The 114,720-nt window shown below is 44.6% G+C and overlaps 3 protein-coding genes across 11 annotated transcripts; 1 reads left to right on the forward strand and 2 right to left on the reverse strand.

Annotated features, from left to right (window-relative positions):
* Positions 1 to 8,042: 8,042 nt before the first annotated feature.
* On the forward strand, positions 8,043 to 21,989 carry GRM6 (glutamate metabotropic receptor 6). 6 transcript variants are annotated; one of them, XM_047777918.1, is made up of 10 exons: positions 8,043 to 8,815; positions 10,031 to 10,247; positions 10,483 to 10,618; positions 11,251 to 11,405; positions 12,934 to 13,074; positions 13,177 to 13,377; positions 15,800 to 15,945; positions 16,036 to 16,659; positions 19,576 to 19,887; positions 20,645 to 21,989. In XM_047777918.1, the coding sequence occupies exons 1-10, from the start codon at positions 8,333 to 8,335 to the stop codon at positions 20,840 to 20,842; spliced, it is 2,613 nt and encodes an 870-aa protein (XP_047633874.1). In that variant the 5' UTR covers positions 8,043 to 8,332; the 3' UTR covers positions 20,843 to 21,989. The 6 variants fall into 6 exon arrangements, with proteins under 6 accessions (XP_047633874.1, XP_047633872.1, XP_047633870.1 ...); XM_047777916.1 differs by having other exon boundaries at positions 12,934 to 13,377; XM_047777914.1 differs by having other exon boundaries at positions 12,934 to 13,377; positions 20,082 to 20,701.
* Positions 21,990 to 32,742: 10,753 nt separating this feature from the next.
* LOC125126024 (zinc finger protein 454) lies at positions 32,743 to 53,091 on the reverse strand. Its single transcript, XM_047777920.1, has 5 exons — positions 52,833 to 53,091; positions 51,840 to 51,941; positions 49,483 to 49,609; positions 48,771 to 48,860; positions 32,743 to 36,338 (listed from the first exon to the last, which is right to left on the reverse strand). The coding sequence occupies exons 2-5, from the start codon at positions 51,870 to 51,872 to the stop codon at positions 35,005 to 35,007; spliced, it is 1,584 nt and encodes a 527-aa protein (XP_047633876.1). The 5' UTR covers positions 51,873 to 51,941; positions 52,833 to 53,091; the 3' UTR covers positions 32,743 to 35,004.
* Positions 53,092 to 58,310: 5,219 nt separating this feature from the next.
* ZFP2 (ZFP2 zinc finger protein) lies at positions 58,311 to 87,791 on the reverse strand. 4 transcript variants are annotated; one of them, XM_047777924.1, is made up of 5 exons: positions 87,692 to 87,791; positions 83,669 to 83,758; positions 72,326 to 72,416; positions 69,431 to 69,567; positions 58,311 to 60,278 (listed from the first exon to the last, which is right to left on the reverse strand). In XM_047777924.1, exon 5 carries the CDS (start codon positions 60,199 to 60,201, stop codon positions 58,813 to 58,815), a length of 1,389 nt encoding a protein of 462 aa, XP_047633880.1. In that variant the 5' UTR covers positions 60,202 to 60,278; positions 69,431 to 69,567; positions 72,326 to 72,416; positions 83,669 to 83,758; positions 87,692 to 87,791; the 3' UTR covers positions 58,311 to 58,812. The 4 variants fall into 4 exon arrangements, with proteins under 4 accessions (XP_047633880.1, XP_047633879.1, XP_047633878.1 ...); XM_047777923.1 differs by having other exon boundaries at positions 72,326 to 72,419; positions 87,692 to 87,782; XM_047777922.1 differs by having other exon boundaries at positions 83,669 to 83,792; positions 87,692 to 87,782.
* Positions 87,792 to 114,720: the final 26,929 nt, after the last annotated feature.

The raw sequence follows: 114,720 nt of genomic DNA on the forward strand, positions 1-114,720 counted from the left end.
AAAACAAAACAAAACAAAAATTTGACTTGGTAGGCTGGATAAAACAGATAACTCTACAAGACATAAGTGGGCCTCATCCAATCAACTAAAGGCCTGAATGGAAGGAAAAGGCTGATTCTCTCAGGAGTAAAAAGAACTTCTGCCCAATCGCCTGGAACATTGGTCTTTCGGTCTTCAGATTCAAATGGAACCATTGGCTCTTTTTGGATCTTAAGCCTCCAGGCTTTTGTTCTGGAAAAACAAAACATGGACTCTCCTAGTTCTCAAGCCTTTAGAATCAGACTGGAACTGCACCATCAGCTCTCCGGACCTCCAGCTTGTCGATGGTAGATCTGGAGATATCTCAGCCTCCATAACTACATGAGAGTCCTTCTCAATATTCAGGTTCTAATTCTCTGGAGAACCCTGAATAATACAGTGGACAATCACATCTGTAAGTGATGAGAGTTGTATATTTTAATTTTTATTGTTTTGTACTTCCATAAAATATATTCTTTTTTCAGCTTTATTGAGATATAATTGATGTATAATATTGTTTAAGATGTACGATGTGATGATGTAATACAGTTATATATTCCAAAATAAGGTTAGTTAACACATCCATCAACCAGTGCAATAACAATTGTGTGTGTGTTTGTGTGTGTGTGTGTGTGTATGTGTGGTGGGAGCATATAATACAGTGCTGTTAACTAGAGTCACTGAAGTTAAGGTTAGATCCGCAGAACTTAGGCATCTTACGACTGCAAGTTTGTACCCTCTGACTAACCTCTTCCCATTTTCCCCACCCCGCCCCCAACCCCTGGCAACCACCATTCAACACTGTTTCTGTGAGTTTGGCTTTTATTTATTTATTTATTTTATTTATTTATTTTTTTGTCTTTTTGTTGTTGTTGTTGTTGCTATTTCTTGGGCCGCTCCCGCGGCATATGGAGGTTCCCAGGCTAGGGGTCGAATCGGAGCTGTAGCCACCGGCCCACACCAGAGCCACAGCAACGCGGGACCCGAGCCGCGTCTGCAATCTACACCACAGCTCACGGCAACGCCGGATCGTTAACCCACTGAGCAAGGGCAGGGACCGAACCCGCAACCTCATGGTTTCTAGTCGGATTCGTTAACCACTGCGCCACGACGGGAACTCCCGAGTTTGGCTTTTAAAAACATTCCACGTTGGAGTTCCCGTCGTGGCGCAGTGGTTAACGAATCCGACTAGAAACCATGAGGTTGCGGGTTCGGTCCCTGCCCTTGCTCAGTGGGTTAACGATCCGGCGTTGCCGTGAGCTGTGGTGTAGATTGCAGACGCGGCTCGGGTCCCGCGTTGCTGTGGCTCTGGTGTGGGCCGGTGGCTACAGCTCCGATTCGACCCCTAGCCTGGGAACCTCCATATGCCGCGGGAGCGGCCCAAAGAAATAGCGAAAAGACAAAAAAAAAAAAAAAATCCCACGTATAAGTGAGTTCATAGAGTATTTGTGTTTCTCGGTTTGACTTATTTCTCTTATCATAATATTCTCAAGGTCCATCCACGTTGTCACAAAAGCAGAATTTCCCTCTTTTCTAGGGCTAATAAGATCCAAAGGAAATGGATGAATGGATAAAATGTGATATTTATATATATGCTTATTTTTCTTCCACTGACTAGTGCCCTCTAGAGGGAGTGATTATTGGAATTACAGCTCACCTTTGAGTAAGACAGTTTTAAACTGCACAGGGTCCACTTAAACACAGATTTTTTTTTCAGTGAATTTGTACTACAGAGCTACACATCTGTGGCTGGTTGAATTTGCCGATGCAGATGGATGAATAATCGTAAAGTTATAAGTGGATTTTTTACTGTGAAGGGTCTGTGCCCCTAAACCCCATATTGTTGCAGATTAGCTATGTAGCCTTGTTCTGGTTTTAAAGGAAATAAACACTTGGAATGACTTATCACTGAATACAATATTTTCTGGAGGCTCTCGGTAGAAAACTTCATCAGATTAGAAGAAATACCTGGATTGCTTAGTTTTTAAAATTATGAATGAATATTGGATGTCCTCAAGTGCTTTTTCTGCATCCATTTAGATAATCATGTTTTTTCCTTTAATCTGTTAATGCAGTGAATTACATTAATAAATTTCCTAAATCGTTAATCTGCTAAAGTGCATTTCTGGGACAAACCAGATTTGATTATGATGTTCTTATGTTCTTCAGCTTGCAAATGTTTTGACAAGGATTTTGGTATCTGTGCTCCTTGGTCTGGCTGTAAATTGTATTTCTTGTCCTAGTTGTGTACTAGGCTCATTAAATACATTAGAAGATGTCTTCTTTTACCCAGCCTGAATTTTCTGTGAAGAAGACGTTCTGCCATGACACGTGCTTCTCTGTCAGGGATTAGTTTGGTGTCAGGTGGAAGGTTTCTTGGTTCGTATGACATTTTCTTTACCCAGCACATTAATAGTTTACACTTCAAGTAAGAGGATCTGAGTACAGGTAAATCCACACAGCTGAGAGCAGCACAACTGGAGGAAATAGGACTGTTCCTGATACCCCTTCAGTTCTCACCATCTCACTCCTAACTCGATATGGCCACCTGCTTTCTAGCTCAGAAACACTTCTGTGTGGTCTTTATACCTCAACAGCATCAACTCATTATCACACTCTCATTATCCAAAGTACTCTCACCTTTCTTAACAGGAGAAGACCCCTCTTCTGTTTCTCTCCCTCCCCTTTTCCCCCCTCTCCCTTCCACACCCCTCCCCCCACCTTAAGCTCACCCTCCAGACCCCAAATCATACCCACTAGTTGGGGTTCCTGATCTAAGTTGATACTGAGAGTGGGAATCCCATTCACACAACCAGCTAGTGCCTTGTTTGCATTCCTGGCCGTGACCCTGAAGTTGGCTCTGAGAACTATCTGTGACTGTTTTCATGCCACATCAGCAGAGTTGAATAGTTACAACAGAGACTGTGTGGCCTGCAAAGCCTGAAATATTTATTACCTTGTCTGTATTCCTTTTCTAGTCCTGCTGTAACAAATGCCCACAAACTTGGTTATTTATTTATTTTATTTTATTTTATTTTTGTCCTTTCTAGGGCCACACCCGTGGCACATGGAGGTTCCCAGGCTAGGAGTCTAATCAGAGCTGTAGCCACTGGCCTACGCCAGGGCCACAGAAACGCCAGATCCTTAACCCACTGAGCAAGGCCAGGGATGGAACCCACAACCTCATGTTTCCTAGTCGGATTCATAAACCACTGAGCCATGATGGGAACTCCAAACTTGGTTATTTAAAACAACTCAAATTTGGAGTTTCTGCTGTGGCACAACAGAATCTGCAGTGCCTCAGGAGCCCTGGGATGTGGGTTCGATTCCCAGCCCAGCACATTGAGTTGGGGATCCAGTGTTGCTTTGGCTGCAGCCTAGGTGGCAACACAGCTCAGATTTGATCCCTGGCCCAGGAACTCCATATGCTGTGGGCCAGCCAAATAAAAGAAAATAAAAAACACACAAATTTATCTTGTTTAGGATATAGAATTGTACCCTAATCAGAACTGAGACATGAACTATGAACAGGGCTATCAGATATACCTTAGAGGAACTGCAAGGTATGTGACTTGAAATAAAATAATATTTAATAAAACTTAGTATCATTTATATTTAGAAGCCAAGGGAGTGACCTAAAGTTCTTACGATACCCTAATTAACTATACTAAGTACTTTTATTTGTAGTTTGTTTTATTTTATATAAGTAAACAATGCTGGAATAAAAATAAAATAAAACATTCTTTTTTTAGTGATTTTTAGTTTTTCCATCATAGCTGGTTTACAGTGTCCTGTCAATTTTCTACTGTACAGCAAGGTGACCCAGTCACACAGACATATATATGTTCTTTTTTCTCCCATTATCATGCTCCATCATAAGTGACTAGATATAGTTCCCAGTGCTATACAGCAGGATCTCATTGCTTACAAACTTATTCTTTACAAAGTTCTCAAATCTGTTTCCCTGGGTCGAGGTGCCAGCAAAACTGTCCTCCCTCAGGAGGCTCCAGGGGACAATCCATTTCCTCATTGGTTCCAGGTTGTAGAGCTGCGTTCCTTGGCCTGCGGCTCCCTTCTGCCTTGAGGAGCTCCAAGCCTCTCCCTGCCTCCATCTTCACATCACGTTCGCTCTTACAGGGACCCACCAGGTCCTGACATGGAGCCCACTAGGATAATCTAGGATTATTTCTCCATCTCGAAATCCATAATTTAATCACATCTGCAAAGTCCCCTTTGCCAAATTAGGTAATAGTCACAGGACCTGGGGATTACAACTTGAATGAATTGGGGGGGTACATTGTTCAGCATACTATATAGCCCTTTTTTTAAAAAAAAAAAGTATTTTGCTATGATCGTACTATGTGTTATGAAGAAAATTCCACTAAATCTAAGTTCCATTCATTTAAACATTTTTTTTCTGACCCCTGTTCTACACTATACCTGAGATAACTTCCCTGAGATTCATTCTACACTTTTCTGACTTTGATTTGTCTAATTTTGAAGAAAATATGTATCCTGGCCAAAGGCTTTGCCATTGAAAACAACAGTTAGGCAGTATCTCCCACTGAATAGTCTGCTATTCAGCAAGTAGTTCCATTAAAATGAACAGTTTCTGAGTTATATTTCACACCTGAGTAATATTACTGAGTCTGCAGTGTCAAATCCTTGGCTTGAAGCTGCCTCCACTCACCCGGTCATTCATGGTAGTTATTATGGTCCTGAAGGGAAGACGGCAGGGTCCAACCTTTAAAAGAATAGCACAGCCATTGAGGAAAAAAACTGGTTAAAACCCGCTAGGTCCAAGATGGCGGAAGAGTGGACTTCCAGGGGACCTTGAGCATAATTATATGCTCCCTTTCATACATTCGCTTGCTAAATGACACACCCACAGATGCCACAACAGTTCCAAGGCTGACCATAAAAGGGCAAAAAAATGGGTGGTGACCCAATTCCTGGAAATCCCGGTCCCTTTCCCCCTGAAATAGTTGGAATGATCCTCCCACTCAGTAGCCTATGAAATTACTCAGCCCACAAAAACTTGCCGCCTTATATTATGGGGTTGCTCTCACCTTCTGAGATGGCCCACACTGTCTCTCTCTCTCAAGAAATCTAGTTCTTACCTCTTTGCCTCTTGCCGAGTTCCTTGGCACTGAGATAAAAAGAACCTGAACTTCATCAAGTCCTGAGACCAAGTGCTTGATTTCAATTAAAAGACAGTGGGTTCAAGTCCCAATCTGAGATTTGGCTGCGTTCTCGTCCCAGCCTGTGTGTTCAGGTCCCAATCAGAGTTGTGTACTTTCAGTCCCAAAGCAAAGGGCTGGCAGCCTTGGGAGAAAACTCATTTGCAAAGTTTTTGGAGGTGTGATGGACTGACTTATGTCCCCCATCTCCAAATTCCTATGCTGAAGTCCTAAATTCCAGTATCTCAGAATGTGACCTTATTTGACCTGGTGCTGCAGAGATGATGCCAACCCCATTGTGCCACAGCGGGAACCCCTGTTTTTTGTGGGGTTTTTTGTTTGTTTGTTTGTTTGTTTGTTTTTTGTCTTTGTGTCTTTTCTAGCACCGCACCTGTGGCATATGGAGATTCCCAGGCTAGGGGCTGAATCAGAGCTCTAGCTTCTAGCTCTACACTAGAGCCACAGCAACTCGGGATCCAAGCGGCGTCTGCGACCTACACCACAGCTCACAGCAACGCTGGATCCTTAACCCACTGAGCGAGGCCAGGGATCAAACCCACAACCTCATGATTCCTAGTCAGATTCGTTAACCACTGAGCCACAACGGGAATTCCTTTTGTGGTTGTTTTTTTTTTTAACCACAGGTTGTCTGAGCAGACCCATGTCCCCTGTGCTACGTGGCCTTGGGGGAGTCACCATACCTCTCTGCCTTAGCTGCCTCATCTGTGCCAGAGCCTGTGTGGGACTGAATTAATTGCTTGTTTATTTTTTTGTCTTTTGTCCTTTGAGGGCCGCACCCGCAGCACATGGAGGTTCCCATGGAGGTTCCCAGGCTGGAGGTCTAATGGGAGCTACAGCTGCCAGCCTACACCATGGCCACAGCAACGCCAGATCCAAGCCGTGTGTATGACCTATACCACAGCTCACGGCAACACCAGATCCTTAACCCACTGAGCGAGGCCAGGGGTCGAACCTGAAACCTCATGGTTCCTAGTCGGTTTTGTTTCCACTGCGCCACGACGGGAACTCTGGGACTGAATTAATTGTGATGGATTTTCCTTCCATTGCATGAGCCCGGCAGTGGGGCTCCATCAACTCAAATGCCCAGTTTGCACAGATTTTTGTGATGTTAAACTTGGGGCCTAGCAACAGCCAAGTGCCCCCTATCTGTCCCAAACCATAAAATGAGTAAAGGCCCAGCTGAACTTTCTGACTCCCAGCCTCTGCCAGGGAAAGGTACCCGGCCAGCTCTAAAAACAGAGACTTGGAGTTCCCATCGTGGCTGAGTGGTAACAAGCCTAACTAGTATCCATGAGGATGCTGGTTCAATCTCTGGCCTTGCTCAGTGGTTTAAGGATCTGACATTGCCCTGAGCTGTGGTGTTAGGTCACAGACATGGCTTGGATCTGGCGTTGCTGTGGCTGTGGCGTAGGCCAGCAGCTATAGCTCCACTTTGACCCCTAGCCTGGGAATTTCCATAAGCCGAGGGTGTAGCCCTACAAAAACAAACAAACAAAACAGACTCTCAGGGCCCTTGGATGTGGTGGGGGAAGAAAGAAGGGCAACATGGCTTTTGCTTGCTCCCTCTGCCAGCTTTGCCCAAATCCCAGCGGCTGCCCTAATCCACCCTCTCTAATGGAGCCCAAGCCGGCTCAGGCCCCCTTAGCACTGGCCTGCTAATCCCTGGGGCCGGGAGCTCACCACCTGCCTCCAGGATGCGCTTTGCTCTCAGAGCCAGAAAGGCAAATCCAGGGCCACAGACTAGGGTGGTGGTAAAAGCATCTTTGGGCCAGTCCCCCTCACCTTGTCCTAAAACATGAGACGGGGCCACTCAGGAGCAGAGAGCCTCCCCTGGTGGGTCACTGCTTCCAACTCCAGATCCCAGGAAGGCTTTATGAACCACCAGAAGAGCAACTCCTTCAGCTTCCATTATCAGATGCAAGAGGTGGGGGTGGGAGCTGCAGGGTGAACCAGTCCTGTCCCCTCCCTCCATGAAAGGCAATGGGGGCTGGTCATTTCACACTCAGCTGGATACAAAGCCCGATGCTTGACACATGACTACTGTTTGACCTTGGGTGTGTCACTTGACTCCTTGACGTCCCTACTTTCCCATCTGCAAAATGGGGCTGATGGTAAAGTCTCTTTTCTGCAGGTGTGTGTGTGTGTGTGTGTGTGTGTGTGTGTGTGTGTGTGTGTCAAACAGCCCTTGCCAATATCAAAGGTCTGCTTGCCCCTGCCTCCTTCCTGCTCAGCCCTGTTCTCCCTCCTCCTGTTCAGGTGCACTCAGGTCACTCAGCCTGTGCACCTTCTCCCTCCACTCATAGCTTTACTGCAGGGTTTTGCAAGGAGACAGCTGGGAAACATCTTAAGCAACTAGAGCAAAGACACTGGTGCCCAGGAAAGACAGGAAGAGAGACAGAAAAAGGGTAAGCAAGAGAGACAATGAGAGAAAGAAATACTGAGAGAGAGAGAGACAGAGAGGAGGGAGGGGGTAAGCAGAGAAAGCCAGAGACAGACACAGATAGAGAAATAGGGACCAGGAGCCAGAGAGGGACCGTGTGGATGTCAGACATCATAAGACAGGAAAGAAACGGACCCGGGGAACAGGAGAGGGAGGGAAAGGAGATTTGGAGAGAGCCAGTCCTGTGCACACCCCTTGCTCAGGAGGGGTCTCCGCCCTCAGAGCAGCCTCTCATCCCTTCCCCAGAATCCTTAAATCCTCTCTCCCTCAGGGCCGTCAGCATCTGTCACTGCGCTGTCCTGAACCGACAGCGCCTGGAGCAGGTTATGCGCGCTGGGGCTGGCCCTTGAGGAAGAGCAGCCCGGGGCTGTCGGGGTGGCGGGGCGGGGGGGAGGGCTGGAGCGGTGGAGACAGTGGTCCGGCTGGGAGACCCGGGTGATGAGTTTCGGAGGGTGTGAGAGGCAGGTGGCCAGGGAAGGCTGACCGCGCTGAAGCCCCATCTCCTCTCCAGCTGCCTTGGCCAACAATTATTTACTGCGTGCTTCCCTTCTCCCCAAGGCTCGGGGCTCCCTCGCCTGTCCCCCCACCCTGTTCTCCCTTTGCCCGGCGTTCAGAGCGTTCTCCTGTTCTGTTCTCTTCCCCGCCCCGTCTTCCTCCCGCTGCGCCCGAGCGGATGGCCGGGCTCCTGACTCTGATGCCGCCGCTGCTGGCGCTGGCGCAGGCGGGCGTGGCGGGCGCCGCGGGCTCCGTGCGCCTGGCGGGCGGCCTCACGCTGGGCGGCCTGTTCCCCGTGCACGCGCGGGGAGCGGCGGGCAGGGCGTGCGGGCCGCTGAAGAAGGAGCAAGGAGTGCACCGGCTCGAGGCCATGCTGTATGCGCTGGACCGCGTGAACGCCGACCCGGACCTGCTGCCCGGGGTGCGCCTGGGCGCCCGGCTGCTCGACACCTGCTCGCGGGACACGTACGCGCTGGAGCAGGCGCTGAGCTTCGTGCAGGCGCTGATCCGCGGCCGCGGCGACGGCGACGAGGCGGCAGTGCGCTGCCCCGGAGGCGTCCCCCCGCTGCGCGCCGCGCCCCCCGAGCGCGTGGTGGCTGTCGTGGGCGCCTCGGCCAGCTCTGTCTCCATCATGGTCGCCAACGTGCTGCGTCTGTTTGCGGTGAGGGTCCGGGGCCGCGCACTGAGGTGCTCCCCGTCCTCGCCCTGGGGGTAGCCGGGGTCGAGTCTCTTTGTCAGAATCACCCTAATTGGCAAAGAAACCCTGTCCGCTGGGCCAGACGTCAGCCAGTCTGGGAAAGTTGTGAAGATTTAAGTGTCTAGAATGCCTGGGATCACTACGGCGTCCATCAATTGCACTGTAGCCCGTGGGCTTTTCTCTGCGTCCTTTTTCTCTAATTTTCCTCTTTGTCTTTCTTCTCGATTTTTTTTTCTCTCTCTCTCTCTCTCTTCCTCTTTCCTTCTTCCTTCTTCTCATTTTTCCCCTCGGCTTTCCATATGTCTCAGCACTCCACTCTGTCTATGGTCAGCTTCAAACATCCCTCTCTCGCCTAGACCGGCTCCAGCCTCCTTTTTCCAGAACCTCTCCTCTCTGACTTTCCCACCGGCTCCCACTTGCTTCCTTTGGATTTTCAGTTTTTGGTTTTTTTGGGTTTTTGGGGGGGTTTGGGTTTTTTCCCCCCCTCGGGAGTGTGTCTTTCTTGAACATGAGGGATTTACCTCTCTTTTCTGCTAGCCTCCCTCTTCTTGGCATCCTCAGCTTTCTGCTACCATTCCCCACTCTCCTTTCACACTTACTGCCCCCTTTCCCCTGGATCAGCTCAGCGGTAATCCCTGCTGTTAATCACTCTAATGCACACAGATAAACTCAGTTCCAAACAGGCACCTCCATTAGGCCAGACACAGCCTTCAAGCTAGCAACCCCTCCCCAGCTCTCCTGCCCACTCTGCCCCTCCTGAGGCTGCGGCCGCCTACACAGACCACCTCTTTGTGTGAATTAGGGAAACATGTCTTCCTCTGGGACTGACAGGCGTCTCCTTCCTTAGCAGGATGCAGCCTGTGCCTGGTGGCTGGGTTGGCTGCAGGCTAGACTTGAACCCCCACTTCCTCTATGCTCAGAGCACACCTTGTGCTACCACATGGAGTGGCCCTGGCTTCTCCCCTAGACACTTGTTCCCCCCATATTCCATCAGACCCATCCACAAAATGCAAGTCTTTCACCACACCTTCTAGCCTCTCCATGTGGCTGTTCTAGCTTGTCCCTGGCACCCAACCCCCCAACTTCTGTGTGCCCATCCATGGCCTGGGTCCTCATTGCCCTCCCTCCCTAGGGTCACTCACCATCCGTCTACAGCCCAGGTGTCTTTCTCTACTCCAGATACCCCAGATTAGCTACGCCTCCACAGCCCCTGAGCTCAGCGACTCCACACGCTATGACTTCTTCTCCCGCGTGGTGCCACCTGACTCTTACCAGGCCCAGGCCATGGTAGACATCGTGCGGGCACTGGGATGGAACTACGTGTCCACGCTGGCCTCTGAGGGCAACTATGGCGAGAGTGGGGTTGAGGCCTTTGTGCAAATTTCCCGAGAGGCTGGTGAGCTGGGACCTGGGGGTTGGGGCATGAAGGAGGCGGAGCCTACAGAGGGGCCATGGGACAGGGAACAAGCCATGAGCTTGGACACCGGTTCATGATGGGGAGCCTGGCTGGTGTCCCATGAGGGCAGGCACCCTTTTCCTTTAGGACACAGCCCCTGCCCTTCGTGTGCGGTTGCCGCCCCGGTGGGTGAATGGGTGGGACCAGAGCTGACTTTGGCATCTCCGACACCCAGGGGGGGTCTGTATTGCCCAGTCCATCAAGATTCCCAGAGAACCAAAGCCTGGAGAGTTCAACAAGGTGATCAGGAGACTCATGGAGACACCCAACGCCAGGGGCATCATCATCTTTGCCAACGAGGATGACATCAGGTGGGGCCGATGGCGGGTCCAATCAACTTATAGACTTCTCGCCCCTTCGCACACATCCCAGCCACGCACATCCTCCCATTTTCCTCTTCCTTAGCGCCCCTCCTCACCTTCCTGCCTCCATACACCTTTCCCGCTGCCGTCTTCTATCTCGTGCTCCCAGAAATGAAACAGGCCTGGTCTGGGTGGAGATCCTCCAAGCCTAGCCAGGAAAACACACAGGAATCCATGTCTGTTTCTGTCATTCACAGCAGGGAAGAGACTGATGGGCACATGTAAGTGCAGGAAATGAGCCGTTACGGAAGGGCTCCCGGGGGCAGGAGGCTATTGGCAGGAGGCCATGGACCCTGGCCTGAGCTCCAGCAAGAGAAGGGAGCCCCTTCTTTCAGGCAGCATGAAGTGGGTCACCGTGCACGGAACAAGAGGGCAGGCCTGGGGTCAGAGCCTGGCTGGACCCTTTACTACCTGAGAAGCCCAGGATGTCCTAAACGCCATACATCCTACTTTTTTTGTGATAAACAAGGGTCTGATGAGTGATGCAGAATGAGACAGATGACGAGAGAAGAGTGGGATGTGACCAAGGTTAGTTGGAGGAGGATCCCAGGGCCTTACTCACCCCACCCTGTTCTTACCAGGAGGGTCTTGGAGGCTGCACGCCAGGCCAACCTGACAGGCCACTTCCTGTGGGTTGGCTCAGACAGCTGGGGAGCCAAGATCTCACCCATTCTGAACCTGGAAGAAGTGGCTCTGGGGGCCATCACCATCCTGCCCAAAAGGGCCTCCATCGATGGTGAGTGAGGGAGTGCCCCCTCACACGGCATCTCCCACCCTCCTTCCCCATGATCCTCTCTTGGGGGTACTCATTTCCCCCTTCTGTAAAATTGTACCATGACCCAGGTAACTTCTAATCTAGAATTCTGAGAGTCTGTGACTACACCCCTCCAAGCAGTGTTTCAATGAATTGGCAAATGAGGAAATGTACATCCTACAGTACAGGGTGAAGAACTGTTAGGTTTTATTTATTTGTTTAGTTTTGTTTTAATATTTTTTTTCTTTTTTTTTTTAGGGCCACATCCTTGGCATATGGAGGTTCCCAGGCCAGGGGTCCAGTTGGAACTACAGCTGCCAGCCTATACCACAGCCACAGCAACACAGGATCCGAGCCACGTCTGTGACCTACACCACAGCTCACAGCAACACCGGGTCCTTAACCCACTGGACCAGGCCAGGGATCGAACCTGCAACCTTATGGTTCCTAGTCGGATTCATTTCCACTGCGCCACATCAGGAACAACAGTTTTGTTTAATTTAATGCTTGTATTCCTAGTCCTGCCAAAGGCACTCTAATTTGAGGGTGTGTGTGGGATGGAGAGAAATCAAGGATGTAGGACATACTGTCTGTTGGTCAAATGATGAGGCCCAGGAGTTCCCATCATGATGCAGTGGGTTAAGTATCCAGCATCATCTCTATAGCAGCCCAGGTTGCTGCTGTAACATGGGTTCAATCCCTGGCCCAGGAACTTCCATATGCTGCAGGCACAACCAAAAAAATAATAATAACTAAAGTTAACTTAAGAAAAAATCATGAGACCTGCCTCTCCTCCTCTCCTCCACCGTCTCACCTGTGACTATCTGGAAGAAGGCAGAAAAGATGTTCTCTTTACACTAGGATTGCTCATTTTCCCAAAGGCTAAACTGAAGACACCTTGATGAGGTGCTTCAGAGCTATTTTATGAAGCACAGACCCTGGAAAGGCTGAGCCCTGACTCCCAGGGGCTCCCAAGTTTTTAGGGATGTACACCCACCCTCACATTCTTTCTTTGCCTTAGAATGCATTCAGATGACAAACTAGACTGAGAACAGTTTTAGCAATAAAGGTGTTTCATTGCAAGACAAGAGGTATGAAAGGAGGGGTGACTTCATGTTTGGGGCAGTGAGTCAGTGATGTTCTCAGAGCCCTGAGTCTTGTCCCCAGTTGTGTTTCACCATCCTATATGGTTGCTCTGTGTCTTTGTGATTGTGGTATCTTATTCACAAGGTGGCTGCTGATGCTCCACCCATTACATCTCCACAGCAGCATCCTAACCAGGAAAGAAGGGGCAGCATAAAAGTTTTTCATGTGGTGAGGCTCTGAGTTTGCATCAGGATGCAAATTGACCCTGGAACCCCTAAATGGATTTGAATTCACTGGCCAGGTCAGAAATTGGCCACACAGGCACTCCCAGCTGCAAAGGGAGCAAGCAGCGAAGGGACACAAGTGGTGAGCCCTGGCTGGCTCAGATGGTTGTCACCCCCTGCCCTTCTTCCCTCTGTCTCAGGATTTGACCAGTATTTCATGACTCGCTCCCTGGAGAACAACCGTCGGAACATCTGGTTTGCCGAGTTCTGGGAAGAGAATTTTAACTGCAAGCTGATCAGCTCAGGTACCCAGTCAGACGATTCCACCCGCAAATGCACAGGTGAGAGCTGCCCAGAGTGGCAAGGGTGGCACGGGAGAAGGTGGGAAGACAGGCTGGTCACCTGGGGGCCAGGCACGCTTCCTCTGGGCATCCCTAGGACAGGCGAGGAACGCATCGGCCGGGACTCTGCCTACGAGCAGGAGGGGAAGGTGCAATTTGTGATCGACGCTGTGTACGCCATCGCCCACGCCCTCCACAGCATGCACCAGGCCCTCTGCCCTGGGCACACAGGCCTGTGCCCGGCCATGGAGCCCACCGATGGGCGGACACTGCTACAGTATATTCGAGCCGTACGTTTCAATGGTGAGTGGGAGCCAGAGCCTCCATGTGAATAAGGGCAAGCCTGTGGGGGGGTGGGGGAGCAGATTTCTTGGGACCTGGGACAACTCAGAATGGAAGGGAGAGCAGAGGAGGGCAGAGTGGCACCTGAGCTTGGGAGCTGGAGTCTTGAACCACGTTCTGGGGACTGGTTTTTAAAACTTTTCCTTCCCCAGGCTTTAGCACCCTTTGCCCCAGGCTGCAAATTCCAGGTGTTGGGGAGATTCTCTGTGACGCCTTCTGCCTGGAACCCTCAGAGCCACACACAACTCTCTCCTTCATCGCACAGAGTTTGGAGGTGTCTGGTCTCTCAGGGCATGCATGGGGCACAGTGCAGACTCTGCAGAGGCACTGCCTACACTGCACACAGGCTGCCTGCTCTGAGTCTCGGGCTTCCAAATGTCTTCCCAGCCAGGCCCTGAGCTGCCTGAGCACAAGGCGCCGGTCTGTGTCCCACTGATGCCACTGGATGGCCTGGCACCTGGTCAGGGCTCAGAATGGGATCCCTGCTGTGGTGGAGTGGGTTAATGATCCAACTTGTCTCTGTGACGTTGCTGGTTCCATCCCCCTGGCCAGCAGCAGTGGGTTAAGGATCCAGCATTTCCATAGGAGTGGCATAGGTTGCAGATGCGGCTTGGATTGGATCCCTAGCCGGGAAACTTCCATATGCTGCACGTGCAGCTTAAAAAGAAAAACCAAAAACGAAGAAAGAAAAAGGCCCTGATGGACTCAGCTTTGCTTCTGATTGCAGGGAGAGATTCACACTGTGTTCAATTAAAAACTCCACTCTTCCGCCAAACACGCACCTTCTCTCTGCCAAGCTCTCTGCTAAAGAGTGTGACAGCGTCACTCCAGAACAGCTTTATAGGCTGGTAGAACAAGCTTCTAAAAGGATTAACTGGTTGTTCAAAGTGGGACTTCTGTACAAGTCTGAACTCATCCTCTCACCCAGACAGTTAAGCTCTTTCTTAAATCTTTTTTTTTTCTTTCTTTCTTTTTAGGGCCATACCCGCAGTACATGGAAGTTCCCAGGCTAGGGGGTCAAATCAGAGCTACAGCTGCCAGCCTACACCACAGCCATAGCAACGCGGGATCCGAGCTGCACCTGCAACCTACACCATGGCGCCCGGCAACTCTGGATCCTTAACCCACTGAGCGAAGCCAGGGATCGAACCTGCATCCTCATGGATCCTCGGTTCATTAACCGCTTAGCCACTAAGGGAACTCCTTAAATCTTTTTAAATTGTGGTAACATACATACAGCATAATATTGACTATCTTAATCATTTTTAAGTGTGTGGTTTAGTGGTATACATTGGGGTGCAACCAATCTCTGGAACTCTTCATTGTGCAAAACTGAAACTCTGTCCCCATTAAACACTAACTCCCCATTTCCCCCTCCCCAACCCCTGGCAATCACCATTCTGCCTTATGACTCTATTAACTTGACTACTCTAAGTGCCTCATCTGGGTGAAATCACACAGTATTTGTCCTTTTGTGACTGGCTTATTTCACATAACATAATGTCCTCAAGGTTCATCCATGTTGTAGCATGTGTCACACTTCCTTCCTTTATAAGGCTGAGTAACATTCCATTGTCTGTACAGACCACGATTTGCTTTCCCATTCATCCGTCAATGGACACTTGCATTTCTTCCATGTTTTCGCTCTCGTGAATAATGCTGCTGTGAACATAAGTGTGCAAATATCTCTTCGAGCCCCTACTTTCAGTTCTTTGGGGGTATATCCATAGAAGTGGAATTGCTGGATCACGCTGTAATCTTATGTTTCATTTCTTGAAGAGCCATCATACTGTTTTCCACAGTGACTCCATCATTTTACGATCCCACCAGCGAAGTATAGGGTTCCAGTGCGTCCATACCCTTGCCAACACTTATTTTCTGTTGTTTTGATGGCCACCCTCCTATATGGCTGTGAGGAAGTATCTCACTATGGTTTTTTGTTTGTTTGTTTGTTTTGTCTTTTGTCTTTGTTGTTGTTGTTGTTGTTGCTATTTCTTGGGCCGCTCCCTCGGCATATGGAGGTTCCCAGGCCAGGGGTTGAATCGGAGCTGAACCGGCCTACGCCAGAGCCACAGCAACTCGGGATCCGAGCTGCGTCTGCAACCTACACCACAGCTCACGGCAACGCCGGATCCTTAACCCACTGAGCAAGGGCAGGGACCGAAACCGCAACCTCATGGTTCCTAGTCGGATTCGTTAACCACTGCGCCACGACGGGAACTCCTCACTATGGTTTTGATTGGCATTTCCCCATGATAGGTGATGCTGAGCACCTTTTGTGCTTGCCTAGCTCTTCCTTTGTCCTGGCTGGGCTTTGGCCTCTACAGGAGGCTGGCTTTGATGGGCTGGAGAACCAGCTAAGGACGACAGGCTCTCCTTCCAGGCAGTGCAGGAACCCCTGTGATGTTCAATGAGAATGGGGACGCACCAGGGCGATACGACATCTTCCAGTATCAGGCGACCAACGGCAGTGCGGGCAGCGGTGGCTACCAGGCCGTGGGCCAGTGGGCGGAGACCCTCAGGCTGGACGTGAGTGGCGCAGGCCGAGCTCCGGGCGCAGAGAGGCGGGTCCGCCTTCCTGGAAGCGGGGGTCACGGGATCTCGCGTTCTGTGTTCCAGGTGGAAGCCCTGCAGTGGTCGGGAGACCCCCACGAGGTCCCCGCGTCTCAGTGCAGCCTGCCCTGTGGGCCAGGGGAGCGGAAAAAGATGGTGAAGGGTGTCCCCTGCTGTTGGCACTGCGAGGCCTGCGACGGCTACCGCTTCCAGGTGGACGAGTTCACGTGCGAGGCCTGCCCCGGGCACATGAGGCCCACGCGCAACCACACGGGCTGCCGCCCCACACCCGTGGTCCGCCTGTCCTGGTCCTCGCCCTGGGCAGCCCCGCCCCTCCTCCTGGCCATGCTGGGCATCATGGCCACCACCACGGTGGTGGCCACCTTTGTGCGGCACAACAACACGCCCATCGTCCGGGCTTCCGGCCGCGAGCTCAGCTACGTCCTCCTCACGGGCATCTTCCTCATTTACGCCATCACCTTCCTCATGGTGGCCGAGCCCGGGGCGGCTGTCTGCGCGGCTCGCAGGCTCTTCCTTGGCCTGGGCACCACCCTCAGCTACTCTGCCTTGCTCACCAAGACCAACCGCATCTACCGCATCTTCGAGCAAGGGAAGCGCTCGGTGACACCCCCGCCCTTCATCAGCCCCACCTCCCAACTTGTCATCACCTTCAGCCTCACCTCAGTGCAGGTAGGTCCTTGGGCTCCCGAGGATGGGGGGATGGGGGGAGGGGATTAGCACTGACCTCCACCTTAAAAATCAGAGTCACTCCTCTATTTTGGCCTCTGTGTTTAAAAACAAACAGGAGCTCCTGCTGTGGCACAGCAGAAACGGGAATCCGACTAGTATCCATGAGAATGCAGGTTCCATTCCTGGCCTCACTCAGTGGGTTAAGGATCTGGCGTTGCCCGGAGCTGTGGTGTAGGTCACAGACACAGCCGGGATCCCACCTTGCTGTGGTAGGCCAGCAGCTGCAGCTCTGAATAGACCCCTAGCTTGGGAACTTCCAAATGCCGAGTTGCAGCCCTAAAAAGACAAACAAGCAAACAAAAACCCCATAGGAGATAGGGCACTACTGTTCTTCTGCAACTAGAACTGATTTAAGAGCAACCTGTTACCTTCTCCTTCATCCTTAAACGAAAATGGGTCAGTAAGGTGTGGAGGGAGGGCATCCAACAACTACTCTGGAAAATAGTGAAATTATTTTCATAAACATGTTTGAACACGCTCTTCCACAATTTGGCTCCCATTTTTAAAAATTAGGATAAAGAGACAGCTGATGCATTTTCTCCAAGCAGAGAATCTGTTTCCATAAAGGGAGTTCCTTCTGCCCAGTCCCTGGGTAACCTGGATGAGAGGCACAGGGTCTAATGATGTTACTGCAGAATGAAGCATCCTATTCCATAGATGGTTGGAACTGCATTCTGCTTGTGCAGCAAAAACAGAGTTCTTCAGGGTTTTCTCTGAGATGCTAATACTATAGCATCGGAAATGGCTCCTGCAGTCTGGAAAGCATGGGATGTTTTCTCTGCAAAGGATGCTGAGAGACAGGTGTGTGTGACAGTCCCTGACACTGCAGAGCCCACCCAGTCCTCAGGGTTGAGCCCATTTGGACACAGCTCATTCTCCACTCCAGGCAAGCCCTTCTTTCTACCCAGGTTTGCATATGACATGGTCATTCCCACCCCCGGGTCCTGGTCCATGCAATTCTCCACGACCGGAAGGTGCTGCTGCTATCTTCCTGCACATGGCAGGGCCTGAGCTTTCCCTGGGAGGGCCAGGATCACGGTGTCTATCCAATCCTCGGAAGGCCCCGCACTGCTTCCTGCCTGAAAGCCCTGCAGTGCCCGTCACCCCAGGATAGAGATGCTGTGACTACATTCACTGCCCCCCGGTCACCTATGAACTTCACACATTACTCCTCCCTTTCCAGAAATCCTGAGTCTTTTCAAAGAGGTCTTATACCTTCAACTTTACAAGGTTCTTTACCAATATGATGGATGTGAAATGGTATCTCATTGCTCTAGTTTACTAGTCCAGATAGCCTTTGTAGTTTCTTCTGTGATGTGCCTGTCCTTGAGCTTTGCTCATTTTCTGTTATTTTGTAGGTGCTTGTTATATACCCGGTGCTTTTTTTTTTTTTTTTCTTTTTAGGGCTGCACCCATGGCATATGGAGGTTCCCAAGCTAGGGGTCCAGTCGGAGCTACAGCTGGCAGCCTATGCCACAGCCACAGCAACTCGGGATCTGAGCTGCATCTGTGACCTACACCACAGCTCACGGCAATGTTGGATCCTTAACCCACTGGGCAAGGCCAGGGATCGAACCCGCATCCTCATGGATCCTAATCGGGTTCGTTTCTGCTGCACCATGACGGGAACTCCCAGATGTTCATTCTTTTATCCATTACATGGGTTGCAAATTCAGTGGGGTGCATTCTGGTTGCTCCTCCTGTGTATCATAGGCCATAGGCCTTGGGTTTTAGTTTTTCATGGGAAATTTGTTTCTCCATCCGGAGGTGGGGGTGGTTCTAAGAGGAGTATCCATGCTGCCTTCCTGGACAGTGGGTAGGGTTTTATTTTATTAGTCCCTTGTTCATGGAGCTACTGCCTTTGGGAGAACCACAAAAAGATGCTCCTTCTCAGTGTACAAATTACTAAAAGGAACTCCCTTCCTCCAGAACCACATGGCCCTACTCCAGGTGCACAGCACGGCACTGGAGCGCTGGCTAGATTTCAGTCCCCCTCCCCTCAGACCAAGCCCTCTTGTGCCATGAACAACCTGCATGAATGTATGGGGCAGCACTTCCAGGGTCCCACCTTTATGCAGGAGTCTTAGTTCCTGCTCCCCAGCTTCCCTTGGTTCAAGGTCATGTCTCCTCTCACTGTGAAGGATTCCATACTCCATCTTCTCCCTGTATGGGGCCTCTGCTGACTCTGACATCCCTGGCCTTCTGGCATCAGCTCACATTCTTAGTGCTCTGAATTTGGAGCTTCACTGTGCTTCACTTCTTCTTCCTCCTCCCCCTCCCCGCTTCCTCCTCCGTCTCCTTCTTCTTTGTGGCTGCACCCACAGCATACAAAAGTTCCCAGGCCAGGGATTAAACCTGTGCCACGGCAGTGACAACGCCGGATCCTTAAGCTGCTAGGCTACCAAGGAACTCCTGGTTCTTTATCAGTGAGACATGAAATGACTCCTCCCTCAAGCTGGCGTTGTGTCCTCAGCAGATTATGAGGGTTCCCATTCATTGAGTGGGTGGAGAAAATGTGTTTAGAGCCACAGTTCCAGAGCCTCTGCCTGCAGTCACTGCAGCTTGCAGGACTCGGTAAATGGTACTGGTAGAGGTTGAAATACAGGAAGAGGACATCCGGTCACACTTAAGAGTGTTCCCAGCATTTATCTCCACCGCAGCCCCTGCTCTCCAGCTGCCCATCACAAGCCTTTGCCTGGGCAGTCCCCTCCTGGATGGCCCTCTCCTCTCCAAGGTGGCCCTCAGGCCTGAGCATCCCACTCAGTAGACAGGCACTTCAAAGAGACCCTAACCTGCCGGAGACCTCAGGCTGGGGTAAGGCTGGGGGTGTCCCTGATACCATGTTGACTCCTGCAGGTGGTGGGAGTGATGGCGTGGCTGGGGGCCCAGCCCCCACACAGCGTGATCGACTATGAAGAACAGCGGACAGTGGACCCAGAGCAGGCCAGAGGGGTGCTCAAGTGCGACATGTCGGATCTGTCCCTTATCGGCTGCCTGGGCTACAGCCTCCTGCTCATGGTCACATGCACGGTGTATGCCATCAAGGCCCGTGGCGTGCCCGAGACCTTCAACGAGGCCAAGCCCATTGGCTTCACCATGTACACCACCTGCATCATCTGGCTGGCTTTTGTGCCCATCTTCTTTGGCACTGCCCAGTCAGCTGAAAAGGTAACCCTGGGTCCCCTGTCAGTTTCACCGCCTTGTTTGTTTCCTGCCTGTCCACAGAAGGGCTCCATCACCCCAAGACCTGGGCCCCCCATGGGAACGATTGCTTGGTTGGCTGATTCATTCATGTACCTGTTCTTCTGTCCAGTCTCCTCTGCTTGTTCATTCAGTTGTCTCTTCTTCCTTTGTCCATTCAGCCATTTGTTCATCCAGGCTTCCAGCCATCGAATGACTTGCTTTTATTCAATTACTTCATATACTTCATACCTACCAATCCAAGAATCTGTTGGCCCATTTGTTTGACCATTATGCAGTCATTTATTCACGCATACATTGGAACGTTTGTTTATTCGCCCCTGTTATCCTTTTGTTTGCTCACTTGCTCCCTTACTCAGTTTTGATTCATCCATTCATTGGTACATTTGAAAACACATCCGTTCATTCATCCACACGCACTAGCCCATTTTTAGGCGTGTGGACTTGTTCCGCAGGTGTTGTTCTCCATGAATGAGCCTCTCCCTTCCCTTGGTCACTTGTCCACTCAGACCAGTGTGACTCCCCCTCCTTCCTGCCTGGACCAGAGCCACATGGTGACCTCCACTTCTTCCTGCCCCAGGGCCTTCGCTTACACTGTTCCCCTTTTTCCAGTGCTCATTCCCATTCACGGGACTGAAAAAGACTCCCCTCCAGGCTGTGTGGGGGGTGGAGGGTGGGAAAGAACAGGGCTGAGTCCCATCTGGTCCCTTCCTCCATGGCTTAGATCTACATCCAAACCACCACACTGACTGTGTCCTTAAGCCTGAGTGCGTCGGTGTCCCTCGGCATGCTCTATGTACCCAAAACCTACGTCATCCTGTTCCACCCGGAGCAGAATGTGCAGAAGCGGAAACGGAGCCTCAAGGCAACGTCCACAGTGGCTACGCCACCCAAAGGCGAGGACACAGAGGCCCCCAAGTAGCGAGCGGGGGATGAATGGGACAGTGGCTCCCTTTCCTCTCTTCTTTTCTTTCCCTCACTTCGTGGTGGAAGCTGTGAAGCATCCAGGCCTGCTGTGAGCAGTCAGGGAGAGGCATCCTCCAAGGCCACAGCCAGCAGGATGGGGCTGGCCTGGACCCACATGCCACATCTCAGACCTCCTTTTCTGTGCATGGTGGCTCGTACTCCCTCGTGGCAGTCCAGACTTTCTACTCATGGTGGGAAACAGCTGCCAAGAGGGTTCTCCTCTGGAGAGAGACTAAGCTTACACTCACTAGTGAGAAGTTCAGGGATCTCGACGAAGCCCTGGGCTTGGCCCACTGGGAGTGGATTTCCCCCCTTAAGACAACCCCTAGAATCTGGGGATTGGGCAGCCTGTGAGAATGTGTAGATCCCAGAGTGAAATTCAAGGTTAGATCAGCAGTTTCTATAAGAGCCCGGTGCATCTGTATTTTGGACTGAGGTGTGGGCTTGGGGAAATGTTTTGTTGGTACAGAGGCATCGGGGCCCTGAGTGAGAACCCTGTGAGAGGAGGATGGACTGGCACAGGACGGGGCTGTGAGCAGAAGAACTGGGACGCCCCCATGAGGTTGTTTGTGTCAAGGTCTTCTCCTCCAGATCTTCTCTCCTGGGACCTGGGAAATGTCCCACTTAGACTCCAGCTTTTTTCCTCTCCTAGGTACACTCCCTTAAATGAACCCCAAGCATTAAGAAAGTCAGATACACCTGTGAGGTGGTAGGGGTGTGAGACCAGTGGTGTTTGCCCTCCTGTGACACCTCTGAGGGATGGTGTTCTCGAGGTGCAGGTTGGGACCAGTGACAGAAAGAGTTGTGCCCATGGTGAAGATTAACTGCAAGTGGACAACTCAGGATGGATATCAAAACTCTTCTCTCCCAGTATTTACTCGCAGGTCCCTTTTGAAAGGCAGGCAAGAGGCATGAGGAAGACGATGCTTGGACTTTAGATGCATTTTTCATTCAACTTTTTTGAACAAAAAGTTTGGTGTAAGTTATGGAGTTTTATTTCCCTAGGGTAGAATTTAAATTTGTTATATCGACTCTTTTTAATCAGTATGAGTTCTCTAGTTTTGTTTTGTTTGTTTGGTTTTTTTGGCCACATCTGTGGCATATGGAAGTTCCCAGGCTAGGGGTCAAATTAGAGCTGCAGCTGCATCTCACGGCAACGTCAGATCCTTAACCCACTGAGCGAGGCTAAATACTAAGCAAATGAATACTAAGTTGGGTTCATTTCCATTGAGCAACAATGGGAAGTCCTGAGTTCTCTAGTTTCTAATGTCTGACTCTGAAGATCAAACACACTTCATACAGGAGTTCCCGCTGTGGCACAGCAGAAATGAATCCGACTAGGAATGATGAGGTTGCGAGTTCAATCTCTGGCCTCGCTCAGTTGGTTAAGGATCCAGCATTGCCGTGAGCTGTGGTGTAGGTCACAGATGCAGCTCGGATCTGGCGTTGCTGTGGCTCTGGTGTAGGTGGGCAGCTGTAGCTCCTATTAGACCCCTAGCCTGAGAACCTTCGTATGCCACAGGTACAGCCCTAAAAAGACAAAAAGACCAAAAATAAAAAACAAAAAAACACACTTCATACAACATAGAGACTCTTCCCTAGATGAGGTCTCTGCATAATATACTTTGTCCTTGGAGCTTGATGTTTCTGCATTCTTTAATGGGGCTTCTCCTCAGAATAAACTTTTTGGTGTACAGATGCTCCCTACATTTGTTGCAATCCTAAGGAGTTCTCTGCAGTGTGAATTATGATGTTTCATATATTGCTGAATACTTCCCAAAATTCACTATTTCATACGGCTTCTCTCCTGTGTGGGTTTTCTGACATATGATGAGGTGTGTTTTCCTGCTGATGGTTTTTCCACATTGATGCTTTTAATTTTCTCCTATATTAGAGAGTAGTGGGCTCTGATTTCCAAATGAAGCTTTCCTGTATTTATTGTTTTCTTGGTGTTTCTCCCAGTATGCCTTCTCTGAGGTGCCGTGTGTCTTGACTTCTAATGGAAAATTTCCCCATAGTTTTTACATTTTTGTGATTTTCCCCACTCTGAACTCTTATGACTTTGATTTCAGATGATTTCTTGTAAATGCTTTTCCACATTTGGAGGACTTCTTTCCATGTGAAATTTCTGACTTAGAGTCCTGGCTCCCTGCTGAAGACTCACACACACACACACACACACACACACACACACACACATTCAGATCCATCTCTCTGATGTGGATTCTATGGTGCACAGTGAGTTCTGGCTTCCGGGCCTTCTCACATTCAGTCTTCTTGTAGAAGATCTCCCAGCATGCACCATTTGGTGTGTGGCAGGGTATCCTCTATTGCTAACTGTGTTATCGTATTTAGCACACTCATGACATTCCCCTCCTTTCTGACTTCTCCAGAGTGTACAGGGTTCTGGCTCCTGGAAGAGGGCTTTTCCACATTCAGTGTGTATGCAAGATTTCTCCCTTGGATCATTGCTTTGGTACATTTCAGTGAGGGCTGAAAATTCCCTGAAGATTTTCCCACCCTTTTCATGCATAGTTTTCCTTCTCTGATATCCAATCAACTTGAATCCCTGAATAAAGTTTTTTTCCCCAAATGTGTGGAATTCCCCAAATGTGTGCATTCTGCCTGGGTGGTTTCTCTTCTGTTGAATAAGAGCTGGGCTAGCTCTGCTGGCTTTCTGACATTCATCGACCTTGAATGATTTCTAAACACTCATAATCAAACCTCAGGAGATAAATACTTAGAAATACATTAAATTTAAACCCTAAATTCTTAGCAATTCTCATCTCTGAAAAAAAAACATGGGTAAAACTTAGTATTAAGGACCAGTAATGGAACTGTGTAAATAACTGCCTAAGAAGGAGGGTTTAGAGTTCCTGCCATGGTGCAGTGGGTTAAGAATCTGACTGTAGTGACTCTGGTTGCTGCAGAGGCCCAGGTTCAATCCCTGGCTGGGTGCAGTGGGTTAAAGGATCCAATTGCTGCAGCTGCAACATAGGTCACGTATGTGGCTCAGATTCAATCCCTGGCCCAGGAACTTCCATATGCTGCAGGTGCAGCCATAAAATGGAAAAAAAAGAAAGAAAAAAAAGGGAGGGCTTACTTCTCCTGACACTAAGACCTATTGACTTTCACTCAATATATATTCATCTCAGAATTTTCATATGAAGGCTTCAAAATAATACAGCAACATCAGAGGCAATATGATGAACAAATCAAACTTAGCCACTTTAGAATTGATCAGAATTTAACTTCACATTATGTTCAAGAGGTATTATACTGTTTCTCCCAAATGATGCACCTTAGTTTTCTGTATATACATATTTTCCAGAATATGTAGTTTTCTGTATATACATATTTTCCAGAAATAGGTTACCGAATCTCCTTATTTACATGAAACCTGACTCTACTTATAACTCTTCTACTCTAGATATTCTTTGCCTAAAAGATCATTTCCACATAACAGACTATGGAAAGGTTCTGATTTGGCTATATTGTTAGGTTTCAATGCTGGTCCCTGGATGTCAATGCCCATTTCAACTTTTAACAAAATGTCATGAAAAGAATGAGGGTAAGCATGCATACTGAACAAATTTCAGTTCTAAACAGCATTTCGCAAAGCTATGTCAAAGTCCTACTCTTCTTTTATCTTCACCTAAATAAACTGATATATAGTTTTTGGTTTAAGTGGTCAATTAAACACATACATATCTTCTCACCTACATAAGTCCCCACTAAAATGATACTTCAAGTGCAAAAATTATATAAATTCAGAGGAACAAAGAGCATAAAAAAGGGACAAAGTAGACAACAGTACTATGGAAAACAGAAAGCAGAGAGGGCTAATTTGCACAAGAGTCTCCCATTATGACTGAATGCTTGGTAAAACCATTATGGAAAACAGTACAGAGGTTCCTCAGAAAACTAAATATGGAACTACTGGAAGTTCTCCTTGTGACTCAGTGGTAACAAACCTATTATCCATGAGGAAGCAGGTTCAATCCCTGGCCCCACTCAGTGAGTTAAGGATCTGGCATTGCCGTGAGTTGTGGTATAGGTCTCAGATGTGGCTCAGATCTAGTGTGGCTGTAGCTCTGGTCTACACCAGAGCTACAGCTCCAACCCCTAGCCTGGGAACTTCCATATGCCCTGGGTGTGGCCCTAAAAAGACAAAAATAAATAAATAACTACCATATGATCCACCAATCCCACTCCTGGGCATATATCCAGACAACACTTTCATTCAAAAAGATACATGTAAAAGAAAGAAAGAAAAAGAACGGAAAAGAAATGCAAATGGCCTTTTAAGCATGTCAAAAAAAAAAAAAAAGACACATGCACCTCTATGTTCATTTCAGCACTATTCACAATAGCCAAGATATGGAAACAGCCTAAATGTCCATCAACAGATGAATGGATTAAGATGTGGTACATATACACAATGGAATACTAGTCAGCCATAAAAAAGAACAAAATAATGCCATTTGTAGCAACATGGATGCAACTAGAGATTCTCATACAAGTGAGGTAAGTCAGAAAAAGATAAATACCATATGATATCACTTATATGTGAAATCTAAAGTATGTCACAAATGAACCTATCTGTGATAGACGGACAGACATGGAGAACAGACTTGTGGTTGCCAAAAAGGTGGGAAAAGAGTGTGATGGACAAGAAGTTTGGGGTTAGTAGATGCAAAGTATTACATTTAGAATGGATAAGGAATGAGGTCCTGCTGTACAGCACAGGAAACTATATCCAATCACTTGTGATAGGACATGATGGTATATGAGAAAAGATAATATATATATGTATAACTGGGTCACTTTGCTGTATAGCAGACATTGACAAAACATTGTAAATCAACTATAATAGAAAAAAAGATCTTAAAAATAATTTTTAGGAGTTCCCATCATGGCTCAGTGGTTAACGAATCTGACTAGGAACCATGTGGTTGCGCGTTCGGTCCCTGGCCTTGCTCAATGGGTTAAGGATCCAGCGTTGTTGTGAGCTGTGGTGTAGGTTGCAGACATGGCTTGGATCCCGAGTTGCTGTGGCTCTGGCGTAGGCCAGTGGCTACAGCCCCGATTCGACCCCTAGCCTGGGAATCTCCATATGCCACAGGAGCAGCCCTAGAAATAGACCCCCCAAAAAAAATTAATTAATTTTTTTAAAAAGACTGAATGCTTGAAACCGGTGGGTAAAAGGAAGAGGGGGAGTGTGCCAAAGGGGGAGCAGAGAAAACAGGAAGTTATTTTGAAAGTCCGTCTATGAAATAAGACACCTCCACACTCACACAAACACAGAAAGCTATCAACAGACACCTACCCCCTAGGAATGAGCAAGAAGGGTAGTTTTTTCCTTAGATATATTGACTGGGAAGACCGAGGTCTTAGGTATACAGGACATGGCAGGGGGCAGGGGTGAAACAAGGGTATTATTTCCAAACGTACTTCCGGGAAGATTCATCTGCCCCTCACGCATGCCTCGAATTCAGGCAACTCCCTATCGGACGTAATGGCAGAATGAAGACATGTTCAGACAAGCAAGGCTATGTCGTTCACCTCTCATACTTCTCTTGAATGCTTATGGAGGATATGCTTCAACAGAAACCATGGATCCAATCCGAGAAATTAAGTGAAGAGAAAATCCAGTGGTAAAGATATAGGCAATTTAGAAAGCTAGTGGAGTTCCCATTGTGGCTCAGCCAGTCAGAAACCCAACAGAGTGTCTGTGAGGATGGGGGTTCCTCCTGGCCTCCATCATGGGTTAAGGACCTGGTGCTGCTGCACGTTGCAGCAGAGGTCACAGATGTGATCCAGCGTTGCAGTGACTGTGGTGTAGGCTGGCAGCTGCAGCTCTGATTCAAACCCCTAGCCTGGGAACTTCCATATGCCACAGGTGTGGCTGTAAAAAGAAAAAAAATTAATAAATTAGAAATCGAGTAGTCTAAATTGGAGGAGGACCAAGAATTCCAAGTGGAGGAACACAGTGTAAAAGGAAAATAAGTAGGAAAAACGGCTGCTTCATATGCCACAACATCTGAAAAGAATTTGAGGATCTATGGGAATTAATGTAAGCAAAACTTTTAGGCAATTAACTGAGAAAAAATACAGTGTTGTATAAAAATAAAATCTTATTCTAGGTTCCAGTTCTGGTGATAGGGAGCAAGTAGACTACATTTTCCTTTTCCTCTGAATGTTGCTGTAAAGTCTGGACAGAAAGCACAGAGTAGTTATTTAAGGACACCAGAAAATAAATGAAAGCAGCCAGGCTGGGGGGAAAGAACGAAATGTGAAGTGTTACTGAGTGTCTCATTCCCCCTCCTTTATTCCTTAGTTTGAAACCTGGACTTGGGCACCAGGGTATGGACAAAGAGAGCTCTACAAGAAACCTGCCAACTCTGGGGAGTTCCTGTTTGGGCTCAGCAGTAACCAACCAGACTAGCATCCATGAGGATGCGGGTTCGGCTCCTGGCTTCACTCAGTGGGTTAAGGATCCAGCTTTGCCATGAGCTGTGGTGTAGATCACAGACGCAGATCGGATCCCAGGTTGCTGTGGCTCTGGTGTAGGCCAGCAGCTGTACCTCCAATCCAACCCCTAGCCTGGGAACTTCCATATGCTGCGGGTGCAGCCCTAAAAACTAAACTAAACTAAACTAAACAACTAAACTAAACTAAAATATCCCAGCCATAATTTAAATATTTCCTGAGTCTACCATGAGGTACTTCGAACAAGCAAATGCAAATCATCTCTGGAAGAAAGCACCTTCAACTGGGCTTTAGGATGCCTCTAATATAGTCGTTCAAACTATTACTCTGTGCTCTGTGCTGTCTCTCTAACAATAAACTGTTTTCACAGCCTTTGTCTCCTTGAAACATTCTTGCTTCCAAAGGGCTTGGGGTGGGGGAGAAGGGGCAAGAATCAGGACAACTCTGCTTTTAGCTTCTAGCTGGTCTAGTGGCTAGGATTCCTGGTTTTCACCGAAGCTGCCCAGGTTAAACTCCTGAGCGGGGAAGAATCAAGATCTAGCTCCAAGCCATCACCCACTGCTGTCTCTCTGAGATGACAGTGGGGCTTCAGCCCATGACATGATGCCCAGTCTAATTCACAGCAAGAGAACTGCATTCTCAGTGCAATATGAGTAAGCGCCAGGGCCTAAGGCCCAGCATGGTGACCAGAGTGAAAAGTCCTACTAATTATAATAATACTGTATGGTGCACTTGACAATTGCTGAGAGTAGAGCTTTAATGTTCTCACCCAAACAGCAACAAAATGGCAATTATGTGAGGTGAAGCTGTGTTAACTAACCTTACTGGGAGAAACACTTTGCAATATATATGTGTGGTCGAATTATCACATTGTACACCTTAAACTTACACCATGCTATATGTCAATTATATATATATATATTTTTTTTTTTTCATCTTTTTAGGGCCACACCCTTGGCATATGGAGATTCCTAGGCCAGGGGTCGAATCCGAGCCACAGCTGCTGGCCTACACCACAGCCACAGCAACTCAGGATTCAAGCCGTGACTGTGAACTACACCACAGCTCATAGCAACGCCAGATCCTTAACCCACTGAGCCAGGCCAGGGATTGAGCCTGCATCCTTATGGATACTAGTCAGGTTCATTAACACTGAGCCATGAAAGGAACCACCTGCGTGACCAATCTTAAAGTGGGCCCCTGACACTCTTTTCCAGAGTATCCCAAGCTCTTTACTCACTCCACATATAATTGTTGGCTAAATATTTGTATTTCCTTTCATAATACCTGTCTTCCCCATTTAAAGTTCATGAAAATGGAAACTGTATGCATGTATAGCCACTGTATACTACGTAGAAATGATTAAATGAGTGGCTATTGCCCCCTGTTTTTCTGGCCACCTCTGCTTTCCCCTTTTGGAGCCCCTCCAGACGGGCACTGCTGCCTGGGTCCAGGACCTGCTATGATTATCAGGTTGCCTTTATGAGATGTCCCAGGGCCAGGCTGTCATGCCACATGGCCTCCCCCACCCCCACAGCCACATTAGTCCCAACTTGAGCCAAAATGGCTCACTAGGGTGAACTAGAATGTACCATAAAGAGGTGCAGTAAGCATGTGCACCCCAGAGCCACGCTGCCTGGGTCAAGTCCTTGATTCACCACTTATCCACTATGTGAATTCTGACAAGTTTCTAAACCTCTTTTGTTTTGGGGGTTTTGTTTGTTTGTTTTTGCTTTTTAGGGCTGCACCTGTGACACATGGAAGTTCCCAGGCTAGGAGCTACATCTGCTGGCCTACATCTGCTGGCAATGTTGGATCCTCAACCCACTGAGCGAGGCCAGGGATCGAACCCGCATCTTCATGGATCCTAGTCATTTGTTAACCGCTGAGACACAAGGGAACTTCCTAAACCTCTTTCTTCAACTTTCAAGAGGGGATGGTAGGAATGCTCTCACACAATTGTGAGGATTAAGTGAGTTAATACATGCAGTGTGCTTACAACAGTCCCTGGCACAAGGTATGCCCTCAAATGTTAACTGTTAACCCAGTGACTGGGGACTTTGCTCTTTATATGACACAGCCTGAACACTATGACTACTGGGGTTAGGTAGGTTTCATTAGTCATTGTGGGGAGCTAGAACCAGTTGGCCATTAAATTAAAAGATTAAAAATACTCAGGAGCATGACTTCCGGCCATGTCTTAGTGACATGTGGTTAGCTAACCAGGGAGCTTGCACATCTTAGAACACTGAGTACTGCTCTCATTTATTTTCAGATAGACACACTGACAAATAAATCTCATGCCAGCGGTTTTTTTTTTCTTTTTTTTTTTTTTGAGGTTAGTGATATGTGGTGTCCAGGGAAGCACATAGAACAAGGAGGGACATGTCCATACGACCGGATCCCGTTATGGGCAGAGAACGATCATTAGTGCAATGGAGATGTCCTTGAGTGATGGGAAACAATAGAGCCTTGTATTTTTTTTTCTTCACAAACTGGTATGAAAACTTTCAAAGGAAACATATGACCTCAATTCTGTTTAGCAAGAGTTGAGGTGGGCCAAGAAGCTGGGAACCTTCCCACTGCAGGACAGAGCAGGCTAAAGAGTATTTTAGTGCCAGAATTGTCCTGTTGGCTGATCCAGCAGCTTATGGGCAGGTAGAGAGCAGAGTACAAAGGGAACCAGGAAGGAAAGGAGAGGAACTAGGCAGCTGGAGGCTATGCATTCTCAAGTTAAATTCACGCCTAAAGGAATTAAATAAGGTTGTTTTCTCAACCAAAGGCACATGTGCAGTTTAGGGCTATTTTGTTCCAAGATTCTCAGGCTGGAAGCCCTAGCCTGCTACAGGGCCAAGTTGCCTTTCTTTTTCTTCTTTTTAAGGCCGCTCCCATGTCACAGGGAAGTTCCCAGTCCAGGGGTAAAATCAGAGCTGCAGCCACCAGCCTACACCACAGCCACAGCAGCACAGGATCCAAGCCACGTCTGCAACCTATACCACAGCTCGTGCAATGCCAAATCCTTAAACCACTAAGCAAGCCCAGGAATCGAACCTGTGTCTTCTGGTTGGGTTCATTACAGCTGAGTCACAATGGGAATTCTAAAGTACCATTTTTAAAGCAGTGGCTAAATATGAAGGAAGGTACCACCTTGGGAAGAAGCTGCTGTCTGAGCGAGGCAAATTTACATGGGTGGGGAGAAGCTGGGTGAAAAATCAATCACCTGGAGATGACTTGACAAAAGAATTAGAGGAATTTGAAAGGGGAAACTTGAGCAATTATTTTTCCCTCAGGAGCTGGCATTTTCAGTTCCTGCTGATGGGAGCCTGAAGACACTGAAGAATATAATAAAGGCTACATGCTAATAATTCTCTACTCAACTCTTGCCCTGGGCAGAGTGGAACTGGCACTTCCAATGGGTTCACCCACTGGGCAATTCCAAAGTAACCCTGGGAGAGCACTGGTGTGGGAGGGGGCTCCTGGGTCTGCCTCTCAGTTTCCCATCTTTTTCTAGAGTCCAGACAAAAGGGATGGGGAGACTGGCTCAGCACTGCCTCTGCCACATGGACAGATTTGGTATCTTTTTTTTTTAGGGCTGCATCCACAGCATATGGAGGTTCCAAGCCTAGGGGTCCAATTGGAGCTGCAGCTGCTGGCCTACACCACAGCCACAGCAACGCCAGATGGAAGCTGTGTCTGCGACCTACACCACAGCTCATGGCAATGCAGGATCCTTAACCCACTGATTGAGGCCAGGGATCAAACCTGTGTCCTCATGGATGCTAGTCAGATTTGTTTCTGCTGGGCCATGACAGGAACTCCACAGATTTGTTATCTTGAGATGGCATAGTTGTGGGTGTGCCCGAATGTATTTGTTCACTAAGTGGGGGCAGGGGGTAGTGGGGGATGGGCTGGATGTGCTGAGGATGGCACATCACAAGCTCGTAAACTCTAACCCTGAAAAGTCCTAACAGAGGTTCTCAGCTTCTGTCACGGTGACTATGTGGCCAATTGCTACAACTAGAAGAGCAAGGTGCAGATTGAACTGTTCCTCTGAGGAGTCCCTGGTGTGTCCTGGTATTAGGGGACCTCTGACTAAAACTAACCACCTTAGCCAGGCAGGATAATAGCCGCTTGCATGAGTTGTCTCACAACAGGAGGCCCTGATAAGGACCCTAGTGCTGCCCCGAAGACTAATTAGGAGGATTGGGAGGGGCCAACAGGAAGAAGATGACCAACCTCCCAGGATCCTTAGAGTGGGAATCCAGGCACCACCAAGAAGGACCCTGAGCCACAGCAAGTATGGGCTGAAGAACACAATTGGCGAGAGACAACCCGAAAACTAACCCCATTCGCATAAAACCTGAGACTGTGAGTCCCGTGGCAGCGCTGTTCTCCTGGGTTCCCTTACCCTGCTGCTCTCTGCCTGGATGCCCCTTCCTGATAAATTCTCCTGTTTTGTCAGCACGTGTGTCTACTCAGACAATTTTCCAAGTGTTAGATAAGAGCCCATTCTCGGGCCCTAGAAGGGGTCCCCCCTTCTTGCAATGCTGGGATTGACCTGGATGAGGGTGGTGTAGAGAAAAGTCCTTGTCCATAACTGTTCACCTCTTGTCTAACCCCACACAGATCAGCTGGCAGGAGAGAAGGCGGCTGAGGGACTCCCAGAGTTCTTAAAAATGTACCTTTGGGAGTTCCCATTGTGGCACGGCAGAAACAAATCTGACTAGGAACCATGAGGTTGTGGGTTCAAGCCCTGGCCTCGCTCAGTGAGTTAAGGATCTGGTGTTGCTGTGCTGTGGTGCTGGCCGGCAGCTGTAGCTCTGATTAGACCCCTAGCCTGGGAATATCCATATGCCACAGGTGCGGCCCAAAAAGCACACACACACACAAAATGCACTTATGAAGGGTTAAGCCAAAGGTGATGCTGGGGCTAGACTGTCAGCCATACTACTTCAGATCAGAAAAGTACAAAATAGCACCCAGGCAAATGCTGACTCCCTTAGCTGAAAAGATCAAACAATAAGGTATTAATCCCATGGCAGAAGAGAATAAATCCACTGCTAACAGTCTGGTCAGATGAACAGAACTATCACAAAACTACCCAGGTTGACTCAGGTATCTCGTAAAGGCCTCCCCGAACAGGGCTGAGTGACTAGGCAACTCAGAGGTCTAGTTACATGAAGAGCCAACCTGCTGGGAGATGGGCTCAGGGAAAGTGAACTTTAATCTGATGGAGGTAGGGCCTGCAGACTGCACTAATGTTGGTGGAGGGACAGTGGCTGGAACTGTCACTGGGATGAGTGGCATCAGGTTGTGACTGAAGGGCAACAGCAAGCAGTACCAAGAAGCAGCAGCTCTCATCAAAAACAAACAAAAGGAACAACAAACTCAGCTGAGAAATGTATTCCTTGTGAGGAATTCAAGGTAAGGAGGTACTAGGACCAGGTGGGCCATAGGGATATACCAAAGGCAGATCTCTGGAGCAGTGAGCAGTTTTTCAAGTTTATTGTGGAATCCGGGGTTGCCAGCCACATGAGGGTGCAGGCGAACATGTGTGGGCCCAGGGCACAGAGAGTCCCAGGTAACCTCTTGAAATGCTGTTCTTCAGGTCAATAGGGGAAAAAGGATGAGTTGCTGATCACCTAACAGGAGATGCCCACCCACACAGGTGGCCTTTATTAGATGGAATCTGAATATAGCGACCTGGGCCTTTAAAGCTGCTAGAAGCTTTCATGTCTATGTTCCACCTGAAGTCCACTGACTCCACCATGTCATTGAATATCCTCTCCAGCAACTTGGTGCCGAGGAGCAGCATTTGTGGGGGCCACCAGGCTGCCCGACCTGATGGATGTTCATTGCTTCCCAGATGATAGCTGGCTTGCTCTTCCACCTTAATGCTGTGGTATGTTCCAGCATGCAGTAATGTGACTCCCTGCTTTTTGTGGTGGGGAAGGGGAGGTGTCACCAGAGGCTGGGTGTGATAGCACACAGAAGTGATTTTTTTTTTTTTTTGGCCACATCTGCAGCATGTGGAAGTTCCTGAGCCAGGGTCTGACCCTGAACTACAGCAGTGACCCAAGCCACAGCAGTGACAATGCCAGATCTTTAACCCACTGAACCACATAGAAACTCCCTATATAGATGTGATTTGATCTGTGATTTCTACCTACAGCACTGAAGGATTAAAGATGGTGAAGGAACACATCTGCAGGACTAGAGTATCACCCAGACTTCCAGGCATGGATACCATCCCCAGTCAGAGAATGTCACAGTGCTGTTGTAACTCCACAGAATTATTCAACACATTGATCACCACTGTCAGAATGTAAGTGGTGGTACACCCAGATGAAGGAAAGGAAATGGCCACTTCTAAATGCAAAAGCAGAAATTCAAAGATCTCTGTGTTTCCTGTGAACACACACCTGTGCCTTCAGAAAAATGGACAAAAGCAGAGCAAGGACCAGTATGCAGCAGTTCAATATTCTGGGAGTAACAGAAGTGCTCTAATGCAATGGAACCAGAGACTGCCCAGCCAAGGCAAAAAGAGGGGTCCCAGTCTTTTGACAACTCCCTTAGGGCTCTAACCTCCCTTGTCAGTTTCACATCAGGAACTGATGGCGGAGGTGGAGGTGGCCCAGAACACCCCTGGGTGGTTGGGGTCTCATACCCAAAGGTGAGCCCTGACTGCTGTGGGCAGAGTGACTACAGTGCAGAACAACTGGGGTGGGGTGGTTCTGCCTCTCAGGCTCCCATCTTTTTCTAGAGTCCAGGCAAAAGGAGCAGACTAGGCCCCTATGTTAGGTATCACCCTGGGTCAGGGTCAAGCTGAAGCCCAGAGGAACTGGGTAACTCAGGAATTTTGATCAACCTCTGCCACCCAGACAGATTTCTCTTAAGTTCTGAAAGCTGGGTTTGGTATAATATCCAGAATCATGGATTGTGTGTGAGGTTGGCTCACCACAGTCTTCAAGGGCAAATGCAGTGGCAACAGTGACACAATGTACCAGTTAAGAGTTGCTAAATCAAATGAGGGACATGACATCCAAATGAATTGTCCCAGGAGAATACAGGTAAAAAGCTAGGGGACACAGACCAGGGAGATCTGACGGAAACATGTTTAAAGCAGAAGGTAGGAAGCATAATTTAAGTAACTCCTGGGCCAATGCATGGGTGACTGCATTTTCTTTACACTGGGTGTCAGCAGTGGCAGCGAGGAAAACAAAGGGTGCCATTAAAGGTAAGAGACCCTCTTATATGAGGCAATCAAGTACAGTAAAATGCTAAGGGACCATTTTCTTACTTTTCTATTCCTTTGCTTCTCAACCTTAATTTTTTATAGCTTTATAATTTCTCTTAATAGTCAATGAATTTCTATGTTGTTGTTGAAGGTCCATTTTGGTCCTGATACGTGGTAATTCAGACTACTTTAACATGACTGCTATTCCAGTGAGGCAGTTCTGAACTATGAGGAGTGTCCATTCTTAAGTTCTCAAAATCCACACTGTTGTGAAACTTGACTCTCAGTACATAAAATGACTATCTTCATGTTAGCCTTCATGGTTATACTCAAGAATGGATTCTCTGACATTCAATACTTAATACACTCAGGCTCAAAGCTCTTCCATATCACTTTTCTCCAATATGATGTCTCTGATGCTGAATGAGATTTGCAGTCTGGTTGAAAGCTTTCCCACACTTATTACATTTATAGGGTTTCTCTCCTGTGTGAATCCTCTGATGTTGTGTTAGGTGTGTGCTTCGGATGAAGGCTTTCTCACAGATCTTACATTTGTATGGCTTTTCTCTAGTATGAATTCTCTTGTGTTGAGTGAGGGCTGAATGGTCACTGAAGGCTTTCTCACATATGTTACATGTATAAGGTTTCTCCCCAGTATGAATTCTCTGATGCTGAGCTAGGGCTGATTGATCCCGGAAGGCTTTCTCACACAAACCACATCTGTAAGGTTTCTCTCCGGTATGAATTTTTCGATGTCGAGCAAAGGATGAATTATCCCTGAAGGCTTTCCCACATTCACTACACTTATAAGGTTTCTCTCCAGTGTGAATCCTTTGATGTTCAGTAAGGGAAGAGTTCACCCTGAAGGCTTTTCCACATTCATTACATTCAAAAGGCTTCTCTCCAGTGTGAATTCTTTGATGCTGAAGAAAACTTGTACTCTGATTGAAGGCTTTCCCACATTCATTACATTTGTAGGGTTTCTCTCCACTGTGAATATTCTGGTGTTTGGTAAGATGTGCCCTGCACACAAAGGCTTTGTCACATATGTTACATTGAAATGGTTTCTCTCCAGTATGTATTCTGTGATGGTGGGCAAGGTGGATGTTTCGGATAAAAGCTTTTCCACATAACTTGCATTCAAAAGGTTTCTCTCCAGTATGAATTTTCTGGTGATAAGTAAGTGAGGAGCTCACTGAGAAGGCTTTGCCACATTCCTTACACTCATATGGCTTCTCACCCGTGTGAATTCTTTGGTGATGGATAAGGTGTGTGCTCTGGTGAAAGGCTTTCCCACATTCTCTACATTCATATCGTTTCTCTTTAATAAGAGTTTTCTGATTTGCATTAAGTTTTTCAGTATGAGTCTTCTGATGTTTATTGAGGGCTGAACTCTTAGTGAAGACCTTTCCACAGTCACTACACACAAAGGCTTTCTTGCTAGATTGAGATCCCTGACTTTGAATAAAAGATGAGCCCATGGTGCAATGCTTCCCAGATTCATCGTATTCCTGGCCACTAGTCCCAGATGAGGTTTTCTGGTGAGGGAGTACCACCTGCTGCAACTTTAGCTCCTGGCCTTCATGTTGCCACTTCCACAGGCTATCAAATTTCCAGTGACTATCTTTAGTGAATCTTTCCATTATTGCCTGCTGACCCAATTCTCCTTCAGGAATACTTGCCTTTAGAGTAGATTTCTTACTCACAGGCATAGTCATCCAGTCTGAAAGACATCAAACATTAAAATGTCTGTTTTATCCTAGTAAAACATCTATTTGGGATAAGAACATGCCCTTGTTATAATCCTAACAAAGAGACTGCAGTTTTGATGATTTCTTTAAGTGAAGAAAAATGACAGAGGAGGAGAGGTGAACAGAGGATACAGCAAGAAGGGGTTGATGGAATGTACAATGAAGCAGGAGAGCTTGGAGCTTGACTTCATGAATCACAGACCTGAGTTGGGATCCTAAGTACAGTACTTATTTTCTTTGTGATTACAGAGAAGACACCTGATTTTCTAGGCTTCAAAAAAAAAAAAATCTATAAAGAACACACTATGCTGACAGACCAAAAAAAAAAAAAAAACCTTATCTATTTTGGTGATATGCTCTTTAAAATAACCTAGATGTGGCATTAAGGAACAATTGAGGGAGTTCCCATTGTGGCTCAGTGGTAACAAACCTGACTAGGATCATGAGAATACAGGTTCAATCCCTCCTTGCTCAGTGAGTTAAAGGATCTGGTGTTGCCATGAGCTGTGGTGTAGGTTGCAGACAAGGCTTGAATCCTGCTGTGGCTGTGGAGGAGGCCAGCAGCTGTAGCTCTGATTAGGTCCCTAACCTGGTAACTTTCATATGCTTCAGGTGTGGAGAAAGAAAGGAAGGAAAGGAAGGAAGAAGGGAGGGAGGAAGGAAGAAGGAAGAAAGGAAGGAAAGAAATAAAGGAAGAAATAATTGAAACCAGAGGTCAACATTTGCTAGAAAAAAAAGATCAGCTACAGAGTAACTACTAAAACCAACATTTGTATTTTATAGACTCATTTTAGCATTCAGATGGAAAATTAAGTTAAGCTACTCTAGAGACTGTATGAAACACTGACATCTACTAATAACATTAGAGTCTCCAGCCACTGATGAGGAAGCAACATTTTCAAACCTATATAAATAATGAGGAAATGTACCACGAGGCTGTATATGAGAGCACAGAAAATTAGGAATGAAGCAGTAAATCTGCCAGGATTTATCCATTACATCTTGGAGGCATGGGCCCTGAATTTGGAGAAAGGAATATACTAGTCATAGAAAGGGACTCTACCACTGGGATATGGGCCATGGACCCATGAAATGTCTGACAGAATGATTCCTCTCTCTACATTATATGAAAAATATAATAACTGAAATTAAGAACTCACAAATTCCACACTTACTCAACAACTGTCTCACTTGGTTTCATGCGTATACTGATATTAACAAGCAGAGTTCTAACTGCATATTAGCTTTCTGTACGTATTTCTGAATATCTGCCTTCTGAGTTAAGTCTATTTAAGATTTTGTACTAAGAAATGCAATGACAAGGACTTAATACTAACACAGATGATGCAGAGATTCCTGGGAAAGCCTATCAAAAGAGCAAGCCCCCTTCAATGCTTTTTTCTCTTACTCACTCCTGAAAATCTATAAAGAGAAAAAAAAAAACACAAACAAAAAAAGCCCCACCAAAACTTCTTTTACTTATCTGGAAACGAAAGTTAAACAGGTATACTAAAATACTTGTGATCTCAGAATAATATATCCTTGCTCAAAACAAAGAAGTTAAACACCCGTTTTGCCAAATCTCAAAATCTTAAGAACTGACTTGTGCTTCTGGACTTGACAGAGTGACCTGTGGCAAACCAATATTCTTGTTAAGTGTGGCTGAAGAATCTGGATTGGAAAAAAAAATCTGTCTAAAAGCATCAGATATCATTTGAAGCCAACATGACAGTCTAATATTTGGAAGAGAAGGGAAATACAGACAAGTGATCCTAACACTTAGTGGTTTATAGAATTTGCTGAATTCTTAAGTTGCTCAGGGCAAGAGATTAAGATAAGCAGAAACTCAGAATTCTCTATAGTCTTATAGTACTATTGAGCCAAAAACTGGAGTTCATGACCTTCGGCAGCGGTGGGGGTGGGGGGAGTGAGTGGTGGTCACAGTAAATGTGATGCTCTCAGCTGGAACTCCTGGAGGGGCTACAACCTAACAGCAAGGGCAAACAAGAGATAGACCAAGCTTCACAAAGACTGCAACTTGATCTCCTGTTTAACAAGTCCCTGGATTAGGGTGGTTTGCTTGCACTCTTGCTGTCTACCAGAGGAAAGGCAAATCCTCTCTGGAGGAATATGATGTCAGCCTGTTCACTCCTTCACACACAATGTCAAGGATTCAATCAAAAGCACCAGGAGTGGGGTTCCCGTCGTGGCGCAGTGGTTAATGAATCCTACTAGGAACCATGAGGTTGCAGGTTCGGTCCCTGCCCTTGCTCAGTGGGTTAACAATCCAGCGTTGCCGTGAGCTGTGGTGTAGGTTGCAGATGCGGCTCGGATCCTGTGTTGCTGTGGCTCTGACCAAGAAATAGCAAAAAAAAAGACAAAAAAAAAGTACCAGGAGTACTAGATTTTTTTTTTTTTTTTTTTTGCTTTTTAGGGCAGCACCTGTGGCATATGGAGGTTCCTAGGCTAGGGGTCCAATCGGAGCTACAGCTGCCAGCCTAGACCACACCCACAACGCTAGATTGAGAAGCATCTGCAACCTACACCACAGCTCACGGCAATGCTGGATCATTAACCCACTGAGCGAGGCCAGGGATCAAACCCACAACTTCATGGTTTCTAGTCAGATTTATTTCTGCTGTGCCACAACATGAACTTCAGAAATTTTTGAATCAAGAGAAACACAGAATTCAGATACCAAAGTTATCAGACATGGAGTTTAAAATAAAGTATGAATAATATGTTCAATAAAACAGACAAGAACGAGCACTTTAGCAGAAGACTAGAAGCAAAGAATCAAATTTCAGTTACTATATTTTTCTAGGACTGAAAAATATAATAACTGAAATTAAGAGCTCAACAGAGGAGTTTCCATTGTGGCTCAACAGAAACGAATCTGACTAGCATCAGAAAAAAAAAAAAAAGAACTCAACAGATGGATTTATATCGAATATAATGGAATAGTGAACTATAAAATATATAAACAGAATTGCAATTTATTGGATCTATATATGGGAAACAATGACAATAAATCTTCCATGTGGATCATAGATCTAAATATAAAAAACAAAAGAACAGAGCTGCTAGAGGAAAATACAGAAAGATCTTTAAGGCCTTAAATGTCTTAAGTAGGACACAAAAAAACCTTAACCATGAAGGGGTAAACCCCAATTAACTGGACTATACTAAAAATTTAGAACTTCTGTTTATCAAATAACACCATTACTCAAAGTGTGAAACAAAAATTTACAATGCATATATATCATTGCATCCAATATGACAGAGGATCAAATCCCACATACACAACCCTATAAATTGGTAAGAAAAGATCAACTATATAGAAAATTGGGGAAAAGACTTATATTCTTTACAAAAGAGGACATGTGATGTATAAAAAGAAAAAAGAGGATCAATTTCATCACTTATAGGTTGAAATACAATGAGACACTCCATATATCTTGAAGAATGGCAAAAAAAATTTTTAATGACAATATGAAGTATATAAGAGTGTATGGGACACTCATATCCTGCTGGTTGGAGTAGAACCAGAAATAAGCACTTTAAAGAACCACTTGGCAGTGTCTACAAAAGCTTGCATACACATGAACAGTACTCCTAGCTGTACACTCAAGAGAAATCCATATGTACATTCTCTAAAAGACGTATAAGAATGTTCATAACAGTTCCAGTCCTATGATAAAAGCTCCAAGTAGAACTAAACCAAATGTCTAGCAATAGCAGAATGTACAGAGTGGCAGGTTTACATAGTGAAATATTAAACCTCAATGAGAATGAACCAACTATTGCTCCATATGACAACATGGATGAATCCCCAACACACTGTGGAAGGAAAGAAGCCAGACACAGGAAAGTAGACACGTATGATTCCACTTACACAAAGTTCTAAAATAGGCAGGAGTTCCCCTCATGCCTCAGCGAATGGTTAACGAATCTGACTAGGATCTATGAGGTTGCAGGTTCGAACTCTGGCCTCGCTCAGTGGGTTAAGTATCCAGTGTTGTGGTATAGGTCGCAGACACAGCTCAGATTCTGCATTGCTGTGGCTGTGGCATAGGCTGGTGGTTACAGTTCTGATTCAACCTCTAGCCTGGGAACCTCCATATGCCATGGGTGCAGCCCTAAAAAGACAAAAAGACAAAAAAAAACCCAAAAAAAGAGTTATTGGAAATTAAAAATGGCAGAATGTGAAAACTCACCAGAATTCCCACTATAAACAATTAGAGGAGTTCCTGCTGTGGCACAGTGGATTAAGGATCCTACTGCAGTGGCCTGGGTCACTGCAGAGATGCAGGTTCAATCTCTGGCCCAGTGTAATGGGTTAAAGGATCCAGCATTGCCACAGCTGTAGCAAAGATCACAGCTATGGCTCAGATTCAATCTCTGGCCCAGTAACTTCCATATGCTGTGGGTGCAGCCCCCCCCCCCCCAAAAAAGAAAACCAGAAAACAAAGGAAAGAAACAACTATTTTAGGCAATGGACAAAGGACAAGGAAAAACAGTGATCCTTGGGAGAATCAAAACAGACTTAGGAGACCACAGGATGTCCCCGTTTGGTCCCTGGAGGCAGTTTTCAGTTCATAGCACAGGAGCAAGAGTCTCAGAAGATTAAAGTGACAGAGATCAGGGTTTAGGGAGGCCAAGGCAGCTAAAATCTGTGGCCTGCTAAAAAGAAAGCTGTAGAAACTGAATTTTCAGTTTGTTGTTTATTTGGTTGTTTTTTTTTTTGACCATCCCCTTGGCATGTCCAAGTTCCTGGGCCAGGAATCAAACATGCAGTAAGGCAGAGATAGAAGCCACTACAGTGACAATGCTGGATCCTTGACCTGTTGCACCACAAGGGAACTCCCTGAATTTTCAGTTTAAAACATTCCCACAAGTAAAATTCCTGGCCCTGAAGACTTCACAGGGTCTGCCAAATACTTAATGAAGAAATAACACCAATTCTACACAAATTTTCTGAGGAAATAGTAGAGAAGGGAAAATGTCTAAATTCATTTTATGAGGCTAATGTTACTCTGACATCAAAATCAAAATTATGGAGTTCCCGTCGTGGCGCAGTGGTTAACGAATCCGATTAGGAACCATGAGGTTGCGGGTTCGATCCCTGGCCTTGCTCAGTGGGTTAAGGATCCGGCGTTGCCATGAGCTGTGGTGTAGGTCGCAGATGCGGCTCGGATCCCACGTTGCTGTGGCTCTGGCGTAGGCTGGTGGCTACAGCTCTGATTGGACCCCTAGCCTGTGAACCTCCATATGCCATGGGAGGGGCCCTAGAAATGGCAAAAAGACAAAAAATAAATTTAAAAAAAATCAAAATTATTACAAGGAAAGGAGTTCCCATTGTGGCTTAGTGGGTTAAGAATCCGACTAGTATACATGAGGATGCAGGTCTGATCCCTGGCCTTGCTCAGTGGGCTAAGGATCCAGGGTTGCCCCAGCTTCAGTGAGGTCGCAGATGTGGCTCAGATCTGGCATTGCTGTGGCTGTGGCGTAGGCCAGCAGCTGCAGCTCTGATTTGACCTCTAGACTGGGAACTTCCATATGCCCTAAAACAAAAGAAATATATACTATAAGGAAAGAAGATTATAGACTAATATATCCCTCATGAATATCAATGTGAAAATTTTAAACAAAATGTTAACAAATTATATCCAGCCTTTTTTTTTTTTTTTTGTACACCCAAGGCATATGGAAGTTACCAGGCTGGAGACTCAACACAAGCCATAGCTCTAACCTATGCTGCTGTGGCAATGCCAGATCCTTAACCCACTGCAGTGGGCTGGGGATCAAATATACACCTTTGAAGTGACCTGTGCTACTGTAGTCGGGTTCTCAATCCACTGTGCCACAGTGGGAACTCCTAACCAACAATATTTTAAAAAGAATAAATCAAAACTAGATTGTGTTTATCCCAGGAATGTAAATTTTATTTATCTATTTACTTATTTATTTCATATTTTTAGGGCCCAAACCGTAGCATATGGAGGTTCCCAGACTAGAAGTCGAATTAGAGCTATAGCCTGATCCGAGCCACATCTGCAACCTACACCACAGCTCACAGCAACACCAGATCCTTAACCCACTGAGCGAGGCCAGGGATCGAACCCATGTCCTCATGGATACTAGTCAGATTTGTTAATCGCTGAGCCACAATGGGAACTCCTGATTTAATATTTTTAAACCAATACATATTTTATCACATTAACCACTGCATCAACATAAGGGTTCAGAAAAGCATTTGACAAAACTTCAGTATCCACTTGTGATAAAACGCTCATCAAACTAGGAACTTCCTCAACCTGATAAAAGGCATCTACAAAAAAATCTACCCCTGACATCATTCTCAGTGGTAAATGCCCCAAGACAGGAAACAAGGTGGGACGGCCCCTCCCAGGCCGCCTCCTCTGTACTGTGCCAGACACCAGAGCAGCTCGGGAAGAAACACTTGGACCTCGCCTACACTGCTGTGGGAATACAAAGTGGAATGGGCACTTTGAAACGGTTTCACAGTTTAAACACACATTTAGCATAAAACCCTACTTCTAGGTCTCTAGGGAAAACATTTGACCACAAACAGCATATGAACTAAAAATGCATCCACACAAAAACCTGCACCCAGCTTTATCAGAACCTGGAAACAACCCAAATGTTTACTAATGATGAATGGATATACAAACAGTGCCATGTCTACAGGGTAAGACAGTACTCAGCCACAGCACAGAAGCAGTGACTCATGAAACAGCAAGGATGAATCTGAGAGATGTGTGCTGAGTGAAAGAGGTCACACCTCAAACACTGCATACTTCCATTCATATGAAATCCTGAAGAGGCAAACTCACAGTGACAGAAGCAGATCAGTGATTGCCAGGGGCTGCAGGTGGGAGAGGAGAGGAACTGAAAATATTAAGAGGGAAGTTTGGGTTAGAGAGGACAAAAATGTTATATTTCTTGATTTGGTGACAAATCTTTCAAAACTCATTAAATATTACATGTAAAATTGCTCCATTTTATTGCATGTAAGTTATTCTTTAATGAAGCTGATTGGAAATGTTTTGTTTTGCTTTTTCTGTCTTTTTTTTCAGGGCTGCACCCGAGGCATATGGAGGTTCCCAGGCTAAGGGTCAAATCAGAGCTATGCCAGAGCCACAGCAACGCCAGATCCAAGCCAAGTCTGCAACCTACATCACAGCTCACAGCAACGCCGGGTCCTCAACCCACTGAGCAAAGCCAGGGATCAAACCTGCGTCCTCATGGATACTAGTCAGATTCATTTCCACTGAGCCACAATGAGAACTCCAAAAATATTTTTGAAAAACTCGATTGATAAATTGGAAGACAAAATGGAAGAAACCTGACAAAAAGTAGAACAAAAAACCCATAAAGATGGAAATTTTAATAAAAAGCTAAAATTAGAAGACCAGTCCAGGTGGTATCAAGAGAAAATAGAGAAAAAAAGTGGAAATCAAACAATACTCGAAGAAAATGTCCTAGACCCACAAGGCAGGAATTTATTTATTTTTTATTTTATTTATTTATTTATTTATTTATTTATTTATTTATCTTTTGTCTTTTTTGTTGTTGTTGTTGTTGTTGTTGCTATTTCTTGGGCCGCTCCCGCAGCATATGGAGGTTCCCAGGCCAGGGGTTGAATCGGAGCTGTAGCCACCGGCCTACGCCAGAGCCACAGCAACGTGGGATCCAAGCCACGTCTGCAACCTACACCACAGCTCACGGCAACACCGGATCATTAACCCACTGAGCAAGGGCAGGGACCGAACCCGCAACCTCATGGTTCCTAGTCGGATTCGTTAACCACTGCGCCACGACGGGAACTCCAACAAGGCAGGAATTTAGAAGGAAAGGCTCACGGTGCTCAATGGATACAAGTATAGGACCACACCACATCACATCACTGAGAACTATGGAACACTGGAGTAAGTGAGATCCCACAAGCTTTCAGAGAGGAAAAACAGGTCACAAATGATGAAGAATGAGTCTGGGTTTCTCAACAGTAGACTGAGGTCCAGAAAACAATGGAGCAATGTCTCCAGAACTGAGAAGGAAAAAGACTCTCAGTGTCGAATAGTATCTAATCAAACTATCCAGAAAGTGTCAGGGCAGAAAAAAGACATTTACAGGAATCCCTGCTATGGTGCAGTGGGTTAAGAATCTGACTGCAGCAGCTCAGGTTGCTGTGGAGGTTCGGGTTCGATCTCCAGCCTGGCACAGTATGCTAAAGGATCCAGTGTTGCCGCAGCTGCAGATCAGATTCAGTTGGTGGCCTGGGGACTTCCATGTGCCACAGGTGCAGCCATAAAATAAGAAAGAAAAAAGAAAAAGACGTTTATAGATATGCTAGGTTACCAAAAACGTTTTCCCGTGCATCCTTTCTTCAGAAGGTACTGGAATTTATGTACCACCTAAAGAAGAGAGTAAACCAAGAAAGAGGACAACATGGGACATGTGGCCCAGGAGAGATGGGATTCATTGGAGAATGACCACTGAGCTCCACCATTCCAGACCTGAGCAGGTCAGGTGGTTTCAGAAGAGTCTTTTCTAGGAAAATGAAATTGTCAGAATGACTGCCAAATCTAAGTCTTGAGAAGGAGTTCCCGTCGTGGCACAGCGGAAATGAATCCGACTAGGAACTGTGAGGTTTCGGGTTCAATCCCTGGCCTCACTCAGTGGGTTAAGGATCCAGCGTTGCCATGAGCTGTGGTGTAGGTCGCAGATGAGGCTCGGATCTGGCATTGCTGTGGCTGTGGCATAGGCAGGCAACTGCAGCTCCAATTCAGCGCCTAGCCTGGGAATTTCCATATGCCACAGATGCAGCCCTAAAAAGAAAAAAAAAAAAAAAAAAAAAAGAAGAAGAAGAAGAAGACCAGAATAAACTCCAAAAAAGCCAAAGCAAAGATATAATGAAGGGCGAAAATTAATGAAATAAAGATAAAATAGAAAGGATCAGTGAAGACAAGCATCTATTTATTAAAAAGTCTATTAGGGAAGTTCCCTTGTGGTACAGTGGGTTAAAGATCCTGAGTTACCATAGCTGTGGCACAGGTTGCAGCCGTGGCACTGGTTTGATCCCTGGCCTGGGAACTTCCATGTGCTGCTGGCACAGCCAAAAAAAAACAAGTCTATTAAAAAGGCAAACCTCGGATAAGACTTTTACTGGAAAAAAAAGACAAAAGTAAATATTCTTAGAGAAAAATGTATGCTTTCATTCAACGAGTACACGCTGGGCCTGGTGAGCTCGGGATACAAGAGCAAACATGACCTTGCCTCATAGATCAAAGGGTAGAAAGGATGACTTATTTAAACAGGACACAGAAAGCACTAAGATAAAGATCATTAAGACAAAGACTAATTGAGAACTGCTAGTAAAGAAGAAGATTAGACTAGAGACTGACACACATATTAACTGATAAAGTATTAGATTCCTGACATACACGTGAATAAGACAAAGTTAAACTCTAACAGAAAAGTGGGCAAGGAATATGAATATGTCACGGAACACAGACAATCAACATACGAAAAGATATTCAACTTCAGTAAACAGGGAAGTGCCAGTTCAAACACAATGAGATACCATTTCTCAGGAACTTTCAGCAAGAATATAGTTACAGGAATTTCCATCAACTATGAGTATAATTTGGATCAACTAATGTAATCAGCAATCTGGGAATACCCAGCCTAGTTGAAGAAGCATATACTCTTTTTTGTTGTGGTTGGGTACACCTGTGGCAGGTAGAAATTGCCGGGCCAGACACTGAAGCCATCTCACAGCAGTGACGACACCACATACTTAACCTGCTGAGCCTATCAGGGGACTCTCAAGAAGCGTATGCTCTTTTTTGGCTGCTCCCAAGGCATATGGAAATTCCTGGGCCAGGGATCACATCCCTGGCCTACGCCACAGCTATGACCTATGCCACAGCTTTGGCAATGCTGGATCCTTAACCCACTGCACCACAGCAGGAACTCCAAGCATACACATGTTTAAGTATTTCACACATACGAATGCACCCAAATAACCTCCCAAACAAGGCTCCTGTATATAAGGAAGTATGTACAAGAACATTCAGGTCAGTGTTATTCAAAAGGCAGCAAAAAGTCTAGAAACAACCTACAGGTCTAGCAGAAGAAAACAGACAAAATAAGGTATAGCCATGGCAGGAATAACACAGTGCAGTTGAAAAAGATCTAGAGTCACACGTCTCAACAGGGATTTTTAAAATGTGCTGTGGGAATTTCCTGGCGACTCAGCGGGTTAAGGATCTGGGGGTGTCACTGCTGTGGCACAGGTTCAACCCCCCACCTAGGAACTTCCACATGCCACAAGTGTGGCCAGAAACAAAAAAATGAAATCAAAAATGCAAGCTGTGGAAAGGTATCGATCATACAACACATATACATCAGGCTTTAAAGGATGCAAAGCTAAATAACACTGTTCAGAGCTGTGGATACATGTGGTCAAGCCGTGAAGAGCAGCACAGAGATCTCTGGTCTGAAGGGAGGAGGATTTGATGAGGAGGAACATATTCAACTTCACATGAGCAGCGTGTTGCGTTTCTTAAGCTAAACAGTGGGGTGAGGGGGGTGTTTGCTTATTTTTCGGACTGTTCAAAAATATTATATATTCTGTTCTGTATACAGAAGGTACAGGATCAAAATACATTTGTTTTAAAGTAAAAAAAAAAGGAAATAATAATGCAAGTGTAGAAATAAAATTAGGGCATGAGAAAAATAAGCCGGTGTCACGAAACATGTTTCTACAATATTTTCTTGGCCTCTTTGCTGAAAACTCCATCTTGTCCTGCTTTACTTTATCCCATCTTCCAGCTTGAAAAACGGTCACAGTGCTGGTAAATGACTTAAGCTTAAGAACAAAGACCTAAAGGCATAAGCTATTCATAGGGTCAGCTGAATGAGGACATAATGCATTGGTCTAGGCACACGGACCTGTGCAGATTGGCAGTAAGAGAAAGAGGAACCTCATGGCCAAGTGGTTTATGAGCGGTCGTTATCAGAATATGCATTAGCAAAGAGAGCCGAGGTGCAAACCTAGGCACGCTGGGTTGCGGCAAATAGGCATGCCATTTGCGGACGCAGAGTGGGGATTCTCTGGAAAGCTATGCATAGACAGCTACCTCAAATGCTAATGATTGTTATGTGCCTAAAGGTCAGTGGCTTTTAAAATAATAAAAGAACTTATAGTAATCAAACCCTATACCCTTCTACCAGCTAAGTGGCTTTTAAAATAATAAAAGAACTTATAAAATAGTAAACAAACCCTATATCCTCCACCCATAGCCCCTCCTCACTTGATGTCATCCTAAAGAGCACAATAAAAGCTGTGTGGTTTCTTGAGACAGTGCTCTTGGTCCCTGAGACCTTGAGTCCCCTGGTTCCCAACCTTAACTTAAGATAAATGTCTCTGTGTCTTGTTTCATGTTAACTTTTTCCCTTAAGTTTCACAGCACCCGTTCTTCAGCCCCATCCTGCTGAGCTAGTCTCGGCTAGCCAGCTCTCAACAAAAATTCTCAAAGACTTTTTTTTTTTTGGTCTTTTTAGGGCTTCACCTGAGACATATGGAAGTTTCCAGGCTAGGAGTCAGAATCAGAGCTGCAGCTGCCAGCCTACACCACAACCACAGCAATGCCAGATCCGAGCCGCATCTGCAACCTATACCACAGCTCATGGCAACGTTGGATCCTTAACCCACTGAGTGAGGCCAGGGATAAAACCCGCATCCTCACGGATACTAGTTGGGTTCATAACCCACTGAGCCACAAATGGGAAGTCCTGGGGTGTAAGGTTTAAATGGTGCAGCTAGCAAACCCACCACTACCACAAGAAATCACCCAGCATGGTTGGGATCTCAGGCCCTCCTCCAGTGAGGCACAGCCAGGTATGAAGAGAACACAGGACATGGAGCACGTCAGGGAGCTGCTCAGATTCCATTTGAAGTCTTTTCCAAACCAGAGGCCAAACAGGGAGAGAAAAATATGGAGAGGAGGGCCCAGGGAGGCACAAACTGCCACGAGAAAGGAGCTCCAGGAGTTCCCACTGTGGCACAGTAGGTTAAGACTCCAGCATTGTCTCTGTGGTGGCGTGAGTTTAATCCCTGGCCTGGCGCAGTGGGTTAAGGATCTAGTGTTGACACAGCTGCAGCTCAGATTTGATCCCTCGACAGGGAACTTTCACATGCGGCCGGTGCAGCCAAAAACAAAAAAAAAATGGAGAGCCAGTGCATGCAGGGACAAACACGGCAACAAGATATTGAGGTGAACAAGAAGGGAAAAGATGCTCATTTCTCTGTCCACACACAGGCTTGGCCCACATGCTGAGTTCCTCCTGCTACCTCCCACATGTAGGATTCTTACCAAGACAGAAGCCTCCCAAGGAGTCCTCCAGCATCCATTCTTCCCCTTTTCCCAGCTGGGAAAACATATCCGGTTTGGGTCCTAAGAGTCCTATTTTCAAAGGGGGAGAAAAACGACAACATATGTTCATACCAGAGATAAAATCATTGCAAGGATGAGATCTGGGAGTTCCCGCTGCGGCTCAGGGGGAAAGAGCCCAACTAGTATCCCTGGCCTTGCTCAGTGGGTTAAGGATCCACTTGACATGGGCTGTGGTGTAGGTCGCAGATGCGGCTTGGATCCTGAGTTGCTGTGGCTGTGGCTGGCAGCTGCAGCTCCAATTTGACCCCTAGCCTAGAAACTTCCATGTGCCTCAAATGTGGTCCTAAAAACCAAAAAAAAAAAAAAAAGATGAGATCTGGTCCTTGGAATTTCCTGGAAAAGGTGACTTAATGGGGCCCAGGGTGGAGATGACCTCCCAGGAGAAAGAGATGGCTCGGGCCTGACACGGACAATCTAGTTCCAGGTCCTTCTCCCTGAAGAGAGGGAGGATTCGAGCCCTCATCACCTTTGAGACATATCTGTGCTTAGACTCCAAAGAGCCCCGTGTCCAGGACACAAGACAGGCAATGAGATCCTCAGATCGGCTCACTCCCAACCCAAACTTCTGTCTGGCACCCGTTTAAGAGAGATCCCCCAGTGGGAGGAGGAGACTTCAGTGGCTCTGACTTACCCAGGGACACCAGGTGACTGTAGTTCTCCAGCATCACATCCCTGTACAGGGCCCTCTGAGCTGGGCTCAGCTGTGCCCACTCATCCTGGGTGAAAAGCACGGCCACATCCTTGAAGGTCACCGATTCCTGTAAGGACAAACCCGTCCCCATTGACTGGCAGCCACTCCTTCCCGCATGACTCTCTGGGAAGCGCTAGGAATGGCAGCCCCCAGGAGCTGGCTGAGAGCTGCATGACTTAGCAGAGAGAGGGCTGGAGTTCTGTGATGGGGGAAGCATTTCTGCAGGGTCTCCTAGGGACCAAGATTTTAACAGACTTCATACCCCGCTTTGAAGAAAAACACCTGATAAAGAAGACATGCTTCCTCAGCACCGGGACATGAGGCTGGCTCTTCAACTTGCCCGAAACATTTTGTCGCATCTCCACCTCTACTCCCACCCCAGTGACCAATCCCACCCAGGTCTTGGCTTCAAAATCACCTCCTCATGTCACCTGTGCAGGGCAATCTAAATGTTGTCATCTAAATGAGTTTTGGTTTACTTTAAGTTGCCTCCCACTGGACTGATAACTCCAAAAAGCTAGGGACCATTTCCATATCTCTCTTGTCTTTGCATTGTGTCTTCCAGAACATGGCCCATGGACCCAGCACCTAATATGTATCTGCTGCTCAGCAACTCCTGCTTTTCTTCAGCAGCTCATCTGCCCACCCCGCCCCCAAACACCCATACACAGTTTCCATGGGAACAGTCCTTCTGGACAATGTCACCTGTTCCCTCCGATAACTAGTTCCTCCTGTGGAAGCTGGTGTGCACAGAAAGGAGTTAAGCAGAAGCCCAGAGAAGGAAGCCAAGAGTCCAAGAGAAAGGACTTTTAGATCATCACCTGCAAAGCCTTTGGATTTGGGGAGATATGACAGTATCTTTCCAATAAAAGCCGGCTCTTGCTTAAGGTAGTGTGAGTTAGGTTTCTGCTACCTGCCCCCAGAGCCTTGCACAAAGTAGGCTGAACCAAGGAACACCTGTCGGATACAACCCATGAACCAGTGGTTCAGGGACCACTGTTCAGCTTTGCAATCACAGGCATAGATCATAATAACTGGCACATTCTATATCCCTAAAATAGCTCTGCTGAACGGCAACCAAGTTAAGACAGCCTGTCAGCATGAGCTAATTGTATGACACCAACAATGAATTGGAAGAAAAGGCTAAGGAAGGGAAATATTGCACTGGACTGGCACGGTGGAGACCGGCTGCACAGAAAAAGTGGTGTCTGAGATGGTTCTGAAAGGGCAAGCCAGAAACCAAGAGGAGGAGGGTGAGCAGTCAGTGAGGGGGCGCTGGGCTGCAAAGGCACTGTCAACCAGCTGCTCAGCCCTTCCCATGATTTCTCGCCACAGATTCTTGCCCTGGATAGGTTTCAACATGAATGAATCAAAACAATTTTGCCCAATTCATCAGCATTTATACAGTCAAATGAATGCTGTCTCCTTCAAAGTGGAGTTCATCCCCTTATTCTCAAGAAGCTAGCACTGCTCAAAGCTTTCTAGTAGAAACATGCCATTTGAATGATTTCATTGGTACCCAATATTTCTCTGAAGTAAAAAACTAAATGTCATTTTAAAAAGTGGGGGCGGGGTTCCTCCTGTGGCACAACGGGTTAAGGATCCGGCACTGTCACTGCAGAACCTTGGGTCATTGCTGCGGCATAGGTTCAATCCCTGGCCTGGGAACTTCCACATGCCACAGGTGCAGCCAAAAAAAAAAGCCTAGTAAATCCCACCTTCCTAAGAAAATGTTTCAATTTCTCTCTTCTATCAATTCCTGTGTTATAGACTGCCTCCTTTACTACTTTAGACCCTTATTTTTACTTGCTAGTGGAAACAATGCAGTTTTTCATTTTGAACCAACCTGGGTTTCATTTCCAATTGTGTCACTTGTGTGACCTTTAGCAAGTTCCTGAGCTCCCACCAGGATGAGCCCAACATGGGTGGTAGAGAGTGGGGGAGAAAGGAGCATGTGGGAGTTCCCGATATGGCGCACTGGGATCTGGGGCGTCTTGGGGGCGCTAAGACACAGGTTCAATCCTTCGTTAAGGATCGGGCGTTGCTGCAGCTGCAGCTTAGGTTGCAACTGCCACTCGGATCTGATCCCTGGCCCAGGAACTCCATATGCCACACACAGGGCAACCGAAAAAGAAAAAAGAAAAAAAAACAGCATATGGGTCAGGTGCCTAGGTAAGACTGGACTGGGAGAAAAGCTCCTGGTCAGGGGAAAGAAACATGCCCATCCTCTTCAGCCACTACATTCCAATCTTATAAGGCAATTTAGAGGGGGAACCCCACAGACATCCCCCACTCACCTGGACCATGGTTGGCAGGCACCTGACTGCCATTCCTTCTTCTCTGATGAGCCCTTTTAGGGACAACAGAGCGTAAATCCTCAGACTTGAAACTTCTAACACCTGTTCATGAGGAGAGGGCTGAGTCAAAAGATATCACACAGCAGTCCAAAGAGGGGTTTGAGCATTAACACCCTGGGAGTCCTCCAATACCCAAGCAGTGAATTCTTAGCCCCTATTTGTTCTCAATCCTCTCTCCTCCTTGAAGTAATTTCTGTTGGCCTCGGCTGTAAAGGGAGGCTCAACCAGGCTGCTACTTCCACCAGCCCCGACCAATTTCCCCCCTAACAATCTGAGTCAAATTCTCCTTATCTTCCCTTCTATGTCTTAAATACATTGACTTCTCCCTGAAAAAAAAAAAATTCTCCAGCCTGTTTTCACACTTTCTACACTCCCAGTGGCCTTTTGCCTTAAATTACACTGAGAGATCTCAAGCAAAGTGTATCTCCTGCATAAAAAGGTGCTTAATCCAAGGAGGGGAGCATAAGAAGTGGGAAAGGAGGGTCTTCTTTCTCTTCAAAAAGGAAGCTAAGAAGGCTGGATCTTCATTGTGGAGACGTCTCTCAGGCCAAGCTCTTTTCTGGCTTCAGACCTCTCCTTCTCTGGGGCCCTGTTTGGGTGACCTGGAGTCAAAGGTGGGCAAGAAGCAGTGTATTTGTGCGAGGGATGGGGGAAGGAGGGCACAAGGAATCTTAATCACATAACGCACACTCCTGCCCTGGATGAAGCTCTGCCAGGTCCCTTTGGGAGCTGATGCAGGGGCCGCGCAGCTGCGGGTTCGGAAAACAGGGCTCTGAACCACACCGGGAGCACCGCGCATAAATGGGCTACCAGGGATCAGTTCCAAAACACACGCCAGAGGCCCTGGCCGCATCCTCATCCACATGCACCCGCAGTTTCGAAACCTAACCCAAGATCCCACACCTGGCCTTTTTTCTGTCTTTGGAATCAAACCTTAGCAATACATCCCGGGAAGTTTGGGACATCAGATCAGCGTCCTCCAGAACGGACCACGACCGGGACCTATTCGGTTTTCATCCGCCCTTCCCACCGGGCTCGACCTCCCCAAGGCCGCTCCCACTCTCCCGATGCGGCTTTGGCCACTGTGCCTAGTATCCACTGGGTTGCCCTTCCAGGAGCTTCTACGCGGGGCGAGCGAGGGCAACCGCCACAGTGCAACCGCCACAGTGCAGGCACAACACAATAAGCTGGAGTCTGCAGCCGGGATTGGAACTGCGCTTGCGCGTTGCCCAGGGACCCGCAGAGCCGGATCCTGCAGGTCCGCGAGCAGAGCGCTTCCGCTTCACAGACTCCATTCCCCAGAGGGCAAATCGGCGGCAAGCGAGCCGTGGAGCGGCGAAAGTGATACTGTGCGTCTGCGTAGACGGGGCCCCGCCTTTCAACCGCCCCAAGCCAAGGGCGATTCCGTGTTGAAACTACATTTCCCAGGGGCCTGGGCACGGGCGTTGGCAGGGGCGTCAGGGTTCTGGAGACATCTAAATCCCCTTGAACTAACTGCCAGGACTATTTTCGTTGCATTTTGGTCAGATTAAGGAAGATAGACTCCGGAAAAATTGATGATGGGATTAGGAAGGTCAGTCTGGGATAACTGTACTCATTCGGGTGAGGAGAGTGCATCTGGGACGGCCCCAAGGATGGAGTCGGAAGGGACAAGCTATAAAGGCCCATTCCTGATAGAGGACCCCGCAGAGATGACTTGAGAGGGAAGTGGGGCTGCCGCCTTGTACTTGGCAACCCAAGTATAACAGTATAGCCCCAGCGGTACTGCCCGGGAGGTGGTTCCTACCAGGAGTAGGGTGCCAGGGTAGAAGACAGAGGTGCAGGTGGAAAGCTGGTGGTCCAGTGAGGGGACTGGGACCAAAGCGGTGGCTGTGTTGCTTCTGTCCACTGGTGCCGAATAGAAACTCGGAGACAGAGTTTTGGGTGAAGTATAAAACGGTAGCTTTTATTGCTTTACCAGGCAGAGGAGGCCACAGCAGCCTAATGCCCTAAAGACTGCCCTCCTTCAGGAGCTAATAGGAAGGGGTCTTATAGTTTGGGAGTGGAAAACAGGGCTACAAATAAAGTTCAGGGTAGATGCAAGCTTGCATTCTTCTTCATAGCTGGCGTTTGGCAGTCCCAGGACTGGTTCTAGTGGTCCTTGAGATTATTGCACTGCGACTTTCTGGAAAGAATGCTCGCAAGATTGTTAGGGAGTTTTCTCCCAGTAGTAAACACCAGTTGCATAGTACAAACCTACTAGAAGGCAATCATTTTGAAAAGTGCAATTAAGCAAGAAGAAAGGCATTTGCAAAACGATGGCAAAATAACTATTTTAACTTTTTCCCCTGTAACAGGCCATGGGACGCAGGACCCAGTGCAAAAACATCAAGATAGGAGTTCCCGTCATGGCGCAGTGATTAACGAATCCGACTAGGAACCATGAGATTGCGGGTTTGGTCCCTGCCCTTGCTTAGTGGGTTAACGATCCGGTGTTGCTGTGGCTCTGGTGTAGGCCGGTGGCTACAGCTCCAACTGGACCCCTAGCCTGGGAATCTCCATATGCCGCGGGAGCGGCCCAAGAAATAGCAAAAAGACAAAAAACAAAAATATCAATATAAACTTGGTTCTCGGTGACTAAATCAGAAAGAAGCCTGGATACTGAGGGTGCCTTTGTAAAACTGGGTGGTATCTAGAGAACAGGTATTTATTTTTGTGGACAATATTTTGCGGGGTGGGTAAGGATGAGGTTAAAGTATAGAAATATCAAACTGGGGATGTTTAGCTGCCTGTGAATACTTTCACGGAGCTCAGAATGGTTTGTGGGCATGGGGACCCAGAATGGGAACCTGAGACTTACCAGTTACATTTAACTGTTGGCCACTTTTTACTCAACATCATCAATGACTATTTTTGTGACACCATGACATTTTCTGTTTTATTGAAGATAAATTCTATCAGAAGTGTCATTCTATAGACACTTTTGGAGCACTTATGTCAGTTACTGTTCTAAAGGCTGTAAAAACAGCCCAGTTACCTTGCTGGTATGAAGGTTAAATTCTATTACAGGTGGTAGAAAAACTATTAATGATGACAGTGAGGGTGCATTAAGAGAGTGTGACAGGGTGAGGTGATTTACTTGCAGGAGCATCTTGAGTTCTCTTTGAAGAGGTAATGTTTGAAGAGATTTTAATGAAGAGGGAGGAAACCATGTGAATAGCTGGGAAAATAACAATGTTTGGAGTTCCCATTGTGGCACAGCAAAAACTAGTATCCTTGAGGATGCAGGTTCAATTCCCGGCCTAATGCTCAGTAGGTCAGTAATCCAGAGTTGCCATGAGCTGTGGTGCAGGTTGCAGACTTGGCTTGTATCTTCTGTTGCTGCAGCTGTGGTATAGTCCGGCAACTGTAGCTCCCATTTGACTACTAGCCCAGGAACTTCCATAGACCCCAGTGCAGCCCTTTAAAAAACCAAAACAAACCAAAAAACGCTGACCAGAAATATGTTTGGTGAGATTACGCCTTAGCAAGGCCAAGACAGAAAACATAGTGAATAAGGGAGTGGGAAAGAGACTGGAAGGCAATCCCAGAAAGTGTAGATTCACTGTGTGATGGTAAACCATTGAAGGGGTTTGCCCCAGTGTGGCACAGCCAAAAATTTTGACAGAATTCACTATTCAGTTATGGAGAGAGCAGGCTGTGGTGGGGCTAGAGGGAATACAGGGAACCCACCTGAGAGGCTATTACAACAGTGGGGTGTGGGAGAAAGAGCCTTCTACTTTTTTATAACCTTCCAAAAAGGGATTTGTTTTGAAAGCCTAAAGATTCTAAAATAATAATTACAGGTTCTGATGCCATGCTCAGGAGCTTGGATAATTGCTCTATTTTCAGCTATGGGGACAGTATTTACTGAGCATTAAATATATGTTGGGTGCTTTTACAAGCAGTTTACAATAGTATTTAATGTAATACAAAGCTATGAAGTTTGCAATATTAAGAAAACTGAGACAGTAATGTGCCTTGCCCAAGGTCTCCAGGACTCCTGCCCCTGCTAAGGAAAGGTAGTCTGTCCTTTCTTATTGCCAAGGATGGCTGTGAACTGGTAACAAGGGCCTGAAGCTTCAAAAAAAAAAAAAAAAAAAAAAAACCACTCCTGAAAATGTAGTGAAACCTTCATTTTTCTGACCCACTTATCCTGCTGCTTCAAGGTTTAGTATATTTTAACAATTCTGAGTTTCTGCACCCATCTTAGGCTTCAGTAAGTACACCTTATTCTTCCTCTTCCCCTTGTCCTCTGCCTTCCTTTTGAGCCTTTAACTTTCCTGCTGTCTTCATTTTTTCATTTATTTTCTACCTATCTCTCTGCCTCCTCCTACCCCTCGACTTCTCTTGAGAAAAGGTGGGGAACAGAAAAATATATTAAGGGAAAGGAGGAAACTGTGTAAGGACATTATTAAAAATCTGAGTTTCTATGGATAGTGAATTGAGTGTTTCGCTCCCCTTTAGTGCTTGCCTTTTCTATAAAGATCCTTTACTACTCAAGGTCCAAACACCTAGTACATGTGGGAACCTCCTCCACTGCCACCCACAGATATCTTTGATACCCTCCATTTCTTGACTCCTGCCTCTCCCAAGGATGCTTTCTGTTGGCAAAGATCCCAATAGCCTCTACCTATGCCCCAAATCTTTCTCACTTTGAGTTATAAATCCCCTTTCGATACCTTCAGACTCTTCCATGCAGGGAAGAACTTGCACAATTTATCTACCTTAAATCATGCAGCCTTGGCAGATAGCCCATTGGCTAGATCAACACCTTTCTCAATCCCCATATTCTTTGCCTACCTCTAAGATTCAGGCTGGAAGAGTTAAATACCCTTTCTCAGCCTCCTTTGCTCCTGGCCTCCAAGCAACACAGCTGTGGGTGAGTGAGATGTAAAAAGTCTTCTGAAGGTCTTCTGGGGAAACCATCTCTGATAAAAACACAGATGTTGCTGGTGCTGCCCTTTCTTCCTTCCTTGAATACAAATGTTTTTACCTGAAGCTGTGGGAGACATGTGACATGGAAGTCATGACGCATTCACGGTATTGAATTATTTTGTCTTTGAACCAAGGCTATCCACCTACAGATTTGTTTAGAGAAAAATAAATCCCTATTTGCCTATAAGCCTGTCACACTGGCTATCATTTGTAGCCCAAAGGTCTTCTGATATACACCCTCTCTCAATGACAACCTCCAAGTTATCCTCCTAAATCTCTATACTTTCTCACTAAAGATACTCCTTTTCAACCTTTAACTTACTCTTCACAAAAATTTGGAAGTCATCAATAACCAAAAACAAAAGCCATTTTTATTTACCTTACTTTCACCCTCTGTTGCATCTGAAAATATAAACTAATTCCTATCCCAGTAACTTTTACTTCCTTTTGTGCCACCACCATTTCCTAATTTTTTTCTTTTTTTTTCTTGCCTGTTGTTTCCCCAGTTTCTAAAACACAGCTCCCAGAATAGTTCTGATTGTGGCTCAGTGGCTTAAGGATCCAATGTTGTCATTCATAGCTGTGCCACAGACTGACAGCTGCATCTCCAATTCGACCCCTGGCCTGGGAACTTCCATATGCTGTGGGTACAGCCATAAAGAGAAAAAAGAAATAAAAAGCCTTAAAAAGAAAAATAAAGATAGTACTCCCAGAATACTTTCGTTCTACTTATTCTACTACCTATCAGGAAACTTCACTTCAATACCCAGACTCATAAAATGCCTAGAGAACAGACTTAACAATGTCTCACAAATCTGGCTAATTTTCCTGGTTGTAATTATGGCACCCCATCTACCCAAATAAAGTACCCACATTTAGCTGATTATGCTACCTAGATTCTGCCTCGTTGCTTGAACTCCTCCTTTCCTCTCCCACCCCAATGCCAATTTCTTAGCTCAGCCCTTGGAAAACAAGACTATCTTATTCATTTTGATTCCTAATCATATTTATCACTTATTAAGACTTACTTAATGTATATAAAATAAATGAAACTGCCTTAACTACAATCATTGACTATTTTGAATTATGTTGTGAATTGCAAAGATTTTAATGTCAGATTTTCATGTCTGTGATAGATAATATGATACAAAGTTATGTATTTGAATCCTTTGTACTCAAAGACTATATGTGTTGTATTTTTAAAAAATAATTAGCTTAACAACTACTGAGAACTTAAAACAGCATGCTATTGCATTAAGATTTCTACAATTATTCTATCACTTGGTAGCAACCAGTGAGTATTTCAGAGAAAATAACAATGCAGAGAAGTGGAGGAGGGACATGGAAGAAAAAAAAGGAATTTGAAGAGGTAGAGAATTTTGATTCAAAACATTGGGGAAAACCAGATTGTGGAATAGGAACCTCTAGATAACATATATAAAATGGTAAAGGATCAAGGATTTCCTAGCATTCATTTTATTTATAGGTTTGTAGCATTTTAGGATTAATAGGGATCTTGGAACCTTCTAAATCAAAACTCCCTCATTTACCAAATAAGGTCACTGGAAACTGGTGAAAGAGGTGACCTGTCCAAGATAGTGGCAGATCAGGACTACTTATCAGTTCTTTGGACTGTCCAGTTAAGCACTCACATTCTCTCCAACGTGAAGTCTCTGATGTCCAAAGGAGAATCTGTAGTATTATACAACAGAACTTAAATCTTCAGCACGAATCCTCATTGCTTAGACCATTAGCTACTTAAACCTTCTAGTATAACGTAAGAATTTTACTTCTTGAATCAAGATTTCTCCACTTTCATGTGGTTTCTCTGCAGTCTATATTCTCTAATATGGTATATCATACTTCAACTAAAAGATTCCTACAATTGTTACATCTATTAGCTTTCTACATTACATGACTTATCTGATTATTTTAGAGTTTATCACAAAAGCGTCCCTCACATATGAGTTTTCTGATGTCGTGTAAGATTTGTACTCCGACTGAAGGCTCTTCCACATTCATTACACAGATAGGGTTTCTCTCCTGTATGAATTCTCTGATGCACTGTAAGGGATGAATTCTTAATGAAGGCTCTTCCACACTGATCGCATTCATAGGGCTTCTCACCAGTATGAATTCTTTGATGCTCAATAAGGTATCCGCTCTGGCTGAAGGCCTTTCCACATACACCACATTGATAAGGCTTCTCTCCAGTATGAATAACCAGATGGACATTAAGAGATGACCGCGCAGTGAAGTGTTTTCCACATATCACACATTCATAAGGTTTCTCTCCAGTATGAATTCTCCGATGCTGGGTAAGAGATGAATTCTTACTGAAAGTTTTCCCACACTCATTACATTCATAAGGTTTTATTCCAGAATGAAGTCTCTGATGCACTATAAGGTACGTACTTTGGCTAAAGGATTTCCCACATTTGTTACAGTTGTAGGGCTTTTCTCCTGTATGATGTCGCTTATGCAGGGTAAGAGCTGAGCTCTTACTAAACGCTTTCCCACATTCACTACACTCATAGGGCTTTTCTCCAGTATGAGTTCTCTGATGTACAACAAGGTGCATACTTTGACTGAATGCTTTTCCACATTCATTACATTCATAAGGTTTTTCTCCTGTGTGAGTTCTTTGATGCACTATGAGATTCATACTTTGGGTAAAAGCCCTACCACAATCATTACATTTGTAGGGTTTCTCTCCAGTATGAATCCTTTCATGTTGACTAAGGGCTGAATTTTTGTGGAAAGCCTTTCCACACTCTTTACACTGAAATGGTCTCTCTCCAGTATGAATTCTTTGATGAACAGTAAGGTTCATGCTCTGAGTGAAGGTTTTCCCACAATCGTTACATTTGTAGGGTTTCTCTCCAGTATGAATTCTTTGATGTACAGTAAGGGAGGAGAGTTCAAGGAAGTACTCCCCACACGCATTACACTTATAGTGTTTCTCTCCTGTGTGAATCCTCTGGTGCTTAAGAAGGGATGAATTCCGGGTGAAGGTTTTCCCACACTCATTACATAAATAGATTTTCTTTATTGTAAACATTTTTCGAGCTTCAATTAATTCAGGGTTTTCTTTAGTGTCTACTTCATCTGAATCCCAATCGTTAGAACTTTCCTCCATAGTTTCTTGTGTATCAATGAATGAACCCTGATTGGAACATCTTTCAAATTCATTACCTCCATAAGTCCCTTTTTCATTGAGAGTTTCCTTATGGGTAACTTGCTCTTGGCCCAGATATCTATCTTGGTTTTCCTGTTGCCCCTCTAACCAACTATCAGGTTCCCAGGTTTCCCCTAAAGAAGAATGCCAGAGACCTTCCCTTTCCATTATTACCACATAAGATAAATCTTCAGTAATGTTGGGCTTTGTAGTTGATTCTTTGGTTTCAAGTCTTGTCTCCCAGTCTGAAAAAAATAAAAAATTCAAATGCACATTGGTTTCTGTGCTGGGGAACTGAAAAGTGTACAGTGGGAATGAAAGAATAAAACCGATAATAACTTATAGGGCACACTTGAGAGCTTTTAAAGGTGTCCATACAATTAGGAAGAGAACTGGAAGGGAAGGACAGGACACTGACTGGTCCATAAATAATAGAAATAAGGGTAAGCAAAAAGGAAACAGCCTGGGCAGGGGGAATGTACACTGAAATCACAGGCAAGTGGACAAGGCTAAAAAATGAAGATGGAAATAAGGAAACGTGTACAGACAAGCTGGGACTGGGAGAGGCGGATCAAAAAGCCCTAACATATTTATCTGCAATTCCTACCAGCAGTTCTCTGCCTCCTGCAGTGCTGCCTGTAATTCTGACACTAAATCTTCATAAAACTCACAGTGTGACACTGTGAAAAGATTGTCTAACCAGGAGTCAGACAAACTTGGGTTTAAACACTGGCTATTAACACTTAACATCTTAAGTAGCTGTTTTTCAGCTCTACGTTGTCACAGATATAAAATGAGGATAAAAATAATCTGATAAGGATTAAGTAAAATAATGTATATAAAGTACCCTTAGGGAAGGAATATACTTGTCTGGAACACAAAATACCAGAACATATTTGAAACTTAACCCCTTAATGAAAACAGCACATCCAAAAGCTTACTTCTGCCCCCCAACTTTAAGGGGCATGTAATTTTCTCATTCTTTTATTTAAGAATCATAAGAGGCCCTACCCTTTCCTAAATATCCATTCCTTAAATATAAGAACTGGTAGTAGGGAAAGTAGGGGAGAATCTGTTAAACTACTTGAGATGGGGCTGGAAGAAAGATCTTATAGCCACTTAAATTATTTTCTCAGATTCCAATTTTTAACCCAGACAAAACAGCATGGAGGTTATAAAAGGCAGAGGCAAACTACAATCTGAGAATCAGTTTGTTAGCTTGATCATAATTACAACAGAGATCAACACTGAACCAACATAACAAATGCCACAGATACCTTTACTTCAAAACAAAGGATATGGAAGAACTGGACCTCCTCTTTTCAACTTGACCTGCTTACGTAAGAGAAAAAGTGAAAAGCCAAGGAAGGAGGCTCCAGTTCTAAACCACCCCCCCCAACACACACACACACACACACACACACACACACACACACACACACTCCCACCCACCCACCCCAGGAGTTCTCATTGTGGCTCAGAGGGTTAAGAACCCAACTAACATCCATGAGGATGCGGATTCGCGATCCCTGGGCCTTGCTCAGTGGGTTAAGGGTCCAGTGTTGTGGCATGATGCAGGAGAGATCGCAAATGTGGCCTGGTTCTGGTGTGGCTGTGGCCTTGACTGGCAGCTGCAGCTCTGATTCAACCATTAACCTAGGAACTTCATATGCCAAGGGTGTAGCCCTAAAAAGACAAAAACCAAGGGGCAACACATGAACTGAAGGCTGCCCCACCTCACTATATCATATCCAGCTATCCAACTTTGAAAACATTCTGAGTGCTACCTAGTAAACAACACAAGGGTCATGGGAGACTTATTCACACTTAGACAAATAAGAAGTCCAGACAGACAACTATTCAAAGATAAATGATACACAGAAAACAGCAAATTTGGAAACTATGTAGAAGTTTAAGAAAAAAAATTTTTTTTGTCTTTTGTCTGTTTTTAGGGCACGTGGAGGTTCCCAGGCTAGAGGTCTCTCACACTTAGACAAATAAGAAGTCCAGACAGACAACTATTCAAAGATAAATGATACACAGAAAACAGCAAATTTGGAAACTATGTAGAAGTTTAAGAAAAAAAATTTTTTTTGTCTTTTGTCTGTTTTTAGGGAACGTGGAGGTTCCCAGGCTAGAGGTCCAATCGGAGCTACAGCTGCCAGCCTATGCCACAGCTCACGGCAATGCTGGATCTTTAACCCACTGACCGAGGCCAGGGATCGAACCCGCAATCTCATGGTTCCTAGTCAGATTCGTTTCTGCTGCGCCATGGCGGGAACTCCAAAGTTTAAGAAAATTTAAAAACAGGAGTTCCCGTTGAGGATCAGCAGGTTAACGACCTGACACGGTGTCCATGAAGATTCGGGTTCAGTGGGTTATGGATCCAGTGTGCCGAGGCTGTGGCATAAGCCAGCAGCTACAGCTTCAATTCAACCATTAGCCCAGAACTTTCAAATGCCACAGGTGCAGCCCTAAAAAGAAAAAAAATGACAAAAACGGGGGTGGGGGTGGGGGCATAAAAACCAAATGGAAGAATAGATATTGTTACAATAAATGCTTTCAATCATCAAAAGACATTTAAAAAGTTTTAAAAAAAGTTACACACAAGATTTTACAACACATGACCCAAAAAGGACTCTAGGACTTGGACACGGAACACTAAGCCCACCAGAAAAATGGGCAAAGGCTTGAAAAGGCACTTTTAAAAAGGTAACAAGGAGTTCCCATTGCGGCACAGCAGAAACAAATCTGACTAGGAACCATGAGGTTGCAGGTTCGATCCCTGGCATTGCTCAGTGGGTTAAGGATCTGGCGTTGCTGTGGCTGTGGTGTAGGCTGGTAGCTGTAGCTCCAATTAGACACATAGCCAGGAAACCTCCACATGTCGTGGGTGCGGTCCTAAAGCGTTGAAAAAAAAAAAAGAGGAGTTCCCGACGTGGCGCAGTGGTTAACGAATCTGACTAGAAACCATGAGGTTGCGGGTTCGATCCCTGCCCTTGCTCAGTGGGTTAACAATCCGGCGTTGCCATGAGCTGTGGTGTAGGTTGCAGACCCGGCTCGGATTCCACGTTGCTGTGGCTCTGGCATAGGCTGGCAGCTACAGCTCCGATTCGCCCCTAGCCTGGGAACCTCCATATGCTGCGGGAGCAGCCCAAGAAATGGCAAAAAGACAAAAAAAAAAAAAAGATAACACAAATAGTGAATAAACATAAGCAAAGATGCCAATCCAGTAGTAACCATGAGGCAAAGTAAAGCCCCAAAAGTGATACTACCAGCACATCCACTTGAACAACAATATTCAAAAATTCAGACTGACAGCTTCAGATTTTAAAGAGATGTAGAGTAGTGGAAACTTTCACATACTGATGGTAGGAGTGTAATTTGGTTCAAATATTTGAAAATCAGTTTAGTATTAACTAGTAAGGTTGAACAGGGACACAGACTATGATTTAGCAAATCCACTAGAAGGTACATACACTTAGGAAAATTATCTTTAAAGAGTTCTCCATGATTCATAACTTTAAAAGTAGCATTGTGTAAAACAGCAAAAAACTGGAAACAACCCAAATGTTCAACAATAGAATTGATAACTAAATTGACAAATATTTATACAACAGAAATGAAAATAATAAATACTATAGATTTCATGTCTGTGTCTTCCCCCAAATTCATATGGTAAAGCCTAATACCCAAATGAGACAAAATGAACAAGTGTCTCTGGGTCATTAAGTCATGAGGGTAAAGCCGTCATGATGGGATTAGTGTTCCAACAAGAAGTGGCACGCCATTACAAATCAACTAAACTTTAATAAAAGAAAAAAATTTAAAAAAAAAAAAACATAGTACACACAAGAGAACTATCTCTATCCTATGAACCAGGAGGTGGATCCTTACCAAAACCCAACCATGCTGTAGTTTCCACCATGGTGCAGTAGGTTAAGACTCCAACTGTAGCAGCTCAGGTTCAATTCCTGGACTGTTGAAGTGGGTTAAAGGATCTGAAGTTGCCACAGGCACAACATGGGGTGCAGCTACAAAATAGATTCAATTCCTAGCCCAGAAACATCCATATGCTGCGAGTGCAGCCAAAACAAACAAACCAACCAACCAACAAACAAACCAAAACCCTGCTGACTCCCTGATCTCAGAATTACAGCCTCTAAAAGTATGAGAAATAAATGTCTGATGATTAAGTCATTAGGTCTATGGTATTGTTACAGAAACTTGAACTGCCTAAGTGAACATTAATTAACTAAAGCCATACATTATCAATACGAATAAATTCAAGCAAAGTCACAGAAAAATACATAGAGTTAAGAGTCCATTTAGATAAAGTTTAAAGCAGCTGTAGCTCTGATTAGACCCCTAGCCTGGGAACCTCCAATATGCTGCGGAAGCAGCCCCAGAAAAGGCAAAAAGACAAAAAGATAAAAAGCCAAAAAAAAAAAAAAAACCTAAAGTCAGCAGAAGGAAGGAAATCATACAGCTTGGACAGGAAATCTAATAGAGATTTAAAAAACAATAGGAAAAAAAAAGATCAATAAAAGCAAGGGATGGAGTTCCCATTGTGGTAGAGCAAGCAGATTAAGAACCCAGGAACATGGTGTCCCTGAAGATTCAGGTTTGATACATAGTCTCATTCTGTGGGGTTAAGGATCCAGCCTTGCTGCAAGTCACAGATGGGGCTTGAATCCCACATTCCAATGGCTGTGGTTAAGGCCAACAGCTGCAGCTTTGATTCAACCCCTGGCCTGGGAACTCCCATTTGCTGCAGGTGCAGGGGTGGGGGAGGTGGGGGGACAAGGGGACCAAGAGATGGTTCTTTGAAGAGAACATATGCAAAACATTTTCTAACATCAACCATATAAATGTTTTCTTAGATTAGTCTCCCTGGGCAACAGAAAGAAAAACAAAAATCAACAAATGAGACCTAGTTAAACTTGCGAGCTTTTGGAAACTATTAAAAAAAAGTAAGACAACCTGTGCAATTGGAGAAAATAGTTGCAAATGATATACCCTCCAAAACACACAAATTCATACAACTCAACAACAAAAAGAAACAGCCCGGAGTTCCCGTTGTGGCGCAGTGGTTAACGAATCTGACTAGGAACCATGAGGTTGCAGGTTCGGTCCCTGCCCTTGCTCAGTGGGTTAATGATCCGGCGTTGCCGTGAGCTGTGGTGTAGGTCGCAGATGTGGCTCGGATCCCACGTTGCTGTGGCTCTGGCATAGGCTGGTGGCTACAGCTCCGATTGGACCCCTAGCCTGGGAACCTTCATATGCCGACGGGAGCGGCTCAAGAAATAGCAAAAAGACAAAAAAAAAAAAAGAAAAGAAACAGCCCAATTGATAAATGGGCAGAAGAGTTAAATAGATATTTCTCCAAAGACATTTGGGTGGCCAGCAGGTACATGAAAAGATGCCCAACATTACTAGTTATTAGAGAAATGCAATTCAAAACTTCAATGAAGTACCACCTCGCACTGGGCAGAAAGGCCATCATTAATACAATTCATCATTAAGTCTACAAATAACAAGTAAGCTGGTACAACCACTACAGAAAACCATACGGAAGTTCCTCGATACTCAATATAGAACTACCATGATCCAGCAATCTCACTCCTGAGCATGTATCAGGACAAAATTTTAAGTCAAGAAGATGCATGCACCCTAATGTTCACAGGCTAACTATTCACAAGAGACAAGACATGGAAGCAACTTATACGTCCACCAACAGATGAATGGATTAGGAAAGTAAGTTACATATATACAGTGGAATATTATTCATCCATAAAGAATAACAAAGTTTTTCCAAGAGGACATGGATTCAATCCCTGGGCTACCTCAGTGGGTTAAGGATCCCACATTGCCACAAGCTGTGGTGTAGGTTGCAGACACAGCTCGGATCTCTAGCCACAAATATCCACATGTCGCAGATGCGGCTTTAAAAAAAATGCCATTTGCAGCAACATGGATGCAACTAGACTCTCATACTAAGTGAAGCAAGTCAGAAAGAGAAAGACAAATACTATGATATCATTTATATGTATGTGGAATCTAAAATATGGCACAAATGAACCTATCTACAAAACAGAAACAGACTCACAAAGAACAGACTAGAACGGGAAAGGTGGAGGGAGTGGGATGATATGGGAGTTTGGGGTTAATAGATGGAAACTATTACATTTAGAATGGATAAGCAATGAGGCCCTACAGTACAGCACAGGGAATTATATCCAGTCTATTGGGGCAGACCATAATGGAAGATAGTATGAGAAAAAGAATGTACACATATATGTATGACTGGATCACTTTGTTGTCAGCAGAAACAGGCACAACATTTGCAAATCAACTATAACTTAAAAAAATACAAATAAGGAGTTCCTGTCGTGGCGCAGTGGTTAACGAATCCGACTAGGAACCATGAGGTCGCGGGTTCGGTCCCTGCCCTTGCTCAGTGGGTTAACGATCCGGCGTTGCCGTGAGCTGTGGTGTGGGTCGCAGATGCGGCTCGGATCCCACATTGCTGTGGCTCTGGTGTAGGCTGGCAGCTACAGCCCCGATTAGACCCCTAGCCTGGGACCCTCCATATGCCGCAGGAGCAGCCCAAGAAATGGCAAAAAGACAAAAAATAAAAAAATTAAAAAAAAATAAAAATATTAATTCCAAGATCTGCTTCTTCGTAAAAAGAAAAAAATTGACTGCTACAATTTTTTAAAAAACTGGCCTAAGTGATCTCAGTAGGAACAAGGGTTGCCAAATGACAATGGAGTCAAGCCTACAAAGGATTGAGGAAAGGGTGATGTGAGTCAAGAATTCCATGAGGGCAATCAGTACTCTATGGACAGCAAAAACCAAAGCACTTTTTTAAACATGAGAGATTCAGTAATTACAGTACTCCTAAGCAGTTCCTGAAATATTACTTAAATATACGAACAAAGGAATCCCAGAATGCTATCATAAATCTAGTACTATTATTAATAGGTCATGGGGAAAAGGGAGTATGAGCAACCTGATAGATGCTTCAAAGAATTTGATATCCAACATCCAAATATCCAATATCCAACATCAAACCTGACTCAAAAACCAAAATACCAACACTGTACCAAGCATAGAAATAAAACATTAATAGAATTCACACTAAAAGCAGAATCAAGGAAATGATGCTTACTATCACTCCAAAAGTGTGACCACCCTCAGACAACTGAGAGGGGAGCAAAATTTTATTTTCCCCAGATTACACAACTGTCTCCATGTCAAACTATTAAGTGCCTTTTAATCAGAATTAGTAAAGTATACTGAGGGCTGGAACTTGAGCACAAAGGATCAAAAACTATAGCTCTTCCAGGATTGGAAGACATTTCACATCCTTGCCATTCTGCTCTCCTTAAATAAGGATCCTACAAGACACAGCAGTATGCTTGGCCATAATAAGGCTTTAAGGATCGTTAGATTAGCTATCATTACATTATTTCATGTTAAACAACATACAACTCTCTCTTCCTTTACTACTAAGCAGTTATTTCAAGTGATGGCCCATACTCCCTTATTGTCTTAGAATGCCTAGTTAACTTACAGGGTTTATTTAATTTTGGCACTTAATTAGGACTTGAGCAAGAGTCCCCAGACCAAGAGGTCTTGGAAAGACAAATCCTTTAATATTTACGACTGGGACTGGCCATAGCAGAGGCCAGGGGCCTGTAGAGTATTTGGTGGGAGTGGTTCTAGGGCAGTAGATCCCACTCCTCCTAGGAGGGGATGCTGATTTTTTTTCTTTTCTCCTTTTATATTTCTTCTGTCCTAATTATTGAGCTACTCCTTCCATTCAACCAGTCTATTTCAATAATTCTCCTGACTGGACTTCCTACTTAACATTCATGCTAGTCTACAGTACATACAGAGCAACCAGACTGATCTTCTGAATATGATAAACCATTCATTCAATAACTATTGAGTCGGCACTGTACATATATACTTTGCATGTACTGAAGGCTAGCATGAGTGTTAAGTAGTAAGTGTAAGGGATGTAGCAATGAATACATTTCTGCCCTGGAGCAACTTATATTTTAGTCAGAGGAAGAAGGGTAATCCACACAATAAAGAGGTAAAATACTTAGTATTTAAATGAAAAAAACAGAAGCAATTAAATAGAAATACAGAATATGATACACAAGGGTAAGGATTTGTAATTTTAGACAGTCTTCAAGAAAGGCCTCGCTGACAAGGTGACATTGAAACGAAGACTTTAGGAGCTAAAGAGGGAGTCACAGGGCTGAGAGCCTGTGCCCTGGTGGGCCTACCCCTGAGCAAGAATGAAACTTTCTGGATACTCCTACATTTATTATAATCTTTCAGTTTTCCTATTAATGGAAAGAAAGATATCCGCCTGCACTAAACATTAATGAGGCTCATTATGAAGGTAGACAGGAACTCTGTAAGAGTATAGGAACTCTGTGTTTATACATACATATATATTTACACACACAAAAAGGTAATCACCCAGTACAGTAAAATATGTTTAAAACACAAACAGTAGGTCTCCGTGTTTATAGATAGTTAAGGATAGCTTCCTGAAAAGCTTAAAATGTTACAGAATCTCTAACTACCTTATTTTTCAGACATAATCTTTCAAAAGAGATTTCTACTACTCTATACTTTTTTTCAGGACTGAATTTATTGTCAATTGCTTTCAAGTCTAATGACTACCGATTAAAGGCTAAAAATTCACTGCTTTCCACAGTATTGATAATTTCCTCTTCCATGTTAACAAGTTTATTTGTGGTAATACAATCTCCTTACATTTGCTACTCAGCTTTTCTAAAATAGGAGCAAAATCTAATGAAGCATTCAATAACTGTACGCATGAAAACTTTAGTGCAGAAAAAGAAAACAATCATCTGAAAAGAAAGTTAAGCCAGGATGTAGAAGGTCTATTTTTACTAGACATATTAGGTAATAAGAACTCATAGTGAAGTTCCCACGACGGCTCAGCGGAAATGAATCTGACTAGCATCCATGAGGATGCAGGTTCAATCCCTGGGCTCACTCAGTCGGTAAGGGATCCTGTGTTGCCATGAGCTGTGGTGTAGGTCACAGACTCAGCTTAGATCCCACATACTTGTGGCTGTGGTGTTGGCCAACAGCTGCAGCTCCAATTCAACCCCCAGCCTGGAAACTTCCATGTGCCACTGGTACTGCCCTAAAAAAGACCAAAAACAAAAAAACAAAAAACAACTCATCACAAGGCAAGGCAAGAAAGTTAGGATTTTTTAGGAATTAGTGTTAAACTTGGAGACAAAAACAAAACAAAACAGAGAGCTTGGTTCAATTTCTTGCCTGTCTTCTCACCTCTGTGGGCCCATGCTTCCACCATGAAGGAACTCATAGTACCTACCCTGAAGGATTGTTCTGATGAGCAAATCAGACGATGCCTGGGGAAGAGCTGAGCACAGCACTTGGTTGCTGCTTTCTCCTCTTGGTTTTTGGATGAGATAGTAAGTAGCTTACTCTGACAGTAACACCAAAGAGAATCTGGAAAGAACAAGATCTGGAGTTTGCACATCATCATTTTCTGGGCTCTGTTCTCTTTATCCACTTTTCTATGCCTTTCATTTCCCCCTCTCTAGTGGGTACCTCTCTGCTCCTACTGTAAATGCATTCAAGTCTCTTCCTTGGTAAAGAACAAAACCAAGGCCCTCTACCTCTAACTTCTTTCAGTTCCTGCCCTTTCATCCTTTCCCTTCAAAGTTAATCTTATTGAAACAACAGTCGGTACTTAAGTCTTAGTTGTTTACTTCTTCACACTTCTTCCCACAGCACATTCCCAGTAGCACCAGAGCACTTGTCCCTGTGTCACAGGCCACTTCCTCAAATATAAGCCCAAGAGCACTTCTCATTCCTTACTTGGCACGCACTGTTGCACTCTTTCCTGTCTGCCTCTCTGCCCTGGGGCCAGCTCCCCATAAACTCTCTCGTATTTCTCTGACCATTTTCATCCCTGCTAGAACATCTTTGGCCCCCAGTCAAATTTATTCTTCAGGATTCCACCCTTGCTTTGCCCTTCTTACTCGCTCTTTCTGATTAATTAAAAATATTAATGTAAGAGTATTTTCATGAATATCACAAATACGATTCTAACACTAAAAGCTAGTTTTACCTCATAAAAAATTCTACTTGATGTCATCTAATAGTCACTCAATAAACATTATATACCTACTGTGGCACACAATGCGCTAGGCAGGGAATACAAAGTAAGTTCAATTATAAAAATGCAGTAAGCCAAATACCAGTGGCTAGACAGACATTCAAAAATGCAATCCATAGTGGCTCCAGGGGGTTAAGGATCTGATCTTGGAATTTCTTGTTATGGCTCAGTGGTTAGTTAAGAACCTAACACACTGTCTGTGAGGATGGGGGTTTGATCCCTGGTCTCTCTCAGTAGGTTACAGATCTGGTGTTGCCACAAACTGTGGTGTAGGCTGGCAGCTACAGATCCAATTCTACCCCTAGGCTGCCAACGTCCATATGCCCCAGGTGCAGCTCTTTAAGAGGGGATTGAAAAAAAAAAAAAGGAATCCGGTTTTGTCACTGCAGCAGCTCAGGCACTGCTATGGCGTGGATTTCCCTGGGCTGGGAATTTCTGAGTGCTCAAAAAATATTTTGTAGTTATTTATATTAATATAAATAGGAATAATAATCAAATCTAGACATCTGTAATAAAGTTGATTAAAGTTGCCTAATAAATCAGCACTAAAAGCCTAAGATAATATTTGAAGTGGTGCAATATTTATCAAGAGCCACGAAACTATCCTTTGACCCAGTGACTCTTCTACAATTCTGTTCTTTATAAAGCTAACTGGAAATAAGCAGCTATATTCACAATTTGATTTTTTTACTTAAGATAGCCATATACTTTTACTTAGATAGCCATATACTATTAAGAGATCAAAAATATTTGCCTCTTGGAGTTCCCACCGTGGTACAGTGGTTAACAAATCCGACTAGGAACCATGGGGTTGCAGGTTCAATCCCTGGCCTTGCTCAGTGGGTTAAGGATCCGGCATTGCCGTGAGCTGTGGTGTGGGTCGCAGATGCGGCTCGGATCCCGCATTGCTGTGACTCTGGCGTAGGCCAGCGGCTACGGCTGATTCGACTCCTAGCCTGGGAACCTCCACATGCTGCGGGAGTAGCCCAAGAAATGGCAAAAAGAGCCAAAAAAAAAAAAAAAAAGCCTCTTTAATTTAAACAAGGTATAAAAGGAAGTGATGACCAACACTTTCACAACGAGTAGAAAAGATAACGTATAAAAGTGTATTTTGTCAAAGTCAGTGAAAATATCTGAAAGAGAAATTTCAGTAATGAGGAGGATTAGAAGGCAGAAAACAAAGATTAAGAAGTATTAGTATTAGAGAATAGGACTGAATAGGTAATAGATGCAGAGTAAAAATTTAGGAATGAGGAATATATAAAATATAAGGTTACTAGTGAAAACAACAAGACTGAACTCATTTGTTTTTGTTTTGCTTTTTAGGGCCACACTCACAGCATGTGGAGGTTCCCAGGCTAGGGGTCCAATCAGAGCTACAGCTGCCAGCCTAGGCTATACAAAGCCATAGCAACGCTGGATCCTTAACTCACTGAGCAAGATCGGGGATTGAACCTGAAACCTCATGATTCCTAGTCACACTTGTTTCCACTGTGGCACGGTAGGAACCCCCAAAATTCATTTGTTTTTAAATGAAGACTATATAAAACTCTACAATGCAGATGAAGTGTTAGTTTCCATTAAAGAGAGTTCCCTTGTGGAGCAGGGGGTTGAGGATCCAGTGTTGTCGCTGAAGCAGCTTGGGTCCCTGCAGTGGCTCATGTACTTCTACATGCCATGGGCACAACCAAAAAAGAAAACAAAACAAGTTGACAAATATTTAAGTGAATAATGGAAAGGAAGCTATGAATGAATATAGACATTGAGACTGAGAAAACCTGGGACAAGAATAAAGAGAATAAAGTAAAGGGAGACAGAAAGACAAGCATTCAAGGTACAGAGGAAGACAGTGGAGGAAATAAGTAACTGCTAACATTTACTGACAGGTCAGTCCTGTTCCAGCACTACATACGTAGGAACTCCTATACCCAAGAGACATTATTAGCTCCTTCCAGGGTAAGGAGGTATGCAAGACCTAGGCAGGATGAGTGACATCCTGAGCAGGTCTCAAATGACCCAGGGATCTCTGAAGTGGTTTCCCCAAGGTGACACTCATGGAGCAAGTCCTTGCAGCCTGATCCTTACCTGGGGAGATGCACCCTGGATGCTCTTTTGTCATCAATTCTCAGTTCTTGCTCCAGCTGAGAAATCACATTTGGTTTGGAAAGCTGATGCCCTGCTTGGGAGGAAAGACACCAAATTTGGGTTCTGAATTGAGCATAAAAACCACTCCCCCCGAGTTCCTGCTGTCAGGGATCCAATCCCTGACCCAGAACTTCCATGTAGCATTGGTGCAGCCATTAAAACCAAACAAACCAAAAAACCAAACAAACCCTCCCAGGTGGTCTTATTCTGTCCCCTTCAGGGCTTCTGTAACAAAGCAAGGTGTAGCTTTTGAGGTTTCCCATTTCCATTCTCTACAGAAAAAGACCTTGAAAGGGAGGACACCAAGCAACTAACCTAAAAGGATGCCCAGTTACATCAGGATTTTCAAGTATGAATTCATGAATTTCAGAGACTATATGTCAAGGGCAGGAATGATAGCTATGGGCAGGTTTTAAGTTATAAGTAGTCTTTGCCCAGAGAAACCAGGTTCCTATAGTTCTCCAGCATCACTTTCCCACGTTACGTTCCTCTGAGCAGAATCTAAATGAATCTACTCCTCCCAGGTGAAATCCAAACACAGTCTTGAATGCCAGATTCCTAGAATTATAAATTCCTGTTCATCAAAGGATTATACAGGTTAACACCCTCTGAGGAAAGTGAACTAACAACCAGACTTAGAAGGGACGGGATAAAGAGATCTGTGAGGGAAAAATGTCTTATCCTCCAAAGGAAACTAAAACATCTGCAACAAAAACACATTATCATGAAGTAATGACATAAATATAGAAAGGGCTTTGGTATTTAAGGGCAGGAATCGGAGGTTTAAGTATATAATAGTGACACTGAAGGCTGTTCTAGATTAGCACTGGAGAAGAGCAGGCTGTATTCTGGTTCTTCCTATTCGCCCTGTTGATGAAGGAGGGATTCCCTAAATAGCACAACACAACCAAACAGGTGACACCCAGCCCTGGAAAGTAGCACTAAGAGAAGAGCAGGTGGTGTTCTGGTCCCTCCTATTCACCCTGTCCATGAAGGGGGGATTCCTCACTCTAAAAAACACATGACCAAACACATGACACCCAGCCTTGGATAGTGAGACTGACAGCAGTTCACTAGCCACATATCCTTCACAACTGGGGGAGGACTCTCTAAGCCATGAAGGGCCACTTTGAGGTTTCTCTGAGAACAGTGATCCAGCAGGGGCTTTGTACTGACAAGAGGGTGATTACAATGGGAAGATGCGACGGCTGTGTTTCAGCAATTTTGTGGGCTGGCAGGGAGAAAGAAACTCATTAGGATTAGGAAGGGTGTGCCTGGCTAGATTTTAGGGGAGTTAGTGGGTTGGGGAGCCTTTCCCACTGGGTGAGCACATATCCAGAGAGAGCAAGGTAAATCTTTTGGACTTTTTGGAGCTCTGAGAGTTGCAAAAGTAGCACATGGAATTTCAGGTTTTACAACAACTGCTTGGAATTCCAGTTAATGGGGGGAAAGCAGCTGCAAAGAGGATACATCTAGACAAGCAACAAAACACCCAGGTTGGCTTAAAAATGTCACTTTAGGGTGTTCCCACAGTGGCTCAGTGGAAACAAAGCCGCTTAATTACCCATGAGGATGTAGGTTCGATCCCTGGCCCTGCTCAGTGGATTAAGGATCCTGAATTGCCATGAGCTGAGGTGTAGGTTGCAGACAGGGCTCAGATCTGGCATGGCTATGACGTAGGCCACAACCTGCAGCTCTGACTCCTAACCTGGGAACCTCCATATGCCAAAAACCAAAAAAAAAGAAAAGAAAAAAGAAAGAAAATGTCATTTCAAATTTATAAGCCCATTTCAGCCTTGTTTCCTAGCCCTTGGGCTAGAAAATAAAATCCTGTAAGCATTTGCTGTTTAATGAGTTTGATGCTTAATTTCATGAGTCAACTTTACTGAGCTAAGGTCTGCCCTGACAAGTGGTAAAGTATTACTTCTGGGTATTTCTATGAGAGTGCTCCCATCTGAATCAGTAAAGCAGGTAAATCAGAGGTGGGAGGGCATCATCCAATCCACTGAGTAGAACAAAAAGCCTGAGGAAGGGCAACTTTTCTCTCAACTTGAGCTGAGGGCCAACTCCTGCCCCGACACCAATGCTCTAGGTTCTTGCGCCTACAGACCAGGACTTACACTGGCTTTCCTGGCAAGTGCAGATGGCAGATCATGGGGACTCTTCATCCTCCATAATCGTGGGGCCAATTCCTTGCAATCTCTGTATTGACATATGTCCTATTGGTTCTGTTTCCCTGACCAGTATGAGGGAACACTGAGTGGTGAAACTGAGCAGGACCCTGTGGGCTCCTGGGCACAAAAAACTTTTTATGTTCCTTCCCCATTTCTTGCTTGTAGGAACTAGGCCTTACTCAGCCTCCTTGACCTTCCCTGAGTTCCAAATGGTAGGTTCAAACAGCTGCTAATCAAAGGGAGAGGATGTAGAGACAAAGAGCAGTCAAGAAACAACAGTGCAGCCTTGGGGCAGGGTCCTGGTTCTGCCTCAAGGAAGAAACATGTGATTGTATCTTTGAGATCTTCTGAAGAACTAACCCCCCCACCAACAAATGATAGATGTTAACTATTTGATGAAATATTCTACATTCCAGAAAGGTCACAGTGCCATAAAATAATCTCCAGGACCACCAAAGCTAGTCCCAGGTCCACAACTCAACTTTGAAAAAGCATGCAAGCTTGCTTCTACCCTGATCCTTAACTGTGGCCCTATTTTCCACTCCCAAAATATAAGACCCCCTTCCTATTATCTCCAGTCTTTAGGGCATTAGCCTTCTATGGCCTCCTTTGCCTTGCAAAGCAATAAAAGCTACTCATTTCTCCTTCACCCAAGGAGAAGGTACCAGTGGCAGTCACTGTAAATGAAAACTTGCATTTGTACCCAGTTCTGTACCCACAGGATATTCACACATGTATCAGCTCATTTAATCTAGATGACAACCTTAAGTCATTTTATAGACTGAGGATCTTTTTAAAATGATGAATCAATCTGAAGACCAAAAAAATTAAATAACCTCTCCAAGATCATACAGCTTGAACCCAAGGCCACCCAACTCCCCATGTTGTAAATAAGAAGGCCAAAGAGACCCTAGGAACCATCACTCAGCAAGAAAGTGAGACAAAGGCAGAAAGGAGACTGAGGACTAAATCTCTGGGGAAAGAGGGTTTCCAGGAGGGCATTGGCCAACACTCTCAGAACCTGGGTGGGCCAAACAGCACCATGACTGAAAAAGACTAATTTCAACAGAGGGATGAAGGCAGAAGCCAGCTTACAGTGGATAAAATAAAGGGAAGATAGGAATCAGAAGCAGCCAGATGAAATTACTTCAAACATCTTGTCAAACAGATGAGAGATAAGACTGTATGGAAAGAAGGAACAAGTCGTGGAAATAAAACTATGGAAAAGGTTTTCATTCGAGGAGTTCCCTGGTGGCCCAGCAGGTTAAGGATCTGGCATTGTCACTGAAGAGGCTTGGGTCACTACTGTGGCATGAGTTCAATCCCTGGCCCAGGAACTTCCACATGTCCCAGGCATGGCCAAAGAAAAAAAAATAACCAGGAGTTCCCGTCGTGGTGCAGTCGTTAACGAATCCGACTAGGAACCATGAGGTTGCGGGTTCGGTCCCTGCCCTTGCTTAGTGGGTTAACGATCCGGCGTTGCCGTGAGCTGTGGTGTAGGTTGCAGATGCGGCTCGGATCCCGCGTTGCTGTGGCTCTGATGTAGGCCAGTGGCTATGGCCTTGATTCGACCCCTAGCCTGGGAACCTCCATATGCTGTGAAGGCAGCCCTAAAAAGCAAAAAAAAAAAGACTCTGCTTTTAATAAATTAATAACAAGGTAAATGCCTTATTAGCTGAACATATTGGGCAAAATCAAAAGCTTAACATTCAGACTCCTGTGGGCTAGGTCTTCCCCACTTTCCTAGATTTTGGACTCATAAGTTTAGGGCCCCATCGAGTGCCAGTTTGTGCCTACTATGAAATGTTTGGAAATTCCCTTGTGGTGCAGGTTTGAACGGTGGCCTGGAAACTTCCACAGACCACAGGTACAGCCAAAAAAAAAAAAAAAGTACTCTGGAATCCTGTGTAGAGACTGAAGTGAAACAACTGTGTTGTTCATAAAATGAAGATTTACAATGCTGTGTTAATTTCTGCCGTACAAGCAAAGGGATTGTTTTGTGTATATTCTTCTCCATTATGGTTTATCACAGGATCCTGAATATATTTCCCTGTCATCTTGTTGTTTACCCATCCTGTATGTAATACTTTGTCATTGCTAACCCCAAACTCCCAATCCATCCATCCCTCACCCCTGCTCTCCCTTAGCAAAAAGTCTGTTCTCCTTGTGAGTGTATCATAGATAAATTCATTTGTGTTGGGTTGTACTTTAGATTCCACATATAAGTAATATCATATTGTATTATTCTGTCTGTGTCTGACTTACTTTGCTCAGTATGATAATCTCTAGGTCCTAAAATGTGTTTACATTTAATCTCTTAAGATGTTTTCTCCCTTTCTCCAAAGAAGATATACAGATGGCCAACAAACACATGAAAAAATGCTCAACATCGCTGATTATAAGAGAAATGCAAATCAAAACTACCATGAGATACCACCTCACACCAGTCAGAATGGCCATTATTCATAAATCCACAAATAACAAGTGCTGGAGGGGCTGTGGAGAAAAGGGAACCCTCCTGCACTGTTGGTGGGAATGTAAACTGGTACAGCCACTATGGAGAACAGTTTGGAGATACCTTAGAAATCTATACATAGAACTTCCAGGGAGTTCCCGTCGTGGCGCAGTGGTTAACGAATCCGACTAGGAACCATGAGGTTGCGGGTTCGGTCCCTGCCCTTACTCAGTGGGTTAACGATCCGGCGTTGCCGTGAGCTGTGGTGTAGGTTGCAGACGCGGCTCGGATCCCGCGTTGCTGTGGCTCTGGCGTAGGCCGGAGGCTACAGCTCCAATTCAACCCCTAGCCTGGGAACCTCCATATGCCGCGGGAGAGGCCCAAGAAATAGCAACAACAAAAGACAAAAGACAAAAGACAAAAAAAAAAAAAAAAAGAAGTCCTTCAGGAAGAAACAACATAGAAGAAATGGATTGCAAGAAGCAAAAATAATTTGACTATAAATAAAATGTATACTAGATATATTTTAAAAAAAAGAACTTCCATATGACCCCGCAACCCCACTCTTGGGCATCTATCTGGACAAAACTCTACTTAAAAGAGACACGTGCACCCGCATGTTCATTGCAACACTATTCACAATAGCCAGGACATGGAAACAACCCAAATGTCCATCGACAGAGGATTGGATTCGGAAGATGTGGTATATATACACAATGGAATACTACTCAGCCATAAAAAAGAATGACATAATGCCATTTGCAGCAACATGGATGGAACTAGAGAATCTCATACTGAGTGAAATGAGCCAGAAAGACAAAGACAAATACCATATGATATCACTTATAACTGGAATCTAATATCCATCACAAATGAACATCTCCTCAGAAAAGACAATCTTGAAGAAAAGACTTGCGGCTGCCTGATGGGAGGGATCGGGAGCTTGAACTTATCAGACACAACTTAGAATAGATATACAAGGAGATCCTGCTAAATAGCATTGAGAACTTTGTCTAGATACTCATGTTGCAACAGAACAAAGGGTGGGGGGAAAAAAATGCAATCGTAATGTATACATGTAAGGATAACCTGACCCCCTTGCTGTACAGTGGGAAAATAAAAAAAATAAAATAAAAAAATAAAGGTTGTTTCCTAGCACTACATTAGGCACAAGGTAACTCATGGTGTTTCAAACAAGCAGGCTTTTTTTTTTGTCTTTTTTTGCTATTTCTTGGGCCGATGCCGTGGCATATGGAGGTTCCCAGGCTAGGGGTCGAATCGGAGCCGTAGCCACCAGCCTGCGCCAGGGCCACAACAACGCAGGATCTGAGCCGCATCTGCAACCTACACCACAGCTCACGGCAACGCCAGATCGTTAACTCACTGAGCAAGGGCAGGGACCGAACCTGCAACCTCATGGTTCCTAGTCGGACTCGTTCGTTAACCACTGCGCCACGATGGGAACTCCAAGCAGGCTTTTTGATAGTTATTCTTTAAAAGGGTTAACAAATAGGGATTGTTTGTTTATTTATTGTTTGTAGGATCACACTGTGTCATAGAGAAGTTCCCAGGCTAGGGGTTGAAGAGGGGCTACAGCTGCCAGCCTACACCACAGCCACAGCAAGGTGGGATCTGAGCCATATGGGATCGAATCCATATCCTCCAGAGTTCCTGTTGTGGCACAAGGGAAACAAATCTGACTAGTATCCATGAGGATGCTGGTTCAATCCCTGGCCTAGCTCAGTGGGTCTGGGACCCGGCCTTGCTGTGAGCTGTGGTGTAGTTGCAGGTGTGGCTCGGTTCCCATGTTGCTGTGGTGTAGGCCAACAGCTGTAGCTCCGATTCAACTCCTAGCCTGCTAACTTCCATATGCTGCGTGGGTGGGACCCTTAAAAAAAAAAAAAAAAAAAAACGAACCCGCATCCTATGGATACTAGTCGGATTCATTTCTACTGTGCCACAATGGGACTCCAGAATAGGGATATTTTAACAATGAAAGTACAACTTAGAAAGATGGGGCAGATGAGGAAGTTTCAGGCGTTAAAGCAGCAAAATGTCTTCAGATATGATTCTTAGCAACCTAATTTATTCTTTTTTTTTTAAACAGTCACTATCATTGTAAAATTCCAATCACAATAGCAAAAAAAAAAAAAGAAATACCTAATTAACACAACATTGTAAATTAACCATACTTCAATTAAAATGAATCTTTTTTAAAAAAATGTAAACAAACAAACAAAAAGAGGTTCCCACTGTCAGCAGTGGATTAAGAATGCAAACTGACTGCAATGGCTGCTTCTGGGATTCAATCCCTGGACCGAGAACTTCCATCTGCCCCGAGTACAGCCATTATTTAAAAAGAAAAAAGAAAAAATATCACACCTCAGAATACACTTAATAGGAATATGCAAGAACCTCATGATCACAGTTAACAGAAGCCATAATGAAAAATCTAAATAAAATAAAGGATAACTTTTTGGCTAAATATGAAGAATAAACATTGTAAAGATAGTAATCTTCCTCAAAGTGATATAACAGAATCCAAATCAAAATTTCATATTTTTTCTTTGTAACTGTTTCTGTTAGAACTTCTGTTTTGCTTTTTGTCTTTTCAGGACCACACCTGCAGCATTTAGAGGTTCCCAGGCTGGGGGTTCAAACAGAGCTACAGCTGCTGGCCTAAGCCACAGCAATGCCAGATCCGAGCCAAGTCTATGACCTACACCACAGCTCACAGCAACACCAGACCCTTAATCCACCAAGCAAGGGCAGGGATTGAACTTGCGTCCTCAGGGATACTAGTCACATTTGTTTCCCCTGCACCATGACAGGAACTCCAGAACTTATCAATAGTTAATAAAATACGACTATAAGGATAAATGTCTAAGAATATTACAGCAGCCACAATTTTGAAAAGAAAAACAGGGTGATTTGCGTTATAAAAATAACAAAATAAATTCTAAAACAAGTAAAATAGTACAACTATTAAGGAGAACACTATGGAGGTACCTCAGAAAGCAATATATGTAACTACCATATGGGCAGAGCCTCCTTGCCTACCCACTTGCATCTCTCACAAGTGTCTTATCTTAATAAATCTACTTCTTGCCTATAAAAAAACAAGACAAAACAAAACACTACCATATGATCCAGCAATACTACTCCTGGGTGTGTATGTATGTGTGTGTGTGTATATATATATATCTCCAAATAAAACTTTTTCACTCAAAAAGATACATGTGCCTCTATATTCATTTTAGCAATATTTACAATAGCCAAGATATGTAAACAACCTAAATGTCCATTGATAGATGAATGGATTAAGATGTGGTATATATATATATATATATATACAGTACAATACTACTCAGCCATAAAAAAAGAACAAAATAATGTCATCTGCAGTAACATGGATGCAACTAGAGATTCTCATACTAGGTGAAGTAAGTCAGAAAGAAAAAGACAAACACACCATATATCACTTATATGTGAAATCTAAAATACAGTACAGATGAACCTATCTACAAAAAAAAGAAACAAACTCATGGACGTGGAGAACAGACTTGTGGTTGCCAAGGAAGAGGGAGTATGATCGACCAGGAGTTTGGAGTTAGTAGATGCAAACTATTGCATTTGGAGTGGATAAACAATGAGATCCTGGTGTAGCACACGGAACTATGTCCAATCACTTATGATAGAACATGATGAAATATGAGTAAAAGAATGTGTGTGTATATATATATATGCATAACTGGGTCTCTTTGTTATACAGCAGAAATTGAAAGAACATTTTAAATTAACTATAATGAAAAAATTAAAAATAAAACAAGTAAAATAGTATGGCACTGTAGTACAAAGAGAAACAGAAGAGAATGCAGAAAAATAAACTCATGTGTATATGTACATATATTTGTATATTTTAAAGACAGCATTTCAAATGTATGGAGAATAAGTAGATTATTTAATAGATCATTCTAGTAGATTACAACAGTTTGGGGATTTCTGCACGTGGAAGTTCCTGGGGACCTGGGATCAAACCTGTGCCAAAGTAGTGACCCAGGCTGCTGCAGTGATGCCAAATCCTTAACCTGCTTTGCCACAGGAGAACTCCTAGGTTATAACAGTTTGAATGCCATCTCCTCAGAGGTGCCATTCCAGCTCTGTCTAGCTAAAACAGACCCCCATCGCATTCTACCAGGCCACCCTGCTGTGTGGTCATCACAGCACTTAACATCCTCAGTATTTCTTCATTACTGCTCCCACTTTCTAGAGAAACAGGCTTTGCCTGTCTCATTCCCTGCTATCTACCCAGCATCTAGAACATTGCTTAGCACATGGTAGGCAGGTGCTAAATATCCACTGCACCAAAGGATAGGTGATGAAATCCCTCATCAGGCTATGTTAAATAAGTTAGATTCGGACCTCACATTTTATACAATAAATTCCAAATAGTTCAAGGATCTAAATTTAACAAAACTAACAGAAAAATGTAGAAAAAATTTCTATAATCCTAGGGTAGAGAAAGCCTTTCACAGCAATGATTCCAAAGCCAAATAAAGGAAATGGAAAGTTAACTGCATGAAACTTAAAAACTTAACTTGTAGCAGATAATAAACAAATTTTAAGAGAAAAATGACAAAGAATGGCAGTTTATGCCAGAGGATTAATATCTATATTACATAAAAGGCTTCTTTTATATATAAACCCAATATAAAAATGGTCAAAGGCATTCCCTACTGGCTCAGGGAGTTAAGGATTCTGCATTGTCACTGCAGTAACTCTGACGGTGGCCCAAGTTCAATCCCTTGCCTGGGAACTAGGGAACTTCCACATGCCTCAGGCCCAACAAAAAAAAAGGCGGGGGGGGGGGGGGGGGACGGAGGGAGATATATTAAGGTATATTAAAATGCCAGAAGGAATTCCCCTCGTGGCTCAGTGGAAACAAATCTGACTAGCATCCGTGAAGATGCAGGTTCAATCTCTGGTTAAGGATCTGGCACTGCCATGAGTTACGGTGTAGGTCACAGATGCAGCTCGGATCCCACATTGCTGTGGCTGTGGCCAGCAACTACAGCTCCAGTTTGACCCCCCAGCCTGGAAACCTCCATATGCCGCAGGTGTGCCAGCCATAAAAAGACAAAAATAACTGAGTAAATAAATAAAATCCCAGAAGAACATACAACCACAGTTATTTCTGAGGATTTGAGACCTATATCTTATGGCATTAATTTTTTTTTGCAACTATAATGCCTAATATCTATATTCAGAAAAAGATAAAATTTAAAGGCAAATACAAGTCATACTCAGGCAATTCATTGTCACATCACTAGTCAAGGTACGAAAGATGATAATACCAGGAAAGATTGAAAAAAGGAAAAGGTACCATCTGCACTTTGCTATGTCTCAAATCAATCAGGATAGGTCATCAAAGACAGTGGAACTGTTTCAGATTAAGGGAGTCTAACAAGACAGGACAGCTAAATGCCAGTTGTGATATGGATTAGTTCCTGGACCAGATAAAGGATATTTGTGGCAAAAAAGGAGTAAGGTCTACAAATTAGCTAACAATCAGTATATCAATTTATGTTTCCTCATTTTGTTATTTATGTTTTGATTTATATAAAACAAGGGCCTAAATTTTTAGGAAACACATTCTGAATGAAGCAATTAAACCAATGGTTGCCTGGGGGGCGGGGCATGGATTGGAAATGGGTGTGGATGCTTTCTGGAGTGGTAAAAATGTTCTATAGCTGGTGGTGGTGGTAATATTGGTGCACCAAATTTATCAAAACTCATATGCTTTAAGTGGGTTATTCCATATAAATTACATCTGAAAAAAAAAAAGAAGCTGATTTTAAAAAAAATTTAGTTCAGGACTATTTTAACTAAATAAAACTAAATCAAGACTACTGAGGAGTTCCTATTGCAGCTCAGCAGTAAAGAACCCGACTAGTATCCATGAGGATGAGGTTCGATCCTGGCCTCCCTCAGTGGGTTAAGGATCCGGCATTGACGTGAGGTATGGTGTAGGTCGCAGACATGGCTGGATATCCAGAGTTGCTGTGGCTGTGTGTGGCATAGGCCGGCAGCTGCAGCTCTGAATCATCCCTTAGCCTGGGAACCTCCATGTGCCATGGGTGTAGCCCTAAAAAGACAAAAAAGAAAAAGAAAAAAAAAATGGCAGTCAAGGAATGTAAATTTGGGACACTGTCTCCACTACAGCAAATCCTCTCCAGGTATCCCTATCCAATACAACTTCTTCTGGTCATCACACTGGTCTTTCTTCTTATCTTGGAACACTGAAAATCTAGGTACTTAACCAGACTTATTCTTATTAGGATATACGTGTGCAATCATCCTGACTGTTCCTTGTATGTTCCCTCAGAGTCCATAGCCCTATATGGACCAGGACCATATCTCACACGATTTTTGTTCCTTTTATGACCCTCAAACAATACCAACTGCCCAACAGGCCAGGGCATCCAGCTGAATAATGAATAAGTACCAGGAAGCTGAGAACAGAGCTGATCGGTGGAGATGGGGGCTTTGTGGAAAACATCCAACATTCAGAGATCTCAACAGCCCTGTCTTCCGCAGTGAGGCCCACCTACAGTATAGAAGCAAGGAGTAGCGGGGGAAAAAAAATGAGCTCACCTGAACTCCCAATGGTGGAGGCCCAGCAGCCATTGCCTTCTCATTCCTTCTTGTGAGGTCCTTCCCAGGGGATACTGAGGAAAGGCAGAGCTGAGGGAAGGAAAAGACATGAGATAGAAGACTCCTGCAGCAACAAAAAAATATAATACCTACAGATAAGCCAAATCATCAAGTTGAGGGTGTCCGCATAAAGAAAACTATCATTCCTATTTACTAAGCTTTTAAGGTATATAATGAAAGCTGAACAAAGACATACCATATTCCTGAATAGGATGTCATGATATCCTAGTTTGTCACTTCTCTGAAATTTATAAACACATTCCCAAACAAGTTATACATAAATAATAACTTTGTAAAGTTAACTATGGAAAGGATTTTTTTTTTAAAGTTAATTGTGTTATACAACAGGCAGGACATTTCTTAAAGGGAATAGTGATGAGCGAGAACTTTTCCACAAGACATTATAAAGCCATGATAACTGGAACATGGTGTTATTCAATAGGCAAAATTACTCCTTCACCAAATATATGGTTGACACCTACTGTACCAGTCACCATTAAGGCAAGGGATGAAAAATACAGCTGTAAAAAAAAAAAAAAAAAATATATATATATATACACACACATATATATATAAACTCCTACTCTCATGGATATTATAGTCTTAAACAGGGCAAAGAGTTAATGGAACAAATTAAAATCCTACCAACACAACAGTTCAGGAAAAAATATATACAATGAAGAATGAATGACTCATTAACATGGAAAAATAGCTTACTATTTGGAAAATAAGAATTTGCACATAAAATGAAACTAAAGTATTGAAAGAAAATATGAACATTTTTAAGACATATGGAATAGAAGACCCCCCCCCCCAACAATGATGCCAAAGACCCTAATAAGAAGATTGCCTGCTCTGAACATACGAAAATATATTTCTGCATAGAAAGGAAATATACTTGTGTATCAGTCACACAATTTAAAAACAAAATGCAGTTCTCCTGTGGGCAGACAGTAAAGGCTCCAGCATTGTCACTGCAATGGCCCAAGGACTTCCACATGCCATAGGCCCAGCCAAAAATTAAAAAATGGGTGTTCCGGAGTTCCTGTCGTGGCGCAGTGGTTAACGAATCCGACTAGGAACCATGAGGTTTCGGGTTCGGTCCCTGCCCTTGCTCGGTGGGTTGACGATCCGGCGTTGCCGTGAGCTGTGGTGTAGGTTGCAGATGAGGCTCGGATCCCGCGTTGCTGTGGCTCTGGCATAGGCTGGTGGCTACAGCTCCGATTAGACCCCTAGCCTGGGAACCTCCATATGCCTCGGAAGTGGCCCAAGAAATGGCAAAAAGACCAAAAAAAAAAGGGGGGGGGGATGTTCCTGTCCTGGCGCAGCAGAAACAATCCGACTAGGAACCATGAGGTTTCAGGTTCATCCCAGGCCTCGATCAGTGGTTTGCCATGAGCTGTGGTGCAGGTCAGAAGACTCAGCTTGGATCTGGCATTGCTGTGGCTCTGGGGCAGGGCGGCAACAGCTCCAATGAGACCCCTAACCTGGGAACCTCCAATGCCAAAGGTACGGCCCTAAAAAGACAAAAAATAAAAATAAAAAATGGAGCTCCTATTGTGGCTCAGAGGGTTAAGAACCCAACTCATATCCATGAGGATGCAGGTTTGATCCCTGGCCCCACTAACTAGGTTAAGGATCTGATGTTGCCAGAAGCTGGGGTGTAGGTCACAGATGCATCTCGGATCCCCTGTTGCTATGGCGTAAGCCCCTAGCCTGAGAACTTTCATATGCTGCATGGGGGCCCTAAAAAAAAATAACAGTAAAAAATAGAAATTTTTTTAAAAATTTGATTTTAAAAAGAGAGTATAGGACAGGAGGTATCAAAGCCTTTCAGTATGACCCAGAAATTTCACTTGAAGAAATTTACAGAATGAGACAAGAATGCAAAGACATATATATGTAGCCAGATAGCCTATATAGTTTATAAAACTAGAAAACAAAAAAGAACACAAAGGCCTTAAAGAAAAAAGTATAGCAGACATCCTCATATTCATTCACAACTGTTCTTAAAAAATTTTAAGTAGCTATTTTCAAAATATTAAGTTTATTCTGCATTTTAAGTGGTACTTACACAGATAAAAACGTTTATTAAAAAATAACAGAGCGTACGATTTGTGCACTTTAAACCCCTTACAAATATATTCCATAACTCAATCTTATTTGGCCACATCCTTGGCACAAGGAAGTTCCTGGGCCAGGGATCGAATCTGAGCTGCAGCTGCTATCAACAGATGCTGCAAGGCCAAATCCTTAACCCACTAGGCTGCCAGAGACAACACCGGATCCTTAATCCGCTGGGCAGAAACTCTCCAAAACTCATTTTTTAAAGTTAATGGAGAAAAGTATACTAATATCCATTTATTTGTTCAGAAGTATTTCTATGCTTATACATATATAACAGAGTGAAGATTTTCAAGTGATTTTCTTCATTTTCATTCCTCTGAATCTTTCAATTGTCCTATATTGACCTTTTTTAAAAAATTTTTTGGCCGTGCCCACCGCAAGTGTTAAGTTCCGGGGCCAGGGATCAAACGTACGCCACTCCTTTTTTTTTTTTCCTCTTACCAAAAAAAGTTCACTATAGGCGTTCCCTGGTGGCGCAGCGGGGTTAAGGATCCAGCGGTTGTCGCTGCTGTGGCTTGGGTTTGATCCCTGGCTAGGGAACTTCCGCATGCCGTGGGCGCAGCCAAAAAATGGGGGGGGGGGGGGCGGGGAGAAAAGGATTCCCTCAAGTAGAAATCTGCTCAGGATTGGCCTCCTCATTCTTAAGGAGATATGAATTAAGGGGAGTCCATGCCATCGCCCCTCGTAATCAGAGGGCCGTCCTGAGCTACCGCTTACAAACTGTAACAGAGCAGGACCCAAGGGGGCCTTCCCCGGGGACAAGCCCTTCCCCCATAACTCCCCCCCACCGCCGCCCCGGCTTTAGCTTTGCTCTCAAGTACCTAGACAACAGTAAGTGAAACACATTTCCTGAGTTGTTTTACAAATGTGAAACCCCCGACCACCACCAAATAGAAGATGTTAATTAATTTCTTGATGACTCCGAGCACGTGGCCGGACCCCCCCACCCCCCACCTCCTGGAGCCTAAGGACTGGTAAGGTTAACCCCTGTGACACCACCCTGTTAGCTCACCATCAACCAATCAAAGAATTCAACTGAAGCTGATCCCTTACCCAGAGACAACCCCACCACCACCACCACCACCACCACCTGGCTTTTAAAAAATGCTTTACAGGAGTTTCCCTGTGTCCTAGCACTTAGGATTAAAGATTCCGCGTTGTCACTGCTGTGGCTCGGGTTCAGTTCCTGGCCCCGGAACTTCCGCATGCCACGGGCGCGGCCCAAAAAAAAAAAAAAAGAAAAACCCTTTACAAAACCAGTTCGGGGAGTTCGGGGCTTTTCAGAGCACGAGTCACCCATCTCCTTGAATGGCCGCTGACAATAAACCTTTCTCTGTTCCCAACTCCTACGTTTCGGTTTGTTCGGCCTCACTGCGTGTTCTCCCCCACGAACTTGCCACGAAGGGCAGGTGCCGTCGCCCAGAGACCCCTCACCTGGTCCCGCATGGTTGGAGACTTTCCAGGAGAGTCCCAGGGAAAGCCCACAGCGGGGAGAAACCCAAGTTCCCAGCGACTTCCAGAACCTTCGGTCCCTCACCGGCCCCTCAGCCCCGGGGCCGCCAGGCCCAGTTCCCTACCCTCGTCGCTGCCGGGACAGGTGGCGGAACGACGGCGTCTAGCCCCTCAGCTCTTGGCGTTCCCACCCGGCCGGGCTCCCAGGGCGAGAGGAGGCGCACCTGGAGCTAGGGACCCAGCGCTGCGCAGGAGTGGAGGTCGCGGCCCGTAGGCCGCCCGCCCTTGCCGCTAAGGAGCCTCGCCGTGCCGGGCCGGACTCCTCCTGCCCAGGCCTCCAGCGTCCGCCTGCCCCGGCGTCTCTCGCCACGGCCCAGTACTCACCCTCTCCCTGCTGCCGCGGGAGCAGCCAGCCGACGAATACGTCCCAGCGCGGCGCCTCACTACAAATCCCACAAAGCTGCCCGGGCGCGGCGCGAGCGTCGGAATGCGCAGGCGCGGGCCCGCCACGGGGGTTGGGTGGGAGGGGCGCAGGGCGGTGCCAGTGGACGGAAGGTGGTGGCTCCTAGGATTGGCTGCGTCGCTTTGGTGGAGATGTGGCTTGGCAAGCCGGGAGGGGACTGCGCGGCGACCTTACCCAAGCTACCCTAGAGAAGCCTCTCGTTAGAGCCTGTCGGTTCCTAAGCCGCGGGTAGGGGAGAAAGGGCAGACAGGCGAAGCAGGCTAAGCCTCATTTTCCTTCTCTGAAATAAAGGGAGCCTAGAGGAGTCCTTTGCAAAGTTGTCTGGAGAGTGAATGGATGTAGAAACATACCAGATACATAGCGGGCTCTCCATGAATGGTGATTACTGTAACTTCTTTCTAGCTCAGTGTATGCTCTATTTGCCTTAAAAGCACCCCTGTATAGAATGCAGGAAAAAAAAATCTCTGGTAAATGTGTGGCCAGAGTTAGTTACTCTAGATCTGCCTCTGGAATTTGGAGAAGTAATGTGACATTTGGTTATTTGATCAATATGGTAGCTTAGATTGTAATATCTGGTTTTCCAAAAAGAACTGCTAGTTTTCTGTACCTCTTTCTGTTGGTGTGGCAAAGACTCAACCTTTGACCAAGCTTTAGGAAGGTTCTATTGAACCCTTTTCTCTGTTAGGCCTCCTCCTTGGGCCCAGTCCTTTGCTTGCGGAGCCCAGTTTTAGCAAGAATCCTGTTAAGTCAGCTTTCCTTTTCTTCCTTTTTTTTTCCTTTTCTGTCTTTTTAGGGCCGCACCCTTAGCATATGGAAGTTCCCAGGTTAGGGGTCAAGTTGGAGCAGTAGCTGCCGGCCTATGCCACAGCTACTGCAACTAGGGATCCAAACTGCATCTGTGACCTACACCACAGCTCACGCAATGTGGGATTCTTAACCCACTGAGCAAGGCGAGGAATTGAACCCATGTCCTCATGGATACGAGGCAGGTTCGTTACTTCTGCACCACCATAGGAACTCCTCTTTTTCTTTTTTTAAAGAATCTCCCATTCTTTTTTTTTTTTTTTTAATGGCCACACCTGCAGCATATGGAAGTTCTTGAGCTAGGGGTCAAATGAGAGCTGCAATTGCCAGCCAAAGCCACAGCCACAGCAACACCAGATCCCAGCCATGTCTGTGACCTACACCAAGCTCACAGCAAGGCCAGATCTTTAACCCACTGAGTGGGGCCAGAAATCAAGCCCATAGTGGGGTTCATTTCTAAAGGCAACTCCAAGAATTTCCCATTCTTGATATCTGATCAAATTCCTCATCCCCTACTCTTAATGTCTAAGTCCTTGGCCTTTGGGAATCTTGTTAGGCTAGAGTAGCAAGAATCCCCTGTGTTTGCTGTCTTCTTTTTTGTGATTTTCCATCCACTGACCCCTCCTTACTCTGCTCGTTGGAGCTGTAAATCCTCAGCTCTTTGCAATATTGGAGTTGAGTTCAGTTTTTACTGAAGCCTCTTTCCCTTTCTGCAGTAGTACTGAATAAAAGAAGTTCTCTGGTGGCCTAGCAGCTAAATGATCTGGCATTGTCACTGCTGTGACTCAGATCATTACTGTGGCAAGGGTTCAATCCCTGTCCCAGGAACTACTGCATGCTCCAGACATGCCCCCCCCACCAACAGTACTGAATAAATTATGTCTTGGTGTTCCCTCTGTGGCACAGTGGCTAAGAACCCTACTGCAATAGCTCAGGTCACTGAGGAGGCAAGGGTTTGATCCCTGTCCAGGTGCAGTGGGTTAACCGGCATTGCCCCAGCTGTAGCTCAGCTTCAGTCCCTGGCCCAGGGAACATCCATGTACCTCAGGTGTGACCATTTAAAAAAAAAAAGGGAGTTCCCATTGTAGCTCAGTGGAAACCAACCCAACTAGTATCCATGAGGACACAGGTTCGCTCCTCGGCCTCTCTCAGTGGGTTACGAATCTGGCATTGCTGTGAGCTGTGGCGTCAGGCCAGCAGCTGCAGCTGCAATTCAACCCCTAGCCTGGGAACTTCCATATGCTGCAGGTATGGCGCTAAAAAAAAAATTGGTAAAGGGAATATTTAGAGATTAGGCTTGTGACACTGACAGATTCTCCCCTTGACCAAATTCTAATGAGACTCCTCTTAAAACCAAGCAGGGCCCAGGTGGGCTACTGGGCACAAAAGCCTTTCTATGTCCCCCATATCTTGTCAGTAGGATGAAGGCCTCATTCAGCCTCCAAGACCTTCCCCTGAGTTCCAAAGTGCAGGTTCACACAGTTGCTAATCAGGGAAGGGAGGGGATGCAGAGACCAGGGAGGAGCCGTCAAGAAACAATGGTGCAGCCTTGGGGCAGGGGCCTGGTTTCTCCTCCAGGGATACACTTAACAATATCTGGATATCTTCCAGCTCTTCTGTGGACTTAAAACCCCCAACAAGTGAAAGATGTTGGCTACTTGATGAAGCATTCTTCATTCTAGAAAAAAGGAAAACCACCAGAACCAGTCCTGGGACCACTAAAGACCAGCTTTGAAGCAGGTGAGCTTGTCTCTACCCTGATCTTTAACTGTGGCCCTGCTTTCCACTATAAGAAACCCTAAGGAGGGCACAGTTTTTCAGGCCTTAGCCTGCTCTGACCTCCTTTGCCTGGCAAAGAAATAAAAACTTGTTTTTTTCTCCTTCATCCAAAACTCTGTCTCATTTTTATTATATTATTATATTTATTGTTTTATTTTTATTTTAGTATTATACATTTTTATTTGACACCGGTGAACAGAGGCTGAGTTTCAGCAACACTCTGAGCTCTTTTTCAACTAGGCCTCAACTCAATTTTAGTAAGAATCCTGGTAAATCAGTTTAGCCAGAATCCCCCATCCTCCACATCTTACTACTCTCTGGTAATTCTTCCTCCACCATGCCTAGAATGATGTCTGCCTTCAGCAAGTATTCTGTTAGGTTGGTCCCCCTCTCCCTCCTGATGGTTCTCTTAGTAATTTTCTCTTTTCTGACCCCCACCTGGATCCTTGGCTTTAAAGGACTACTTGCTTATGCTGTATTTGGAATTGAGCCCAATCCCTCTTCCCCATTGCAATGGTCCCTCTACCCATAGCCATCACCATGGACCCCTTGAATAAACTCTGCCATACTTTTATTATTATTATTATTTTTTTGGTCTTTTTTAGGGCTGCACCCGCAGCATATGGAGGTTCTTAGGCTGGAGTCAAATCAGAGCTGTAGTTGCCTGCCTACACCACAGCTCATGGCAATGCTGGATCCTTAACCCATTGGGTGAGGTCAGGAATCAAACCCACATCCTCATGGATGCTAGTTGGGTTTGTTAACCACTGAGCCACGATGGGAACTCCTGTTTTTTTTAACAAATGTGATGTTGAACATTTCTTTTTAGCAGGTAGGATGATACTTTTTTCTTTAACAACACATCAAATTTTGTTCCCTTCCAAAACCCAGTAAACTAAAATTAAGGGATTATTTGAAAAGTTAGCTCACAAGGTCAGGAAGAACACACCAGGTAATGACATACCAGTGACAACATTTGGGACCTGAAAAGTAGATAGGTGCTGTTTTCTTGCCAAACCTGAACAATGCCAAATCTCTGGATAGCTGTTAAGAAAAGCTGAGAGCTAATCTGATCTTATATCTCAGAAACCTCAAAAGTCCAGCCAGGGGTAGTTCTTAGGTGGAAAATGAAACGAGGCCTAAAAAGACAAAAAAAGTAAGCAAAACCCTGGTGAATCCAGACAGGCAAACTCCTTATCGAACAGGCCCATGTATGGACGGAGTTCCCTAGAACAAAGATAGCCCCAAGCCTAAAGACTCCATGGCTCAGCAAAAATGACCCCTGTCTATAAAAAAAAAAAACCCACACACTCCCCTGTCGGGGGGTTGGGGGGGAACGGGTGGGGTGGTGGGGGGTGCTGAGTCTTCTTGCTCAGAGCTCCCAACCACTCTGGGTCAATAAACTCTGCTTTCAATCTCATTGCTCCAGCCTCTGCCTCCTTCCTCCCCACCATTCTAACAGTAGTAAGATCAGATGCTTCTGGAACTGGGACTGAAGGTGGGGGATGGAGCTAAAACAAAATCAGATAAAGAGGGCAAGGAGAGAACTCTCAGAGGCAGATCTTTGGACGTCCTTTCCCACTTTCCCCTCCCCCACCACAGTGGCCTTCTAGATAGTTTGTCTCTGGAGAGGGGAGTGGGGAGAAGGAAGTAAGACAGAGGCCAGCCATGTGGCAAGAGGACGCTTTGGGGAAATCTGGTCAGTGAGGAATTCTCAGGAATTTAGAGAAGTCTTGGGAAACACTTGAGAAAACTGATACATGGGTTACAGAACTCTCTAACTTTAATTTTATGTTTTTTTTTTTGTTTTTTTTTTTTTTTTTTAAGGGCTGAACCCGGAGCATATGGAAGTTCCCAGGCTAGGGGTTGTATTGGAGCTTCAGCTACAGCAATGTCAGATCCAAGCCGTGTCTGCAACCTACACCACAGCTCAAGGGGCCACTAAACCCACTGAGCGGGGCCAGGGATTGAACCCATGGCCTCATGGATACTAATCAGCTTCATTATAACCTTTAAAAAATTGAAGTATAATGTGCATACTGAAACTGCCCCCCCCCCCTTTTTGTCTTTTTGTCTTTTTGCCATTTCTTGGGCCACTCCTGTGGCATATGGAGGTTCCCAGGCCAGGGGTCAAATCAGAGCTATAGCCACTGGCCTACGCCAAAGCCACAGCAACATGGGATCTGAGCCGCGTCTGCAACCTACACCACAGCTCATGGCAACGCCGGATCCTTAACCCACTGAGCAAGGGCAGGGACCGAACCTGCAACCTCATGGTTCTTAACCACTGAGCCACAACGAGAACTCCTGAAAACACTTTAAGTAGTGCAAAAGACTGTGAAATGGACCAAAAAAGATTACTTGGTGTCTGCAGGAGAAAACTATGTGCATAGAGCATGCCCTTCCAGCTTATCTGATTCTATAGGGTATTGTGAACTGGAAATTGGCACTTTTCATCACTTTGCATCTGTCTCTACATGGATTAAATTATGAACCACTGCAGTTGCCAACCCACAGTACCCCCTGGCAAGGTGGAAATCAGGAGCCAGGCACCCTGCTCTGGGAAAACTGGCAGAACAGGTCTTCAGATAGTTAGGTGATTTTAGGAGAAGATATTATGAGCCCAATTCCTTTTTTTTTTTTTCCCCCAGGCTAGAGGTCGAATTGGAGCTGCAGCTGGCAGCCTATGCTGTAGCAACAGCAACACCAGATCCAAGCCATGTCAGTGACCTACACAACAGCTCACAGCAATGCTGGGGCCAGGGATCAAACCTGCATCCTCATGGATATCAGTCGGGTTCGTTACCCCTGAGCCACAATGGGCACTCCAATGAGCCCAATTCTTGCATTTCCTTGTATCTAGAAAAGTACTAAAATCCTTCATGGTGATTGATGTCTGCTCCTTCTGACTAGTAGTAACCTTCATGAGACCAGTAGTAAATGTCTAAAAATGTGTGCAGGGTGGCCTGTGAGCCCTGAGAAAACTCAGGAAGGAAACAAAGAATGCCTGCCATCTAGCAGCCATCAGGCTGTTAGGGATAGATTAGGATAGCTATACAGGTACTTGCAGGAGTCCCAACAGAGAGGATAACCTAAGAAACTTTGGGAGACCACTGTAAACTAATAATGGCTCAAGAAAGCCATCAGAATGAAGCAGCCTTACTTAACTTTAAAACCATAAATAGGAGTTCCCATCGTGGCGCAGTGGTTAAGGAATCCGACTAGGAACCATGAGGTTGTGGGCTTGATCCCTGGCCTCGCTCAGTGGGTTAAGGATCTGGCGTTGCCGTGAGCTGTGGTATATAGGTCGCAGATGTGGCTCGGATTCCGCGCTGCTGTGGCTCTGGCATAGGGCGGCAGCTACAGCTCCGATTCGACCCCTAGCCTGGGAACCTCCACATGCCGCGGGAGTGGCCCAAGAAATGGCAAAAAGACAAAACAAAACAAAAAACCATAAATAAAAGCCCGAGATGTCTCAGGTCATTAAATGAAAGATAAAATAAGGTGTGCATTCAAGTTCAGAAATAATGATCCTTAGGATCAAGGACAGGAATTTCAGGGAAAGATGACATTCCAAAGTAGAAGACCCTCTTGATACGGAAACCTGAGATGATTCAATTATTTTAGCATATGTTACCACCCTTCTGCTGACTTGAATAAGCACCTAGACAGTCCTAGTTTGACCTCATAAGGTTGAATACGCTCTTACCAGACACAAAGGAGGGGCTAGTGATGTAAGCCTGAGGTCTACTGGATGAAAGAAGAAGAAGCAGTCTTTTCCTACTCCCCACCTTCCTTGGATTATAAAAATGTAGCCCACCCAATCCTTGGGGCAGTGCTTCTTTGTCTGCCCGCTTGTGTCTCTCACGAGCATCCTATTTTAATAAATCTATTTCTGGCCTATCACTTTGTCTCTCGCTGAATTCTTTCTGCACTGATACACAAAGAACCTGAACTTCAGTAAGTCCAGACACTAGGTGAGTGATTTTAATTTAAAAAATGTGAGTTCGGAGTTCCCGTCATGGCTTAGTGGTAATGAATCCAACTAGCAAATGTGAGATCCATGAGGACTTGGGTTTGATCCCTGGCCTCCATCAGTGGGTTATGGATTACAGCTCAGGGCTCAGATCTGGCATTGCTGAAGCTGAAGCTCCAATTCGACCCCTAGCCTGGGAACTGCCATATGCCGTGGGTTTGGTCCTAAAAAGACAAAAACAAAAAAAGAAAACCAAAAAAAAAACACTCAAACCCACCCAAAAAAACCCTGTGGGTTCAAGTCCCAATCTGGCTTCCGGCTGGGTTTGAGTCAAGACTACAGCCACTCCTGAGGTAAGCCCTGAGGAAACTCAGGCTGTGAAAACCCAGATAACTGAGGTGCATATCAAAGGAATGATTTTGGTGAGCCAAGACTTGCATCTTCCCATAAAAAAGCACTAAATTCCTTAACCTAAGATATCTGGTCTTCTGTTGATCTTTTATTCCTACTACCTGCCTTTTGTTGCAAAAACTCCTATATATCCTAACTCCCCTCTTGCTTCCTGGGAACAGTTTTCTCAGAGTTACTTCAGATGCTGCCTCCCAGGCTTAAGTCCTCAGTTTGCCCCGAATAAAACTTAAGTCTCAACTATTAGGGTGTGCATTTCTTTTTAAGTCAATAGTATGAACCTTTCATTATCTTTTACAAAGCTACTTTAAAGCTTTATAAATTTAAATATTAGTAGTTAGCTGAAAACAATGCAAATTTTCTTTTCTGTAGACTGTCAAATAAGTTGTCTGATGGAGACAGATTTCCTTCCAGCCACGCTCCGCAACATACACACACACACACACACACACACACACACACACACATTGTGTATCTATTTGTAAATTCATTTCATGTCTTTTACATAGCCAAAATTCAGCCTATTCACCTGTGCCAAATAGAAATGCAGAGGCAGACTTTATTGCTGAATAGCTTTTATTGTTTTGCCAAGCAAAGGAGGCCACAGAGGGTAATGTCTTAAAGACTCTGCTTTCCTCTGGGAGAGAAGAGGAATGGGTCTTAATGTTTGGGAGTGGAAAATAGGGCCACAGAAAAAAAACAAGATAGATGCTAGCTTGCCTTCTTCTTCAAAGCTGGCATCCAGGGTTCTGGGACGCGTTCTGGTGGTCCTCAAGATTATTGCATCAGTGACCTTTTTTTCTGGAATGTCGAGTGCTTTTTAACAAGTAGTTAACATTGTATTTGTTTGGGATTTTAGTTCTGCAGAAGAACTCAAAGTTATTGTTATGTGTATTCCTTGAGGGAGAAACCAGGACCCTGCCCCAAGGCTGCACCATTGTTTCTTTTTCTTTTCTTTGTTTTTAGGACCACACCCGTGGCATATGGAGGTTCCCAGGCTAGGGGTCCAATCAGAACTACAGCTGCCGGCCTACACCACAGCCACAGCAACGCAGGATCCAAGCCGTGTCTGCGACCTACACCACAGCTCATGGCAATGCTGGATGCTTAACACAATGAGCGAGGCCAGGGCTCGAACCCGAACCTCACTGTTCCTAGTCAGATTCATCTCTGCTGCACCATGACGGGAACCCATCTTTTTTATGGCTGCACCTGCAGCATATGGAATTTCCCAGGCTACGGGTTGAATCAGAGCTGCAGCTGCTGGCCACAGCCAGAGCCTCAGCAAACTGGATCCTTAACCCAGTGAGCGAGGCCAGTGATGGAACCCGCGTCCTCATGATACTAGCTGGATTCTTTTTTTTTTTTTTGGCTGTCCCACAGCATATGGTGTTCCTGGGCCAGGGATCAGATGCAAGCTGCAGTTTCTGCAACTGCAGCAATGCCAGATCCTTAACCTGCATCCTCAAAGATACTAATTGGATTCATTTCCACTGCACCACAACGGAAACTCCCTGGCATGGCTTTCTTGGCCTTAAGACGCTTTTTGGGAATTTAGTTTGGGACTCCTTCTGAGGAATTACACCAGAACCAACGTGAAGGAGTCTAGGTGGTTAATGGATCAGACTTATTTTGGAAAAAATTAGCTTTGGTTTGTGTGTGTCCAATGGAAATGAGGGTAATTTAATTTAATTTAATTCAATTTGTTATGGCTGTACCTGTGGCATATGGAACTTCTCTAGCCAGGGATTGAATCCAGGCCACAGGTGTGTTATGAGCTGCCACAGTAGGATTCTTTTTTTTTTTTTTTTTTTAAGAACCAGAACCATGACATATGGAGGTTCCCAGGCTAGGGGTCCAATCAGAGCTATAGCTGCCAGCCTACACCTCAGCCACAGCAACTTGGGATCTGAGCCGCGTCTCCGACCTATACCACAGCTCACGGCAACAGTGGATCCTTAACCCACTGAGCAAGGCCAGGGATCGAACCCACATCCTCATGGATTCTAGTCAGATTTGTTAACCACTGAGCCATGAAGGGAGTTCCCACAGTAGGATTCTTAACCTTCTGTACCACAGTGGGAATTTCTAGATGAGAATAATGTTAGAAAAAAAGATTATGTTACAATAGGTATGAAATTCTAGTTCTACTGGAGTTCTTACTGTGGCACAATAGGATCTTCGGCTTCTCTTGAGCCCTGGAACGCAGGTTCAATCCCAGCCTGGCACAGTGGGTTAAGGATCCAGTTTTGCCGTACTGTGACTCAGATCTGAACCCTGGCTGAGGAACTCCATGTGAGGCAGGAGATAGATGGGCTCCAGGATAGACAACTCATAAATAGCCTCTTATTTATGAGTCTTTTTTTTTTTAATTATTTATTATTATTTTTTCCCCACTGTACAGCAAGGGGGTCAGGTTATCCTTACATGTATACATTACAATTACATTTTTCCCCCAGCCTTTTATTTATGATTCTTAAGACAGGAGATAGGTACAACCAGCCTCTTGTTTACACTTCCTGAAGGAGATAGGTGGGCTCCAGGACAAACATTTACAACCAGCAACCTATCTATATTTTAAGATAGAAATAACAATGGGCACAAGGCAAATAAGTGGAACTTGTCTTTGGTGAACTTAAACAATGGTATTGACAGGATCAAAAGAGGGGCTGAGTACTGCTTGGACAAAAGAACAAAGAGGTCACATATTTTCCATCCTCAGGGTCAGGGAGACCCCAACTACACATGCACAGAGAGACCCCTCTGGATCAGAAAGGGAGGGGGTGCCAGGCCATCATAAGTTTTTTTTATTTTTTTTTTATTTTTTATTTTTAGGGCTGCATGCACGGCATATGGAGGTTCCTGGGCTAAGGGTCCAAACAGAGCTACAGCTGCCGGCCTACACCACAGCTCACGGCAATGCCAGATCCTTAACCCACTGAGCAAGGCCGGGTATCAAACCCGAAACCTCATGGTTCCTAGTCGGCTTCGTTTCCGCTGAGCCATGAGGGGAACTCTCCTAATAAGTCTAGATAACTCTCTTGCCATGCTCTGCTTAGGAATCCAGCTTGGCCAAAAGATGCATATGCAGATTGGTGGAGGGCCCTGGGTCTGGTCAAGTGTGAAAGACAAAACAAGATAATTGGCTAAAGGAAGATAAAGACCTGCCCCATATAAGTGGTTTAACTTATTTATCTGGGCTCTCCTTATTCAGGGGGATGCCCACACCCTCACTTCTCCTTTGTGTATTACTGCTTTACTTCTGCCTTAGATAACCAGACTATTCTCCCACATGTTGTACTGTGTTTCCAACAATAAACCTTGTACCGCTTTTTGCAGACTTTGCCTCCTTGAAACATTCTTGCTTTCAATGGTGGCAAGAATCAGGGCAATTCTACTTCTCGACTCTAGCTGGTCTAGTGACTAGAATTCCTGGTTTTTATCCAGACTGCCCAGGTTCAATTCCTGAGCAGAGAATTAAGATCTTGCTTCAAGCCATCAAGCACTGCTGTCTCCAAAAATCACATATGCCTTGGCAGCCAAAAAAGAAAAAAAAAATTCTAGTTCTGTTAATTGAAGTCTGTATTTGTAAAAGTTCTTGTGTTAGCCACACTTTTGCCCTGATGTTCAGAAGGAAAAGAAAATGATCTAGTGGAATGATCACAGAGTAGCTACTCATGACCCATCACTGCTTGCTTTGAGACTACTGCTAAAAGCACATGTACAATGCTTGTGTGGCAACTGGAATAAGTGATCAAATGTGTGGCCTATAAAAGTGTTTTCTCATCAACGTACCTCCGAGCTTGTTCAGGATACCTGATCAGTTTTCCCCCAGAGTGGATTAACTAGGCAAATATAAAGGAGGTCCAGCAAGGAGGGACATGATCTACACCCTGGCCAGCTGAACCACCCTGGCATCGTGGGACGAATACTTTGATAATCAGTGCTTTCTATTGAAAGACTTGCAATCTAAAGGGGGAAATTATGGAGAAATCTGTAGTGTTGAGGTATAGGAAAGTCAGAAGGCTTATACATGGTTTAACTTAAATTTTACTGGCCAGAGCAGCCTGCCTCATGTCTTTTCAGAAATGCATTGTACATCTGCTTTGGCCATTGAGGAAGGCCATTGAGGTATTTGAGAGTCAGAATGGGGTAGCTGTGGTGCAAACATCCAAGGAAAAACTATTGTGGCCATCGTAGACCTGATTTTAGGCAAGTTTCTATATTATTGAATTGAGTTTTCTGAACTGCACTGCAGACCAGGACAAAGACCACAGGCAAGTGTGGTATTAGCTCCCAATAGAGTTACTGCTTGTATTTTGCTTAATTGTTACAATCTTTCCTGTGTTGTACTTTGTTTTTTTTGGTCTTTTTAGGGCTGTACCCACGGCATATGGAGGTTCCCAGGCTAGGGTCAAATTGGAACTGTAGCTGCTGGCCTTCGCCACAGCCCCAGCAATGCCAGGTCTGAGCCGAGAGCCTGACCTACACCACAGCTCACAGTCACGCCAGATCCTTAACCCACTGAGTGAGGCCAGGGATGGAAACTGCATGCTTGTGGATCCTAGTCAGGATTGTTAACTGCGGAGCCATGATGGGAACTTCCCCTGTGTTGCACTTTTTAGATGTCTTACATTTGGTCCCTAGCCTGAATGGAAAGAAAATCTATTCAAGGACTGAGCAGCAACACTGGCCTCACTGTGAAGTTAGTCTAATTTCTGGATCTACAGCAAGATGCCATTTCATCCTTCTCTGGATGTCCGTGAAAAGTAGACCCTGCTGAGGTGACTGTGTGGGGACTACTGACAGTGGGGAAGCACTCTCACCATCTTCCTGTCCCAACTGCCAATACATCAGAAGGGTCCCCATCCGTAAACTTTACTTACAACTGACTGCCCAGGAGCTCCTGGGCTATGCTGTGTGGAATGGGATAGGCTGGCTTTTGGATAAAACTGGTGGGATTAACTTTTTGTTTGGAAAGACCTAATGGGTCCATCCCTAATGGCACCCAGCATAACCTGGAGTGGCAAACCTGTACTGTGACTGCTGACTCCTGACTAGGCCACAAGAATGTTTCTTTTAGAGCTGGGGCCTTACCCCTCCCCAAGGAGGCTGGCTCTGGGTGTATGAAAACCAGGGGTGACCTTACCTTTGTCTGTAATGTGTTTGTCGTATCTGATTGCAGTGTCCCCTACATACCTGACCCCAGGGATGGACCAAGGTTGTAAGGGTTGTGCAGAGTAGGTAGGGGTGGAGTGTATTGTCAGGCCACTATCTAGATAGCTGTTCTCTTGCTCTGCACATCCCCTACTGGACCAGTGCCTGCCTCCTACACTCTATGCACTTGACTGACCTTCCTATGTATTTGCCCCAGGCCCCAGCTAGTGATAGTTTATCAAAGGGGCAATGAGGGCCCTGCCCCTCTGCTAGTTTCCCTGGTAACTAAGGAGCCAATTTTACCCAATTTCCCCTATAAAACTGGCAATCTCCCCTTCCGCCAGGAATCAAAGATTGCCACCATGTCCTGCCTGCAGTCTGCCACACTTGGTGGGGTGTTGCTCCAGGATCCTGTTTTAGAAATGTAAACTCCATCCATTAAACCATTCACGTCTCTGTAGCTGAATCCAGACTCTCTGGTCTTGAAGCGAGGCAAGCATAGGGCTTGTAGGCCTGATGGGTGCAGCCCAACAAAAAATTGAAAAGTTACAAGAGGATATCTTTTTTTTGTTTGTTTTTTGTCTTTTTGCTATTTCTTGGGCCGATCCCACGGCATATGGAGGTTCCCAGGCCAGGGGTCTAATCGGAGCTGTAGCCACCGGCCTACACCAGAGCCACAGCAACAAGGGATCTGAGCCTCGTCTGCGACCTACACCACAGCTCATGGTAACGCCGGATCGTTAACCCACTAAGCAAGGGGAGGGATCAAACCCACAACCTCGTGGTTCCTAGTCGGATTCGTTAACCACTGCGCCACGACGGGAACTCCTATAGACCATACATTTGATCACTTATACCCAAGCATTGTGCTTTCAGCAGTAGACCTAACGCAAGCAGTGATGGGTCATGAGTAGTTACTCTGTGATCGTTCCACTAGATCATTTTCTTTTCCTTCTGAACATCAGGGCAAAAGTATGACTAACACAATAACTTTTTTTTTTTTTGTCTTTTCTAGGGCTGCACCCACAGCATATGGAGGTTCCCAGGCTAGGGGTTGAATCAGAGCTGTAGCTGCTGGCCCACACCACAGCCACAGCAACATGGGATCCGAGCCGCATCTGCAATCTACACCACAGCTCACAGCAATGCCAGATCCTTAACCCACTAAGCGAGGCCAGGGATCAAACCCATAACCTCATGGTTCCTAGTTGGATTCATTAACCACTGAGCCATGACGGGAACTCCCACAATAACTTTCAATTAACAGAACTAGAATTTCATATCTACTGAAACATAATCTCTTTCTCCATTGAACACAATCAAACCAAAGCTAATTTGTTCCAAGATAAGTCTGGTCTGTTGACCACCTGGGCTCCTCCACATTGGTTCTGGTGTAATTCCTCAGGAGTCTCAGGCTAAATTCCCAAAAGTTCTCTCAAGGCCAGGAAAGCCATGCCAAAGGCCTGCCAACTGATTCTGCCTTGGTGGAGTTCTACTTTTCTAGAAGTCCCCCAAATATCAAGATTCTTGCATATCCTAGGGGACAGGCTTTCCCATGCACCTGATAAGGCTACTCAGAACTCAAGAGTCTCTAATTTCTGGAGGGACCCAGGTAAGGAGAAAAGAAGAAAATTTTAATTTTACCCTCAGAGGTGTAATTTACCCAATTGCTCTAAGTCATAAGCAGCTTGAAGAAAAGAGCTTCCTTCGGTGGGGAAAACACAGGTCAAAACCATTAGACCCCTAGCCTGGGAACCTCCATGTGCTGCAGTGTGGCCCTAAAAAGACAAAAAAAAAAAAAAAAAGTATTCCAGACCAAATAAATAAATAAACCCGTAAACATTATAACCATATTTACTAGTTCATTCAGTTACTAATCCTTTTTGTTATCTGCTTTATGAAGCCATCAGGTTCGCCATCAGGGTTTTATATATATACATTTTTTATGTATTACAAATATTATATGTATTAATAGAAATAAATAATATATTTTACCCAGTTCAGTGGTATTGTCTGAAATTTATCAAAGACCTGTACTTGTGAACTTTCTTTTTTTTTTTTTGTCTTTTTGCCATTTCTTTGGGCCGCTCCCGCGGCATATGGAGGTTCCCAGGCTAGGGGTTGAATCGGAGCTGTAGCCACTGGCCTACGCCAGAGCCACAGCAACGCGGGATCCAAGCCACATCTGCAACCTACACCACAGCTCACGGCAACGCCGGATCGTTAACCCACTGAGCAAGGGCAGGGACCGAACCCGCAACCTCATGGTTCCTAGTCGGATTCATTAACCACTGCGCCACGACGGGAACTCCGTGAACTTTCTTATATAGATGAAACTTTTTTTTTTTTTTTGGCCTCACCCACAGCACGTGAAAGATCCCAGGCCAGGCATTATGCATGTACCACTGCAGCCACTGAGCCACTGAAGAGGCAATGCCTGATCCTTAACACAATGCACCACAAGGGAACTCCTAAATATCTTATTTTATTTGTGAATGACCTAGCTATTCAACAAACTTTCATCACCCAACTTAATTTAGCACAACTCCTGCTAATCCTAACCCCCCTCTTCTTTGATACTACTCAGTCTTGAGAGGAACAGGTGCTCGACAAGAAAGGTAATAACATTTTGGATAGTGAGGTTAAGCATAAACTTGACAGAAGAATTTGGATTTAGGGGAAATCAGTTTCAATAGTATCTGAATTATAGATCTAAATGTGAGTGGTAAAACGATACTGATTCTAAATCAATGGTGTTCAATAGAGCTTTATTTTTATTTTTTTATCTTTTTAGGATGGCACCCATGGCATCTGGAGGTTCCTAGGATAGGGGTCTAATCGGAGCTGAAGCTGCTGGCCTATGCCACAGTCACAGCAACACCAGATGGGAGCCTCGCTGGAAACCTACACAGCAGCTCATAGCAATGCCAGATCCTTAACCCACTGAACCAAGCCAGGGATCAAACTTGGGTCCTTACAGATACTAGTTGAGTTTGTAACCACTGAGCCACAACAGGAACTCCAATAGAACTTTCTAATGAAAGTGCGTTTTATACCTGCACTATCCATTATCCTAGTTACCAGCTATGTGTGGCTGTTTAGCATGTTTTGCCCACCCCACCCCCCCTGCAAGGCCAGGAATCCGCCCCAAGCTACTGTAGTGACGACACCAGGTCCTTAACCCACTGAGCCACTAGGGAACTCTACTCTTTGATTTTATTTAATTAATTAATTTATTTTGTCTTTTTAGGGCCACACCCACAGCATATGGAGGTTCCTGGGCTAGGCACTGAATTAGAGCCATAGCAGTCAGCCTAAACCACAGCCACAGCAATGCCAGATCCAAGTCACATCCTGGACCTTCGCCACAGCTGGCGGCCATGCCAGATCTTTAACCCACTGATTGAAGCCAGGGATCAAACCCACATCTTCATGGACACTAGTCATGTCATAGGTGGGCAAAAAAATAAATAAATAAAAATAAAATTAAAAAAAATAAAGAAAAGAAAAAGTGGAAGAAAGTAGACAATATTTAATTACATGCGTTTTATAAGCAAAACATCTAAAATCTAAGAAATACTGAAAGTTTGAAGTGGAAAAGAGATTTGACTGAAACACAAAAGAGATTTGACAACCACACATTTAGCTTGTGTATCGAAATGAAAAGACTCAGGGAGTTACCCCTCTAGCACAAGGGGATCAGCGGCATCTTGGGAGCACTGTGCCGCAGATTTGACCCCCGGCCTGGTACAGTGGATTGGGGATCTGGCGTTGCCCTAGCTGCAGCTTGGATCTGATCCCTGGCTTGGGAACTCCACATGCCATAGGGCAGCCAAGAAAGAAAAAAGATGAAAGTGAATAGACTCAGGATATGAACTGCAGAACCAGCTGCCTTTGCTGGGTTCCCAAAGCCAGCAGGAAGTGGGCAAGAACACTGGGTGTGTGCCCTGTGGCTGCAGGGGCTGCTGTGGTTAAGACCATTCTGGCTCTGACTCTGACACCCCCCGGGGTCTTTGAACTTTGAAGATTTCTGCCATCTGCTTTTGCATCTGCCAACAGCTTTGCTAGCAGCAGCTCTTCTCCACAGTTTCTCCAAATAGTGGGGACCTGTGCTCAAGTAGGAGCATGATCTCTATAGGTGATGGCTTTGGTGCTCATTAGCTGCAGTTATTTGCGATTATAAAAAACAAAACCTTCCAGGGAGTTCCTATTATGGCTCATCAGCAGCAAACCTGAGTAGTATCCATGAGAATGTGGGTTCGATCCCTGGCCTCACTCAGTGAGTTAAAGATCTGGTGCTGCTGTGAGCAGTGGTGTGGGTTGCAGATGAGGCTTGGATCCTGCGCGGCTGTGGCTGTGGCTGCCTCCTCCCCACCACCCCGCCACCACCGCCCCACCCCCAGTAGGCTGGCAGCTGCAGCTCCAATTTGACCCCTAGGCTGGGAACTTCCATATACCACGGGCGCAGCCCTAAAAAACAATAATAATAATAATAATAAAACCTTCCAGAGTACCCTGATGGCTCCATGGTTAAGGACCAGCATTGTCTTTGATGTGGGGCAGGTTCAGTCCCTGGCCAGGGAACTTCTGCATGCCACAGACACAGCCAAAAGTAAAAATAAACAAACCCACAGCCAATATAATACTCAATGGAGAAAATCTGAAAGCCTTCCCTCTAAAATCTGGAACAAGACAAGGATGCCCACTCTCACCACTTTTATTCAACATAGTATTGGAAGTCCTAGCCACAGCAATCAGACAAACAAAAGAAATAAAAGTTATCCAAATTGGAAGAGAAGAGGTAAAATTGTCACTGTATGTAGATGACATGATACTATATATAGAAAACCCTAAGGACTCCACACAAAAACTACTCAAACTGATCAACAAATTCAGCAAAGTAGCAGGATACAAAATTAACACTCAGGAGTTCCCATCGTGGCGCAATGGTTAACGAATCCGACTAGGAACCATGAGGTTGCGGGTTCGGTCCCTGCCCTTGCTCAGTGGGTTAAGGATCCGGCGTTGCCGTGAGCTGTGGTGTAGGTTGCAGACGCGGCTCGGATCCTGCATTGCTGTGACTCTGGTGTAGGCCAGTGGCTACAGCTCCGATTGGACCCCTAGCCTGGGAACCTCCATATGCCGCGGGAGCGGCTCAAAGAAATAGCAAAAAGACCAAAAAAAAAAAAAATTAACACTCAGATATTGGTTGCATTTTTGTATACCAACAATGAAACATCAGAAAAGGAAATATAAAAATACAATACCTTTTAAAATTGCACCCCAAAAAGTTAAATACCTAGGAGTACACCTGATTAAGGAGATAAAAGACATATATGCTGAGAGCTATAAAACATTAATCAAGGAAATTAAAGAAGATTCAGAGAAATGGAAAGATATTCCATGCTCCTGGACTGGAAGAATTAATATTGTAAAAATGGCCACACTACCCAAAGCAATCTACAGATTCAATGCAATCCCTATCAAATTACCCATAACATTTTTCACAGGACCAAAACAATCTAAAAATTTATGTCGAACTATAAAAGACCCATAGTTTCCAAAGCAACCCTGAGTGAAGAAAAACAAGCTGGAGGCCTAACTCTCTCAGACTTCAGACAATATTACAAAGCTACAGTAATCAAGACAGTGTGGTGCTGGTACCAAAACAGACATACAGACCAGTGGAACAGAATAGAGATCCCAGAAATTAACCCGGACATCTACAGTCAATTAATCTTTGACAAAGGAGGCAAGAACATAAAATGGGAGAAAGACAGTCTTTTCAGCAAATGGTGCTGGGATAACTGGACAGCTGCATGTAAATCAATGAAACTGGAACACACTCTCATGCCATGCACAAAAATAAACTCAATGCCTTAAAGACTTAAACATAAGACAAGACCCCATCAAACTCCTAGAAGAGAACATAGGCAAAACATTCTCTGACATCAACCAGTCTCCCAAGGCAAGAAAAATAAAAGCAAAAATAAACCAATGGGACCTAATCAACTGACAAGCTTTTGCACAGCAAAGGAAACCATAAAAAAAAAAAAACCCTTATGGAATGGGAGAAAATAGTTTCAAACATTGCAACTGACAAGGGCTTAATCTCTAAAATATACAAACAACTTATACAACTCAGCAGCAAAAAAACCAACAACCCAATTGAAAAATGGTCAGAAGACCTGAAAAGACATTCCTCCAAAGAAGAGATATAGATGGGCAACAAGCACATGAAGAAATGCTCAACATCACTAATTATTAGAGACATGCAAATCAAAACCACATTGAGGTACCACTTTACACCAGTTATAATGGCCATCATTAACAGGTCACCAAATAACAAATGCTAGAGAGGGTCTGGAGTAAAGGGACCCCTCCTACACTGTTAGTGGGAATGTAAATTGGTGCAGCCACTATGGAAAACAGTATGGAGGTATCTCAGAAAACTAAATATAGAACTACCATATGCCCCATGCTGTACAGTGGGAAAAAAAAAAAGTGTGTTGGGGGAAATAAAATAAAAAATAAATTAAAAAAAAAGAACTACCATATGACCCAGCGATCCCATTCCTGGGCATATATCTAGACAAAAGTTTCCTTGAAAAAGATACATGCACCCATATGTACATTGCAGCACTATTTACAATAGCCAAGACATGGAATCATCCTAAATATCCATCGAGAGATGAATGGAATAAGAAGATGTGGTATATATGCACAATGGAATACTACTCAGCCATAAAAAAGAACAAAACAATGCCATTTGCAGCAACATGGATGGAACTAGAGACTCTCATACTTAGTGAAGTAAGTCAGAAAGAGAAAGACAAATACCATATGCTATCACTTATATCTTATAATTTTGACCTGGAATCTAGATATTATTATTATTATTATTTTGTCTTCTTTTCTCAATGAATTTATTACATTTATAGTTGTACAATGATCATCACAACCCAATTTTACAGCATTTCCATCCCAAACCCCCAGTGCATCCCCCCACCCCCCAACCTGTCACCTTTGGAAATCATAAGATTTTCAAAGTCTGTGAGTCAGTATCTGTTCTGCAAAGAAGTTCATTGTGTCCTTTTTTAACCCTCTGAGCCATGATGGGAACTCCTTAGATATTATTAATTAATTTTTTTTTTTTGGCCAGGCCCACAGCATGTGGAAGTTCTGGGCCAGGAACAGAACTCTCACTATAGCAGTGACAACATCAGATCCTTAACCCTCTGTGCCACCAGGGAGCTCCTAGATATTATTAAGTTTATGTTGGTGGTTGGTAGCTTATGTGTGTGTGTGTGTATTAGACACAGTTTTCCAGAGAAACAGAACCAATGGGATATATGTATATTACATATAAGAGGAGATTTGTTATAGGAATTAGCTCACACAGTTATGGAGGCCAAGATATCTCATTATCTGCTGTCTACAAGCTGAGAACCAGGAAAGCTGGTGGTATAATTCAGTCTAAGGTCAAAGGCCTGAGAATCAGGTGTCCAAAGGCAGAAGATGAATGTCCCAGCTCAAGCAGGGAGAAAGAGATTTCACCCTTCCTCCACATTTTTGTGCTATTTTGGCCTTAACAGAGTGAGTGATGTCCGCCCACAGTGGTGTGGGTAGATCTTCTTTGCTCAGGCTACCATACAATGCTAATCTCTTCTGGAAGCATCCTCACAGAGATGCCTGGAAATAATATTTTACAGTTATCTGGGCATCACTTAGCCCAATCAAGTTGACACATAAAATTAACCATAACAGAATTATTTTAAATAGTTTTCTTTTTTTTCTTTTTTCTTTTAGAGCTGTGCCTGTGCATATGGAAGTTCCCAGGGTAAGGGTCAAATCAGAGCTGCAGCTACCAGCCTATGCCACAATCACAGCAACGCCAGATCCAAGCCACATCTGAGACCTACACCTCAGCTCCTGGCAGCACCAGATCCATTAAACCACTGAGCAAGGCCAGAGATAAAACTTGCATCCTCATGGACACTAGTCGGGTTCTTAACCCACTGAACCACAACAGGAATGCCTATTTCAATAAATAAATAAGTAAATTAATTAATTTGTCTTTCTAGGACCGTACCCGCAGCATATAGAAGTTCTCAGGCTAAGGGTTGAATTGGAGCTGCAGCTGCTGGCCTACACCACATCCATAGCAACATCGGATCTGAGCTGCATCTGTTACCTACACCACAGCTCATGGCAATGCTGGATCCTTAACCCATTAAGTGAGGCCAGGGATTGAATGTGCATCCTCACGGATACTAGTTGGGTTCGTTACTGCTGAGCCACAATGGGAACTCCTTTCTTGGTCCTTTGGCTAAAGTAGGCTTTTGGGAGTTTCCCTGTGGTGCAGCTGATTAAGGATCCAGCGTTTTTGCTGTGGTTTGGGTTGCTACTGTGGCTTGGGTTGCTGCTATGGCACAGGTTTGTTTGACTCTTGGCCTGGGAACTTCTGAATGCTACAGGTGAAGACAAAAAAAAATGTTGGCTTATGTTTTTTGTTTATATATATATATATATATATATATATATATATATATATATATATATATTTGTCTGTCTCTTGCTGTTTCTGGGTTCTTGGTTCTTCAGCTCTACATCTGGGATATATGAGGCAAAAAGAATTAATACATCATTTCTCTGGTCCTCAGGTTCCTGGCTGGTCTATCCTTTTCTATCCACTTTTCAGAATCTTCTTATGATTGTTTTGCATATAATGTACAGAGGCTTTAGATGTACTTATTGGGAAGATAGCAAAAAGTACATCTGCCTACTCTATTTTCCTAGAACAATTTGATTTTTAGATTGAAAATTTTAGTTTGTAACATATAACTTGATTGTTTTGTCAAACCATATATTTTAATATTGTTGCTAACTAATGTTGTTTCTACCCCCTAAATGCATAAGATGAACATTTAAAAACTTGAGTTAATCCATACCATTAGGAACCATAAAGGAGGATATGAAAAGACAGTGGAATTTCTAGGGTTGAAAAGGCCAGAGGGCTTATAACTTGAACAAGGATGGGGGCAGGAAAACATACAAGTCTGACACTTTCTTTGTCTAATGCTCTCATAGAAAGTTCTCTCTCAAAATCAAAAACTTTAAAAATAGCTCTTGGGAGCTGTATTCCTGAAACAACTGCTTTTATGATTTGAAGCATACTGACCTACCATACTAACTGAATTATATTTTCTGATTTTGAAAGCATAACTGCACCTTAATTTTAAAAAGTATAACACTATAGCTTTAAGAATTTTAGCATCTGTGGTATTTGGCAGAATACTAGGATGATTGTCAGGCACCAAGAATAGAGGTATCCTCTGGGTTTGTTTGTTTGTTTTTCTTCTTAGTAAACATTTCTCACAGACCAGACTCTCCCAAACTCCTATTCCCAAGAAGCTGTCATTCAGCCAGTTTCTCAAGCCAGAAACTATCAAATCATCTTTGAACCTTCTGCCCCATCACACATTCTTTTTGAAACTTAGTCTTCACATTGGCCATTTGCTCCTAAGAAATATACATTGATTTAATATCCAAGGATCATATCCCCAAACCTATAGTCTCAGATAGCATTCAAGTTCTCTGATAACCTAGCTCTAGCTTTCACTGTCAGTATTTTTTTTGTTGTTGTTGCTATTTCTTGGGCCGCTCCCGCGGCATATGGAGGTTCCCAGGCTAGGGGTTGAATCGGAGCTGTAGCCACCGGCCTACAAGCCGCGTCTGCAACCTACACCACAGCTCACGGCAACGCCGGATTGTTAACCCACTGAGCAAGGGCAGGGACCGAACCCGCAACCTCATGGTTCCTAGTCGGATTCATTAACCACTGCGCCACGACGGGAACTCCACTGTCAGTATTTTTTTTTTTTCTTTTATCCTATCAGGAGTCCTCTACATCAGCAAGGCTAGCTTCTCTATTGGTCTCTACAGGTGCTGTATTCACTCCCCCTCTGAGCATTTTGCTCCTGTGGTACTCTTGTCCTTGCCTTCTCCTTCCTCTCTCCAGGTAGTATGATTCCATCCATCTTTCAGATTTGGATGATAAAAAATTCTGTTCTGAGTTCTTAAAACACAATCTCGGTCGCTTCATCAGGCTTCTATTTATTAAGGAAGAAACTTTGATCTTATAACACAAACATAGAAACGATGACATATCACGACCAAGTAGAATTTATCTCAGGAATGCAACATCGGTTAGCATAAAAATTCAGCCAATATAATCCTCTATTAAAAATGCAAAGAGAGGAGCTCCCGCATTCTGGCACAGCAGGTTAAGGATTTGGCATTGTCTCTGTAGCAGCACAGGTTCAATCCCTGGACTGGCTCAGTGGATTAAGGATCCAGGTTTGCCACAGCTGCAGGGCTTGCCACAGCTGGTCATAGGCAAGGCTCAGATTTGATCCCTGGTCTGGGAACTTCCAAATGCCTTGGGTGAGGCCAAAAAAAAAAAAAAAAGTGTGAAGAGAGAAACAATATGATTATTTTACTAAATGCAAAAAATGAATATGACAAAACACTACGCCCATTTATAATAAAAACTCACAGCAGCACACTGGGAATACTGTTAACAGATATCCACAAACAACTTAAAGCTAACATCATTAAATGGTGTAAATGAGTGTTATCATTTTTTTTCAACATTGTACTGGCTATGCTATAATATAAGAAAAAAAGTTAATGTATTACAACTAGAAGAGAAACAATAAAATGGCCTTTATGATGATCATCATGTTTGTAGAAAATTCCAAAGAAACTATGAACAAGCTATTAGAAAAGTCTCTCCCAATTATTTGACTGCAAAAACCATGCCTTAGGAGTTCCTGTCATGACTCAGTGGTTAACGAATCCAACTAGGAACAATGAGGTTGTGAATTAGATCCCTTGCCTCACTCAGTAGGTTAAGGATCCGGCATTGCCATGGGCTGTAGTGTAGGTTGAAGGTGCAGCTCAGATCCCGTGTTGCTGTGGCTGTGGTGTAGGCCAGTGGCTACAGCTCCGATTAGACCCCCTAGCCCGGGAACTTCCACATGCAGTGAGAGCAGCCCTAGAAAAGGCAAAAAGACCAAAAAAAAAAAAAACAAAAACCCCAAATGAACCAAAAAACCCCCCAAACCCCAAAGAAACCCAAAAAAACCCCATGCCTTATTTCACCACATTAATATTTCTCACATATTCTTCACTTCACCGTTCTTGAGTTTAGAGCCCTATTCACCTACCATTCAAATGGCTGTAGCAGCCCTTCTTCTAGGCTTCAGTCTGCTTAGCTGTTTTCAACCTCCTAAATTCATCCTCTACACCTTACTGCCAGAGCAATTTCCCTTATATAAAAATTTTCATCAGCTCTATAAATTTCAGAATCAAATTCAAATTATTTAGGGTAGCAAGGAATACCTTTGGGTATCTGGCCTCTGCCTTCCTCTCAAGCTTCAACCTGTCATTATCACCACTTCACAGATATTCTACAAGCATGTCATGTTGTCATGCACCTTTACCTTTGCATATGCAACTCTCTCTCCTTGAAAGACTCATCTCACTTTCTGGACAATTTCTATTATTCTTCCAAAACTGGGTTCAGGCATCACTGTTTCTGGTCCTTTCAGGCTCCCTTGGTTAGGTCCATTCCTTCCTTCTTCATCCTGCACAAATCTGTACAGTATTGTGTTCTGTAACATAACATAATTAAAACATCTATTTCTCTGTGAAAACTACTTTATTGTAATTTCCTTACGCACTTGTTACTCCCTTCCACATCAATCTTTCACCCCTCAATTCATTACTTGTTGAAAATAAGGCCTGTTCTTTCCTCTGGTACGATTTTCAGTGCCTACGGCAATAGTTGGTTCAAATCTGGAGTTAGACATTTACTGAGTAAATTTGTTTTTAAAAAGGTTTACAATTCTTTTATTTTCCTTTCCAGTCTGAGATATTTAAAAACCAGAATACCTCAAGTGGGGAAAACATGCTTTTATTTCATGAGATTTGTCCTTTTTAAGACTTTACCACAGGTAATAGGGTCTTAGGATTTCTTCTGCAGTGAACTAATATGTATATATGTATTGCTTTTTAGGGCCACACCCTTGGCATATGGAAGTTCCTGGACTAGGGGTCGAGTCAGAGTTACAGATGCCAGCCACAGACCCAGCCACAGCAACGTGGGACCAAGCCATATCTGCAACCTACACCACAGCACATGGCAACACCAGGTCCCCAACCACTGAAGAAAGCCAAGGACCGGACCTGCATCCTTATGGATTCTAGTTGGATTTGCTTCCACTGTGCCAATATGGGAACTCCTAAAAAAAAAAAATTAATACATTTATGGAATTCCTGTCATGGCTCAGTAGGTTAAGAACCTGACTAGTATTCACGAGAATGCAAGTTCAACCCCTGGCCTAACTCAGTGGGCTAAGGATATGGCATTGCTGTGAGCTGTAGTGTAGGTTGCAGATGTGGCTCAGATCCCTCACTGCTGTGGCATAGGCTAGCAGCTGCAGCTCTGATTCAACCCCTAGCCCAGGAACTCTATATGCTGCAGGTACAGCCCTAAAAAGAAAACAAAAACAAAAACAAACAACTTTAACTTTAAAGTGATTATATAATGAAATCATATTTTTCTACTTAAGATGCTGTTTAGAACATAGCAAGTACAGTTATATAATAAAGAAGACTTGAAAGCAACAACAAAAAATAATTCTGAAAACAAAACTAGAAATTGTGTATAAATTTGGGAGACTGTTAGGCGTAGTTTAGAAGTAACTAGAAAACTAAAAGACATGAAGGAAATCAAAGATGACACAAATAGACAGAAAGATATACAATGCTCTTGGATTAGAAGAATCAATATTGTCGAAATGACCACACTATCTAATGCAATCTACAGATTAATTGTAATCCCTATTAAATTACTAATGGTGGAATTGATAAGCAATGAGATCCTGCTGTATAGTACTGGGAACTATATCTAGTCACTTATGATGGAGCATAATAATGTGAGAAAAAGAATGTATATAAGTACATGTGACTGGGTTACTTTGCTATACAGTAGAAAATTGACAGAACACTGTAAAGCAGCTATAATGAAAAAAATAAAAATCATTAAAAAGTTACTAATGGCATTTATCGAAGAACTAGAACAAGAAAATTTAAAATTTGTATGGAAACACAAAAGAACCCAAATAGTCAAAGCAATCTTGAGAAAGAAAAATGGAGCTGGAGGAATAGGCTCCCTGACTTCTATACTCCAAACTACAGTCATCAAAACAGTATCTCACAGAAACAGAAATATAGGTTAATGGAACAGGATAGAAAGCCCAGAAATAAACCCACACATATATGGCCAATTAATCTATGGCAAAGGAGGCAAGAATATACAATGGAGAAAAGACAGTCTCTTCATTAAATGGTGCTGGGAAAACTAGATAACTACACATAAAAAAATGAAATGAGCATATTCTCTTACACTACATGCAAAAATAAACACAAAATGGATTAAAGACTTAAACATAAGGCCAGATGCTATAAAACTTAGAGGAAAACATACACAGAACACTCCTTGACATAAATTACAGGAATATCTTTTTTTTTTTTTTTTTGGACCATGCCCATGGCATGTGGAAGTTCTTGAGCCAGGGATCAAACTTGTGCCATAGCAGTGACCCAAGCCACTGCAGTGACAACACTGAACACTTAACCTGCTGTGCAACAAGAGAACTCCCAGCAGTATCTTTTATGATCTGCCTCCAAGAGTAATGACAATAAAAACAAAAATAAGTGGGCCCTAATTAAACTTAAAACTTCTGCACAGCAAAGGAAACCATTAAAAAACCAAAATGATAAGCCACAGAATGGGAGAAAAGTCTCTGCAAATCAAATGACTGACAAGGAATTAATCTCCAAAATATACGAACATCTCATACAGCTTTACCTTAGGGAAAAAAAAAACAATTAAAAAATGGTCAGAATATCCAAATAGATATTTCTCCAAAGAAGATAGACAGATGGTCAAAAAAGCACATGAAAAGATGCTCAACATCACCTATTATTAGAGAAATGCAAATTAAAACTACACTGAAGTAGAGTTCCCACCCTGGTGTAATGGGATCAGCAGTGTCTCTGCAGCCCAGGAGGCAGGTTTGATTCCCGCTCTCCCCCCCCCCCCCCCCCCCCCCCCCCCCCCGGCCTGGTGAAGTGGATTAAAGGGTCTGGTGTTGCCATAGCTGTGGCATAGGTTCGGATCTGATCCCTGGCCCGGGAATTCCATGTGCCACAAGGTGGCCAAAAAAGGAAAAAGAAAAAAAAAAGTACAATGAGTTATCACCTCACACCAGTCAGAATGACCATCATCAAAAAACCTACAAACAATAAATGCTGGAGAGGGTACAGAGAAAAGGGAACACTCCTACACTGTTGGTGGAAATGCAAATCAGTTCAGCTACTATGTAGAACAGTATGGAGGTCCCTTAAAAAAATAAACATATATTAACTATAACTATTAACTATCATATATATGATCTAGCAAACCTACTCCTGGGCATCTATCTGGAAAAAAACCCATAATTCAAAAAGATACACACACCCCAATTTTCATGGAAGCATAATTTACAGTTGCCAAGATATGGAAGCAACCTAAATGTCCACTGACAGATGAATGGATAAAGATGTGGTGTATATATACATATACATACACAATGGAATACTACTCAGCCATAAAAAAGAACAAAATAATGCCATTTTCAGCAACATGGAGGACCATGAAATTACCATACCAAGTGAAGTCAGTCAGATAAAGACAAATATATCACCAATATGTGG

The sequence above is a fragment of the Phacochoerus africanus genome, chromosome 4 (genome assembly GCF_016906955.1).
Source record: "Phacochoerus africanus isolate WHEZ1 chromosome 4, ROS_Pafr_v1, whole genome shotgun sequence".
Lineage (NCBI taxonomy): Eukaryota > Metazoa > Chordata > Mammalia > Artiodactyla > Suidae > Phacochoerus > Phacochoerus africanus.

Coding starts and splice junctions, on each gene's coding strand:
- GRM6 (XM_047777913.1), top strand. CDS start 8,333: ATGGCCGGGCTCCTGACTCTGATGCCGCCGCTGCTGGCGCTGGCGCAG. Junction 11,406..12,933: donor CAAAAGGGCCTCCATCGATG/GTGAGTGAGGGA, acceptor CCTCTGTCTCAG/GATTTGACCAGTATTTCATG. Junction 13,378..15,799: donor TCGAGCCGTACGTTTCAATG/GTGAGTGGGAGC, acceptor CTCTCCTTCCAG/GCAGTGCAGGAACCCCTGTG.
- LOC125126024 (XM_047777920.1), bottom strand. CDS start 51,872: ATGGCAGTCAGGTGCCTGCCAACCATGGTCCAG. Junction 49,610..51,839: donor GCCTGCCAACCATGGTCCAG/GTGAGTGGGGGA, acceptor TTGTCCTTACAG/GAATCGGTGACCTTCAAGGA. Junction 36,339..48,770: donor CTTGGGAGGCTTCTGTCTTG/GTAAGAATCCTA, acceptor GATGTCTTTCAG/ACTGGATGACTATGCCTGTG.
- ZFP2 (XM_047777924.1), bottom strand. CDS start 60,201: ATGGAAAGGGAAGGTCTCTGGCATTCTTCTTTAGGGGAAACCTGGGAA.